Here is a 113,928-nt window from a genome sequence, read left to right as displayed (position 1 = left end):
TTGATTGATTATTATTATTATTATTATTATTATTATTATTTTTTTTTTCATTATCTCATTATTAATTTTAATATTTATTTATTACTATTATTATAATTAAATATTAACATTAAGAGAGTATTCTTTAGTATAATTTCGAGATCATATTCGAATGTCATTTAAGTTCCTTTCTTATATACGTTTAATAAATAATTAAATATCGAAAAGAAAAAAATTTACACATCGAGAGAGAGAGAGAGAGAGAGAAAGAAAGAGATAAAAATAATAATGATAAATAAAATAAAAAGTAAACGAGCCGTTCCGTGTTTAAACAGGGTAATACGAAGTTATGGCAGGAGTAATGATGAATTAAAAATATCATGCAGTTTTCGTTGCTTATGTTTCCTTTTTTTTCTTTCTTTTTTTTTTTTTTTAAACATTTTTTTTCTTTTCTTTTCTTTTCTTTTCTTTTTGATTAAATTTCGTATTCGAACTATTCTCTCGCGCGAGATCTTCGTCACGAACGCTTTTCGAAAATAATTGCTTGTAACTTGTATAAAGGTAGAGAAAACAAACCAGAACAGAACAAATAAAATAAAATAAAATAAAATAAAATAAAATAAAATAAATGAATAAACACAACCACAAATATATTGCATAGATTTGAAGATATAAGAAGATAAATGATGTATAGCGTAAAATAATTATAGCGAGAAAAAAAATAAACAAGAGGATCATCGATTAAGCGTATGTGTGTGTGTGTGTGTGTGTGAATGAATGAGTCGTGTAATAATGTGTGCGTGCGTGCGTGCCGTTTCTTCGATTTTGCGAATCATTGTCGAAAAAGTCTGAAGATTGTATATGTAAATTTTGAACGAAAAAAAGAAAAGAAAAAAAGAAAAAAAAAAAAACACGTTCCGACGCTAAATTTGTTTTTTCGCATCCTCATCATCGTCACACATTCGTAATCGTAAATTTTTTTAATGAAACACAAAACAAAAAAACAAAAAAATTAAAACAATTGAAAACTGGAAAGCCTGAGATGAATCGTCTTCGATGATTTCTATTCGCAAATGTTTCTTTGTAAAAAAGAGAAAAAGAGAGAAAAAAAGAATTAAACGATAAGAGGGGATTTGATTTGAAAATATCGTCTTGCTACTAACTAACTTTTATAAATTGGATTTACTTTTTTACTCGTTCCGTCGTTAAAAATTCGTTGCTGCCTATTCTTGTCGTTTGATTCTATTGCTAAAAAAAAATGATTATTATTTAATTAATATAATTATAATCCGACGACTCGACAAGATACCGTGTAATAATAATAATAATAATAATAATAATAATAATAATTAATAATTAAATGAACAAAAAAAGAAACACGCGAAAAAGCTTCCCTCGAATCGAAAAACGAGGAAGCTGAGAATATAAACGAGAAGAAGAAGATGGTTTATCATTGTTCCACACTGCCAAAAAAAAAAAAAATATATAAAATAAAATAAAGTAAAATAAAGTAAAATAAAATAAAATAAAATAATGATGAAAAATCGTGAATGAAGAGAGATCGTCGAAAGCACCGCTGGTGTTCATTCAATAAAAGTCCACTTACGTAGTAGATTTAAACAAACAAAGAGAAAAAAAAAAATAAAAAAAAAAAAAAACACCTCATCCTATAAACGACGCTATAGTTCGAGGAACAAAATGGACACATTTTTTAAACCACGCATGGCCACATTACTGTGCTCCGCGAGATTAAATAATAATAATAATAATTATTATTATTATTATATATATATATATATGTATATCGAACAGTGCTTTTGACTTTTTTCGATACATTCATGTACAAACACCCGAGATGAACGATGGTTTGTAGCCCGAAAAAAAAAGTATAGTGAATGAGCGAATGAGTGAAAAAATGCGTGTATGTATCTATGTGTGAACGTACGTCTGTCTGTTTGTATGTATGTGAGAGAGAATGAGAATATTAAAAAAAAAAAAAATAAATAAATAAATAAAAATAAATAATTATTGTAAGAGAGTAATAATAATTTCACGATTACGTATCGTACAATATTCTATTTCTTTTTTCTTTCCAATTCTATTCCTCGCTGCTGCTGTTGCTGTTGCTGCTGCTCCGCTTTCTTACCTGTGAATCTTCCTTTGATTAAAACTATATCTAAGGGAGGAAAAAAAAAACAAACTAGAAATAAAACATGCAATGGGACGCAATTTGCAGTCTCGCGTAATACGACCCATGGTTGTTGTTGTAATTAGTAGAAGAGACCATTGTGGTTTTGATGGAACATGATTGATTATTATTCGTCATTGCCAAAAAAAAAAAAGAAATTGCACAATTACAATTAACTATGATACAAAAGAGACACTAATCTTTTTCTTTTCATTCATATCTCTTAATTAATTAATTACTTAATAATAATAATAATAATAGGAATCCTTAATATTCGTAATCATAGCAATAATAATAATAATAATAATAAAAATAATTACGATTATCAAAGATGACGAGAGAGAGAGAGAGAGAGAAACTAATAGTAAGGATTAAATATATATATTTATATATATATATAATATTTCATTGGACGAGTAAAAGTTAATCCTTCTTCATCGTTTGCATTTTTTTTTTTTTTTTTTTTCTTTTGCCTCGTGTTTCGTTTCTATATATATTTATTTTTAAACAAATCGTCAGTCCTTTTGCAACGCAACTATTCAATCTATATCAAAGAATCCATACGATCTTGTCAATACCCCGATTATGTTTTAAACATTACACAGAGTTATAGGAATCCATTAAGACCAATTGAGTATGGGGTTTTACTGCTAGCACAATGCATAATCCTAATGGATCCTTACAACTGTGTACAGTTGAAACAAATAAAATCGATTTTTGTCAAGGCCGGATGGAACATTTGTATAGTAAAAGAGTTACGATGGTTTATAATTGCTATGAAATTTCTTATTATTTTTCCATAGGCATTTAATCATCACGCTTAACATGCACATATATAAGAACGTTGGTGAAAAACGTTACGTTCTTTGTATATTCATAATTAACGAAGCCATTTTACTGGCAAATGTACGTAAGAATGTATACATATACATAATAATAATAATAATAATGATAATAATAATAATAATAATAATAAAAATAATTATTAGTTAAATGACAATGCTTATTATTCAATTTTATACAAGGACGAAATGTGTATTACGTTTTTCTCTCACTTTCTTTCTTTCTCTCTCTCTCTCTCTTTCATTCTTACACTCTTTCATTTCATTTCACACACTTTTCGTTTATAATTATTTAATTATTATTATTATTATTATTCATTCAGTTCATTCGCGCGATAATTATATAAATTCGTTCATCGAGTTATTATTTGTTCATTTTCTCTTGAATTATTTTTCCGATGACTTACCTACCCTCTCGCCATTCGCCATTTTGCGCAATTCACGAAGACGATGGTTACACATATATATATATATGTGTATATATATACGTATATATTATTTATTATACACGTATATACACATACATAAATATATATATATATACTAATAAACTTTATCGATTATTCTCAAACTTTCCCAATGAATAAAATTCTTGAAAATATTGGAGCCGGGGTAGCACGCTTACCTACGCAATTTTTAATCATCATCGATCATTTCCCATTTTTTGCTTTATTTTTTGTTCTTATTTTAATTTCAAATGAAAACACCAAATCAGAGATTAGAAATGAATAAACGATATGGAGAAGAGCATACACGTTTATTACAATAATTCATTCTTTTCATTTTTAATCCTTTCAAACATTCCGTGCCTGCTGCTTATCTTTGTCCTATATGTTTATTTGTGTGTCTATGTGTTTGTGTGTGTCTGTATGTGTACGTATATATATATATTTATGTGAATGTAAATGTGTTTATGTGTGCATAGAAAGCTGCAACATCGTCATTACCATTGATCATCATCATCATCATCATCATCATAATCATCATCATAATCATCATCATTCTTTATAATAATCGTCGTCTCCTTCGTCTTCCATCATCTTCATCGATCAGTATCATCATAATCATAATCATCATCAACTCTCATTAAAAATTTCGATAAAGTATACAATACTATTATAATTATACATACTTTTGGCAGGAATGTCATAATCTATAGTCTCGTCTCTAAAAATTTCATTCATTTCCCCATTAAAAGACACGCGCAGCATTATTTATGAGAGTGAGTTTAGCGCATACTCGTTAAAAATATCTAACGGGTGTGCACGGTAAGAATTATCACTTAATGCTTTTTAATTTTTGTATATGTGTGTGTGTGTGTGTGTGTGCCTCTGGTTAAACCGCGAGCGTTATTATTCTCTTCTAAAACTCTCAACCCTTCGTCATAAACCCTGCCTACCTAACCCCCCCTCCCCCCTGCCCCTTCCTTCATTCCTACACGTTCGTCTCACGTTTCGTTTCAAATTTCATTTGAATCCATTCACGATGCAAAACCCATCAACTCCGTTGACCTTGAAAAAACAAGCGACAAAGTGTACCTAAGGAACATTCAATATACTTATATCTCTTATAAAGGATCTCACACGCACAAAGTTGAATTAATTTAATATAATATCCACGTCGCAACCAGCACGCAGCGCGCGCGCGACTCTTTTATTATTTTATTTTACTTTATTTTATTTTATTTTATTTTAATTTTATTATTTTGTTAATTAATTATTAATCCATCATCTTTTTTATCTTCGTTTTTAAATGTATTTTAATCGTGTGTAATTGTGTGTATACGCGTGGGTGTGTTAATATGGTGGTGTGGTGTCCTGCTGCGTGTATTGTTATTTTAATTCATCTTCTATGTATATTTATATATGCATTTATTATGATCATCTCTTTTTTGAATTATTTATTGTGCAGAGAGAGGGGCGTTAGAAACGATCGAAAAAAAAGGGGGTCTCGTGTTTTTTCTTATTGCGTTTAGGACTTTGGATAATAATAAATCAGCTAATCGCGTGCTATGAAAAAATTGTGTCACACGCAAATTATCTAGCGGACTTTTGGTCTACCCTGTACATACATATATGTATATATGTATATTCGAGGGGGGATGTATGTATATACGTATACATATATCATTTTAATAATTAATAGCAAAAGTAACTAGGGGGGACTCGAGAACTAACGAATATAATTATAATTATTATATGCACAAAATAATTATAATAATATCGATAATCATATATAATATTCTCTAATAATCATACAAATTCATATATGTATATTATATTCTACAAAGACAATAGATATCATTTCTAAATAAACTGTATGCGGCAAAACGAACAGTATTGAATGCTGCAGTGCATGTGCATTGCGGTCAGGGTTGCGTTAGGGGATGTGCGTCAAGGCTTAGTCAGAAAGGTTATTGTTTCAGGGAATTTCGTCAAGATTATTACGTCAGGATTCCATTTAACATTAATTACTATTTGTTCAACCGTATACTGTATATGCATACATACATACGTACATACATACATACATACATATATGCCTGTATACATATAGATATATTCATATATATGCATAATATATATACATATACATTTTATATATGGATATATATATATATTATGAGATACTAGTTCCCATCAAATTACCTAAAGTCCAGTAAAGATAGTTATGGTTATTACATGAATGAAAATGGCTGACCCGTTCGAAAAAAAGAAAAAAAGAAAAAAAAATACAAAAATCGTATAATGTTGACTCCAGAGATGTGATAATAGCCTAATCATCGATTACTTCTTGAAGATCGATCGTTTCTCTCTACGATATTCGCTGATTATTATTATTATTATTATAATATTATTATTATATTATTATTACTATTATTATTATTATTATTATTAGTAATATATTTTTATTTTCTTCTCATTTTATATACAAAATTCTAAACGTTGGAATTTAATAAAAGATATTTTTCAGATATAGATCATGTTATTTTTGTGTTATCGAAGCATAACTTTTTGCAAAGGAAAACCTAAACGATCCGAAACTTATGTTGAAAAATAATAAATTGATTTAGTTTATATATATCCTTTTTCCTCGATCTATTTCTTCCCTTTCTCTTTCTTTTGATCATTCATCTATTTAATATTTCTTTTCTTTACTCTCCACATGTTCTTTCGATGATCCGAATTTCTTTTTTTTTACGGAGGACATACTCACGGGGTCTAGGATTAAAAAAAAAACAATATGGTGTGATCTATGTTACAGAAGCCTTTTAGATTAGTGTAGCTTCATACTTATGCGTTTTTATGTGTGTATTACGTGTAGGTATAGGTATTTTTTTTTTTTATGTATATAACTTACACACGAACGGACGCTTAGTTTTTATAATAATAACAATAATAATAATAATAATAATAATAATAATTATAATATTAATATCAATCATATATAATAAGAATAATAATAAATTAATAAATAGTTAACAAATAATTTCTAATCGTGTTAGATAATTTGAGCTTTTTTTTTTTCAATTAGGCTTTCATACGTCGTTCGAGAAAAAAAGAAAAAGAAAGAGAAATGTCCGTTAAAATGATTAATAATAATAATCAATATTGCGATTGATTAATTTATTAATTGTGATACGTAGCATTCGTAAATCAAATTTTCCCGAGCGAACCGTTCGCGACGATTTTTTTCTAAAACTTTATTTAGTTTATTAATTTTTTTTTTCCCTTTTTTATTTTTCTTCACGCGTCCCTAGAAATTTCTAATAAAATTCGAAAAAACACGCCTCCCCGAGAGAAATATAATTATTATCGTATCCAACACACGCTCCATTTTTCTTTCTATTTATGTATAATATAATAATCGGTAGAAACATGGAAAAACAAACCGACGATTATCTAAAAATTCATTCACTCCCCAATCATTCAGCTCGTTTACAATTTATTTATTTATTTATTTATTTATTTATTTAATTTTTTTTGGTTTTAATTACTTTTTTTGTTTTTACCTCTTATGCAAGTTTCTTTCCCCTATTATTAGCTTTCTCAAAATCTTCATTCATTCCGATCATTTTGTTTTCTATTATGCGTCTAAAAATTTAGTTGTGTCGGAAGAGCGTGTAGTAGAATGATTAACGTTTGACTTCTCGTTAGGCCAGTGCTCTCTCTCTCCTCTCCCTCTCTCTCTCTCTCTTTCTCTCTTTCTAAAAACAGCGTAAAAATTAGCAAGACTGGCTTCGATCATTTAACAAAAATCCATTCCTCCGCACGGTGTGCCAAAATTCCACTACAAGTAGTATTGACTTTTGTTATCAATTGAAAAAAGAGAACCACTGTGTTTGGTTTATTCTTTTTGAGGATTAATTCATTGACTATGTAGCCGTCCGGTTGAAGCCTTCATTTGATTACCAGCGACTTTTGGAATGGCTCCAATAATTTTCACGCGATTTTGTTGGGTCTGCTGCTGTTGTTGCGGTTGTTGTTGTTTGTTATCGGAGAATTGCGGAGGCGGAGCAAAGACCAGCTCGTCCGCGTTGGCAACGTTAGTAGGGGTACCGGTAGCGGTATTAGTGGCCGATGGTCCAGCGTTAAATTCGGGTGGCGGTGGTACGAACAAATCATTGTTTTGATCTTCCGCGTCGGCCTCGATGGGTGGCGGTAATTGTGCAAGACTAACGGCATGCCTGGTTAACATTCCACTTCCCCCATAACTGCTACGTTTCGAATTGCATTCTTTTTCGTTGTTACCAACCGACAATAAAGTATTGTTATGTTGATTATTCTCGTTGGCATGATTCCTAGCCGTCGTGGTATCGTCGAATCCCATCGGTGGACCAACCGGAACGTCCTGATCGGAACTGACCCCGCTCGAACTGTTGTCGCCGTCTTCCGCGAGCGATTGTTGCGTTTGTTGCAAAAGGAAATCGTTCGGGTGGCTTTTCGATGACTTCAATTGGGTCCTTACTTTTTGAATTTCTTCGACGCTGAACGAGTGCGGCAACGAACTGCTGCCCGATGAACTGGAACCCGAGGCGTTTGAATTCCCGGACGTTTCCCGCGTCGATTCCAATTTATCCCGAGCCGCGGCTTTCTCCAATTCCTTGGCAATCTCCGATTCGACTTCCTCGTCGGTTTCTTCTTCGCCTTCGTCGTCGTTTTCGGATTCCGAGAGACTGTAATCTGGTTCTGGTATCGGCGGGGCGGACGATGGGGCGACTGGCCCACCACCCCCGCCATTATTATTATTAATATTATTATTATTACCATTACCGTTACCATTGGTATTACTTAGCGATGATAAATTTGTCACGGAGGAACTCGTACCGATCACTTTCTTCTTCCTTTCTCTAACAATACCTGCTGTACTATGACTCCTGTTAGTCTTCAATGGTTGTGCGTATTGATTGTTGTTAGTATTAGACAGATTAGTCGCAGTGCCATTGCCAGTGTTATTTCCTGTCGCGTTTCCTGTACTCTGTTGACCAGTCGATGGTTTGAACGTCGTGTTGTTGGGTGCCCGAAGACTATGAGACTTTCTTACGTGCGATCTGGTCGAATGTGCCGGTAAACTTCTCGATCGATAACCTACTGTTTTCATATCTTCGGGCGAGGCATACAATTTGGCGCTGTTCGACGGCCGGAAGCTTGACATCACTCCGTAACCACCTTCGGCTGTAGCTGCTGCTAATTCTACGCGGAAAAAAAACCAAATAAACGATTAGCGTATCGTTCGATTAAACTATGCGTCGTTTTATTATACCTTTGACTTGTTGGATGTGTGCCATATTGTCATAAACGGAAGCAGGAGTAACAACGTCAGGAACGTTAGCACCAACGTTCACTTTAACAACTTGACCAACCGGCGGAGGTGGTGGGGGATGATTAGGTGGCGGCAATCCATTCCTACCGTTAACCGCATTAACATCCTCTTGACTTCTATGACCTTTTGGAACTAAGATCGATGACTGTGCTTGAATATTCAAGTCCGGTGTGCTGTGGAAATCTCTGTGGAGATCGGAACCACCACCCAGACCACCGAAGAAACGTACTCTCGAGCTCGACTGCAAATGCAAACGTTTATTTTCATCAATATTCTAAATAATCTTATTTAATTGTAGCATATCAGCTGTTCCTCCGTTTCAATGAGGTTTGTGTCCCCTTTCACAATAATTGTAGGAAATGGAAGGGTTCGAAAAGCTTGAGAAAAAGAAGCGTTTGTTTGTTTGCTCGTGATAAATTCGTTTTGAATTTTCAAGGCTAGTTTTTTAGTCACCTGGGATCATGCAAGCCATGGACACGCTAGAAACACAAAGTATTTTCGATCAGTAATAATTAGTAGTCCCTTGTAGTCCTCGACCATTTGCTCTTGTAAATCGACTATAACATAACATGCGAGAATAGAGCTGACAATGAGTATATTCGATTATTTGTAACATGCGGGATAAATATTAATTTTCTGAAGACACCAATGATAAAAGGTAGGGAAAAATGTCTAATTTCTTACTTTTCCTTTTCGTTTCATTTCAGCTACGCTTGCATAGACCCTGCCAGTTTTAGCAGGCGAGGAAGGATGAGATTTGGTAGACTGACCAGTTTGAAAGTGCGAGCTCATCATCGACGAACTGTACTGGCCACTTGTACTACCTTGTTGCCGTTGGAATAATTCCTGAAATAAAGGAAGGGGTAGAGAAGCTAAAGCATTTCGTGCCCAATGCCATTCACGGGAAAGTATAGAGAGAGAGAGATAGATAGAGAGGGAAAGAGTCTCAAGCGCAAAGATCATCGATAAGAATCATAATTACCTCGAGTTCAGCAGCTGTTATTCTACTAGAAGTTGGCCTTGATCTAATACTAGCTGTTCTAGGTTGAACAGGTGTGTTTTGACCAGTGTTTGGCCCAGTCGAGGGTTGCTGAGGTAAATGAATAGATTCGGCACTGCTCGATTTCGCTCCGGTCGATGTGATTTCATCCCTGTCGTCGCGTTCCCCACCCCCTTCTACTTAAAGGCAGTGCAAAAACACTTGGATATTCTCGCGCCTTAAGGTAACGCACGAATAAAGTATCGATTATCGATTTACCTAATCCCGCGACCATCGATCGGGCTCTGGCACGTCCAACGCTCAACGTAGTTTTCGGATCTCTCCGCGGTGGCATTGGCGCAGGCGATCTTCCGAGTGTTCCACCAATTGGCACATTGTTGTTCCCCTTACGCGGCAACGTAGCGTATTGTCTTTGAATAGGTTGACTAGTCGGCAATGCTGCTGCCGATTGTGAATTTGGTAGGCTGATCATCGGCGAGACTACCGTCATTCGTACCAGCTCGCCTGATTTTCTGATCAGATCTACCACGTGCTCGTGCGAAGCCGTTGTCACGTCCTCCCCGTTGATCTAAACACATTTATTGATTCGTTTTGATCGGTGATCTACGAGGATCGTACATTTCTAAATAATCCAAACTCACTTGGATCAGAAAATCTCCTTTCCGGAGACCAGCGAGATCGGCCACCCCACCTTGATCGACGTCGTCGAGATATTGAAGTGCTGGGTATCTCGCTGATGGTGTTAGTTCCATTAACGGTGACGTTGCTTTAGCACCACGTAAAACAAAACCAAAACCTTTCCTAGATCGATGCAGGACTACCGTACGCGGCTCCGATGTTACTCTACGATTAGAGTATCGAAAATAAACCCAATTCTTTCTTTTTATACGCTCTAATTATACGCAAATATTAAAATCATTAACTCACGGTTTCTTCAGTCTTGGCGCAGTGGCAAAATATTTGTGTTGCGACTCTCTACGACCGAGTACTCGGTTTCTTCCATCTCTGCTAGGTTGCGGACCCAATGGTATATTAGTATGACGTAGCCTAACTTCTTGTACGCAATGTGCTGGAAATAATCCTGTACCTTGACCACGCAATACTCCTTCGAGTAAACCGCAATCTGTAGCACCAGTAACTGTTCGAAATAAACAACAATCGAGATTACAAATTATCGAGGAAAACCTATTCAAACGGATTGGATTATTTGTACCTTCAAGAATATCTCCTTGATTGATCGTCAGATGTCCAGGTATCCCACTGTTATAACTTTCAACACAGACGACAGTAGTCCCAGGTATCGACAAAGAATTAGTAGTGTCTGATTGCGAGGTACCAACTCCTGAGCTATCACTGATCACGTCGGAGGCTGTATCTCCGAGACTTTTGTCTAAAAACAACAACAGTTTCGTAGAAGAAGATTGTATGGGTTTAATCAAAACTAAGCATTACTCGAACAATCTCGATCCCTAGATATCAAAGATATTTCATGCGAAATATCCTTAATAATAATAATAATAATAATAAAAATAATAATAATAATTTAAAACAAAAAAAAGATAAAATGAATGGCTATGAGGAACGAGGAACTACCCGGTTAAGTACTCGTGGACGTTAATTATATCTCCACTGCGGATTAGTAACACATTCATGCAAAAATTCGAAGAACAGTAATTCATTTTAGAGATTGCCTGTTTTAACATTAATAATAATATCTTAGTTAATTTCTTTTTCTTTTCTTTTTTTTTTCTCCTCTAATTCTTTTTTTTTTTCCTCATCTATTCATTCTTTTGGTGGTGATGGTTAGAGTTTCGTTTAAAATTCATTCATTGATCGTATGATTCCTTACATGAAAACATTTGTCCTTAGAGACATCCATCTTGACAATACGACGACTTCCTCGCAGAGTACAAAAAGATAGAAAGAGATAGAAAGAGAGAGATAGAGATAGAGAGAGAGAGAGATAGAGATAGAGACAGATAGTGTGTTGTAGTGAAGATTAAAATGGGAGCATAGAAAAAAAAAATGAAAAATAAAAAAGAAAGATAGATAGAAAGTGAGGTAGAAAGGATGATGACTTATACCTGTAACAATGCTAGCAGAATCTTCACCGGACGGTTGATTGCTGCCTTCCGATAGGCTCGAGCTAGCCGAGCTGAAAGGTGCAAGACTTCTGCTACTGGGGGATGGCGACGGTGGCATCTCCATTGTCCTATGAATGTCCAGACGATGTTGCAACTCGAGTCGATGTTCCTGCAGCCTGGTCAGGCCCTCCATTCTTATGTTCTGATAGTTCTCCATCGGCAATCTTGAAACGTATTGCAATATCGTAGCAGGAGGATGACGCTAATTTTGTTTTTTGTATTGTATTGTTTTTTATATATTTTTTTTTATTTTTATTTTTAGCAGAGACATTCGAGCGAGATCAGCGATAAATTGTCTTTGATTTTATGGGATTGGTTCTCATCTTGCTTTTGTTTTTTGCTTTCTATATGGTTAAGTCGTATTATATTAGAGAAAAAGAATAAAAGATAGGAAAATTATGAATGAAATAAACGTGGAGAATCCTTGGTCTCGGTATTTTTTGTTCTGTCTTGGTTGCCTTGAATGATAGCAACGGGAACTGGAATATTTTTAGCAAAGACAGTTTATGCTTACCTCGCATTTGGATCCCTCAGTGAATTTGGACTCTGGTATTCGGAGTTATGCCGGTTCTGTTGTTCTGTTCTGATCGTAGCAACGTGATGATGATGATGATGATGATGGTGATGATGGTTACGATGATGTTGTTGTTGTTGTTGTTGTAAAAGTTGCGACGATTGCGATTGCGTTTGCGAATGCATTTGTTGCTGTTGCTCGGACGGTATTCTCTGTATATCATTTCTGGTAGCTTCGATGGACGGTACTCGATTGCTAGGCGTTGTTACAGGTGCAACAACTAGGATTGGGGTCGTTGACGAGGATTCCGTGGACGGAGGATGATTTATTCTGCTCAACGTAGCAGCATCGTGTTGCTGTAATTGTTGTTGCTGTTGCTGTTGTTGATTTTGTTGCTGTTGTTTTTGTTGTTCAGCAGTAGTCGAAGAAGAAGAAGAAGATGTCGTTGACGATGAAGAAGAAGAGGAAGAGGAAGAGGAAGATGGTACTCTGACAAATGTACCACTCGCATATTGTTCAACGGACGGTATACCACCCTTAACGTATTGTTGATCGGTAGATGATACTCTGCTTAGACTAGCTGTCGTCGTAGTTACGTATTGGTCAGCTGACGGGACTCTTGTCAGATTGTTACCACTGCTAGAGTATTGTTCCACCGAGATGGTTCGCGTTAGACTACCAGTATTAGATCCACTGGCTGCGTGTTGTTCCGTAGATGGTATCCTTGTCAGGGTCCCCAGATTGCTCGCCGAACAGCTCGTCGACATCATCGACGTTCCTCCACCGAATGCCATCGATCGTCGTTTTGGGTTGTACCGTGGTGGCCCTTTAAATGGTACTGGAAAATCGATTCGTTTGCAAGCTAAAGTATACAAATGGATTACTTAATCCTTACAAGTAGTAGTAGTAGTAGTAGTAGTAGTAGTCACCCAATCTTATTATTATTATTATTACGATATTTGTTTAAATTTCTTTAAATGTCCACTTAAAGTTTATCCGACTTTTTATAGGACTGCTGGGTTGTTTACTTTTTTTGATAAAACGTGCGAAGTAAGCTCAATGCTGCGTGCTGGCCAAGGTGTTTTATTTGATTTATATATTTCTAGAATCCTTCTCTGGTTTCTCTCGAAATTCTTCAGTAAGTAGGTTTGTTAAAGAGGAAGTTCGCTCGTCGTTAGTAGTAGTAGTAGTAGTAGAAGTAGTAGTAGTAGTAGTAGTAGGGGAGAGCACGTAAGCAGTGATAAAGCACACGCAGAAGGATCATCTTCCATTTTGGTTTTTTTTTTCTTATTTTTAGACATTGCATCAGTTTCGTGTGATACAATTTTTCTAAAGGTTTTCCGATTAGTCGTCCATGTGCACCATTAATTGACTTATCGATCACATCGACGAATCATCAAATTGATTGGGGGGGGGGAAAGAAGGGACGAGGAAAAAAGATATTTTTCCGTTTCTACGTTTTGTTTTTTTTGTTTTTTTTTTTCGTAATGATGATGATGATTCGGGATATGAATACACACAAATTTACAAAGTACTTCGAACTACTGAGACATTACCAAATATCAACGTTTCAATGCTGCCAGATTGTTTATTCAAATCTAGCAACATTGTGTATTATACGTGTGCCTGTATATGTGTATGTTTGTGTACGTGTGTTCTTTAAGAAATAATTTAGAAAACATTTTTAACGATATTTCAAAATAATTTATATCAAACGAATTTTCGTTCACACGTTTGCAAGTTTGTAGGTATGTATGTAATTGTGTGTGTGTGTGTGTGTGTGTGTATAACTTATATAACAAAATTACACCACTCGACGATTTTACACGACCATCACCACCAAATATATACTATAGATATAAATAATCCCACCATAGCATTTTTTCGATCACTTTTAATTATCATAGAATCGAATGAATTTTCTTTTCCACATTGTGTTTTACGAATCAATACAAATAAACAAATATATACAATATACATGCAAGTATATATGCATATGCATATATACTTTGATATATACATGTATATGTGTCTATTCGTATGCAAACATATTTCTTTTCATTTATCTACGATACAAACGAAACAATATTTCTATTATTTCCTACTGTTTCTACTATTTATTTGCATTTTATGGGGCCGAGAGGGGGTGGGGCTGAGCTAGGAGGAAGAACCGCGCATCCCTTATTAAAGGGTGGATTTTAGAAAGCATTGCATTCAACATTCACATGCCAAGCTTATTCAAAAAGCATGCACCTCTCGAGATATTTGTATATATCTTTCAGATCTTTTTCACAAAAATTATAAATTAAAAATGATTATAATATTATTATTATATTAATTAAACTCGACAAAAGTAATAGTAAACGATAATGATGTTATAATAACAAAAAAAATGTTGATTAAAGAAAAAAAAGAAGGCAAAAAAGTAATAGAGAAACGAATAAAAAATGGAAGATAACTTACCAACTTCTTCTAGCTGATAATTCTTGATGACTTCGGCAAGTTCCATGTTACCAGCGATAACAGCAACCTGATAAGGAGTCTGATTCGCATAGTTGAGACTATCTTTCTGTGCACCTCTGAAGAGTAGCTGACGAATGCACGAGGAATCGGTGTTGTTAACGGCACACACGTGAAGCGGAGTGTTACCAGATGCGTTACGTGCGTTCATGTCAGCACCATAGAAGAGTAAATGGTCGAGATGTTGTACAAGATTATTCCGGCAAGCCTATGGGGAGAAAAAGAAAAAAGATTCGACGTTATACACCTCTTTCCCTCAGCCTCGCCCTCTCCCACTGCCACTCCTCCCACATCACGTCATCGAATATAAAAAGAATGAATTTTGTAATGACATGGGAAACGATACTAATTGGTGTTGTGCAAAGGAAAAGATAAAAAAAAGAGTAGGTAAATGTGATAAACCTGATGAACTTCTTGCCAGCCTTGAAGATCCTGTGCACCAATGGTAGCATGATCGTGCAATAGGGTTTCGCAAAGCATCGGATCGGTTTTGAATATGACGCTGTAATACAGCGGCGTTAAACCCTTCGTATCCTTGTAATTAGGACTGGCACCAAGTTCCAATAACGTTTTAACAGCCTCTAAACTATTTCTTTCTACAGCACGGTGCATTGCCGTTAAGCCTTCTTTCGTTCGATAATCTAACAAGGCTCCACCATTGACCAATGCTATGATCACTTTAGATGGTTTTTTTAAACCCGTTGCCAGTGTCAATGGCGTCTCTGTAAAAAGAGATTTTCGTCGGTTTTTAAAACAATGAGAGACGTTTATTATTATTATTATTATATTCTCTTCGTCTTATTTTTGTTTGTTTTTTTTTAATTTTCGTATTTTGTTTTTTGTTTTGTTTTATTTTGTTAATTTGTATCGAGGAAAATCTCTACCTCCTGTCTCCTGGCAATGGAAATTCGGATCCAGACCCTTGCTGCACATCTTTGCTATCTTCTCGACTTGACTATTAGCTACGTAATCTAACAACCTTCGTAGATTAGTTCGCGTGTGCATCGCCTTCAATTGCTTCTCATCGAGGTGTAGCATCTTGTAGACACGTCTTTTGTACTTAAGCTGGAAACAAATGATCGATACGATTAATTATTCTTCTTGTTGTTGTATATATATTTTAATAGCCAGATACAATCCTCTCCTTTTATCCGAACACGTATTTTCATTTCTATTCGAATCATTTGATCATATTTAGTTTGAATATCGTGCATTTATCTACGTATTTATGGTTTTCTTTGGGGTAAAGAAACGGGGTGTCTTTGAACCCTACGCTGGGTTGCCCTGATTATCGACTAACTCCTCTTCTTCTTTCCCTTTGATCACGAGCAGGTCACTGGATGAGAATAAAACGCTTGGACGAACTCGTTTTGACACTACCCCTCTCTCCCTCTCTCATTTTTTCTGTGTGTGTGTTTAAGAGAACCAGGTCAAGAAACGAACACGGGCTACGAGCTTCTTCGTCATATTTAAAAAACTTTTCTTAAGGAAGGAAAGAAGTGAAAGAAAGAGTAAAGAGAAAAAAGGTTCTCCTTTGGTAACCCTTTTTTCACCTCGTTTCTCTCTCTCCTTCTTTTCATCCTTTTTATTTAGGTTCTCTCGCAAAATAGAACCGTTCCAGGCCATTTCGGGGCTCGAAATAATCTTCTCGTAGTAGTCGCGTCGTCAATGGGGCGTCGAGCCAGAGAAAACCATTTAAGTTTGGCCCTTTTCAAAGTACTCGAAGGACTGCGCGATATCGTTGGGGAAATTATTATTTTTTTTGGTTTCTTTTCTAACGAAAATTCCAATCAAGTTTTTTTTCTCTCGGAGATGATTATAATTAATTTGTCGATTTATTTTAATTAGAATTGAAAGGATTCTTGGAAAAGAAAAAAAAATATTTCATTCGTATATCGACGCGAGTTTCTTTTAAGGATTAAAAAATGATTCGTTCTTACCTCTAGGTAACCAACAGGACCATTGAAAGGATAATCGCCAAGGCGACGTTCCTCGTCCAAAAATTTTCCAGCCTTTCCATTGACCGGAGGACAGAAGAGGCCATAATTGAAGCTCTCCTTCAGCTCCTGCAAAGTATTTCCATTTACGGAATTTCATTTTAAACTCTCGTTTTAACGTAAACGATCATTTTTATCTTTCAAATTCACATAATGAACACACCCACCACCTATTCCACATTTCTTACGCATGCATTGTTTCAACAAAACGATAAAGGTATAATACAATTATTATTATTTTTCATTTTAACTGTCGTATGCACCATCGATCATGCACATACACGTATAATATTATTTGTAATATACAGGATGTCCAACATTTTCAAATTCTAGACATCCTATATAGAAACGTATTAATCGTTTGAAAAAAAAAAGTATTTCCAAATTTGAAGTATCGTAATATTTATCGAACGATAAATTGTTTTTTCCTTGAAATTATGGTTCACTCAAAAGAAGACAAACGAAAAGCATATTATTCGATATCGTTATTAATATATAATTTATTAATATATATTTTTTGTCGTTGCCGTTGTTGTTTTCGAAATAAAAATATAAAAGAAAGAAAGAGAGAGAGAGAGAGAGAGAGAGAGGAATGAAAAAGGTTGGCCAATCGTAGGAATTAAAAAGAGATTAATCATCCGACTCACATCAGTCTCGTTCGAAATCTCTCGAGTATCGTTTGATATTTCCTTTTTTTTTTTTTTTTCTTCTTCTTCTCCTCGACTTCCCACTTTATTCTCGTTCGATGCATATTCAAAGATTGGGGAAGTTAAAAAGAGCACGAAACGGTATTTGTAATTCACGTTTAAAAACTGCCAGCGTCGTCGTCGTCGTCGTCGTCGTCGTCGTCGTAGCATCGTAGAAACTTTATCGATTTTGTAATTAGACTACCCAATGACGTGGGTATCGATGCTTTCAACAAATACATATTACCACCGTATATCATTCTCATATAATTAATCATAATTTAATACTAACGGGGATATAAATGTTTATATTTACGATTACAAAAAATTACATTTCTCAATAAAAAGTTTCTAAATTATTTTCTAAATAAATTCTATTACGTTCTATGACAAAAAAATAAATATTTTACAATTGAAAATATTTCAAAAGAGAGACGTTTGACTCATCCTGCAATTAAGAACGAATTTGTGTTACGATAATTGACTATTTACGATTAACGATATAACTAAATGAATATTTTATCTTATCGAAAACGTTTATGTTATATTTTCACATTAGAATATACATTTGTTATAAAATAAGAAAAAGAAAAAGAGAAAAAAGTCACACGTGTTATGTATTAAGGGCATGTATTATCGCCATACGCCACGTTTACCGTAACAAAAGGTCTTCCAGAGCAAGAGAAAAAAAAATTGTGGGAGGGAAGGGGGAGGGAGGGAGGGAGAGATCCACCCGACAATCATGGCAACAATAGCGAAGAGTGGAAGACGTGCCAAATTAAAGGCCTCGAACGAAAGTGGCGATGCACGAGTCTGACTTCCCGTTTAAACCATACCTCCTCCTCCTCCTCCCCCCTCCCTCCCTGTCCACCCAACCCCCTCACGATGTGTCGGTCGTGAAAGGGGTGTGGCTGAGAAAATGGTCCGTTAAAAGAAACGAGAGGAACGAAATACTACAGAGGGTTGGTATTAAAGGGTGGACCACGGTGTTCCTACGACCAAAAAAAATGAAATAAAAAAAAACTAAAACGTTGTATCATAAGTGTTATTTGTAATTTTACCATTTCAAACTAAACCAATATTTTCTATTAATTCTAACGTATTCATTTATATATATATAAATATGTATATATTTTTCTATATTCTTATTTGTTTTGTTAGAATGATATAAAAGTAAACGTTTGAAAATTATTTACGCGATTTCTCTTTCACCGTCATTTCTTTTCTCTGCTACATCTCTTAACCCCTTTTTAGAAAGGTGGTGGGGGTGAAGTGGGAAGAGGGCAAGGGGGGGTGTAAAATCTTGTCTCTCGTTTAAAAAGATTTTCTTAACGAAGACTCGTTAGAAACTATTAGAAGAGAGGATAGACAACTATTCGAAGTTACTACGAAATGAAATCTGGGATTTTGAGAGAAAGGTTGTTTTTGTAAGCTGGGGTTGTAACAGCTGAGTGGGGGGAGGGGGTAGTGGGTAGTAGAGTTCAGACTGGAGTTTAATCATCGTGGTTGAGAGAAAAAGGAGGACAACGTATCTTCTCTGGACGTTCGTTAAATTCTGCAAACCTTAACGAACTCCTTCTCTACTTTTTTTTTCTTTTTTCTTTTTCTTTCTTCCCTTCTCCCCTCTCTGTCTTTCTCTCACTAAATGCAAGTTAAACAACGTAACTGTGCAAACAGTGACGTCTCCGCAGAATTTCTTTTTTCGAATGTCCACCATAAGTATTAAAGGTTGGATTGCGACAAAAAAGAAAAAAGAAAAAACAAAGGAGAGGATAGAAGATAAGAAAGAGAGAGTTGAGATAATAAAAGGACATTGAAGAGGATGGGTAAATGTTGACTTCGTCAGGTACATTTAATGATGCTGTCCTCCTCTCTCTCTTTCTCTCTCTTATTTAACGTCTTTGTCTTGCTTTCACACTTTAAAAGAAACTTTGAAAACAAACGTAAATAACATTTTATTCGCGATTGGATTTTATCTGCTTCAGATCTTTTTCCAAGAATTCAAAGATTTATTTTATTTTATATTATTTCATTTTAATAGCTCTGCAAATAAATCTTTGCTTGATAATAAAATTTAAAAAAAAAAAAACAAAAAACAAAGTAAAACAAAACGAAACAAACGTCAGATTTCAATTCAAACGCAAATTTCTTTGGTAGTCGGTTTTATTCTTAATGCACGCGTGGTTTATAAATGATGATTATTAAAAATAAATAAATAAAAAAGAAAAAAAAAGCAAGGAAAGAAAAAAAGTTTATCCGCTTTTCAACACAATCAAACTACCATCTCCTTCTCTCTCTCTTTTATTTGTTTTCCTTTTTATGGTAAATAAAGACATTAATATCTCCCCTTCCATCGAATCGAAGCATCTACTTGTTACTCGAGAACGGTAGCAGCAAAAACGATGGTAGACCTGCCAAACCGGCGCTCCTACTCTAATTAGTGTCCCGTAATTGCTTCATAAAGTCTTTAGAAGCGACATAATCGCACACCGAACTAACGCTTCTCTCTCTCTCTCTCTCTTTTAACACTCAGATTATCCGTCTCTTTCTCGCTCTCGTTACTTTTCAACGAGAATACGAATAAAAGATTCGTACCGAATCTTAAACCACAAATACTATTACAATTATTTATAATCCTAATCTGAAAATCTAACGTGTGTGATTAATTACTATCATATTATCTCGACAAACATTTAAATTCAATCGTCGAAGCAATAATAATGATTACAATCATTAACTTCAATCTTTTCTAGAATATTTCTATGCGAACAAAAAAATCATTTAGAATATATAAAACCAAAAAAAGAAAAAAAATAAGACAGATCTACGAATTCCCTGGTTACGTCACACCTGTGTGTGCGTGCGTGCGTGCGTGTGCGAGACGTGTGTTACACAATGACGGTTTACGCCTCGAGAGAATCTCGAAAGAATAAGACAAAAATAAAAAAAAAAAATAAAAAAGATATATACATTCAACGTATATAAAATACGAGGCCCACGAATGCTGCAACACTGAGATTCATGATGATTTTTTTTCTTCTTCATCTTCTTCTTCTTCTTCTTCTCCTTTTTTTTCTTCTTTTACCTCCGTGCATTAACAAAACGAAACCAAACGAAACAGTTGTACGTTAACTATGTATGTGTGTATATGTATACCTGTACACGTATATATATATATGTAGAAATACGTGTACGTAAGAAGACGAGAGTACATCTTTGGAGTGAAAGTTGATCTTGCTGAACATGCTTTTCCACGCTAACACACACACAAACACACACACACTTCTATATATATAAAATCTATGTAATCTTTTCCTCCCCCACCTTACCACCCCTCCCACCATTTCACTCTTCTCATTCATATACGAGTATACAACTCGTACGTTTCGATGACGTTTATACCCAACTACAAAAATATTTGTTTAAATCCGTTCATTGATCAAAAGACTCTGGGAAAAATCAAATCTAGCGTGTAGAAAAAAAGAAAGAAAAAAAAACATAATCTTAAATTGTAGAAGGGAACCCTTAGACTTTTCTCTCTCTTTATTTTTGTCCTAATCAAGTTTAGAACGAAACTATGCAACGCCGACTGTTCGTTCAGCAGCTCGTTTTAACGAACGTTGGAGGAGAGCACACACCGTGCGAGAGAGCATGGGTGCAAATGCAACGAGCTGTAAAATGCATTTATGTATGAGGGAACGTCTCGCGTACGGTGATCGAAGAAGGGAAGGGAAGGGAAGGGAAGAAAGAGGGAAACTTACTCTCTCGTCCGTTATACTTGCATCTCTTACTCTGCAAACCTTCATCTACATATGTATGCACATAATACCCGCGTGTGACACTTTTTTTCTTTTTTCTTATATATATATATGTCAAAGAAAAGATTAGAAAATAATGTTAAACGAATTACGATAATTACGAGAAGTAAATGATTTTATTTAACGGCATTTGAAAAATGCTAATTTTGTATTATTTTATTTGAAATATGGTATCAAATATTTAAGGATAAATTTAGATTTACGAAAATAAATGTAATTATATTTCAACATTTATAACACCTATAAATCTTGTTACCTTTTTTATATTATATTTTTTGTTCTCTTGTAATATATATCTCGTTTTGCGAAGAAAATATAGAAGAGAGAGAGAGAGAGAGAGGGATAGGTAGTCCCTAAGTTAAACGGCGGAGACCCTTTAGTACGGCCCTGTATGGGAGAATAATGGTCGAACCGTGTCTCAATCGTACTTTATGGGATGTAATTGCGGTCTCTGGCAACAGGGCCCTCTCCTCGGCGCGATGTTAAGCTCGTGCGGCTCATGTGCCGCAAGTGCACCAACTATGTGTATGCGTAGTACGTCTGTGTATATGTATAAGGGAAAGAAGAGGTTTGTGTCCTGGACCAAAAGAAGAACAACAACGAGAAGATGAAGATGATGAAGAAGAAGAAGAAGAAAGAAAAGAAAGAAAGAAGCGTTACGATTTTAACTTTAGCAACGAAGCACGAAACGAGTTTTCGTCATCCTCCTGCACTTTATTACGAATTTTATTTTATTCTGTTTTTTTTTTTTTTCTATTCTTCCTATACATTTTGTTAAAGTCGAGTTAATCTACAGTGTCAATAGTCACGAGTTCATCGACTCTCTGTGTATGGTAAAAACGTGCTAATCGTTGTTAATTCTACGAACGAACAAAATCTTATAAACGGGACGAGGTGTTTTTTTTGGTTCGGAATATTTGAAAAGATTATTGGAACTTTTGGTACATCCTGTAGAAAGTTGGTATAATACATGTATATTACATCGTAGCGATTCGATCTTTTAAATCGATCTTACAATCTGACGAAGTTCGAGGATTCGTGAAGAGAAGAATCGTTCGAAACCGGATACAAGGAAAATATCGATAAGTCGATGGGGGAGAATGAACGAGGGTGAGAATTGGTATGGGTAAAGGACGAAAGTGAAGATCACAAAGGTGAGTGGAATCACCCCCCTCGCGGGCCGGGCGCAACAACATCGGCGTTAAAGAGGAAATACGAGCCATAAACCTTCGATGTACGTGCTATGGACCACTAGAGGAAGAAAGAAGGAAGGAAGGAAGGAAGGAAAGAAAGAAATAAAGGGATAAAGAAAAAGGGGGACACACACCGAGGAATACAAAATCGAATTGCTGTGTACTCTTAAAAAAAGCAGTTTGAAGTTTAACAACCATGTCTTTCGACGTACGCACACACCAAAGTAAAATTCCTTTTCGATCGAGCTTGATAATCTTCTTCTTCTCTCTTCTTCTTATTTTTATTTTTATTTTTATTTTTTTCCTAAAGCCACTTTCATTTTTTGTTATTCTTTTACAATTTCCGTTTGCGTGCCGTCCACAGATGACAACGTCACATAGCGCCTCCAGCATCATCTTCTTCTTCATCTTCTTATTTTTATTCTTCTTCTTCTTCTTCTTCTTCTTATTCTTATTCTTCTTCTTTTTCTTCTTCTTAGTCGAAGTATCGAAGAAATAAGAAAATATTCACTTTACTCGCTTCTATAATACAATAGATGATATTTTTTTTGGACGCAAAACTCTTTTCAAATGCTCGAACAAATATTTATTACCTTTTTACAAAAATCTTAATCCGATTAGTAATCGAAGCACGCGTTAGAATATTTTTAACCCGAATTCTTCAAATCTACCTGAATTTTGTCTAACTTCCTGTTGTCTTCTCCCCGATTTCTATCTTTTTTTGGATGGGGGAGTGGGGGGAGGGGGAGGGGGGAACGATCACGCGCATACACATTTATACATTTATTTTTCAACTTCCTCTCGTCGTGCAAGTTTTCATAGTCCGAACCAATCATCCTTCATCCTGCTACTTCTAGGTAAAAAAGAAAGGAAGGAAGGGAGAAAGAGAGAGAGATAGAAAGATAGAATGAAAGAAAAGGTAAGATGAAGTCATCGAGTTCGTCGGTCTCGAATACGATTCGTTCGATTCCAAGAATCCTTAGGTACTTTACCACGAAAGATTATGCCTTCGTGTAGAATGTAATGATTACCATAGCGATTGCATCATCGACACAACCCGTAAGGAAAGCTACACACACACAGACACACATATACACGCACATTGCATATCGATGCAAACTCTTGTTTATCGAAAATGAAATATAAAAGATGTTTGAAACGTTTCGTCATCTGGGATAATTTACGAATGATTTTTGAACACTTCAAGGATCACCACGATCGTCTATTATAATGATTTCACTCAAAATATGAATCGCGTGTCCTGAGAAATCATCTCTCGAAAGTATGGATGTTAAATTAGAAGAGAAGATAGAAAGATATAATAGATGAATTAATGAACTAGGATAATAGGGAAGATAAAAAGACAACAAAATGTTGTAGCTAGGTATCATCCTATCCTTGTTAACCTAATTTCAAAGAAAAAATATCCGATACTATGAACATTCGAATAAATCTATCAAAATTTCTTTCTATCCTCGCGCACATACACATGTGCATAGCATTTGCATAGCAACGAAATAACACTGAATGATGCGAGTATGAAAAAAGATTTAAAAAAAGAACAAAAGTATTATGACTTTCCCAAAAACGTTTAGGTATTTCGCGTGAAACCTAATCAACTGAATTATACGATTTAAAGCTTACATAAAAAGATATTCGCGTGCGGCGTGATGATAGGTAAATATATATACATATATATATATGCGTATGCATGTATGTATATGTCTGAGTGAATAAGAAAACAGTCATGCCGATCTTCCTTCAGCATTGCCAAGACTTTAGAATGCAAATTGAACGCTGCGAATCCTTGCCTCTCTGCTTGTACCTTGGGGACAGAATCTGCTTAGGTGGCTATGGACAGTCGATGGTATGCCAGACCTCTCTTATATGTGTCTTAGTGTACGTGTATACTTCTCTCTCTCTCTATCTCTTTCTTATGTATATACCTATGCACGTTTATGCATCGTCTTGGCCGACCTACAGTGGCGTAGAAACTAACTAAATTCTCTTCCTTTTTTAATCAATTTTATTCATTACCCCATCACTTTGTTTTTTAAACAAATTGATCTTCCAAATAATTCTCCTATCGTATTATTTATGATATACGAATTGATTCGATCTATCAACGATGGTTTAAAATCTGCAAAAAAAAATAAAAAGAATTGGAGCTTTACTTTTGATCAATTTTATTTATAATCGTTACGCCATTGTTAATGCACAGAATGCGAGAGAAAGAGTACCTATGTGTATAGTCAATACACAACTATAAATGTAAATCTGTATTTATATAAGAGAGTAAGAGAGTAACTAAGAGAGAGAGAGGGGGGAGAGATTCTCAGGTCACACGATAATGACCTTATTACAGGAATTATGGGTTTCCAGCTTGGTAAGGGCCGCGAGGGAGTCTCCTGAACGTTTTACTTTTGTTTCGGAACTCGGACCGAGTCATCGACTGGTTCCGGTTTACACTTTTGTTCCTAGAACGTTACAATAATCGTTATCCTAAACAAAAACATCAAAATATCTTTCCTAACGATACTAATTTCATTCCTAGAACGAGAAATAAATCAAACTGTATACTCAGAAAATTTTCTATCCGAAATAATTAATAATAATAATAATAATAATATATTTATGCGCGTTATATGCAAATTTATTTGTACGGGGGAGCAAAAAAAAAGGTAAAAGTAAATTTGTAATAATTTTTTAATATATCGACTAGGAAAGTTAGGATGATCGAGTCATCGGGACTGGTTCCGGTTTACACTTTCGTTCCTAGAACTTCAGGACGATCTGCTCCCGAGCGGGAGGATCTAAAGAAACAAAACAAAAATGGAGAACCGGTAGAACGTTCCTCCTTACAACTACTCGGATCTTCTTCTTCCTTCCTTCCTTCCTTCCTTCTCTTCTTCTACTTCTTCTTCTACTTCTTCTTCATCGTCTTCTTCTTCTTCTTCTTCTTCTGTTTTAACGAAACGACGTTGAAAGTGGATTTGCGAGATAGTACTAAGGCCAATCAACCTCCTTCTTCCGTACGGTGACGTTCATTTCTAGCGTTAATTTCTCTACCTACTCTTTAATCGGGGTAATAACGGAACTAGTTTATAAATAGAGAGAGAAAGAGAAAGAGAGAATCACTTAAAGTATTATCTCTGTCTTTCTTATCCTCCTCCTCCTTCCCTCAATTAAATCCATAAACTAGTAGAATTTAAATTACAATTATCGATGGGGGGCAAAAAATTGTCAACGTTTTAATAGGCAAACTAAACTTCGAATTTCTATCGTTCCGTACCCAGTTCGATTTTTTAATTCCAAACGAATGTTTAACAAAAATATGAATCGATGTTCGAAAGATTTCGAATCTTTGCCATTTTGAAATGGTAAAAAGCATTTAGGAAGTATTCGTTGTCGTTAAATTTGTCGAGGAGCCTCACAACCCAGGCACCTTTCGCAGTGTAACTCAATTTTCTGGATCGTGGAATCGAATCTGCGTTGGGTTCCTGGTAATTGCCAATCAATTCTGGAAACAGTTGGCCCGCACGTGACACGACGGTATTTCGTGATCGATAGATCGATCGATCGATCGATTCCTTTCATCCAATATTCCCCAAAGATCGAACATATATTATACCACACCCTTCTTCTTCTTCTTCTTCTTATTCTATTTCTCTTTTTATTTCTCACCGAACTTATTCTATTTTCGCATTGACGTGAAAATTATACGAACGAGACATTTCTCTATAATAACAAAAAAAAATTCCTATGATTTATTTGGACAACGAAATTGAACGCAGAAAAAAGTAAAAAAAAAAAAGAAAAAAAATAAAACAATACCACACCACGAAGGAGAAGACAAATAAAATTCATCAAATATTTTGCTGCAATTCCCCGAACGAATTCACCGGGGTCTCGGGTCGATGGTCAATGGTAAAACTTTCCGAATGATATTTAAAAATCAATTACATGTGTTTTTTTTTTTTGTTTTTCCACTAATCGACTTCCTTTATTTTCTTTTCCCTTTGAGATAATAAATAAGTTGAAACGAAGGGAAAGAAAAGGAAAATGACTCTCTCGACCCGGATAGAAAAATTGTCGATCCAGCCAAAGAGTAAAAGAGAGAAAGAGAAGTACAGCGCATAACCATAATTCGTAGTAACGTTGTATCATACTCGAAGGTAGAACGATTTTCGTCGTGTCTCGTGACTTGGATTCAGTGGCGAGGTGCTCGTAGGATTCTTAAAGACAAGAGTTAAGGAGAAGAAGAGGAAGATAGTACTGGGGGTAGGAGGTGAGGTGAGGGGGTTGCCGAGGGATAAAGGGAAGAAGGAGGAGGAGGAGGAGGAGGAGGAGGGCTATGTACAAGGAATTCATGAATACGAGATTGCACTCGGAGAGCCCCGGGTAAATGGCTTGCTGTGGATGCTGGCTACTCTTCTTCTTGGGTTGAAAGACTTAGTTCAGAGAGAGAGAGAGAGAGAAAAAAAAGAAGAAAAAGAAGAAGAAGAAGGATTTAAAAAGAGAACTTTTAACATATCTCTCTCCCCCTCACTCGCTCGCACACATACATATACAGCAGACACAGACTTACATAGTTACGGTGTCTTGCTCATTCTTACTCCCTTTCGAAGGAAACAAAAGTATACCTAATGATCGATTAAAATTAAGTAGTCATTTAACAGAACAAGTGTTCAGTGTTTAGTATAATTTGTCTATCCCTCCTTTTCCCCCCTAAGTTAGGCCATTTGAAAATGGCTCGAGGTACTGCAATAGACATTATTGGCTAATGTAGGTAAGAAATTATTGTAATGACTTCGATACAATACACAATCGGATACACTTTTTTCTCTTTACGCTCTTTCTATTCAACCAAACGAGATAATATTCTGTTTGCGTGTTTCTATATAGAATATATATCCGGTCTCGTAGATCATTTCGCGATTTTTTTCTCTTTTCAGAGTCCTCGATGTAATTGGACTTTACTTTGTCGGGATTGGGAGAATTGACTTCTACGAAAAACATCATTTGAAAGTATCTTCCTCCTTCGGGGGAAAGGGGGTGGTAAATGTCAAGCCGATGTTTCTTTTCAGAATTTACTTCGGTAGACGTCTGTACGAACAGGTAATCAAAATTAATAATTATTTATAATGTAATATATTAAATGACACTGTAGCCGCGTATACAAATGAAATAAAAAAGTCAAATAAATTAATTGTAGGTTGATTTAAACGATTACGTTCACTCGGATGTTAAGTTTTGGTATTCGAAGAGAAAGATCATCGATCTCCATTCGATCTAGATCCTCCTTGATCGATTGGATGCTAAGGATAGAAATAAGAGAGAAAGAAAACTTCCAAGAATGACACATACATTTGTTCGATGTCTACTCAGCAAAAGGATTTGCTTATCCTGACAGTAAAGATCGTTTGTTCTTCCTCGCAACTGTCCTTCTCCCTTTCCATCATTTTATTATGTTGCTGCAGTCCTTCTCTCTCTCTCTCTCTTACTTATGCAGTACACTACCTTGAATAATTTCTACGAAGGAACGAACGAATCGATTCGTAAGCATTGATCACGGTCACGTACCACGTGTATACGTTCTTAAATACGAGCTTTAGATCATCCCGATCGTTGAAAGCAAACATGTAACACTAACGAATACAACTTCGTATAATAAATTGTTAGTTAATTGTAGAAATATACTCTGCTGTATACTTTATGGTATGTGCACATTAATAAAAAATGAAAAAGAACATTTTTCTCGTTAACGGAACAATAGAAAATAGACGAATATTTGTTGGAAATCATTTCTTTGCGATACTTTCATTTCAAAGTTCATAGTTATACCGTTGAATAGTTTAGAATGAAAAAAAAATACAATCATATAGAAACTAACGTACCAAAGATGGAAATCAATGGTCCATTGTTTAATTGACTTTTTTTAAGGATAAGATTAACAAGAGTAGTACGATCTAAATCTCGGTATATGGTGCGGTTTGTCACACGCCGTTGACCATAATATTATGGTCGTTTCCATCGTGGATTTCTTCGACTTCCTTGAAAAATATTCTTAACGCTTGCTGACGACTATAAAAGCGTAACTATTAAAAGAAGATAATAAAATAAAAAGCGAAGTTCCGGGTATGGTGAGTGTTATACGAGTGGTAATTAAAAAATTGTTTTCCTTCCCCCTTTGTAAAATATATCTCTTATAACGATTTAATCTGAGATCCTAATTAAAAAGGAAAATAATTAAATATAAAAAACACGATGAGAGTATATAAATGATTACATTTAAAGAATTGTATTCTCCCCGAAAAATATTCAAATGCGAGTAAAAGTGCACGACGAAACCTGGGGAAGAAAAAAGAAGAAGAAAAAAAAAAAACTTATAGAAATAATCTGAAAGAACGATGAGAGATCTAAGGTGAAGGATGATCCAGGTTCACGATCATGGATCACAATGATCTTACACCCACGTATTACGCTCGAGGCTGCAACTTTCAAGATACAACTTCTACACGATGAATTTATCCTCAAAGAGATACACACACACACATACACACGTACACGCGAATAGAAATATGTATAAGTATATTCGTATTTCGCAGGATAGAAATAGATAGATAGAGTAAGAAAGAGAGAGAGGTAAAAAGAGAAAGATATACAGAAGGTAATACATACGCGTCAATGTGTACCGGTGCTAGTACCGGTAATGCTCCTTGCCCGGTTCCGGTCTGCTCTTTTACTAACATATCTCAGTCTCGTACGTTGTTATATCGAAATACGTGTACATTGATGGAGACCAGCCATTGTGTAATGATAAAGGATACCACAATCGCGAAGGTAATAACGTTATCGTTATCTGTCCTCAGATATTGATAGCTCGATAATAATATTCGTGTTAGAATCGTGCTATTCCTATTTGCGCGTGCTTTTATCTCTTTTTATTTCTTTACTTCTTTCTTTCTTACGAGTTAATATTTGAATAATAAATATTATTTTATCAATCATTGATATCAAATTATTTTATGCTATAATATTTAATCTACGCGCGAGTAAATATCTTTATTAATTATTATTATTATTTAATTGTTCAAACAAATTTGTACGTACGTACGTGTGAATCAATGCCTATTGGCTGATCAATAATTTCGTTCAATTATCCTAATGAAAGTATGTATGAAGAAAGTATTATTAAATTAATCGTTCAATCATATAATACTGCATTTAATTCTCGAATATTTTCAATAACAATATATATAATATGCATGCGATTGAAATGTTATTTATATACGAAAATATTTAATCGGTTATTCGTAACAATCGTTAATTATAATTATTCTTTCAATTTAATCGAATAAATATTTATATATATAAATATATCTATCTTCGTTCATTGAAAATCGATAAAATTTATTGGCGAATTAATATTAGATAGATTGATAAAATATTGAATAAAAAGAAAGAAGAATTGTTCGAATATAAAATAGAAAGAAATAAAGAAAGATGAAGTAATAGCAGCAGCAGCAGCACCAGCAGCTATAGGAAACCTTTCGTTTACCTCTCTCAAACGAAACTGAAAGTCAGCACGAAGCAAGACGGTAGGAAAATAGGACGAGTCAACACTATGTTTGACCTCGATCGAGGACACACATTCGCGCTCGCGAAGACTTACGAGTACTATGCCACAAGTCTAGTAAATAAAAGACGCGTTAACGTACGTAATCGATCAAGAAAAACTTTTCCTTCGACGGATAAACAAACGACATTTTTTTTTTCTTTTTTACCGAACAAAACATTTTTCTATCTCTCTCTCTCTATTCTATAAAAATACATTTGAGTGAACCATATTAGTTTGATTTATATTTTGAACATGCTTTATATAGGTCTTCGAAAAAAAACGACATGACTTCATTATGCTAATAGCATGCAAGATTATATAATTTCTATCTATACGTCGTTCAATTCTTTAATATTCATATGTAAATGTGTATTATGTCATTTATATCATACTAATTACGATAATTAAATACGATATAAATTCTTGTAATAAATTAATTTTCAAAATGAATCTCCGAAAAATTGATTAGAAATTTGAACGAATTCCTAATCAAGTATAAGATCTTAATTATCTAACAATCTAATCATTCTAAGAAAATAATCTAACGACGTTCATGCGTATATTGAAAAAAGGTGCGTGTATAAGTGAATATAACAATTATACACGTTTGTAGTAATAATTGAGATTAAAAAAAAAAAGAAAAAGAAAAAGATAGAAGAAGGATAATAATAATAATAATAATAATTTGTCGCATGCTATTAGTAATAGTGAAGACGTACCCTGTACCAAGTGGCCACCTGCGAGACGCATCGAAAGGGGTTGGAGAAGCGATGTTTAATCCGTACAACGGAGGGTGTAGGTAGGTGGTGGTGGTCGAATCAGGCCCGTTTGTGTAATATATATATATTTTTTGGTATTTTTTTTTTTTTGGTATTGGCAGACGTGTGTCACGCAGTACACGAGGGAGATACGTGGTCCCAACACACATATAGACGAGAGCACAGGTGAAGTAGTAGTAGTAGTAGTAGTAGAAGTAGTAGTAGTAGTAGTAGTAGTAGTAGTAGTGGTAGTAGTGGATGGTGATGGTGTAGTAGTAGTAGTAGTGGTGGTGGTGGGTGTGGTAATGTGTTCACAGGCCCCGTGAAAGCGAGGCAAAAGCAAAAACAACAAACAACAAACAACAACACCACAGGTCAGAAAAAAATTACTATTATTTATGTATGAATAATATATACTCGCAAATTGAATATAGTGCATATATATATATATTTACGTTGTTTAATAAATAGTGTAGAGACTAAAAAATATTGCATATATGTATAGATATCGTATTTTTTTGATATGATGCACTCATGTGTTTTACATTTATATCGATTTTTAAATCGATTCTAATATATTTTGTTATAAGTAAATTCGAATAGTATAATTATGTATACATATATAAAATATTTGATTATGGTGATATGCGTGTAAAAGGGAACCACGTTACGAGTTCGAAAAATTTCATTCGTTAAAAATAGCTTTGACAAAATGAAAATATATTAAATAATAACGAAGTGCATCGATCTAGAGGATGACAAACAAATTTGGATACAGTGGTGTGGTAGCGTATCATTAAACTACAAATATTGCAAAACTTGAATTCGAGCTCTGATCAAAAAGAAAATAAAAGTAACAAATTAATGGGAAAGATAAATTTTCACATAGAATATTTAAATAAGAGAAGAGAAGAACAAAAAAACAAACCAAATTCAAGAAAAGCATCGAACTCGTGATCATGGTTGGTGTTGTGAATACTAAATATAATGCGGATTATTTTCAAAGCAGATTTTTATCGAAGAAATGAAACGTGAACGAGCATCGATTATTTCATACAATTAAACCTCTCTCACGCGTGATTTTCTCTGTCACTTTTATAAAGTTAAAATCAGTTAACTTGAATAAACCGATTATCCAAAAAAAAAAAAAAATAGAAAAATCAGGAACGAAAGTGACATGCCGTTTTTCCAAAGGAAGTATTTTAGAAACAAAATTTGGCCTCGACTATGGTCGAACAAACTTTAGCATTAAAAAAAGAAAAGCCGTGAGAGGATTTAAGATGAAACGATGGTCGCGGGAGGTTTTTTTTTTTTTTTTTGTTTGAAGAAATATTCCACTTTTAAGCTGATATAGATTTCTGGAGCTGAACAAATGAACAAATTTTCTAAAGGGATACAAGCTGCTTATTTTATAGTTTTTTTTTTTTTTTAAATATATATACGGGAGTAACCATAAGATTATTATGGGGCTTTTGGTGCTGTACCTCCTATGTCCACGGAAGGCAAGCATGTGAGGACAGAAAAGACGTAACGCGTGAAAATCGTTGACAAAGAGGAATCATCAATCAAAAATAATTACAATGATAACTAAAATAATAAAAAAAAAGAAAATGAAAAATAAAAGGATCCTCGATCGAACGAAAAAACGTTTTTAAAAATACTTATATATATAAGAATAAAATATATATATATATTAAACTAAAAATGATGATCGAAGGGATACTGTGGTCAAACTCAGGTACGCAGGAAACAATTTGATTTAAAATTCATTGTTACAATGTAAAAAATTTCTCGAAGGAAACGAAAAATCGTCGAAAAAGATTCGATCCTGCGTACACCAACGTGACTTTCAGTAAACCCCCTAAGGCTCGGTGTATCAATAATAAAAACTAAAGGAAATCGAGAAAGAAATGTATGGGGGAATTTGAAAGAGAAAGAGAGAGGGGGGGGGGTAAAAAGAAAAAAAGAAAATAAAAGAAAAGGAATGAAAAGGAAAGACATACACAGGATGATTCCCTGGCATATCCACGAGTCGTGGAACTCGTTATTACTCCCTCTGGCGGTGGTTAATTTCGCGCTCTCTGCAATTTCTCGAAATCGGCATGTAAAGTGCATCACAGCCCTGCCAGTGATACGACATTGTGCGCGCGCGCATGTTTCTATTACAAGCGGATGAGCTATAGGTTTTAATAAGAACATCCTTGAAAATAAAACAACCAAAATATTCCAAACAAAATAAAAAACTAACTCCTTACATCCTACTCCCATTTATGTCCTTTTATTTTTTTTTTTTTTCTTTTCTTTTTCCTTTCTTTTTCTCTAAATATATAAAAGATCTTTTCTTTCAACAGCTTCCTTCGATCGATAACGATCATGATTCTAGAAGAGATATTATAACCAAGAAGATTGGATAAAGTTAGTATAAAAAAAAAACAAAATAAAAAGGTCTTATATATATTAACCAAGTTAATTTCAAGAACATTCTTATAGATTTTCTTCCTGTGGCTTCTCAAAGATGAACCACCTTTCTTATAGGTTAGTTATAAAAACGATGAAATATCGAGAAGGAGTAAGGATGTTCTTACCTTGGGTAAAGATGCCAGACATTGTTGCTTCACGTCCCAGACGAGCTGATCCTTAGGAAATTGAAGACACTTGCTAACGTAGAGTTCCGGTACGTGAACCCTAGCAAGAAGTACACCTTCCTCGACTGGTCCAGCCTCTGATACTGCAACACCACTGGCATCTTGATTCTGTTGCTGAGCCTGACCTTGGGATTGGCCAGCAACAGTGGCCTGAGGACTGGCCAGTTGTGATTGACCCGAGCAAACGTTTCCTGCTGACTGTAGTCCTCCTTGCTGTTGCTGTTGCTGTTGCTGCTGCTGCTGCTGAGATTGTTGATTCGGTCCCGCCTCCATTGCGAGGACCTCGCTCTTTCAGACGATTCCACGGTCACGGAATCACATCTGAAACGAAAATCGAATAACCCTAACGTTTAGTTATGCGAATAGTTGAAATATTCCATGCATTAGAGGAATGAGGAAAGGATCCGAAGATAGTTTTCTTTTGTAAATTATCAAGATGAATATCGAATCGAAGGAGAGATACGTGTAACAAGCGTGTAAACGCCATAAACGCGACGCATGCTACGAGAAATCTTTTCAGAGGACGTAGGAAAACTGAGGAGTACGGTAAAGAGAAATTGCTCCGAGCCATTGGCGTAAAAACGAGCAATCAAATTATATAACAATTTATAAAATCTCCCTTAATTTATTAAACGGTTACCGTAGTAGTAGTTCAATGAATATACCTTAATAGATTGTCGTGGTATGCGGAAACGGAAGAGATGCCATGCCGCGCGAACGTTTAACGTAAAGTTAAACGAGAGAAAATTCAAAGATTTTCCCATGATCAAAGGGGTCTTCGTGGAATGAACCCAAACAAAACACGCGGACTATACCAATATCTTTCGATTCAAAAAACATGTGTGACAGTAAGTGAGATGAAATGATGGGAGAGAAGAAGAAGAAGAAGAAGAAGAAGAAGAAGAAATCAGAAGCAACGAAATAAAAGTAAATACACGAGAAACATGTAAGGAATTAAACGATCCCACCCTATGAATATTACAATCATGATAAAAATGGACAATGGGTATTACCCATCTCCCTCTTACACTTATACTTACACACAGAAATAGGAATAAAGACGTAACGAGGCGATCTTGAGCCGTGCTATACGGGCCATTAGCTAAGCCAGACGCATATCCCATGTAAGATAGAATGAGGGACAAGGAAGGAGAATATTCCTAGGTTCCATATTACAAGAATGAGAGAGAGAGAGAGAGAGGGAGGGAGAGGGAGAAACCGAGAGGGAGATGGGTGTCACAAGACCGGAACTATAATCGTATAGTTGTCACTTTTGGTATGCAGATGGAAGAGTAGACTGTGAAGTAAAAGGTAAAAGGTGTATTGCAGCTGAAAAGAGGGAAATCTGAGTACTTTCCCCTCTCTCTCTCTCTCTCTCTCTCTCTCTCTCTCCTTCTTTCTTTTACATTTACTCTTTATACCCCATTTATATGTACTTATATTCCCAAGTCTTTTTATTATCATTGTCCTGTTAATTTTTTTTTTTGTTTTAAACGGGAGTAGAGGGTAGGTGCGGGTTATTATCACATCGGTTAGGTAGCTCTCTAAGTAACATTTTCATAAATTAATTATAACATATGCAAGATCGTTACCGAGTTTCCAGTTTTCGTACGTACTTGTTATCTGAGTTAGCGCGATAGTTATCTCCGTTTTTATTATACACCTACGTATCTTATTTTACACGTGTTTGCTTATATGAGACTTATCGAAAAGATGTTTAAACTTTGATAAAAATAAGGATAATGATATTAGGGTCCGTGTGTGTTTATGTGTATGTGTAAGAGAGAGAGAGAGAGAGAGAGGGAATGTCAGGGCCGTCCCTTAACCTTTGTCGTCCTTCGAACATCCTCCTCCCTCAACAAATGTCGTTGTCCTCTTACCGAGAAAACCTTACATAGCCTTGAACAATCTTTTTCAACAGTTTTAATTACGTTCGAATTAAGCTTACAGCCTGTTTAAAACAACGCCCACGCGAATTGCTACGTACCTGCCGTTGAAATCTTCAGGATCGTATCTAGACAATTTTTTCGTCTATTCTCCGAGCTACGTATACTCCCCAACGAAATCAAGTTAAAGATCAAACGCGTTGATTGGTGTTCAAATCCCATACGATACGATCCCGTACGAGAAAGGTTTACAACGGAAATTACAAAATTTCTCTCAACAGCATAAGGGTTGCATAAAGATATTTACGAATATCTTTACGTTACGTTGTTGAGAAGTGTATAAAAAAAAAGAAATGTTAAAAATTCGTCTATCGTTCGTGTTTCGCGAAAAGATATTCGTAATATACGTAAGAAGAAATAAATTGTCTAGATGAGATAAAATAGAAATGGTTTGGGTGCGCTGGAGGTGGAATATGGATACGGCCCTGCCTAGGGTGTCCAGACAGAAAAATCGCAAAGGCTCTCCTCTCTCGCTATACTCGATGAGAGTAGTGCCACGAATAAGGGCCACATAAAGACGGGTCATAAAACTATGATTTACTGCTTGTCATTGATGCGTTTGCTGTCCGTCCGTTAAGATCCTTCTCTCCAGTTCATCATCGTCTCCTGGGTTCGTTCCCTCTTATTATCTTTCTTATACTCTTTCTTCTTTTGCATTCAACCTTCCTCGCGAAAAATAAAAAAAAGAAAAAACGAAAAAAAAAAGAAGATAAGACTAACAATAATCGATTCCGTAATATAAATTTCAACTATATCATCAAGAATCATTCGTTTAACAAATTATTATTCTTTTTTCTTTAGACTGAGAAATAATAAAAAGAAGAAGAAGAATAAGAAGAATAAGAAGAAGATGTTTTTAATTCCTAAGGTTCCCCAGGTACCGCGGGTTTAATACTGAAACCTTTCCAAAGGTTTGTCCTTGAGTAGGCTTCTCGCAAGGGCTTCTTCATTCTTCATGCATTGTCCTCCAAGCATAAGTCATATATACATACATGCACGCGCATACATGTAAATATATATATATATATATACATATATATGGGATGTGGTCAGTGGGTTATTTAAAGTTTTAACGCAGTCAGAACTCATGGCAAGAAGAAGACGGTCGTGTTTAATGGTGTCTGCGGTTTCCCATCAAACTTCTCTCTCTCATAGTGTGTACCTGACATCTCGCACTTACCTTCTATATATTTTCTCTCTCTTTCTATCCTACTTGGTTCATGTATCGCCCTGCGGGAGTCTTTTAACCGATCTTCACCCTCTTCTTCTTCTTCTTCTTCGTCTTCTACTTCTTCTTCTACTTCTACTTCTTCTTTTGGCTGCATTCAAATCGAATCTTTTGCTGCTTGGATATCCGTAAATTGATTTTTCTCGCTTTCCTCAGCCTACCTTCGTTTATTACCACTACCAACAACCGGTTGGCCCTGCTGAACCTCTTAAAACTCTCTCTCTCTCTCTCTCTCTCCTCTCTCTCTCTCTCTTTCTTTCTCTTTCTTCAAAGTTATTACCTATCACGCGTATACATCAAATAGTCTCCTGCGAATTTTCCTACGTACGAGAGGTGTTATAACTCTAACGGTAACAAATATTGAATTGATAAATAATTGATAGAATCGGGTGAAATGTGTGCTGCTACCTTTTGCATCATTTCCTTTTTTCTTTTATTCTTATTTTTCCTCTCTCTTTTTCTATTGCACGGTAAGTATAGCAAACAGTGAGAAATATTTGATGATGTTTCCATGTTACGTTTCCATACATTCTCGTAAACGTAACGTTGTCTAATAGAAAATATCGTATATCCTGTCAAACGATTCTAATAATATTTAAAATAATAATAACAATAATAATAATAATATTTGTAGGAGTACCACACGGGGAAGTAAAAAGGAAGTAGTTGTTCACGCACGGGGAAGACGAGTTTGTATAGTTACGGTGACATATGTTACGCACGTGTAACGAGTTGGCTATAATTACGAACGAATGGAAAATACTGTTGCACTCTAAGAGCTCCGTATGTCATCGCATTGTTGCATTGTGTTCCCTGCATATATTCTCTCTCTTTCTCTTTCTCTCTCTTAACGACGAATTACTAATGGACTCTAACATAATTGTGGAACACTCGGAAGTGTTTAAGAAATAAAAAAAAATTGCATACGTCGACAAAAAGAAACACAATCAATCTCTTTGAATGAATTTTTCTTTCCGCCACGTATAAACATCTTAACGATTTGGTTAATTTTTTCCTCTCTTTTTCAAAACCATTGAGAAAGTCTGTTAAACAACCACAAGTTTACTCTCTCTCTCTCTCATTTTTTTAAAATACTGGAATACAAAGAGGCTTCTCAGACGAAAGGTACACAAAGGTACAGGTAACTTACACCAACAGGAAATTCCCCATACCTTGGTCACCCGTTTTAGCACCTGTAACTACTACACGTCTAACACAATGCATGCATGCATGGATCTATAGACCAAAAAACAGACTAGCTGCTGTCGATATGCAGCAAAAAAAAAAAGAAAAGTAATAATAAATTCATCATGTAAGCATTACGAAAGCAGTCGGTGTATAAATAAACGAGGTCCTTTCGTGTTCTCTATCTTCATAAATAACTAATAGTCTTGTCTACGAGCTAACATATACACACACACACACACACAAATACATCCCACATATATCCCCGTATCGATTTCATTCGAAGGTTTACGTTTGACTTTAAAAGCAAAGTCTACGTTAATAAGTTTGCAGTTCGTTGTTTTTAAATTTGAACACACCATAGAAAAAGAGAAAGAAAGAAAGAGAGAGAGATAGTGGACAAACCTCGGTGAGATTCATTTGAATTTTTCATCCGACCAACCATCCCCACCACCACCACCCCCCTGCATAGCCTGCACAGACAAAAAAAGTTTCTCCAGACGCTAGTAAACTTCGTGTGCAAGCATGCCTGCTTACGTGTGTGTGTGTGCGTTGTTGAGGTGTGCGACTACGTAGAAAGAAAATTGATGAGGGTGTAGAAGAAGATGGTAGGAAGAAAAAGAGTATGCGTCTGTCTTGATCACTCTGCGAACTCGTATAAAGATCTTTAGACCTACGTGTGGTTCACGTATGTCTGGTAAAAAAAGGGACAGAGAAAGAAAGAAAGAAAGAGAGGGAAAGGGAAAGGGAGAGGGTAAGGTGCGGAACAAAAAAGGAACTTCGTCGTGTCGCGAGAGGGACGAAAGAATAACAAGCTGCATCACCCCCTCGGCTCCTCGGCCCTCCTCCTCCATCTCCCTTTTCTCACGTCGATAACTTCCCTTTAAGGGTTGCAGCCATTCTCAAGGGAATGAGCTTTCGTTTCTTCGCATGTACCATATATTTTGATTTTTATTTTCTCTTCCTTTAATTTTAGTATTACTCGTAACTCAAATTTTGCGATGTTCACAGTTGCGAAGACAATCTTCTTGATAAATCATTTGATTATTATTATTATTATTATTGCAAGGGATTGATCTTAGTGACATGAATAATATTAAACAGGACGTTAATCGTTATCCTATCGGGGATATCATCTGCATGAACAAGCAACCGGACCATATTCAGAACACTATGAACATGAGTGTACGTGGGTGATCAGGATTGTCGTATGAATATTTGATGGGCTGATTTCCAAAGTAGCGTATGCGTATCCTATAGTTATCTAACCGTATGCTATCTATATTCTAAGAAATTTTTTCAGCCAGAATATGGCAAAAGATATATATTCGTCTAATGTACATTTAATATTATCCAATGTATTTTATAAATGACACCTATGGTGCATTATTTTCATTTTTCTCTATAGATATTCAAATCGTTTTCCAATGAAATAAAATAAACGATGAACCGAGCGTTCAAAATAGTTAAAGTATAAGTACCAAGGTCAGGGAAAGATGAGAACATTAAAAATAATAAAGTGTTGAGAATAAACGAAGATTGATAAAATGAGACGAAAAGAATAATGGATATTCAAAAAAAATAAAGTATTAGAAAGTGAATGACACGTCGAAGCACGTGTCGATGCCATTTACTGAGACTTACCCCACAAACGTTCAACGACCTCTGCACCAGCTCAACCCTCCACCCAGGTTAACACACGATATCACCAACAGCACGGTCAGCCATTGCCAAAAACAACCCCCGGAAGTTGCACGCACAGGACCCCCTCCCAAAATGCACCAACAACGCCGCCAAGGAGAGAGAGAGAGAGAGAGAAACAGAATTGGAAGAGATGAGAGAGAGAGAGGGTGAGCATGTACCGGCTGTAGCAAGATGGCGACGATATCAACCCTTCTTCTTCATCTTCTTCTTCTTCGAGTAGGATAAATTACGTGCTTGTATACTTTCGGTCTATTCTTCTTCTTCCACACTTTCTCTCTCTTTCTTTCTCACTCTTTCTATTTCTTTCGTTTGCATATGACGCATGTATATATATATATATGTGTGTGTGTATATTGTATACGTATATTTATGTATGTATGTATATATATATATTTATATGTATATTTCTCGCTAAAGTAAGAAAAAAGTATAGATAGCAGGAAGAGAACGCGAGAACCTAGCACCGTGGGGGTGCATCGCACGACTACACGACTACACCTTTTGATAAGGGTGCTGCTCGATGGTGGCGCCATCGTCGCAACCACCACCAAAGCTGGCCGGATGTCGGTCGCCTGGCAACCAGGAGAGATCGACCGACCATCCTCCAACCCCTCCTGCAACCCCTCCTGCAACCCCTCCTGCAAGCCCTCCTGCAAGCCCTCCTACAACCCCTCCTCCTTTAACGCGCCTTCCCGCCTACGAGACGCTCTTCCTAACCCGCGTTACTCACCCCCCCCACCCACCCTGCCAACCAACCACCTACTATCATCCCCCGTTCGCCCCCGTATTTATGCGTTACTCTTTTTAACAAACTTCGGTGTACCGATTGAACGCGTTCGTTTCGTTAGAAATTGCTTTTTACCCAACTGCTCAAGGTTTATTGACAAATTAAGGGTTGATCGTTCCCGAAATTTCAAATGATCAATCTCCTATCCTAATTGATATCGTCCCTTGACTATTATCGTTGATTCCTGCGTTTAATCTTTCAACGAATCTTTGATTGTACCTATTAGAAGAGACAACTCCTGTATTGATTAACAATACCAGGTAAGAGAAGGTATGCATGAAGTATTAAAATGTTGATTAAAAATGTAAAAAAAGAATATCGTTTTAGCGCGCTCGCATTAATTCGATCCGAAGTTCGGACTCTTCTTAATTTCATTCTAAGTTATTCTAATCGACGTTGAAGAGAGAATTATTAAACGTCCCGTGAGTTTTAACATCGGTCAATCAATAAAAAGGAATAATATCGAACGAAATAATACATAAGACGAAAATAACCTAATTGGATCGCGATCATTTATTAATTAGTATGACAGGTATTCATTGATATTGCATGTCGCGAAAATAACATCGAACGTATTATGAATTATTTCTAGAGATATTTAGAAACTTTTGATTGTCTTCTAATGTACATCGAAACACAGAGATAAAAATGTCGAGGGAAAAAGGGAATAAATAAAAAAAAAAAGAGTAGAAAAGAGAGACAGAGAATCTTTAGAAATAACGAAGGTAATCCTCTTTGGTATCTCGAATCGATTTAAACTCGGGGGAACACTTTGATGGTATCAAAACGATTGCTCTCTTAGGCAAGACAAAATATTGACCCGATATTTATTTCTAATTTCAATATTTACCAACGGGGGGGGGCCAGCTTTAAAATTTTCTAATACGCGAATAACACTTTTCCGATCGGACGATATTGCGATCGATATAATAATCCGTTAAGGTATAATGCTGAACGATTAAAACTTGAGATAGATAGAGAGAAATATTTGTCCAAGCCCTTGGTCGTACTTGAATAAACTCTGAACAAAATTTGACTACCTGATATCATTTTTCCAGGCCACGTTGCAACGAGTTTTGCAATCGGATCAAGTATAGCATATTAGGAAAACTAGTTGGAATAAACGAAAGGTAAAGCAGCAGCAGTAGTATTAGTAGTCATAGTAGTCATAGTAGTAGTAGTAGTAGTAGTATTTACGTGTGCTCGTTATCACACGGAAACTGAGCAAAATCCAGTCGGCTGTAGAGTAGTACTGGGTTAAATCGAGTTACCAAACGCGATTGAATTAACGCGTTTGTAACTTTGTCTCGTCGTTTACCAATTCATTCCTAATTTCCGAATGAATGATAGACCCTTCGGAGTCAGGAGTTCAAAGATTAACAAACGTTCGGAAGAAAAAGAATACAAAATTAAAGGGACGAACGAAGAAATGAACATATAGGTACGCTATACTCTTGCAAAGTATTACAAGTTAAAATAAAATCCTTTAAAAGGGAACACTCGAACACACAACACTCAGTGTTTTGGTGTTCTATCACCTACCCTCTCTTATTCTCTAAATATACCTATATTTGTCCTTTCCCTTTAGCAGCAATATGTCAGAGGCTTTTAGCTACCCCTAGGTGCTTAGAGAAACCCCCCCTAAAGTTTCTACCATAAAGCAGTGAGAAGTTTCTCTCTCTCTCTCGATTTCGTGTTGACTTCACCCTTCAAAACTAAAAGTACTTGACATAGTCATCGATCAAAAGTACACAAATTTCCTTAACTATAATATCACTCATATAAAACCACGAGAGTTAAAACATATATATAAAAACATATATATTATATAAATAAATTACACGAATTAAATATGAAAAAAGTATTTGGAGTTTGCAAAAATGTGCACCCTCGAAATAGCTTGAAGGCAATCCCGATGACAACCTTTCAGAATTGAAACTCGAGTCCTTGGAAGTACTTAAGAAGAAAAAAGGGCAGGAAGGATACTGCTACTACTTTTTCAACGGAACGAAGGGAATAAGGGTGAACAAAAATCGCCTACGAACATGAATCCTATTGTCCTGAATTCTTTAGGGATATTTCCATTCACCCCTTTAACTTTCTCTCTCTCTCTCTCTTTCTTATTGCAAGAAAGAGGGTAGCAAAAGCTCGACAATGGTAGACGGCAGGCAATACGTAATTGGCCTTCGACATACGCATATACATATATCCTTGTTAATGAAAGGAGACGAGAGTCCTGCCTAACGTTCTCGATACTGGATCTTCCCTGAAATACTCTTCTACTCTAACGACCCTTCCAAACTAACTACCAAAATCTATTATTACAGTAATCTTTAACCCTATTCTCTCTCCTCTGCCTGCCAATTTCTCACTCGCTGACGCAAAAACGTATGTTCCAACATAAATTAGAGTTTTACCTTTCGAGATCCTTTAATTAATACCGCGTGTCCTATTAAAAGAAGAAGAAGAAGAAGAAAGAAAAAAAAAAAGGGAATGAACTTTTTGACTCGACGTAGAAAAAGAAAAAAAAAATGAACCGGGGAGGACAGTTGGAAAATGAGATGTCAAAAATTCAATGACGATCGAAAACGTAATAAAAAAAGGTAAAAAGAACGTTGAAGAGGAAGATTGAGGGAAAAAAAGGAAAAAAGGGATGACGATGATGGCGAACGCGACGTCGACGTGATGGTGGTGGTGGTGGTATCAGCGATAGGACTAAGGGAATAAAAAAAAGAAAAAAAGGGAAGAAAAAAGAAGAAGAAGAAGATTCTTTTAAAAAGAGCACCCACTCTTATCCTCTCCGATAATATCTCTATCTCTTTCCCTCTCGAAAGTGACGCGTAGCAGACGACGACGACGACGACGACGACGACGACATTCAACATCCGTTTTGAACGTTGCACCACAAAGCACGGATATCACCAGAGACAGGTCTTTTAGGGTGGGAAGAAGATCGGAGGTTGGTAGGGGGGGGAGGATCGGTGAAAAAGTAGGTGCAAGGTCCTTTCAGATTAGATCGCATCCAATTTAGTTCGTTCGAGGTTTGACCTCGATTGCTAGCCACCTCGGGAGGGCTCCCACCATTTTTTAATTCTACCAACGTACAGGATGTGACACTCTACAATCCCAACCCTCTTCTATTTTCTTCTCTCATTTTTTTGTTTCCTTATCTCGTCGTTATCGTTGTAACTAAACGGGAACTATTTAAATATCGTTGTAATATTAATTTCTTTCCTATAAATAACAAAATTCATCTATTTCGTATACTTAATTATTTATTTAAAGATTAATGAAATTTCGGATGGATCTCGAAATATGACGTTGATACGATTTGGAAAGGGTCAATTAAATCAAGCAGCGCGAGATTGAAAATCTAATCGAAGTCTAAATGCTCGCCTCAAAGGATTCGATCGAGTTCCATGGGCCAGTCGAGGCTCTTATCAGGGTGTCGACGAAACCCCATTAATTTAGGAAGCTCGGTGGGGGTTAACCAAGGGCGAAGGTTTTGCCAGTCAAAGGAAACTACCCCCTAAGCAGTGTGTGACGTCTATTTGACGTTTGATCGATTTCCATCAGTCTACTACTCCTTCGAAAACCCTTCGAGCCTTTCCTCAAGTTTACCTGTACCGTAAAACAATGCCGAGTGCTATTACTTACGTATAATTAATGCACCTTCATTTCAATAATACGAGTAATTAAGATTTCTAATGACTTTTCGTTGCATAATTGACTCGAGCTAAATACAATATATAATTAAATAAGTTCGAGGATGAAAAGTTGTTTGAAAATCAAGATCTCAATCGTTTGAAGTTAAATTACCGTAGTAAAACGATCTTCCCACGAAATAATGACGATCCTCAATGATCCAACACAACTCTCGACGGTTCGAGTTCCGGAACGATGATCGCGTAAGTGTGACCAAGACAGCTTATTTTTTTTTCAACTCCCTCCCTCCCTCCCCTTTCGGTTAATACTTATTTATACTCTCCTCGAGAGAATACGACGCTTAATCGAATCATTTTTTGGATAGATATATGATATATTATCCAAATAATATAATAATAAACGGGTTTTGAATAAGAAGTTTTGCTACTTGTCTCCTCGGGAGATATCATACGAGAGGACGGACAGTTTTCTAATGAAAATTCAAATGAGAGGGTTTTCAAACCGAAGGAGCTGGATTACCTGGACGTATGTCAACTTGTCTTTGAGGAGTGCTCATTATTTACCAGTCAAGTTTTTTCATCTGAATTCCATCGAAATTGTTCTTTCGATGAAAACAACTCCGAGGAAAGGGAAGAGAGAATTTTTACATGATTTTCTTTATAACTAGACATTTTCCATAGAGAGAGAGAGAGAAAAAAAGGAAATAAAGAACTTCAACTCGCGATTAACATTAAAAGAAGTTCATAATTATTTATTAAGGCGAAGGGTAAAAAAAAAAAAAAAAAAAGAATCAGTTTGAACGTTCCTCGTTAGCGTAGCATCAAACTTAGTAATTTCTTTACGGAAAACTTTTCTCCTGTAGCAAGCAGCCCTACCATCTCCCCCTCCCACCTTTTCTTCCTCCTTTTCCAATTGTTAAACAATGAAAGAATGTTGAGAGCGTAAGAGTAATTCACACCGAGGAGGAGGTACCGAGGTTACTCCATACAGTTTCTATGGGAAAAGAGAGGCCAGGAAATCCCACGTAAGACAGGAAGGAATATCCTGTAAAGGAAGTAAGACAAAGACGGAGAGGACATAGAGAAAGAGAAATAGATTTTAAGGAAGTCCCTTCACTGTTACACCGAAGTTCTAACTTTCCAGTGTCAGTTTAGTCAACTACCCACACCTTTCCACGTTCGCCTACACTGCTGGTGATCCTTCTTATCTAGCGAGTTAAGGTAAAGAGTAGGTTGGATTAAACTGGGTGTCCCTAAAATAAGCGAACGTTCACTTTGTAAATAACATCTCCGTTCCAGTACCATGTTTTTACGCCAACCATATATTTACCAGGAGAACAATTTCCTTAACGACAAATTTCAATTTACGTTTCAACGAACGATCCAAAAAAAAATAAGAAGAAATTTCGTAAATGTTATTGGACGATAGGTGGAAACGAATTATGAAAACTTATCGTACCGAGATTGTGCAATAAAATTCTGAGGAAAGAGATGATTACTTTAGGGACACCATGTGTATATAGATAAAGGATAACTTTTTTAGGGGATAGAACAATGATTGAAGAAGTAGGGAAAAGTTTGAAGAATATTCCGAGAGGTCCTGAAGGAGTAGGAGTAGGAGTAGGAGTAGGAGTAGGAGTAGGAGTAAAAGATATTGGCATGAACCTGCAATGCCATATATAGACAAGGATACCTATAGACGACATTTACAGACGAGTTTACCCTACGTATGTTTGCGTGTGGGCGTTAAACGATGAGAAGAACCTAGTGGTGGTATTGCTGGAAAGGGGTACGAAGGGGTAGGAAAGGGTAAAAGTGTAAATCGTGGTAGTGTGCATGTAGGTAAGCCAGGACTGTAAATACTGCATCGTTGCTGCCTACCTCGCACGTTTGATATGGCGTACATATATACAATCGATTTCAATCATTCCAACCATTTATTCTAACCCATAAATATATCAAAAAAATATTTATTTCAGAAGAAAAGAAACAAAATGAAAGAAACACTCGAAGATTAATCGTAGTAATCGGCAAAATTCAACATTTGTAAATAATACCTAGGCGAAATTCTGGATAAAATCTTGAACCCGATTCCTGGCACGTATTTGGCAACTTACCAGAACACCCTGGATATCCTTAATCAAGGAATAAGAACCTTTTGAATGTCGGCCATCTATCCGCGGCGTCTTCTTGACGTACGAGATTATTTCTGACGTTACTTTTCATTTATAGATTTTATATATTAGAAATAAGACCCCGAATATAGAATAGGTTAACACACACGTTGGCTGCGCGTATTTTAATTATTCGTTTTAAGAACGTATCAATTATTAATAGTTCGTTCGAATCAAAGAGAATTTATGATACTCGTATCGAACTTAATTTTGTTCGTTTGACGTGCGACTGCGAACGCGTCATTAACGACGATCTATTTATATGAACAAATATTTATCACTCTCCGTTATTATATTTAATGGGACGAATCAATAAACGATCATTGAGCTCAATCAGATTTTTTTCGAGTTTGCCCAATCGATGCTAATCATTTTCTTTTATAGATTGAATTGCTTATAATAGTAGCAGACGTTAGGAATAATATCTTCTCTTAGAATCTCTTCATGCGATATAATAATATCGTGACGAAAGTTAAATATATTCCTTGTTGATCCTTTTCTTTCTCCATTCACCGACCGAACGATCTATAAATTTCATCAAAGAATTATCCTCAACGACAAAACGAGGAAAGCTAATTCTTATGGTTGACCATGGGCTAGCTAGCTGGCTGGCTAGCTAGCTAGCAGCAACGATGCTACTTATCATGATAAATGTCCTATGCTAGGGATCGGCACGGCCTCCTAAGACGCTGAAATATTTCTGCAATAAACATGAACCTTCTCTGTACCTTCCCACGCCTCTCTGCAGGACTATCTTGTATATTCTCTCTCTCTCTTTCTCTTACATTCGATGATTAGCAGAACCAAGGTTAACATTTTTAAATAGTTCGAGAAGAAATCTTTCTCGGTTTCACTTTCATAAAAGAAGACAAATCCTAATCCCATTATTCATCATAATCCTCTGCATTTTTTTTTCATACATATGTATATATATATATATGCATAAAAAAGATATGTAGGATATACTTAACGATGTTTGATATATCACAAAAATTTATACACACGTTTGTCAAATTAATTAAAGCATTAATTAAGAAAAATATCTAACGAACAATTGGTTCAAATTAAAAGCCATAAATTTCCAAAAAGAACGTTCCGCTTCCTGCGGAATCACATTTTCTTAAAGAAAGACGTAATCTAGGAGACACACACACACATATATATATATATATCTTATTCTCATTTGCACGTAAAATTCGAAGGGTGAAATTCAGCCGAAATAAGAAAGAAAGAGAGAGGGCGAGGGGGAGGGAGAGGGAAAGGGAAGACAGTCGCATTACCTCAACGATTTATGCGGCTCCTTTCCCAAACGCATTCATCATTCCATGGTGTCGGCGGCTTGCTTTTACCCTCCCCCTCATCCCTCCTCCTACAACTCCAACTCTTCCTACTCCTCATCCTCGGGTTCACTCTCGCTCTCTACCTGTCTGACTCTCTCTCTCTCTTTCTCTCTCTCTTTCTTCATCCTCTTTCCTCTTTCTTTTGAAGATTTAGCCCAACTCTCTGGACTCCTCCTCGTTTTATATACACACGTACACACACATCCATTCATTTCCTCAGTTATACATACGCAAAACCCATACATCGACTCTTTCTCTATTCGCTCATTCACATGCATTTATTTTACTATCACACACACACATACTAACTTTGCTCTGCGTCTCTTCCTTTCCCTATAATTCGCTAACTAATACAGATACAGGATACTTTCTAAACCCCCATGAATCGTACCCGTTCTCTCATACGCGCGCAGAATGCACGCAGAGTGGGAAACCAAAGGAGAAGAGGAAAATGTTGATTGTGTTGACAGCAACGCGATTGTCCCCGTTTTATTCGATCATTATCATCGACTTTCCAATCTTTTTTCTTTTTTTTTAATTTTATATGAAATATGATTTGATTCTTTTCGTCGGACTGGTCTGGAAGGGTCAATAAATGAAAGGAATTGAAAGAGAGAGACTATAAGAGAAAGTACGAGGACCACCCTGATGACTCCTCTTTCAAATTTTTTATTCATGAACTTGCAAGAACAGCTACGTGAATTTACGTGTGGGTGTACGGAGAAACGAGTATACCACATGCAAACACGCGTACGTACATTAATACAAACATACGCGTACTCTTTCTCTCTCTCTCTTTTACCGTGAAATTTACTGTTCACTTAATTCCTGGTTGACACTCTGGTGAAACTAACTGTTGAACGATGTTGAAAAATACTAGACAAAGCGAACGATTTAGGGGGAACAATTTGATCAATCCGTAAGTGGACATTGTGTCCAGGGAATTCTAATTCTAATTGTGTTTAGTCACTTTACCGTGTATCAACGAATCACTAATTTGTTTAGTATTTGTCCATTCCCATAGAGAACATCTGGCTAAAATCAAACCGAATTGGTTATCTATTTGTACGTTCTCTGAAACGAAACAAGATTACGTTTTAATGACGATTAAAATCGAAAAATCTCAAATTTAATGTAGGGTGAAATTTGATAAACGCATACATTACAACAGCATAACCGATAGATCATAAGCTTAGAAGATTTATCTCTCGGTGATGAGAAAAACAAAAAATCATCTTTAGATGATCCGATGGACGCTGAAACATTAACACCAACGTGTTTCAACGTGTCAGGTGTTGGCCAACAGAAAAATTTGCATTTAAAGCCAATGCCAGGGGCGAAAAAGAGATAGAAAGAAAAAAAATTAGTAAAAGGACTCTCTCCCTTTCTCTCTCGGAGATTCTTTTGACGAAGCCGAACTCGTCAGGAGGATAAAAGAGGAGGATATATCTTAAAAGGCTAAATAAAAATGAACAGACGAGTTCTTTGAACTCTTCCATCTTCCAACCCCCTCGTCAAATTGATCTGAAACGTACACACGCACGGGACTCGCCTAAAAAGAAAAAAAAGAAAAAAAAGAATAAGTTTGTCTCTACTTGAAATTTAATTCTTTTCAGCTCAACTTCGGAGTCAATCCAGACCTTTGGACTTTGCAAACGACGTTGGAGGACAAGAAGGATCGCTGGAGATCGCTGTTTTTTCTTCTTTTCCTTTTTTTTCTCTCTCAGATATTTAACAATAGCTCCTAAGTAAGATTTATTATCCACGAGATGGTCCGAAATTCGTGCGAATATTTTTTTCAGCACCGGATTGTTATCCTTGCAATAAACAAAACAAAAAAAAACAAAGAAAACTACTACTACTACTACTACCTCTAATTTATTTTTCTTCCATAATCCCCTGAACGAAGGTGAAAAATTTCTTCCCCTTATCGTCCGCCGACAAATCTGACTAAACGTTTAGCCCGACATTCGTTAAAACTTAACTCGATGATAAAATATCATCCCTATTTCATATTTCCAGGTTTAATGACCTATCAGAAAGCTAGGTAAGGGAAGAGAAAGAGAAAAGGGTAAGAAAGAGAGCGAGAGAGAGAGAGAGAGAGAGAGATAAGGATATAGGAAAGAATCCTTCGGAGTTTCTCTATTTCTCGAGGCACGAAATCGTGGTGCTATCGTTCGGGGTTGCCAAGAATAAGAATAAGAAGAAGAAATAAAAGAGAAATAAAGAAGGTTAGAGAACGTACGAAGAAACGAAGACTCCTTGCAATCGTATCGAGGCTCACCTTGTTTTCCCACCCATGGTATTCATTTCAAGGACAGGAGAAACATTTCGATCGGTTGTAAGGGAGATTCCCAGTGTAGATTTTCTGCGGGGCAGCTGGCAAAAGGATGTACTAAATCTTGCCCGGATATCTCGAGAGTATATCAGAGTCAGTGTGGCAGCGGGGTGCCTGATGCAGTCGACGCTTACCAATCGAGAGAGAGAGAGAAAGAAAGAGAGAAAGAAAGAAAGAAAGAAAGAAAGGGAAAGAGTTGCTGTGGTTGCTGGTTGCATGGCCACTGATCCAGCCGACGTTGCTTCTGCTGTTACCGTTCCTCCTCCTGCTGCTGTTGCTTCTGATGCTGCCGGCTATGTTCTATAGCCTTTCCTATGGACCTTCGTGTCGTTCCTGTGCTTTCCTGAGCTTTATCGATTCCTCAGTTTCTCCAGGGTTCAAACTGTTTATTTATTTCCGTATCGTTTGTTACGTTCCATCTTTACCTACCACCCCCTTTGTACACCACTGTGCGTTACATCTTATATTCTTTATCATCATCATCGTCAAATTAATCTTTCCATTCTAAAACGTCAAATGTATTCTTTCAAAACTTCGCGAACTATAGGATTTGTGTTAATATAGGAAACGTTGTTAAGGTAATTCGTACGGTCCTGAGTTCACCGTACCTAGTTAGAAACCCTTGCTCGAATAGAATAGAACGTTGGTATGACCCTTACTGACCCGAAAGCCCGAATCCCGGTACTAAAACCACCTTGCTTTCGATCCATCCTACATCCTATATTCCGCAATACTAAACCATAGTATGTGTAAGTAGAAAGGGACAGTAATATCTGAGTTAGATAATACTTTATGTTCTCACATTGTGAAAGAGAAAATCTCTATAGATATAATAATCTTCTTATAATAAAAAAAAAAAAAAAAAAAGAAAAAAGAAATTCAATGCAATTTTCTTCATCGTTCAACGATTTATCGCAATCCAATAGAATGAAATTTATGAAAAGCGAAGAAAATCTTGACACGATTAGCTTTTGGCAAGCTGAAAAGGACGTTAAATCGATCGACCTTGAATTTCAGAAATAGAAAGCGTTTTAGGTAGAAATTCGAGTGATTATTTTTCTCTTAGCTATCTATCAATCATGCTGATGAAAGATCAGATGAATATGCATAAACAAGTATACGCCTATAATATCGCTTGTACTCGTGTCAACGAAATTGATCCATCAATCTTATCGTCAAATATTGACTAACCTAAGAGAAAATATAATATCTCTCTCTCATAAAAAAATTAGATCATTTTTATAGTTAACACCATGAAATCTTTATCCCCTCCCCCGTTGTTAAATAATTTTAATGAAATCTTATGTTTCTCTAATAATATTGCATCAATTTTAATCTACCGCAGTTGTACGAATTAAAATTTGTTGCCGGCTATGTTATTAGCCCTCAACCCTACTACCCCCACCCACCACCACCACCACCACCAGCAGTACCCCCCCTCGCCCATTTCTCCTTCAGCTCTACCTCTTCTTTTAGATCTCGTTATTTCTCGGTCTTTCCTGTCTGAGGATTTTCGCGAGATTACATCGAGCCCACTCGCTGGTAATTCCCTTAAATCCCTTCAACCACGACCTGTCTGCCCTTCGACCTATGACCCCGAAAGAGGATGAAGCAGAAGAAGAGAATGAACAAAATGGGACAGGAGAGAGATAGAGATATACCTCCTCCCCCCACCACCACCATCATCACCACCACCATCACTGCAGTATCAAAGAAAGCCTCTTTTTAATTAAGCGGAGCAGCGAACTTTCAACGATCTCACGACTCACCGATAAAGCTTTAATGACAGCCGGCTAGCCCTTCCATCCTCCCTTCCATCCTCCCTCCCTCCCTCGTTGGTGTGACTACCCCCTTCCCTCGACTCTAAAATCCTCCGAGCATTTTTTTTTTTACTTTCCTTCAATTATGTTTCCACTCTTGCTGCGAACTTTTCAATCTTTTTTTTTTCTGATCATGATAATTTGCAATGATCGTTGAATACTGTACAAAGCACTTTTATTTTCGAGCTTTCGAATTTTGTTGTTGTTATTCATTAAATATCCCGTATATAATAAATGTTTAATTATCTTTAGTAGAAAATTATCGGTATTTAATAATGTATCGAGTTATATCTCGCTCTAGTCTCTCTAATTATAATAAATTAATGTGAAATTAAATTAAGGGTATAGGATATTTTTCTGATAAGTTTTAATGATTGGGGTTGGTGGGAGTAGAGGGAAAGAAGGGGGGTTGCTCGTCAGGAAATTAACTTCATTTGGAAAGGAGAACTATCTCGAAAGTAAAAAAATCGTTTCTCTTCCTTCTCATCTGCTTTTCTGTATCGTTGCACTTGAATCTCACGTAGAAAGATAGAACGAAGGAGAGAGAGAGAGAGAGAGAGAGAGAGAGAGAGATAAGAGATGAAAGTTCAACGGCGGAGCCTGCAAAGGATCGTGTTTCCCTCTCGTCGTTGTTCGCTTCGAATAGGAAAGAAAAGGAACGGGAAAAAAAGTTTAAAAAAAAAAGGAAAAAAGAATGAAAAAGTAAATATCGTCTGCTAGCTCGAGTGTGCAAGAGGAACAGCGCATGGATATGAGGAAGGAAAAAATACGAAAGGAGGAAGAAAAAAAAAAGAAGGGAAAAATAGGAGAAAGAAAAAGAAAAAGGAAAAAAAGGAGGAGGGGAAGAAGGATTCAAGGACGTTGTTCGTCCACCAGCCGGCATACGGTTTCCAAAGGACGAAGGTCGTTCTCTATCTCTCTATCTTTCTCACATAACGAGTTGCTACCACGTGCCACAAATTGCATACTTCATAAGAAGAAGGAGAAGAAGGAGAAGAAGAAGAAGGAGGAGGAGGAGGAGAAGAAAAAGATTATACGAAATTTCTCCATATCTCCAGGACTATAATTAATTAACCTAATTAGTACGGTAATTAAACAGAAATATTGTGTGCAAAGGGAATAATACGCGTGATTGATATTTCATTCGAAGTAAAAATAATTTCTATTTTTGTTTCGTCGAGATGGGAGAAAATAGAAAAAAAAAAAATAGAAAAAAAAATAAAAAGCGTTTGATATATCGTTATTAGTTATTATTAGTCGCGATCGATTAAAAGTTTTCAATCTAATCAACGTTATTTCAATATGCAAGGATACCTCGAGGAGCCCTTCGAGATAAAGCGTACACGCGCTCTTGAGTAGTTGTAAGCGAGTATATACCTATACGTATAGTCATTTAATTAATCACCGTTATCTAATCCGAACTAGTTAAAATGATATTCTATTATCTTAACGAGGTATCTTAAAGGACCGTTCTATATCGATCTTGTCAAAAATTCAAATGCGATAAATATAACAAAGAAATATTATTATTTCGTCGAGTAACGTATCAAAAAACAACAACAAAAAAACAAAAACAAATACGTTATCGACTACTAAGAACAACGTATTGCATTTTTAAATCGAGTTTAAAAACGAACGAGAGCGTACTTTGAATAATTTCAAACTAGATTATCATCCACGGATCGAGATAAAAATAAAGGAAGAAAACGTAGTAGCGGTTAGTAACGTTTCAAAAGAAATAGAGAGAAACGTTTAAAGTCTGATCGAATCAAAACCAAAACCCCTTGAGATCGCGAGCACGATGGGAGTCTTGCGGGATCACTTATCTCATTTGTTTATTATCTCGTTTATTTTTGCCACGTGCCAGTAAGTATTCCAAGTAGATGATTCCCTTCCCTTCCCTTCTCTTCTCTCTTTTCTCGTTTGGCCACTTCTGTCGTTTGAATTGGAACGTAAACTGAAGTACGTATGCGCGTTATATGAGGAACGAAAGTGACAGACGGTGGAACGGATCTCTTACTCTCCCTCCCCCTCCCCCTCCCACCTCTCCACCTTCTCTCTCTCTCTCTCTCTCATTTCCTCGTGAGAATCAAGTCTCCGTTGTGTTGGCTGTCATTTAGCAAGAGCTTTAATGGAACACGAATGCCGGTGCCACAATGCATCGCTCGCAACCAAGTTAAACCCTGTCGGATATAACGAAGCGATATCTTAGCCAACTCGATTGTTCCGTTCGCCTAATGTCGGTTTCTAACTTATCCTCATACCCATGGATTCTCCTTCGACACAACGTATATAAACTTTTCAACACAGCTGTAACACATCTTTCATCTGTTTCCAATGAGAGAAAATTGAACGGAAATTGGAAGCGGAAGCGTTTATACCCAATTTCTTAGAAAATAATAAAGGCGTTACCTGTTTGTCGCGTGATTAGTATAAATCAATGCGAACCGATGATGCGGATAGAGTAATAGTAGTAGTAGTAAACTATTGGAGGTGTAATAATGATTAATATTGGAACTATCGTATCTGTCAAGACGACAATTATAGTACGGTTATATCAGATTAGGATGAAAAATTGCAATAGGGCAATTTCGCGAAGGATTATCAAAGGGATATTGCAGGAGAAACGAACCTTAAACGATCTATCTAACAAGGTCGATCGTTGGACCAGGCCCACCGTTAATTAGTACAGAAATGGACTACTTCGTTAAACGTAATTGCATTAAGCGTACCTTGTACGTTGTTCCATACGTAAGCAGACCCCTATATACACGTATATATATATATATGTATATATATTTCTATCTTACTCCATTCGCATGTTCGCAAATGCACAAGAGACTACTTAGTCGATCGTTTCGATCGTATTAACGAACTTCTGCATGCCATAACAAAGTTTATGGAGATAATAAATAGTGACAGTTATTAACTATTAGATCCTACTATCGACTTTGATTTAATAGTCAATTAAATAGTCGATTACACTACAAAAGAACTCTTGATAAATTTAACCTACACTCTTTCCAATCATCTCGCTTTTGCAATTCGATTATCGATATTTTTTTTTCTACTACTACTCGGCCCAAATTTAATAATACGATTGTCCATCTATTCCGATTATTTGATTTCAGGATTTAAAATAATGAAATAATACGAATTCATTGGAACGATTCTCGACGATCGATTCTTTCGAGCGAAACTATTACAAAAATGTTTAATCTTACGAGGAGGGGGAGGAAAAATGCAAGTCTCCCGATATACGCCACCCTAGATATACGGCCCTGTTCTAGTCCAGACTATTGATCCTACCGAGAGTGAGCGAGAGGGTGTGAGAGACAGAATGGCGATAGAAAGGACGAAAGTGTGAGAGTAAAAGAGAGAAAAAGGGAGAGGAAAAGGGTAAGGGACAGGGAGAGGAGGTGGGATAAAGAGATAGAAAAGCGAGAAGTGCAGAATAGAAGTGAAGAGAGAGAGAGAGAGAGAGAGAGTGAAGATCTAAAAGGGGAGTGTTAGTCCGTATTATTATCCTCAACTTGAACTCGTCGTATAAATTTTTCCGTCGTTCCACTTAAAACGTACAGAACGCTGCTCTTTCTTCTTTTTTCTTTTTTTTTTTCGTTGTTTCCTCTTACTTCTTTCACGGGACAACTTCAAACTTTGAAATTTCGAATATCTAAAGTATCCCCCACCCGCCCCCACCCAACCCCTTCCTTCCTTTTTCTCTTTTAGATTTTTCATTTAATTTCCGGAATTTACGCTGCACTCTTTAACAATTAAAATTTATCGTTCCGGAATTTACATTGCGTTTTTTGGGCCATTAAAACTACGTATCCCCGGAATTAACATTGCACGTTGTAGAACGAAAAATAGCAGGTTTAGCAAGTTTTATTACGATCCTGTTATTGTCGTTGCAATATAGTCATTTTCACTTTAATCCTGCAATCCTGTGTTATATCCTTGTTCTACAATTATCATTTATGTTTTTACCAACCATCTCTCTCGTGGAAAATTACTCAAATACATTTTATTTCGCGACGTTAATTACTCGTAGAAATTGATTGAATAATGACAGGTAAGAATATAAAGGTTTGCTCTTTCAAAAAAGAAAAAAAATACGGAAGGGGAAATGCAAAACAAAGAAGGGAAAGAAAAAATAGAAAGACAAAAGAGAAGTCAATGGTAACTGGTAGAAGCCAACGAAACGTTGCAGTAAAAATGATGCACGTTTGTGTCTGTGTGTGTGTGTGTGTGTGTATTGATACGTGGGGTGGTTTAAGGGCCGTATGACAAGATCAAGTACCTCGAGGCACCTATCGAAGAAAATGAACATACGAGATGCTTTAGTCGACCGTATTTTCCAGTCATACGAGAGAGAGAGAGAGAGAGAGAGAACGAATGAGAAAGACTATAAAACGGTAACGGGGAAAATAAAAGCAGATTTATCGTTCGCCCTAATTAACCCTCTTGAAGCAAATTATTGCGATTGCCGGCAATTGCAATGGTCCGCAGGAATATAACGAAAATTGCAAAACTACAATCGTAATTAAAAAAAAAAAAAAAAACGTTCGCGCATATTCATTTGTAGAACAATCATTTCAAACGACATGGTAATTGTTAAATTATTCTTAATTCAATATACTGATATGATTAATAATAATAATATTAATAATAATAATTATGAAACAATGAATAATCACATGAGCAAATCATACACGCGTGCACACGTAGGAGGAATTGAAAATTTTCCTTTGATGGGAAATCCATTTCAATCGGATCAAATTCTCTCTCTCGATGATACACACCTACTATACTTATTTCCATTCGTGAGATCGATGAATAAAATGGAAAAAGGATCAAGATGACGACAAAAATTAGATCAACGAGAGGAACAAAAAATCATAAGATATAAAATTAAATGAAAGATGAAGAAGAAGAAGAAGAAGAAAATAGAAGGATCGAAACGTCGTTGTCGGGCTTCTCTGTAGCCTTTTAAATCAACGATGCAGAAACGATCTTTCATGACAGACCACTTGGGATTTGGGATGACAGCATCCGCCGAACCGGATTTTGGTCCATGCCTTTTACCTATAATCATAATTATAATACAATATACTATCTTACCGTTTATAATCCAACGATCAAGAATTCGAACTTAGAAGATCTGAGTAATTAGAAATAAAAGAAAAACAATCAAAGCTCCTCTTCTTTTTGAATTACAATTTTAGTCCGGGGGGGAAAATATAAATTGTAGGGGGATAATCTAAGGGATACAATTTAACTAGAAAAAAGGAAAAAAGAAAAAAGATGGTAGTAAAAAAATTTGTACAATTCTTTTTCAACCTCCGCAAAAAGGATTGCACTTGTAATTGTAGCAACCAGTCCCCTTCTCTCTCTCTCTCTCTCTTTCTGTTGTACATTGCTGAGAAATCAACCCGAGGCGACCGTAGAACATGGTCGTTTAAAATAGATGACTGTATACCGGTGCAATGAAAAAAGAGAGTGAGAAAGAGAGAGAGAAAAGGACAGTCGTGTCAAAGAAAGAAAGAAGAAGAAGGAGAAAAGAAAAGAAAAGAAAGAAAGAAAGAATGAGAGAGAGAGAGAGAGAGAGATGAGAGCAATGGCGTGACACGTCGTGATCGCTAGAAAGAATCTCGTCCTGCAACCCGGAAACACCGTGACTAACAACTCGGTATCACGAAGGTGGAAGGAAAAGGCCTGGACCCTTCGGGGTAGATATCTTCTCCTCTTCTGGGGTCCTAAGGGTCATCAAACCTCATCCAGACCAAGCATTATTATGACCAAATCTAATTGAAACTCCGAGAAGAAGATACTCACGTTCTTCGGAGTGTACGAAACCGGAACTACTCGACGATAGTTACACTCATTGTCAGTTCTAACTATAATGATAATAATAATAATAATAACACAGTTATCTACGATAATAGCGATAGGAAATATTTCATTGCTCGATTTTATCTGCGTTGTACAACTTTATCATATTTTTTAATTGTTTCTGTTGATTATTAAAAATGATGTCAAGCTCGGAAAAAAGAAAATATATAAATATATATATAGTTAGAATTTATACATCTATGCAAAATAGGTTTCTTTTTTTTTTCTTACACCCTATAGAACATTCATACTCCTTTGGGTAAGCTTTAGGCAAGCTTCCAATATCGTGCTTTGATGTCCTACTATCTCTATGCATATGTAGTAGTCTAGGTAAGTGTGAACCATCAGGTATGTAATTGCAACAAATCGTCTGATCTCTCCACCCCCTCATTCCCTCATCTTTTCTTTCTCTCTTTCTCTCTTTTAGTATGAAAGATGGAATCCCTGGAGATGATTCAACGATTTATCTAGGTCATTCAAGAACCCAAGGGAAATCTCGGAAACTTTACAAATAAAATACACGTGTCCCTCTTTTTTCCTTTGAAAAGACTCGGAGAAACTCAACCCAGAAATTCATTCGACGATAAACCTTAAAGGAAGACAAAAATTATCTTGCAAATCTTCGACCGCAGGGAGCAATCGTTCGATCGATCGAAAGGTAACAAAATCAAATATAAGGAAATAGTTTTTGAAAGAAAACAAAAAATAGAAATAGAAATAGAAATAAAATTAGAAAAAAAGAAAGAGAGAGAGAGAGAGAAAGTCAACGTCCTCGAATTCAATCGATGGGATAGAAGAAAAGTGATGTTGAATTTTCCACTCGAACCTCCTCTTCTTGATGTATTACATTGTTCATGGACAATAGCACTATTGTACACGCGTGTCCTGTCGATTATGTCACGTACCGTAGTATGCGGAATGCATACTTTAATGAGAAAAGAACATAACACCTTTCTTCTCCTCTAACTCGACAAAAAATTCAATACGAGACAGTATTCCTTTTAAAAATAGGAAGACATTTGCATCGTATAAGAAACAAAAAATATATTATTTTACATAAAAAAATATTTATTATATATAAAAAAATTACCGAATACGAAAAATGCGAAATATAATTTGACTCGAGAATTTCTAAAGATTTGACGAGTGAACTCTAAGAATAAATACACAAGATTTTCTTATTTTCATTAATTTCAATAAAAATAACAGGAAACGAGGAAGTTGTTATATACATGTGTATAAGTACATTTATATATTTACCAGAGTTATGTATATGCTTTCTTATCCCTCGATCAGTTAACTCGAATCAGTCCCACGGTATTTTCTCTAGCATCCTACTCGATTGTAGTAGATTACATACAATCCGTTACCTCATGCTCGGCATTAATACACGCAAACTGTTGTTTCTTTCTTTTTTTTCCATTCGATCAAGATCCTTATAATAGATCTATAAAATTTGGGCCGAGAGATTAAGAAGGAATATTTTCTAATTGCGAGGCAATGAATTTAGGATATTAGAAGCATCTACTCAGTTCAGCACAATAGACATCAATTTGAAGTAAGCAGAAACTCGTGGTAATTGCAAAAGCCCGTTCGAGAAAGAACGTAGAATAGGATAGATAGATGGATAGATAGATAGATAGATAGTTGAAAAGAGAGAGAAAGGGAGTGTGTGCGTTCCACAAATGGAACGATTGGAGTGGAGACTGCACACAGTCCTTTTATACTATTCTCTTGCGAAGAACGCAATTATTGCAGGCATTCGACTACGCTTACGAGTAAGGAAACCTAACGAATACCCCCTTCGGTAGTATCGTGCAACTTGAAAACATATGGGAACCAAAAAGCTTCGAGCTTTATCTTCCTCGTTTGAAAAGGGAAGTGTGAATTACAGAATTCGGGGAGATCAAAAGCTACACCTATCTCGGCATGCACGAGTAAATAATTAGGTCGTTCGTGTTGGTAGTAATGGTAGTAGCTGTAGTAAATCTACATAAATGAATCGATCTGAGGTAGGTAGGTAAGGTAACGAGTTTTATTCTAATAAATTGCTATTAAACGTGCTACTTTTTACGTTCCATTATACGTTTTCAATTGAATTTAAGATTTTCTTTTCATACGGGCGAATCCATTTTCCAAGTTAAAGGAAAATCTATATACGTTATGATTTATCGAGAGAGAGTTTCGTCGAAAGTAATTTTAATTAATTGACATCTCCGGGTATATTTCTACGATATATACCGTTAGTTTACTTGAAAATTACAACGGAAAGAAAAATCATTATACGAAAGCGTATACGAAATCGAATCGGTGGTTTAATCGAGTTCAACTTCTAATAAATTGTTGCCCATTAGTTCTTCCGAGATATTTACTACGGGATTTTACCGTTAGTTAACTTGAGAGAATTTTTCTCGAAAAAATGATTTTCGAGGAGCATAACGAAAAGAAGATCGGATACGGTTAATCGAGTTCTCTTAACGATAAATCACCGGACACCGGAGATATTATTTCTACGTTGTACTGTTAGTTAAACTCGAAAGTGTTTTCCTTTTTCCTAAAACTAATTGTCCTTTCGAAATAATTCCCCCACCACCCTGCCCCCCTACAGTCTACTACTACCGTTAACCATACTTCAAAATTTCTCATAAAAATGATTCCCTAAGTACGAAAGAAGAAAAAAAAAATAAAAAAATAAGAACGACGCGTTTAATCTATAGCAATCTTCGGTCGTAACTCAAACAGGGTGAACTATAACTCGTCTTACTCGTATACTTAAACGTTCCAGATATTTACATATACGTTATATACATATATAATGGGTTATAGTGTAACTCCAATCGAGAATTCCACGATTCGCATTATCGGTCGATTGCACCGAACGTAAATTTCCCTGGCGTTTCTCGCGTGTACACTCGGAGAGCTCGATCCGTTCGTTTCGTTCACGGAGCATCCAGGTGTGCTATGGTGGTAGTAGTACTGTTGGGTGCTGGATGCTGGCTGCTGGGTGCTGGATGTTGGTGCTCGTGCTGGTGCTGTTGCTGCTGCTGCTGCTGCTGCTGTTGCTGCTGCTGACGGCAGTCTGTAGGTCAGTTATACTGTTACTGTTACCGCCGTACGTCCAGCCTATTACCGGTTATCGTGCGAGAGAGCAACGGTATGCGCAACTTCGATCGCAATGGAATTCTTCTACTCTACTACCCGAACCTCCTTCGGACATACTCGTAATCTTCCCAACCCAAAAAAACAACAACAACAACAACACTCTTCCAATCAAATTCACCAAAATCCATCCAAATCTAAATTTTATTAAAACACCAATCAACTATTATTTGGAATATTTTCTATCGATGTCTTTCCCGTTTGTTCCGGCCTAATAATTTTCTTTCAATTCGATCTTTACAAAAAACAAATATACGTAATCATTCATTTAATTATCATTTGTCAATAATCGGTATAATAAATTATTGTGCACTTTTTTTTCTGTTCTTTCTTTTAATTTATGAATTACTTTCTCTCCTTTTCCTTCCTTCCTTCCTTCATTCTCTTTCCTTTGCACAGACTCTCTTTCTCCGTTACTCTTTCAGTGTCGTAAATCAGTAAGATATTCTTGTATGCAAAACGACGAAGGCTACGAAAATGGCGAACACAGCGTTCGAACGACTAATGGACACCTCGGGTGAAACCATCAATAACGCGAGAAATTCTTAATTAATTGCCACATATGGTGGCTAATTAAATGCGATATGCGGTACTCTGCCTCGAGCATACATGCCCCACACATCGTCTCTCTCTTCATCCAGTAAATAACAAACAATTTTCAAACAACATTTTAGAAATGAAATTGTTTACTCGACTATCCGTCAAACTTTAAAGCAACAACGTTTCTTAACAAAATTATACAAAAATGTATAATCGTAAAATATCAAGATAATCCGAGATCGGGAAAAATTCTATGAAAATTTGACAAATTCCCATTGGAAGTGGAATATAAAAAAGAAAAAAAAAAAAAGAAATGTATAATATATGACTAGTTGATAAAAATTCAGAAGCAGGATAATAGTCAGCCCTTTTTATTCGGCCCTACAAATTTCTGACAGTTACAGGGCGGCGAAATCGTTGATTCCAGACAACGAACGGTCATTATGACTAATGAGTTAGGCGGGTCTGGAGTCTTTTGATCCATGGGATATTCCAACTACTTGCCTGTTGTTCTCGAAGTAGGCCTAAGAAGGTTAAGCAAAAGAAGAAAAAAAAAAAAAAGAAAAAGAAAAAAAAAGAAGAAACGATCGAATCTATAGGAAGATAAACGCGATCGTTCGGGCCAATTCGTGCATCATCGAGACTACGCTTGATTATACCAAGCTCGAGACTTCTTCTTCTTCTTCTTCTTCTTCTTCTCAAGCTCCCCTATAAATTACATTAATAAACTTGTCTGCATTATTCTTTTTTTGTTTTCCCTTATTTTTCCATTATTTATTACTTATCAATAATTTATTATCATAATCGTCGATCGAATACAATTGATCGATAAACAAATAAACAGAAAAGAAAAGAAAAAGAAAAGAAAAAGAAAAAGAAGAACATGACCAATATATGGATCAATTGAGATGACCGTAGCGATTTGGATTTAATAATTGATCACGTAGAACCCCCGATCTGAAAATATATTTTATAAGCGTATTTGAGATAAACAATTAATCGATAGATGGATCGATATCGATATCCAGTAAATCATTATAAAACAAGCCCTGATATATACGTGATGATTCCCGATGAAAGTATAAGATTAAGTAGATAAACGAGAGATCGGAGAATGAACGTTGCTCTCTCTCTCTCACTCTCTCTGTGCAACTCTGGTCTGGTCTGGTTCTGGTTCTGATTCTGGTTCTGGACTACTACTAACTATACTAAAAAGAGTAAAGGAAACTGTTGGCGCTGCGAATTTAGTGATCCAGGGTATGTACCCTTCTATTCTGGCGAATGGCGATGCCTCGGCACACACTCTGTAATTATAAAGGACCGGTTTTGTCCGACGTTAGAGGTATAATACGTACAACTACGTTCGGTACAACCAACGAGATGCCTTCAACGAAACATGCCTCGCAAATATTTCCCCATACGCGTACACATTTTTTTCTTTTTCCTTTTTGTTATTAATTTCAAAAAATCATTTTCTTTTTTTCATCTAACATTTGTATTATTATTAACATATTATCTATTCCAGAGTATACGAATTATAAATATCTCGTTAGATGAGTTTATTTAATTATTTATATGATAATTAATTACGGATATATAATATTGCTATTATTATTATTATTATTATTATTATTATTATTATTGGTAAAATATTCTCGATATGGAATATAAGTAAAAATTCATCGAACGGTTCTACGGTCAAAGTTTAATCATATACCTTGAAAAGATACATATCTTTCTCTCTCTCTCTCTCTCTCTCTCCCTCTCTCTTTCTTATATACGTGTTTACGTTAATTTATTCAAGTCATATATCTCATCTTTTAATTTATATCACGTTAAGTTGGAGCGTAAAGTACGTACGTTCGTCCTCGCCCAATAGCATTAATAAGCCATCTATCTCTATCTCGTTCTATCTTGTGTATCTTGCATTTAAGAGAGAGAAAGAGAGAAGGGGAATGATTTCTAATGCAGCGAGAGTTACCGGTACCACGTTAATAAACTGCCGGTTGTTGTACCGGAGCTCTGGTATCGCGTGTCGTGAAATTCCAAGTCGTTGAGTCATGGAAGAATGCGAGGAACCCTGTGTGAGTTCATTTCATTTATTATAATATTATTATGAAATAGTATACTTTATGCATTTGTTTGGATATTATCTTTTAACGATTTCAAATCTCTCAATCAATGCCATCAAATTTGTAATATCGTACCTATGACAAATCATTGTATAGAACGATTATAGTATTATTTCGTACGTAGGTGTAAAAGAAATTCAACAAAATCATCCGGAGAGTTGTTAATTCGGCCTGAAGTGCAAAAGATTAATATTAATAGTTTGTGTGTATCTATGATAGAAATTAATGGGAAACGACAAGAGGGTAGTAAAGCACATTTGACACTTCATTATTATCCTCGAATAGGATTTTAAAGAGCCGCCAGCTGATTTAACGATTCTCCGCGTTGTACGGTCTATTAAGTGGCCTGATCAAAACGATCGGTCGCGAGTGAATAGCGATAAATAATAATACTGGTATTCAAACGTGAAATACATAAGAGAAAGAAAGTGTATATGTATGTGTCTGTGTGTGCGTATGTGTGCGTGCAATAACAAGGTGGCAATAAATTACACCATGCCGGATTATCACACGCGAAGCGTTTATTGGTAGATGCCGTATGTGTCACCTGTGACGTTTGCAAAAAGAAATACCAAAATGTAGGAAGCAAAAAATTCGACTACACATCTGCGGATTATCCACGGTAACGAAGTAGCACACGCTTGGTGCACGAGGAAAAAAGGAGGGGGTTGCTTCGAATGAATCGTAAATTATAAACTACTCTACTGATAGTCAACCGTGAAAGATCGTTATTTATTTTTCTTTCATACTCATTCACTCGCTCTCGTTAATTAGTACGAAGAGCAAGAGTATTCGTTCTCTCACTCGGTAAATTTCAAGACCGAAGATTACCTGTTAAACGTCCTACGAAAATGAAAATTTCCCCCCACCCCCTTTTTTTTCCCTTAACCAATGTCGGTTTGTGCCACGTTTTTCTGCTACTTTCATTGAAAATACATTTTCATGGATATTACGATGAAAAATGATTATTAATCGTTTGCAAAGAAAATTCAATTGAAACTGTATTTAGTAACGTCTTAAAAAAAATTCCAATTATTAAAAGGTGGCAAGAAGTTAAAGTAACAAAAAGCACTTTTTTTTCTTTCTATATATATATATATAAAATGTTTGCAGTGATGGAACTAGACCACGAGCGAAACTATTCCAGTAGTTCGAGTGGAAGACAAGCAAAGCAAATTTTAGGGATTTAGACAAAAGGCAAATAAGACCTACTTTTCCAGTAGTTACTAATTCTAGTAGTTTAGGTAAATGGCCAAGACGGCATCATCTCCACTGACATTTACGATTGCAATCGAAGAAATTACGGAACTATAGAGATAAATGATCAATCAAAAATTCGTAACTTTAACATACGGTATCGTCGTGAAATCCTTGAAAAATGAAATCCTGTTTGGTTCTGGTTAAATTTGATTAACGTAGAATAGTTAAAACAGAGGCTTAACGCGACAAATTCTTCAAAACTCTCGTCTATTGGGCCGTAACGGAAGAAAAGAAATAAAAAGAGGGATAGAAGAAAAAACACTTGATCATGAAAAAGCCTATAATTGGTGAGGGTGACGATGCGGTGGTCCTAGGATGGTTCCGTGTTGCTAAGCAACGGCATGCTTTCGGTGTTATCGTTCGTAAGGACTTTGCTTTTGTCTCGAGATCAAAAGAATCCCCCTCTCGGTTTCTCTCTTTCCCTCTCCTCTTCTATTTCTCGAGGGTAAAACTGGCTATTGCAATAAGGGATCGAGATCGAAAAGTCAAGGATCGTAGGAACCTCGAAAATGACGGAGAAACCTCGGGCTACTTTTGCCAAAGGCAAAACGGTTTTAAACCGGAAACCAACGACGATGATTCTTCCGTTAGCCTACATCCCCCTACTAAAAGCCAATTGACAAAGATGAACATTATTAATTCCTACGACGAATATATTTCTTTTTCGTAAATAAAATAATACCAATAAGGAAAATGATTTTTTTCTTTCGAAAACATTTCTCTACCGATAACTCTTCGCGTGGGTTTTCTTTTTTGTTTCCCTCTCCTTCTCTCTCTCTCTCCGAAGGGGGTAGAATTTGGAATTTATAGAAAAACGTCGAAGATACGTGGTCGAGATAAATCGAATATCGTACGTTCGAGAAACGTTCGAGAAACGTTCGAGAAACGTTCGAACCATCACATAAATAATTTATTTGAAGAGGGGGGATTAACTCACCATAATCGGAGTGCAATCTTGCCGCCCAGATGCAGAGGAACGTACTCTGTCAGACCGCAGCATCTGCAACAATGAAAAAACCAACTCCTAGTTTTATTTCTTTTTACTTTTAATTTTACCGTTAAACTTTATCGGCAATGAAGTATCTCCCCCTCTGTATCTTTCTTTATTTCTTTCGTTCCTTCGACAACAAAATATTTCGTCTAAATTCGACTAAATCTCATACGCGCGCGTGTCCAATTTCAAATTTGTCGAATTAATAATTCGATTAATAACACGTTCCATCGAATTATTTAACGAACAAATTCTACATCCAATAGAACGAATAATAATTATAATTGATCTACGTTAGGTGTGTGTGTGCGTATGCGTGTATATACGCGAAGCCATGTATACTATTAGGATTTATTCCCATACGCGTGTATGTGTGCGCGTGCGTATATCAAATACATCGTTGTTATATACCATGGCAAAAGCTCGCAAGCATGTTTTTGTTCTAATCCGTTTACGGGTGCCACAGCCCAAGCTGATTACAGAGAAAGACACACAATATTACCTTACAAACTCTTGTGTTACGTTACTGTTACTGCAAAGGGCTAACTTTGCCGAGTAGGTCCGAGTAAACGTCGTCTAACAACGTTAATGGCACAAGGTAAACACTCTGTTCAAAGTTTTCTACCAACATTAGAATATTCTACAAACATTGTTCGACTACATTTTATCCCTTTTTTTATTTTTTTTTTTCATATTCGCGCTACCGTTTATAAATAATACACGCATCTTTTTCTTACCATTTATTCTTTAACAACGAAAATTGTTTTCTCTTTCTCTCTTTCTCTCTCATTTTCAAGACAAAAGGAAACACAATGTCTGACAAATTCGTGCGTGCTGAAAGAGAAGACCACACACACACGCACACACATACGGTTGGTGTTCTGATATTAATTCGACGAAAAATCGTGCAGAAAATCGTCCTTCCTCCTCTCCGACGATTTTCGAATATCCGTTCGTTCTTTTCAAAAAACAAGATTTGGCATCGATTATGTCTGTTACGATCATTAGGATTCAACTATAAAAAAGATAAAAAAAAAAAGGGCAGCTTTGTGTTGCCTATGAAAGAGAGAGGAGGAAATATTTAGAAAATTATTTTTTATATTTCACAAAAGCTACGCGGAGACGAAATAAGATAAATGCTCGAATACGAGAGACAGATTGAAGTTTTCGTTTTCGTTTCCGCGTAAACGCTTAAACTCTTTTGCAAAAGAAAAGAAAAGAAAAGAAAAGAAAAGAAAAAAGAAAAAGGGTAAACGTAATTAGGGTCTTTGCCTATAGAAAAAAGGTATGCCCTTTTTTTTTATTTTTTTACCTTTTTTTCTTTCCCTCAAAGCTTCTTTCTTCGCGTTAAAAACGTGCGAGACTTGACACACAGCATTGCCATTGTGTTTCGAAGATCGATAAGGGAAGAAAAGTTTTGCCAATGAATGAGAACGTTGTTCTCGTTTAGCTTTTTCTTTTGAATTTCATTCGAAAATGACTGGGCTATTGAGCAAACCTTATTATCGTGTTTTGCAAAGATTTAAAAAGAACAAATTTTGTATAATAATTTTTGTCGCATTTTACTATTTACATTTGTAAACGCGCGTAAAATATCATTCCGTTTGTAATTCTTTCATTCGTACGTTTAACATTAGTGATGTAATTTTCAATTTTTGCGAATTAGTAATCGTCGTCATCGTTGCAAATGACGATGCAATCTTTTAATCATAGCTCAAAAATATACCATAACTTCGGAGTAAACATACACGTAACACTTTCCGAGATCGTGCGTGACTCGAACACGTAATATACTCGACCACAATTGTATTTTCTCGTTCGCCTACTATATCTCAACGTAAATGCATCTATGTATTTACGTACAAGATAATTTAGTGCTTATCACGAAACAATTATGCTGCGTTCCCTTTTTCCTAGTTTATCTCTTTATCTTCTCCATAGGAAACTACGTTAAAAGCACGGTATGTAATATTACTCACTGCGTATCTGCAAAACTTTCATTCTATGTGAAATATATTCTGTATCATATATTATTTTTATATATTAATTTATAATATTATATGTATATATATATATAAATAAAATAAATTATTAATATATTATTATCTCGAGGCATATAATTTCTTCACCCTTTTCGTAAAGGGTTTCCCTTTTAGTCGCCTTTTACGACAAGCAGGGACTACTGCGGCTTATTCTTATCCCCCCAGGACCGCAGGGGGTTTGTTATCATTATTATTAATTTTATAAATAGTATAAAAAGTAAATATCGATATGGAAAAAAAAGAAAAAATGTGAATAGAAGGAGGAATAAAATAAAAGTCCAACTAATACCAAGGCCAAAAAAGGTTTCAGCATCGAGCCCGTTACATACTCTGACACACTATCATTGTTGTTATTCTTATTATTGCATTTTACGATCCTTACGTACATACATCGTACGCAACAATAGAGCCTCGAGCAGCGAAATGGTGTACCATCATCGTATACACACACACACATACACATACACAGAAGATAAAACTTCCATAAACGTATACAGGTAGACACGTAGAAATTATATGGATTCACGAAGGAAACATGAGTTAATCTTTATCCCTGGCAATATATTAAGATTTCTAACGTTGGTATTATACGTGAAAAGTGAAGTACCGAGACGTTAACAAATCTATCGGAGAACTCTTTAATGGCTCAATTACTTTAAGAACTTTAAACCCTGATGCAGGTTCTCTCCTTCGTAGGATAATATCAAATGAAGTGGAAGAAAGTTGAGGTAAATTTTATACTGAAAAAAAAAAAAAAAAAGAAATATATATATAAGGAGGATAGAGAATAGGGTAGGATACGAGGTAAGAGGTAAGAGGGAGAGTTGGGTTAGGATGGGAGAGAGGGTGAGGGATAAATATACGGCGAAGGACGTGTTTTGTTAATATTATCGCGAAGAGATGTACAACAATAGCTTGATACTTTGAGCAGACGGCAGATGGTTAATCATTGTCGGTGGATGGCCGTCGAAGGTCATGAAACGGCCGTGTCGGTTGGATTATATTAAAGGTTACACCATGATTGCACCCTCGTACGGGACAAAAACGATTCGTATTATCGAACCTTCATGATGTATCCCATAAAGTATTTTCGATTTAATATCTCTTAATTTTCTTTATCTTCCCTTCATCGAAAAAATCTAATCATTCGAAAATATATTTATATACAAAATTAACTGTTATTGTTCTTTTTTACATACTTTTTATATATTAATTTATCTGCATTTATTAATTATTCGAACAAATTGACGTCCATTATATTATTCGATACACGATTAAACAATCGATGAATGATCGGTGATCAAGTTTCGAAACGACTGTGTTGTAATTCATTCAAATCTTTTGTACAATGAGAGAAACAAAAATGCTGTTAACCATGTAAAAAGTTATACTAATTGTAAAATATCACAGCCACGTCGTACAGGTGTAAATCACATATAGCTGCGTGAACAAATGACTTGCGTAAACGAATCATTTGTGGAGGGAGGGGGAATTTTATCTCCATCCTGCATCTATACATACGTTCAGATATAAAAGTAATTATTTATCGAAATATAATATATTATATGCGATGATTATGAAAAGGGGTGGGGTAAAATTTTTATCTAATAAATAATCAGATTGACGTTATTTAATATTTAAAACAAGTTAATAGTTAATTAATATGTATGCAAATGTGTATATACTATTAAACAATCTGAAATACAAAAAGAATTCATTAGAGTATTCAAATAATTATTAATTAATCGAAAAAAATGTTTATTGTACTTTAAAAACACCCAGTATATATTCGGAGCACCGTCCTCCTCGAGATTCCCCTTCAGAGTGGTACATTGTCCTCTAGAAAATTACTTTTATTGAAAGTTGTTTATCTGACTTTTAGAACGTTGCGCATGTGTACAAAGGGAATAATTCATTTAATCGATAAAGTTTAAGATTAAAACGATCTGATTTTAGCATTTTTTCATTTTTATGTAATTATTTGAACTAATGTACATTTAATTAACGTTCCTGTGCAGTGATGACTCGGAGGGGGAAATTTTCATCGAAAAAAATATCGCATCGAAATTATTTAATATTCAAAGTACGTTAATAAGTATGTAATACTTACACTAGTACATATATGTTTAAATAATCTGAAATATAAATAGAGTGTATTAGAATATGAAAATAATTGTTAATTAATCGATAGAAATGTCTATTATAGTTTAAAAGCTCGGAATATATGATCTATGTACCGTCCCTTTCGAAATTCACCGTTGGACTGATTTTTTATCATATATTAAAAGTTCTTTTATTAAATGTTGTTTATATGACTTTCCTAAAAAAGGAAATTTTATTTCTTACGAAAATTATTTCTGTTTTCCCTATGTACCATATAAGGAAAGTAAGATAAACAACAAATCGATAAAAGAACTTTAATATATGACAAAAAGCAAGTCTAACGGTAGATAAACGAAGAATACTTGCCGCAGGGCTTATACTCGGTGATTTTAATTATCAATACACATTTTCTTCGATTAATTAACAATTTGTTTAATATTCTAATGCACTCTACTTATATTACAGTTAAATTTTATTCTCTAAGTCATCATTGCTCAGGAACGTTAAAATAATTACATAATACGTGGTGTGTGTGTGTTCGATATATTAATTTTTGCGTCGATAAAATATTGAAATAAAATAATACACATATACGGATGGATAATATAATAGAAGTATGTCGGATGTGTTACGCTCTCGTGCACCGTTCTTCAAGTATTTAATTAACATCGATAAATAGAGACACGAGAGAGTAGGCTATAGTATAGTAAACGTTAGTAGATCGGCCTTGAACCATTTACCGAAGCGGTATCTATCTACACATGAGGAAAAAGAAGACGAACAAGAAGAAGAAGAAGAAGAAGAGGGAGTAGTAGGAGTCGTAGTAGTAGAAGAAGAATAAGAAGAACAAGAAGAAGAGACTATTGTCTCTCCAGAGGTAGTAGAGAGGAAGCTCTCGTGTGCACCTAAGAATTCTAAGAAGGTGCCGATCGATGAGTAAAAGTGAGAAAGAAAGATAGACAAAGATAAACGACTTGACTTCTCTTCGACTCACACCGTCTGCATGCACTTGACATTTTTCAAGGTACGACATTGTCAGTGTCAGCAATACGTGTCAATCGAACTTCTACACACTCCTAACAAGACAATAATCTATCAAACGAATTCAATTAAGAGAGAAAGTGATAGACAATTAGTATCTTTATTACTCATATTATTTTTAATCTCATTTAGTAAGAACAACAAACGCAATATTCCCTTCTTTTTTGTTTAATCCAACAAACAAATTTATTTCCATTTAATCTTTATTTCTTCCTTTCTTTCTTTCCCACTAATTGCCGATTAAATCTTAAAGATAGCGAGGCGTATCTGCGAGATCGTGAATCACATGGGATGAAGAAAAAAATAAAAAGAACGATGAGAGAACAAATGTAACGTATATCTTTGTTATCTCGTTCGCGCGAACGTGATTTTATCAGAACTAGCCGTGTTATTACGAGCTTGGGGATTGTTATCGTTTTTATTTTTTTTTTCTCTTCTCTCTCTCCCTCTCTCTCTTTTTTTTATTACTCTTTCCTCCCTTTTTACATCGACCAACGTTTACCTCCACCTCTTCCTCCTCCTCCTCCTCCTCTTCTTCTGCCAGTACCGATGCAAAATCGATACTTTTGTCCTCCCGTGCATCGCTCAACGATCTGTGTAAAGTTCTCGTTAAAGAGGATAATAAATAATCGTGCTACGCTCGTGTTTATACGAGGAGAGGTCGAGGATGAGTATTCTCTTTTACATCTTTGAGAAAAAGAGAGAGAGAGAGAGAGCTGGGTTTATTTTAGATTCAGTGTAGCATACTCTCTCTTAAAAGATATATAAAGCTTGCTTTATTATGATAATAACATTCGGAACAAAGTTAATTTATTTAATATAATTAACGAATTGCATTCCCCCCTCCCCCCTGTTGTTTGTTTCCCTCCTCTCTGAATTTTGTTACACGTTTTTTTCAGCTAAATAAAATATGCATACGCACGAAACACGTTTGTTCTCTCTATTCGAAAAAACTAAATGAATTCAATTGTAATAATTATTATTATTTAGGAATATATGAGATAGGTAAAGTAATGAAATTCGATCGAACAAAGTTGAGTCAGAAATCGGTGCACCCTACTCGGTATAATTACAAGCTCGTTTCAATTTAACGAAAGAGAGAGAGATACTCGATCAATTTTACTGGGTCATTCTCGTTATCTCCCGATCGTTTAATGGGACAAGTTTTTCTTTTTTTTTCTTTTTTTCTTTCCCGATAATAATACTCGAATCATTGGAGAGTCTTGAAAAAAAAACCGAGTCATCGATTTTTTTTTTAAATCACCTACGAACTCGCGACACATCCGAAAACTTTTTGCAATTCAGCCTGTTGAAAGGAGAGAGAGAAAACGAGAAATGAAAATTAGTTAATTCCTGAATAAAATATAATCGAGATAAATAGGAACGGGAGAGAAGAAGAAGAAGAAGAAGAAGAAGAAGAGAAGATGAGGACGTTTAAATGAAGATGCCAACTTCTTCCGCATTTTACTTTTTTAATTGACAATATACCTCGCGCGAGATGGAAGATTAATTAAAAAAAATACATACGTGAAAGCAATTAGCAAGATTGTTACATGTAGTATTCGGTGAAAGTGTTGGGAACCCTGTCCTCTTGGATGTATATCTGCGTACGTATAGATTTCTCTCCTTCTCTTTCTCGTTCTCGAGTCTTGGAGACTATTAATCTCAACAACTATTTTCTTTAGACCCAACTCACGAGGTTCTTATCTCTCGTGCATCTGTCTTCCGATATGCGTAATAACGCGCGTATAGACGAGAGAGGAACAGGACTCTATCGAAGAGAGAATTTTAATCGTCTCTACCTTTCACTCGACAACACCGTTCAATTATTTTCCACGCTCGCTTAAATGTACATTTAGATTATGTATAATATTATATTTTACACGAATTATTATTAATTATTATTAATTATTATTACATATATATATATTCTTATTATTTGTATCGAAATTTTATCTCGTCCAATAAAATCATCCCTTCTTTCAATACGACGCCATGATTGATAAAAGTAATTCAAAAAAAAATTCATCGAATTTAAATAATATTTCGATTAACGTTGAAACATTATTTAAACAGATCCGTCAATCGTTTAATATCATTCCAAAGAGACTTTTCATTCGACGTAGGAACAACCTAATCGATTCATGTTAATCTCCTCAAACGCATACACATACACACACACATATAGTTGCACAGTTGCAGATTTACTATTGGCATGTAATACATGAAACACGTGATACGTAAATACGTGTGACTGTTCCGGCATGATCACGACTGGAAACACGAACTATTCCTAGCCATGATCTTGATCACCGATGATCCATACGTGATCCACGTGTTATCTTCTGAACGAGAGTGTTTAGATCATAGATGGTAAGATCAGCTGGTAGCTTAACAACCATTAGACTAAAGTATTCTTTCCTATCTAATCGTCTATCATCGTTTATTTCCGGATCGTTGATCGTCTCTCCGTTGTCTTCACGTAATCGAATAAAAATACAAAATATTGAAAAAAATATTCTTTAAGGCTCCGATAGCTCGTGGAAGAAAACTTTGTCTCTCTTTTTCTCTCTTATGGTCGATCCAAGTCAAATAATGCCAATGCATCCTAATTAATATCGATTCGTAGTTAAGATATTAAAGATATGTGTGTACGAGAATACACGGGGCGTTGAGTTATGGTAAGTACATACCTGATGCATAGGCGTGGACGAGAGGGACACTCTGACATTTATTATAATTACAAGATTACATTTTTCAACATTTCTAGGATTTTATTTACAAGTCTTTTTATACTTTTTCTTTATTATTATTATATTTTAATTTACCACCAATGAGAAAGAATAGATAATGGGGGGTATAAGAAAAAAATAGTCTATGTACTTAAGGGTGCGCCAAACGGTACCACAGGAATTCACGGTATTCCAAGGTCCTTGTGCCAGATCGATTGGAAAATTTCGCAACTTCCCAATTACGCAGCTAGGAAAAACAATGAAATGTAATCCTTTTAAATCGAAGGATTTTACTTTAGCAATCCCTTCGTTTTGTAATATTACAAAAAATATCTTTTAAATGGTCATGCCGACAAATGATTAACACTGGTAACGTGTATACAACATGACACGAGTTCAATAGTATTCTATAATAAATGATGCGTTATACCAAAGAGAGATGAGGAGAGAGGATAACTTTAAAGGGACTACTCATTTACATCATAATTTACATAGAAATTAAACGGCTGTCGTTCTACTTTTAATCCTCGACGCAACACCTAAAAAGATGATAAATGTATCGAAAAACTAATGACACGTTATTAGAATTTATAAATTCGAAATTTGTAACATTGGAAGTGATTTTGTCTCTTTGATTTTATTTCAACACACGTGGGATTCTAATTGAATCGTTTCAAAACTTATATATCTGTTTCTCCCTTTATCTTTCTCTTAAGAAAAAAAAAAAAAAAAAAAAAAAAAAGGAAACAAAATTGAAAGCGAACACATAACCGTACGTCGTATAACTTTACATACGTATGTCCATTACATACATCTCGCTACTTACATACCTCAGGGCAAAATTTCACTTTACGCAATTAGGTTCCTCCTCCTCTTCTTCCTCGACGTCTCCTCTTACGTGAACGATCTCCCGATGATTTTTCAATCGGTTAACAAATGTGTCACCCATTTGAACAGACTCAATACGTAGGCGGAATATCTCCCCTCGCCTATGAACATTTTTTTTTTCTTCTCAAACCTAACACAACGAAATCTATTCCAACCTACAATATATTCATCACCTACTCACCTATCTGGATTCGTTGAATCATTTACGAACTAGCCCAACGTCCCACCTTTTCTAACGTCACCGTCTATCCACATTTATTTATTGTACAGGGTAGGACAAAAGTTTCTCTATTACGTATTAAAAAATATCCGAGTTGATTTTAATTGAAACGAGAAAAGAAAAAATCAAACAAATTGGCAAATAGAAAAATTTGGAGAAGAAGGGACGATTCTATTGGAAAATATCTTTCGGTGTATAAGCTTTTGATTTTTGGAGTAATTAGTAATTTTGAAAATATACTTGGTGGTTTTGTTTGGGATTGACTATAAGTCACATATTACAACTGATTTTATAATCGAAGAACGTTCTCTCTCTCTCTCTCTCTTTTGATCACGTTCCCTTTCGTGGCATCTCGTCGTCTCGCTCGATTCGCTTCTCTTCTCAGTGGGTCACTACGAAGAAAGTGTGTGCGAAAGCGCAAATACCTGCTCGCCTTATATTCCAAAGCATTTAACAGAGAGCCAGACGGGACAAGGTGAACGTTTTACTTCTATGGGAAACAACGCGATAAAACCTTTTACCTCGAGAGATCCGTAATTATTATCTCTTTGGGCGTAAATTTCTATAAATGAAAACAAAAAAAAAACAACAAAAATATCTTAAAACGTTACATTTGAATTCCTTGCGCAATTTTTTTTGTTGCAAAATTTCGTTAGAACAAACGTAAAAAAAAAATGGAGAAAAATGTGTTGCGTTCGAAGGTTTCAACAAATCGACACGCCTATTTGTTACAAGTGCGAAAAAGAAAAATCCGTAGAAGGAGTTGCGTATGAAAAGAATAAAAAGGCATATCGCGTATAAGGTTCAACAGCAGGGAACGAAGGTTCGATTTATGTTAGAAGGGATTCAATGCTTGGTAGCTTTCTAGTCGCGTGCTCCGAAGTGGGCTATTAAATCCTCCTCCTTTGCCACTTCGAAATAACCGTCTCTCTCTCTTTCTCTCTCTCTCTCTCTCTCTCTCATGCTCGACTGCGTGGCAATAACAAATAACGATATAACCCAGAAAGATATAAAATTTCTTTTTTTTCTCCTTTCTTTCTTTCTTTTTTTATCTCCAACGAGTCGTCATACTCGTTCGTTTAAACCCCATAAAATAGATTCTGCGATTTAAAATAGATGATAAATAAATCAAATAGATTTTTTTCACTTTCAATTACGATATTTAACTACTTCCATTCAGACTAATTTTTCCATTGGTGCATAGACGATCGTTCGAGGAAATACCACCCATCCTTGGGATTAAACTAATCATTCGAAGAAGAATCTGTTTTTTATTTTTTTATATACCAACTTGAATTTGAAATTCGTTAAGAAAATGAAACAACGACGATCGATATTATTCGTTAACAAATCGTAATATTATCTTCGCAAATTTTATAAAGGAAGAGAAAATTCGAAGACTACGCCAATGGGATTCGAAGGGTGCATAGCAAAACGGACAAAAGTAAAAAGATAATCCTGTACGCGAGCGGAATAAATTAAAGGTACCTTATCAGCGAGTCCTTGATAGGTCGAAGGCAAAAGGCTGAATGCAAAAAGTGAGTAAAAATAAGGCACGCGCAAAAATTTCCAAGACAAAGAAAAAAAAACAGAGAAAGAGAGAGAAAATCTGGACGTGTTAATCGAACACACAGGAGAGCGGATTTATGGCGACCAGATCTGTACTAAGGTAAAGAGAGTAAAAGAGGGGGACAAAGGGGGGATAAAATGGGAGAAGGGCAAGGACTACCCACGCCAGCTAGGTTCTACGCACGCGTACGAGATCGCGAAGAAAACGACGACGACCCACGCTATGCGATTTTACGAGTCAAGAGTGGTAAATGTAAGAAGGGAAAGAGAGAACTTTCTTATCGGGGGAAACCACTATACGAGTCTCAAGGACGTACCAGTCTTTCTTTCTTTCTTTCTTTCTCTCCCATTTATACACCCCCTTCCACGTTGTCTCTTCTATTTTCTTCTTTTAGATTCTCCAAACTTTTCCTCCATTTTCTTTCTATTTCTATTTCTATATATATATATATTTTGCTTACTATTATTTTTATCTATATTACTTGTTTTATATTCTTACGTTTATCCTATTACTATCGATATTACTTTTATTCAAATATTTCCATTTCTATTCCTAGATGATGGTTCTTGCAAGAGTAACAGATAATTCCAATACCAATTGCCATCACTATTATTTCTTTCCTATTTTCAATTTCTGTAACGTATCAAGTTATATTTCTTTTATTCTCGCGCGCATTAATCTTTTTTCTTTTTAATTCTAAAAACTTCAAGAATATGATTAATGAATTTGCTGAAAAAAAAAAAATATCTTACAATATTTTACGATGAAAATGTTTTGTAGAAAATGATTTAGACGTTTGAGGGAAGGTTCATTTGAATTTTTGCAAGTTCCAATTGACGTGTTGAGTTGGCACAGCATCCTTCTTCGGTCCAGCTCGTAACGATGTAATCTATGTATCTTACGGTCAACCGCCTATGTCCTATATTCTGAAGAATCTCATAAATCCGATGACCACCACGTCCGAGAAGGAAACGAACCGTAGAATGAAATCTAATTCACGTAATAGTTCCTTGAAATTCTTGCGGTCTCTCTTTATCAACGTCTACCTTCTTCTTACTACTCCAAAACAAATTTTATTTTCATTATAAACAAAACGAAAAGAAAATTAATATTCATTTTACAACGTATACTTTGTTGACACTTTTTGTTTCGATTTTTATTTAAACATGTTTCTAAAATATTATCAAATAAATTATAATAAAAAATAATATACTAAAACATTTGGAAATATTCAATTACAAATAATCAAATTAGTTAATTAACAATAATCAATTAGAACAACCTAAAGATGAGTATAATTAACGTATCAATTAAATTGTAATATTTCTATTAAAATAATAATGCAAACATTATCTATTACTATACAAATCTAATTAAAATAAATCTATATAACATATATTACATTTACAAACTTATTGTAATGGTAGATAAATTATAATATAATATATTTAAAAATAAAATATATAATAAATTACATTATAATAAGTATTTTAAAAGCGACGTTACTAATTTATAATTATTCCAATTAGCTATAATAATTTCCGCTTATTATGGGAAAATAAAAATGCAAAAATATGACATCGATGAAAGTTATTATAACCGAAGAGAGAAAACTTAATTTAAATAATACAAAATAAAGGTAATCAGTGATTAAATTAAAGATATCCAGTTATTCGATCAGGTAAACTCGATCCATCGAAAGTTCTTCATCGATCCTCGAAAGAAGAAGAAGAAGAAGAAGAAGGAAGAGGAAAAATATGATCTCTCCGTAATAAGTCTTCGGATGAAGTTAGAACGAAATAGAAAAATACCACTACGGCACATCACACCTAATTTAATACGAGAGTAAAAAAAAAAAAATATTTACGGTGTTTTTGTAACGTAGTGGCATCCCCTAAATCGAATGAACGAATGCGTTTATTCGAAATGAATCTTTGGAGGAATCTTTGGAAGAAGCCGATGACGACGATGATGACGTACTCTCTTCTCTCGGGATTATGAAAAGAAATTTTTAAAAAATATATGGTTTTATTTTTTTGTTTTTTTTTTTAACGAAACATGAAAAACGAAGAAACAAGCAAAAGAGATATTTGAAAGAACAAAAATCACGAAACACGACGACGTTTACGTTCGTTAAATTAATTTCATTGGAATTATTTTGATTGAAAGTTAAAAAAGCGAGGGGATTAGGAGGAAAAGAAATTCGTAAGCACGCGATGACATAAATTCTACACAGAATTTAATTAGAACCATCGAGGTAGAATGAAAGTTGTTATAAAAGAAAAAGAAACATAATAGTAAAAGCTTTTAGGACTTCGGGAAAACGGGTGGATGGTGTTTTCCTAATAGATAAGAAAAGTAATTTCAAAAGGATCTTAAAGAATTTCAAAGAATTTTAAGCAATTACAAGCTTGCTACTAGCAGAGTTAGTTTCTAAAGGTTTTCGCGATACAATCTTTAACAGTGGTGGTTAGTGCGAATAAATATTTATTTTTTTTCCCGATAATTATTAATAATGTAACCCCTCCACCCCCACCCCCTCCCGCAAAAGAAACGTTCTCGCATTTGAATGAAATTTAATATTAAAACGTGCGAACGTTATTTCATTAATTTCATTAATTTTGCATTGATTTGATTTTTAAACTAAAAGTTACCACAGACTCGGTATTATGTAACGGAAACTGCAGTCTCATGAGAGAGAAAGAGAGAGAAAGACACGTTGATCGTACTATCGAGTTACACTTAGCAGCCAATATCGAATCACGGTTCATTGACTGGACGCGATGTGATGAATACAGAAAAGGACTGGAACATGAGCGTAAAATCGTTACTACCATGAGTACCACCATGCAACGTTTAAATATTCACCGAGAGCTAGAGAGAGAATAACGATTGCCTTTTCAAAACTACGCACGATCGATTCCTACTTTTTTTTCTTTTTTATTTTTATTTTGCAAAATTTTGTATTTCTTTTTTTTTTTTTTTTCCAGTACCATCACCATACGAAATTATATTAATTTGTTAATTTTTCACATGAATTTTCGAACTATTTGCCAACGCTACGCCGAGAGAATTTATATCTCATTTTTCTCTCTCGTTGGAAAAATGATTGCAAATTCGATTTAAATCGATTTTGAAAAAATATATAAAAAGGTAACATCGAATGAAAAAGATTCGGTATATTTTAATTGCGTTTAAAAAAAGCCATTTTAAAAACAAATTTAATTTGAAAGGAAAAACTTGTCTCGCAAAACATTGATAATAGTTTGAATATATTTCGGGACGATATCAAAAATGAATTTGTTTTAATAATGAAGGATATTGAAAATGATTGAATATTTTTGCTCGACGATTAAATTCGAATTTAACTGGAGAAAAAATAAATGAAATGCAATGCGATGCAATGCAATGCAATGGAAGCGTAAAGTCGCGTTCTCAACAATATCGCTCTTTCGCTATTTTATTTTGCAAAATATAACCGATGAGAAAATAAATATTGAAAAGAGCGAATGTGAATTAATTAGTTAGTAAAATTATAGCGCGTAAAATAAGTAACGAGTTTCAGCGGGTATCGTTGTTAAAATCCACGATATGGAAGATGATTAAAGGAAAAACGTGAGAGACGTAATCGAGAAGCGTGACGAGACGAGCGAGTTTTCAAACACATCTCGCATCGAGCTAAAGTATCTCTTCTCTGCTCTTTCTCTCCCTCGAGGTAACGTAAAAATTCATATAAAAGTAAAATAAGATTGGCAAAAGAAAAGTAAAAGAGAAGAGAGTGTCTGGACCGCGGGAAAACGTGCCCATGAGCTGCGGAGTATTCGAAAGTGCGGCTAATTAGATTTGCAAGCGGCATTAAGCGATATACGGTCCGAGACAACATGCTATATACATATATATACATATACAAAGTCATATATATACCTTGCCAAGAGGTGTATAATGTGTGAGTGTATTTATCTATGTATAGGTTTATGCACAACCATATAAGATGTAACGAGAGAAGTAACGTGCAATCTTTAGTAATAAGTACAACCAGCAAGTTTGGTCTGGTATGCGAATAGGTACTCAAGTATATAACAAAGTATATACTGTGGTATATACTAGACCATGAACGTCAATTACTTATATACATGTGCATGCACGTATACATATATATATATATATATATTTTCTACAACATTTTGTTAATTAACAAATTCTAAATATCCAATTAAAATAATAATTATCAAAATGAATGAAATGAAAAATTGCTACGATATAAGATAACTCGTGTAAAAAGAAAAGTGTATGATTGTAAAAAAATAAATTCTAAAAGAAGGTGTGGTACCTTTCGCGAAAGATCAAATAACTTATAAGTGATAGGAGAGTGCAGTAAAGATAATAGAAAAAAAAAGCATAGAAAAACCGGAGAAAATGTGAATTTGCATGGAATAACAATCTACGAATACCTTTCTCCTTTTTCTATTTCGTAGGAATTGCTTTAAGACGATGATCTAGCGCGAGAAAATCTACCAAAGAAATGGAAGAAGAAAACTATGTAAAAAGGAACGTAGTTGATCGATAAAAGTATAGCAGTCACTTTCTTTTTCACTTTACCCGATGAAAATTACGCTTATACGTACGTATAGAAAAGTATGAAAGATTTCGCGAGCAATTATATTTTTCAAGGCATAAGCCATAAGCTTGTGCACTCTCTCGAATGCAACCATAAAAGGAAAAGACGAATGGTGAACCGTTTAAAGAAAAACAAGGGAATAATAATCCGTGGCTACGTTATTCCAGAGAGTATCTTGCGATTGCTTAGAAACTACTAAAACTATGATCGTTAAACATATAAATTCTTACGAAAATATATTCAAATTTTCCTACTTTTCTTTACTTTTCATTATCAAGATTTGCATATGTTACGAATTACGTATGCATATATATGTACGCGTACAGATGGATGATTGAAAATTGAATTTTGAAAATTAATAAAACAAATGTGGTTAATCAAAAATTAGAATTGTCAAATATTTTCTATTTTCTGATTATTTTGATTAAGATCTATGAAATACGCGTATGCACACGCTATATATAAATGTTCACGGTCATTTTCATTCTATTTCTCGATAGGAAATGACGTATAATTAACGAATAAACGATAATAGTTCGCGGAAGCGTCGCGAAACGTATTCTCTTGCAGGAAATGGGAGACACGAGATGACGAATGGTAATCGGTTACCAGATAAGATAATTTATCACCACGGTTGCATTCTTTTCTATTTTTATCTACTCTTTTTTTTCTCTTTTTTTTTTCTTTATTCATTCTCTAATCATACCGTTCGTCCTTTGTTTGAAAAAAAAATTAACCACAAGTAATATCGATTTCTATTTCTATTTCTACCCTCGAACGTGAACCTCAAGATATAATAATCTAACGCACAAACTGTTTGAAGTAATATTAGTAGATATTATATATATATATACGCAAGCTTATTAAGATCAAATTCTTTGTTGGTCTCTTGATTATTCGTTAAGAAGAAAAGTTGTAACGCGATATACTATCGAGTTAGGTGTGCGACTACTAATATTCCAAGAACGAAAGTGCAGACGCGAGGAAGCAAAGAATTCATTGATATTTTCTAAGAAAATAATTTCTTAATAAACGATTAAATAACACGTATAAAAATAATATACTTTTATTATAACAAAACACGCACGCGCGGTGCGTGTAGAAAAAGAAAAATGTATCTAGATGATCTATTATTTGCTTGTTTTTTTGTCCAACAATCTCGAACCACTTTCTAATGATCGATTGATCACTCGAATTGATCGCTTAATCATTTAAGTAAAAACAAATCCCATAAGTATAAACTGCATGCGCAAATAAACAAATTACAGACGTAAAAAAAAAGAAAAAATATGAAATAAGTAGAAGAAGAAAAAGAAGTAAAAAGAATTATTTCCTCAAAGAATAAAAGCAAAGCAAAGCAGAGTAAAGTAAAATGAAGAAGAAATGAGCTAGTAAAAAGAAAAAGTAAATAAATTTACCATATAAAAGAGAATGAAGGAAAAAAAAAAGATTGGTAATACCTTTTCGACAAAAAATATAAAAGAACAGCACCCTGAGAAAACCATTACGATCCTCTCGTCCTTGTTCCTCGATCGATCCCTCTTCCTTTCTTAACAAACAAGTCCTACAAATTCACGACCAACTTGTATATCTGATATTCTCTCTCTCGAAAAAGAAAGTAAAAATAAGGATAGAAAGAAAAAAAAAAAGAAAAAAAAAAAAAAAAAAATAAAATAAAACGACGTAGAAAATGATCAATAACGATCGAAGAATTCTCACGGAGAAATAAACGATTCTCGATTCTTCGATCTCGTAAGAAACTTTACAAAATTTCATGTTAATATGTAAAAATATGCAAATTAGTTGAGAAACGCGAAGAGGAGAACAAATAAATAAACCCGATAAGGTAATAATATGAATGAGGTTGAAGATAAGTAATAAATAAAAATAAAAAAAAATAAAATAAAGGAAGAAAGGAAGGAAGGAAGGAAGGAAGGAAAGAAAGAACAAAATATAATTGACCGAACCGTTCACCGTCGAGAATGGAAAGCAACTGAGAAAGAAACGAGTTGGTTTTTCGCTTACGTTCGTGAACCGATTCTCTCATGATCGTCTTCGATTTCAAGCTACTTGAAAAATGCGACAAAGACAGAGAGAGAGAGAGAGAGAGAAATACGAAGAAGAAGAAGAAGAAGAAGACGAAGAAGAGGATAACATTCGAGAAGAGTTGTTTCGGTCCCCGAGTTCTCGAGCATAGTCAGCGTTTTGTCGATAAGGACTATAGCGAAGTCTTAGTCCTTATCTAGTGCTTACTATATGTGTATATGTGTGTGTGTATATGATTAAAAAATAAGATAAAAAAATAATCTCGCAACTTGATATTTATAACCCACATGTAAGCAGGTACGAACGGGGAATAAAACGCTTGGAAATTAATCAGTCTCCTTTCTTTTATTTTTTATTTTTTTTTGCAATTGTTTCTTTCAAAAATATTATATCCTTCCGATAGAATATTATTATTTATTATCAAATTAGGATAGATAAATTTTCTTTGATATACAGCATTGAAAAATAATACGAGATAATTCAAAGATTTGTAGATCAATCGAAACTTCTTCTTAGGTATCGATTCTAACGGACAAAAATTAGCTTAGAAATATTTCACGCAAAAATATAATTGAACGTTTAAATCGATCGTGTAGCATTGAAACTAATCAAACTATGAGAGTTGTTACAGATCTACTACCTAAGATCGTTTAACTTAACTGTCTCGAACTATTTTCACTCGATCAACGTTTCGATCTCAACGTGTGTTCCGTTTTTAGCGAACGCATAGCTCAGAGAAAGAAAGAAAGAAAGAAAGAAAGAAAGAAAGAGAGAAAGGAGAGGTCGAAAGAAAAATTTCACCGTTACCGTTCCTCGTTTATTTTAGTTTCTTCTTTCCGATCGACGAACAAACATCTTCTCGAGTGTTCTCCAATACCATACTATGTACTATACTCTTGTGAGAATAAACCGAATAAACTTCTGCGGATAACGGCTTCTCGCTGACACTACGAATCTCTCTGCTCTGCTTTGATTCTAATCTAATTTATATTCTCAGCCTTGAAAACCTTACTTCTATTATTTATGAACATTGGATTATACAACCACCAATCCTGTTTTATTACTTAATATTTATTTGTCAATTTTTGAGATATTAACAAATTTAAAGAAATAATTGTCATATATTTATATATGTTATTTAATAAAAAAAAAAAGAAAGAGAAAACTAACATTACGCGCGTTTAATTAAAAATTGTCGTCAGATTGTAGAACGTCTAACTCGTATATAAAGTTTTGATTAACCTCTCAAGCGTATCAGTCGTGTACTCGTTATTGAAAAATTTGCATTCGTTAACTCTCAGACTAAGGTATATTTAAACTTGTATTGTTGCTACGTAATTAACGACAGTGTTCCTTATTTGCACTACGTGCATGCACAACTGCAAACAACACAAGCGCCGATCGTGTAAACGTATGATAGGTAAATATGAATTCGCGTATATACACTTGGTTTTACGTTGAGTATACCCTGATATACTGCTTTGACTAATTAAGGTATACTAATCGAGCAAAGTTTCGTATTTCAAATTCATTATACTATATGCACAAATGCTAATATTTTCTTATTACGTTCGATTGATTTGTTTTTTTTCTTCGAATGAAAATGGAAACTATCGATATACGTATACGCGTATAAATATTTTCGACACCACTGACATACTCTCTTACCTCTTATCTATCTATTTCGATATATACGTATTGCTTTCACCCTCTCTTTATTCCCTTTCGTCTATCTTGCCGGTCGAATAAACACAGTTCCAGAGAGAGCTAATAAACATCAAGTTCTAAGGAATAAATTGACTCGGTCTGCTGATTTTGGTATATTCGATATATAAAAGGACATAGACGACAACGTTATTTCCTGATACGCAAACCAAAATTCAACTTTATTTAACCGATCGCGAATGGAGACAAAAAAAATATATCTGCAGTTTCATTCCAGCGTTCTAAATTGAGACAAAACTCGGTTAAAACCCACACACACACACACACACAATCGATCGAACGAACGAACGAACGAAACCCTGCAACCACGCGAATTCGCATCATTTATCCGAACAAATAATCTTCTTACGAAAAGGAAAATTCATTTTGATCGCGCCAATAGAAATAAGTATCGCTAATAAGTATACCTAATTCTAGAGTCGATCATAGCGAGACGATTAATTTCCACAGTTGGCCGGTTAACACCAACATAAATCAAGTCTTCGCGTATACCGCGGTTTTATCCAAGTTATCCGAGCGATAGATAAAAGGAAGAAAATAGCACAAAAGGGTGGGGGAGGGGGGGAAGGTTTGCTGCATCTTGCGCAATATAGATAAATCATCACCGATATGCGTCCAGTGCTAATACTATCTTTTATTATTGTTGTTATACATACTGGTGTACATAGACCAGCAGTACCAGCTGTTAAGTCATACGAACACGTATTACCAAGGTATACATATTTCTCTACATTCGTTCTCGATGGGCAGAAAACTAGCTACCGGTTGGACGTTAGATATCTTTCAATGATTTCTTATTCCAGGATTGTACTACGACAATTTATCGAAATAAATCAGAATTCTCCGAATAAATCTCATTTCTCCGATCATTTTCCATGGATTACGACGTTTGCTTTTTTAAATCAAAAAAAAAAAAAAAAAAAAGAACAAAAGTAAGAGTTCGAATAAGAAATAACTTTCTACGTATCTGATCTAAAAATCCATATCTACGAGATAATTATAAGACGTCATGGTACGTTATGCCTTCTTATAAAAGGTTCGTGCATCGCGTTCTTGGATGCACATCGATGCCTCGGGTCGTTGCATTTTTCTCCCTTTCATTTTATACGCCTAATTACACGGCAAGAATATCAAGAAGGCAAATGAAATTTTCGAAAGAGGCCGATCGATTTTCCATTAATTAACAAATATCAAAAACTTTGACATAGTACGCTAACGAAAATACGAATATATATCATCGTCGTCGTCCATGCATTTATCATCGAAGAAAATCAATAGCAATTTACTTTTCCCCGCATAGAAAAAAAAAAAATAAAAGAAAAGAAAAAAATAAGGAAGATGCAACAATAAAAAGTAAAGAAAATGGGTGAGGGATAGAGAGAGGAAAGGAAGTCGCGAGGATGCTGTTTAACCGATCTGGAAGACGTCGCCGCCGAGAAAATTTACTACTAGCGTAGAACCAATTGGCAATTGCATCGTCTGATAGCATAATGACGGAATGGATGAGAACGGATGCGTTGGTACGAATGCGTCTACGTTTGTTACACATGCGTGTATATGCTCAGATGCATTTCGTTCCAACAAAATGTATATGGACGGTACGTAATAGCGAGATGCATTTATATTTCAACTCTTTCGAGAATGATTTAATGATTTAATGCACGTTAAACGTGTCCGATGAGGAGGAGGATGAGGGGGAGGGGGCAGTTAGTAATGGTTAAAAAAACAAAAAAAAAAGGAACAAACTTGCTCTGTTTTGACCAGTCGTCATCGATGTTAATATTTCCATCGAAGATCCAATTAAAATTAGGGACGGCACATAAAGTCGATTACTAGCAAGAATTTCGTACGACCAATTAGATGACCAATTATATCGACCAGTTTCGAGAATAAAAGAAAAGGAAAAGGTAGATAAGAAAACTACTGAGGTTTACATGTAAGGTAGATGAAGACTACTGGGTTTACATATAAGAAAGATACAAGGGACTACTGGGCTTGCATGCAGACGAGAGAGAGGATGATTGGTTCGTTTCTTAGAGGATAAGGACTTTGAAGAAACAGAAAGAAAGACAGGAGCAAGCAGTAAAGGAGTAGTAGAGTCCAGTAGCAAGGAACGACTCTTCTGACTGCAGAGAAGTTGCGGTACTGGTCTAAAGGAAATTACCGTTAGAAGAGCTGCACTCGCCGCAACTCTTACGTGCCTTCCTAGACTCCATGTTATACATACACACATACTATTACTATATACATAAATACATATACGTGTATATCTATAGATAGGTATAAGTATCGTCTTGGTAATCCTGTGTGCGATTTCTCGCTTCGAAGACTCGTTTCTCGAATTAACCAAGTCCGTTTTCTAACGCCACTCATAGTTCTACTTCTAATCTTTTATGTTTTCTTACTATTTAATTCATATTATCGATTAAATCTTCTCATCTCTTTGTTTTTAATCGATATATTATAAAAATAAATATTAGATTAGATTAAGATATTTCGGATTAAAATAATCAATAATTCGATGTATACTTTGGTGGAATTTAACGAAATCAAATATGCTTTTGTATTTTCTTACAACATTATGAAATTTTTCAAGTGCACGAGAGAGAAAGAGTTAAGTAAAAATGCAGTTTAAACTCGGTAGAATTGTATACGCGCATACACATACGAACCGAGAGAAACGTATATACTTATAGGAACGTCTGAAGTGTGTCTTCCCTTTCCTCCTCCCGTCCCTGACCCTCACACTTGGCCACTCGGTCATTGTTCGGCTTACAATGAACCGCTTCAATACTTTACCAACTTACATCAGCCGTTCTAACGTTCCACGTATATTCCCTTATTATACACGGCTATGTGTGTGTTCCCTAACATTGCACTTTTCCTTCTAAATGTATTCGTGAGAATTATGTGGCTGTTTCTCTCTGCGTCGGCGCTTTAATTAGTACCAAGGATTCAAGAACAAGAGTCTATGAGAAAAAGAAATAAAGGACGAGAGAGAGAGAGAGAGACAGGTAATGAAATGTACGTGGCCTACCACAAAACATTTACGGTACTGTGTGAACTAGCTATTAGTGTAAATAATATCGTAGATATTATAATACAATCGTTTCATTCAAAAAGTCATTTCTATTCCGAGCAGAATTCGGTATACCTCAAAAGAATTGAAAATGTCCGAACAAAATTGAACGTTCCTTCGAATAATTTGACATCCTAAACTAATTAAATTTCATTTATAATACAATATTCGCGAGATTATGTCTGCTTCGTGCGTGTGGTGCTTTTTCTTCTATCCTTTGTTGCATTGTTTTCAGTTACTCTAGATTATGATACATACACTTGCACGACGTATATGCTAGGAACATAGGCTATTGTTATTTAGCAAAAAGGGATATTATCAGGAAAACGTCACGAGTCAAAGTTTTCATAGTTATTGTTAGAAATTCGATCAACGTTCGACGTTTTTTTATTGTTCGTTATGCGAGCAGAAAACTTGTAAAGGTCAAAGTTGAAATTCGCGTCTATTTAAAAATGCAAAAATATGAATTTGCCATAGGCACGAAAAAGAAAAAACTAATCGCGTATGTGCTAAGTACAGTGTAAAATCGATATACATGGGTCCGAATCGAACTAAAGATAATATTTGTTATCCCATTTCTAAAGTGAAAACTAATAAAACGAATCGTACAACAACATATTATCAATCATGTAAGAGTTCGGTTACAATAATATTCCCAAAGCGAGATTCGCGTTTGCTTTATGAATCAAATATCGACTCTCTCGCATTTGTTTCATGTGCCGGGGTATGTATGTAATTGATCGTGATTTATGATCATCGAGCTACGCATAGAACCCCATGTTTCGATGGGAGATATCGCTTTCACTTATTCTTTCGTATTACACGCGAACGCGGGAATAGATAATAATTATGATTGCTTCGAGAAGTCGAGATATGCGTTTGCGCGTCTTGTCTTTTTTCTATTTTTTCTTTTCAAACTAACGGGGATTATTATTTGATGAGTAAATCACAAAAAATAAAAATAATAGACTAATGGTAAGAATTTAAAAAAAATATTGAAATATTCCTTAAAGATTCGCGTAAATAAATTCATTTCGATCTTTAACGAGTAACGCACGAAAACGACCTGATTCGATCAAAAGCATATTCCCGAAGCGAATGTTATATATTATAGTAACGTTACTTGTAATCTAACTGGAAACGACGCACCACACGTATGTGCGTAAATAAGTGTGTTAGTTATAGACCTTAGAGAATTCTAACTAGACTATAATCACAATTACAAGTACGATCGGAAGTCATAAGCGGAATCCTCGTAAAGCACTTACTATCGTAGTTTATCGCTTATCAAGGGAGCACGTGCTTTTCAGGTGATAGACGTGTTCAGTCTGTTGCAATTTCCAGCAATCGGAAGTTCTCAATGAGAGAGTCCTGCACGCATACGTGTACAAATGCGTCTATCTCTCTACGAGTTCGCACCTTAAACGGAAGAGGAATAGCAAATTTGTGTTGGGAAACTTTATTTCTGAAAGGTCGTAAATAGAATTATACCTGTGTTATAACGCGTATACCGAAATAGCAGGTCATTCCAAACGCAAATATGTTGAAGATGTAATTTAAGGGATGAATCGAGGAAGCAAAAGAAGAGAAACAGAGATATCTTTCATAAGGATGATATTAAATTCCAGATTGATTGGATAAACGGGCGTGGTCTAACGTAAACTCAACTCGATTCGATTCGATTCGATTCGTACATTTTCGTTTTGCAATTTAGCGACAATCGGAAGTCCCGATCGATCTTCCTCCGATCTGGCACGCGAGTCACTTTACTACTAGTTTCTCTCTTTCTCTCTCTCTTGGATTCGTTTGTAAAACGGAAAGGGAGTACGGAAACGAGTGTCTCGGAATTCGATTTCAACGGGTTGGAGTAGAAGGGATGGCACTCAGTCTGCCGGAAATTGTTCGAGTTTGTCAAAACGACCAAAAGAAATAGACAGAAAACGGAAATTTCCACAAAATCGGGGTAAAAAAAAAAAAGAACACAGAAAAGAATGTTTCCATTCGCGTGGGATATTTTTGGAAAAAAAAGTTCCTGGAAAAATGTGCACGTTTCGTAAATTAAAAAACACGATTCGTAATATCAATTCAACGTATTGCAATTAATAATACCTATAATAATAATAATGATAATGTTTTACGATAATAACGATGCATCGATGTATAAAATTAGTCGTTCGCGTTAACGAGATTTCAAGTGATTATGCTTATTCGTATAATCGCGTTACCTTTTCATTCAATATGTCCAATCAAACGTTCTTTGTGGAATTATGAATGAATATGCAATATGAATGTAAATATGTGTATATCACATGTACAAATAATACATTCTTACCAATAGAGAGAGAGAGAGAGAGAGAGAAAGAGAGAGAACATGTGTGCATTATTAATATTATCAATTATTATAGTCATCAACGAAATCCTAAAGATGGTTTTTGCAACGTCAAACCGTCGAATGATCTTTCCGTTTGTATAAGAGAAAAATAAACGAAATGAAATGTATTAGAAAAATCTTCCATAAACGTAGTTTGAATATGGTGTAATATAGAGGGAGGAAGGAGGGAGGAAAGTGGGAGGAAGGAGGGGGATGAAAAATGAAGAGTATGTTTGTCTCTCTGTCAGTGTCTCTTTTTCTCTCTTACACCAGAACGATCTCGTTTACTTCTTGCAATTGACTCAGGGGCGTCTCGATGAGAGGGAGCGTACACCATCATCGGAATTATTACAACTTCCGGTGACGTTAAACGAATCTATAGGGACACGCAGCCGCGGAAGCTCTAACTCCGACGTTTGCGATTACGTCACCTCAGCTACACGACGACAACGCTACTTTAATATATGTGTATTTGTGTATGTGTGTGTGTACGTGGTGATACAAAATAATAATGCGATGCATACTGTGCGTGCAACATGTTTTTCCATGCCTTGATTAAAAGTTCCTATTTAACTATCAAAGACCTATGTTTCATTGCTAATTATCTCCATCTAACATCTACGAATATGGAAAAGGAAAAAACAAAGATAAAAAATTATCATTGGAACGACATTCATTGCTATTTTTAATACTCTATAAGACTTTATCTTTGTTTACCGTTCCTTAAAAAATGAATATTAATAAAAAATAAAAACGCATTGTCGAAGAAAATTGAATAAAAGTGTATTTGTTAGAAATGAATTTATGTAAAATCTGTGAAAAAAATAGAGAGGGATGTTTGCAATGGCGCAGAAAGTGTCCCACGTATCGAGAGGTAAAAATTATCGACAATTCTAGTCCAGCAGGAGGTCCCTGACCGACGATCGACTGACTAACGAGCTTGGCGGACCTACGCTGCCAATTTGGCAGACTCTTTTGGACGATAAATCAGCCTTAGCCGAGTCGAATCGTCGAATCGTGCATCCGCGTTCTTTCGGCATCTCCGTTACCTATTGTAGTGTGTTCTTCTTACAAAAAAAAAAATTAAAATTTAACAACGACAACAAATTTGATAATCGATGATTCCGTTCGCATACGTGTTATTCTTTCTCTTTTATTTTATATCCCGACGCAGATTTCTCAGTCCCGGCCACCATCGAATGTGCATCATTCCAACCACCATCCCTTATTTTGATATAATTCTTACATATTTATAATGAATACAAATATTATAAAACTCTCGACGAAAGGATTAATGGATGTTATCTAAAACTTTGTCTGTTGCTGTAAAATAACAATGATAAAATAATAATGCAACATCGAGGAGGTGGATAAAATCTGTAAAGTTGTACAAACGAAGCCGAAAGCAGAAGCGGCGTTTGAGCGAAGGAGAAAGGCCTTGTACAGTACGTGAAAGAGAGAGAGAGTTTAACGAAAGTGAGAAGAGAAAAGAGAGAGAAAGAGAGAGAGAGAGGGAAGGAGAGATAAAGGAGGCTTCTGAAATGGCCCGAAGCGTTCTCGTGGAAGGGCTTCGTTTTCGAAGGTTGCCGAACGAGCAAGAATGTGGCTGCTTGACAGGAGAATGGACCACGGAGGATCGATTATCGAGAGCACCGATCGAACCATCTCTCTCTTTCTCTCTCTCTTTCTCTCTTTTTCATGATATCGAATCTTTATCCTTTTTCTTCGCGTTTTATAGCAAACAAGTAAGAAGCCGACATTGCGTTTTTACTTCAGACGAAACTTCTTCTCTTCTCTCCTTCTTGAGATTGAATTTTTTATGTCCAAGCAAAAAGGAGATCGAACGTGATAGAAAGGGGGAGAAGGGGGCAGGTGAGGGAGGAATGAAAGAATAATCAGCGCCATTAACGAGATGGAGATCAGACGAAATTCATTGACTTGAATTAATATTGTCTATCGATCGAATCCTTTGATGTGTGTTTACCGTAAAAGCTACGTGATTACTGTAAGGAACGAAACTTTCATGAAAATTGGAGAGAGTACGAGGAATAATATGATCTACCTGTCTTATTATATAAACTCTTTGATATTCAATATATATATATAATAATATGGTATAATTATTTATAATAATAATCTTTTCAATAGAGAAATAATAATTGATGAGAAATATAAAGAGAGAGAAAAAGGGTCCTCCTCGTTTGTTATCTATCTCTCTTCTTCTCCATCATCATTAAAAAGAGCTTTGACAAGATCGACGTGAAATAAATAAAATCAAATAAAAAAGAAATATATAAAATGTGTGCAGATAAAAAATGATTATTTAAATTGTAAAGAGTCAAAGTTTAACGACCGCGCAACACCGAAAGCGAGTCATAGCAAGAACGAGAACTGTCGCAACATTGTCCAAGATAATTAGAATATTTACAATTTTTCTCGCTTTACCCTAACACGCTAGATCTCTCAGTAACGCGTAGGTATATAGCCCTTGTTCGTATACACGTACGTACGATAGCGCAACGATAGCGTGGGTGGGACCGGTTTTAGGCTTCGTTCACACGTGCCTCCGGATCGAGTATGAGAGCGGAACTAGTTCGTTTGCTTGTTTCAAAGGGGGAGGCTACAAGAAAAAGACCCCATGATATTAGAGGGGGGAAAAGAGAACGAGAAAGAGAGGGAGAAAAAAGATGAATAAACAATACGAGTCTCTAGTTGCATAACAATAATAATCAAAGGGAGGGAGAACGAGAGAAAGAAATATTTTGATAAATGCGTTTGAGGAAAAGAAGAAGAAGAAAAAGAAAAAATAAATAAAAATAATTATTCTATATTTAATCGATTAAAAATGCCGATATACAAGAACAGGGTTGGAAGGGTGGAGAACGAAAAGGTCGGTTTAAGCGAGCGTAGATATAAATGAAAGATAATTTCTTACACTGTGTCTAGCCTAGCATTAGATATTGTTGTACGAGTTCATCTCTGGTGTTTCGCAGTATAAATTCCGCTAGTTTACCTCGCCGTGAGCTTGATCCGATGTAAACTACGCTCGGTAATACGTTAAGCCGCGGTTAAATCTAAATGTTCGAACGATTGGACCGCAAAGAGAGAACCTACACATAAATTTAACCTACCATATACATTATATTCTAATAAATATTTCATGCGATATGTTATTGGACCAATTATTTCCTGAATCTACGATCGTTCGTTCTAAAATTTTGATCCAAAATAGCCAAATAAAATACCCCCACGAAATTTGATATCCAAATTTGTATATTATTTTCATTTAGTTTATATATATAAAAGAAAAATAAAAAAAAAAATAAAATAGCACACGCGCGCGAAGATAAACAACTGAGAAAATAAAAAGAGATAAAAAGAGTATGGCCATTCGGTTGGAGTGATTTATTCAGGGTTATTGTCCTGTACAAGGTTTTTGTCCTTTGTAGTACGATGCACTTGGGTCCGTCTTTCGGAAGAGGGCCATACCCCCCTCCCCTCGCCACCCCACCTCTCTCAGTAAGCTCAGCTCAAGTCGTCTTATTCGACTTTTTCAACATATTACCATACATGGTGTATCTTCCTGTTTCAAATATTCGATCCAAGTGAAATCATTTGCACGAACTTATTATACTACATTACGGTAATACTTTTTGCCTCTTACATTTTTTGCGCAGTTGACATAACGTAAAGAAACTATTTTGTTCGCGTTGGTACACGTAATTTTAATTCTTACAATTAGTAGAAAATGTGAGAGAAAGAAAGAAAGAAAGAAAGAAAGAAAGAGATAGAGAAAGAGAGAAACTATTTTTAGAAACGTATTTAGTAATAAATGCGTCACGTAAGTACCTACTTCGTTCCAAGTAGGACCTTTGTATTACGAATTTAATTTAACCGACGATTAGAGAAAGAGAAAGAGAGAGAGAGAGAGAAAATGATGTTAATCGTGCGACCCGTTTTATCATTCACACCGATAAACATGTTCCATTTATTCTAATTTAATCATTGACGACTACGCGGATGCTTGCAAAAGTAATTTCATTCAAATCGATATGTTCTCGTTTCATTTATTATAAAAATAGTGAATTAAATCACGGGGAGAGAAATATTTTCAATACAATAACCACACAATACAGGATGTCTAAAATGAAACATTCTAATTTGTTTGTTAGTAATTTAACTGTACGGTATATATAAGAATATTATTATGCAAGTACTATAGCGTATAATTTATAGTTAAAGGTGGACGACGAAAAAGGGAAATTTCATATTTCTCTCTCTTTCTTTCTCTTTATTTCTCACACTTTCTCACACGTTGCTTCCGAACATGGCGTCTCAGCAGGGGCGTTGGACAATTTCGGAGGATAATTTATAGCATCCCGGGTTTTCAGTCGCGACAGGGCCGCCGGCATAAACAACCTTCCCCTTCTGTATCCTTCCTCCCTTCTCCCTGTCTCATTCTCTTTCCTATTTTCTCGTGCTCCTTTCGCAGCCACCCCTACTGCGTACCGAATGTCGAGAGTGAGAAAAAGATAGATCAATACCTACCACAGGCTATATCATATTTTTCATCATCTGGCAGAAAGGAAACCCCTTACGTTGCACCTATTTTCTCTATCATTCTTTAAATATATCTTATTTATTTAGAATAATTATTTCTATATATATACTTCATTATATATATAGTTAATATATTAATAAAGAAAAAAAAAAAGAAATATTAAAATAATAATAAAATCTAATTAACGTCTCTCTCTCTTTTTCTCTCTCTCTTGTATAAGTTTGAAGATAATTCGATAAAAGAAAAATCCCTTACGTATTCCCTACACGGAAAGTTACATTTCCCCCATAGAAAATGTTCTCTTACCCTTCGAAAAAGGGACGAAATTAGATAACCAAAAGTTCTTTAGTAAAGGAAGTTACATATATATACATACCTACATACATACATACACGTACATATATAAAGGTATATATAAAGAATATGTGGATATAGTTAAGCTGTGCGTAAAACGTCATTCCTATTCACAACGTGGATTCCATATTCCCTTGGTCCTAACGTTAAGGGTTGGTAGGTAGATCGTAAAAGGGGATGGTCGAGGATCGTAAAGTATACATAGAAACGAGGGAGTTGAAATCGACAACGATCAACGAACAGAATAAAAACGTTTCTAGAATCGTGAATACTCTTACTCTCTTGAAGAAATAAAAAAAAAACAAAAGAAAGGAAAAATAATCATTCGAATCTAAATTAGTGTAGAATTTTGAAGAGTCACGTTTTGGAAAAATTTATATATTGCATTATATATTATATAAATAAACCAAAATTTTCTCTAGTTTCTATCATTATCGTGAATGAAAAAATAAAATAAAATAAAATAAAGATCATCGAATACAAGAGGCTTCTCTCTTTCTTTATTATGGTATCGTCTTTCAAAAAAAAAAAAAAAGAGAAAGAAAGAATGGTATGAAAGGGCTTCTTCCGGGTCGATTTAAGCCTTACATTTATGGGAATAATAGGTAAAATCGCGTGATCGAGATTCTATTATTGTCTTTTAATTATACGTTCTACGTGTATTGTTCCAAACGAAAAAGGCCTTGAGTGCAAAGTTTAATCACGGTTAATCATGGAAATGTCTCGTCTAATTTTTCTTCAAGGAGTAAAATTCGTCGTGTTATTTTTCCATTTAAGAGAAAAAGAGAGAGAGAAAGAATGTAATGATTAATGAGGTAAAGTAAAAAATATGATGGCTGCGCGGGTGTATTTTTGTTGTAGGAAAAAATGAAATGATATCTATGGATATGTATGGAAAATATATATCCTGGTTGGATTGTGCTGAAACGACGACCCCAGGAGCACTGCTGCCGTCTATATTGATTTTGGACTGCAAGGTAGATGAGAAAGAGAGGTGGAGAGAAATTAGAGGAACGCAGGAGTAAACGGGGAAAATTGTACTCTAGGAAATATTCTGCTTCGAGATTGTATTCAATCAGAAACGCGTGGATGATCAAAGTTTGTAAAGGGAAAATTGTTATCGATATTGTGTAACTTGTTACAAAATTATTTTTCTCTTTATTCTTATTGAAATTATCTTTTTTTGTTTTTTTTTTATCTCGTCAATATTTTCAAAGAAAATTAAATGAAATCAAAGCTAAAGAAAATCTTTCGCGATCGATAATCGAGAGAAAACGAAAAGTACAGAAACCGAAATAGAACAAACGCTTAATGAAACGAAACGAAACGCTTTATTATCTCGTTAAGTTTTTAAATGAACGATTATGATAATATCTGAAGATAAGGCGATCGGTAAAAGCTAAAAAATGTTTCCGATAAATACTTCAACGATGAGATACGCGATCCGATCTATCCGTCACACCTGAAATAATTCATAAATACGATCAAAATTAGGTTAACGATGGCTATCATCGTTTACGACATATCTCGAACTATATTGTTAATGAAATGGGCTAGGAAAATAAAAATTATTTCAAAGAAAAGAACAACATCGCGTAAGTGTTTCTCATGTATCTGCGAGTAAAACACGGAACCAGACGTTTACTTTTGATAAGACTACACGAAAGATAAAAGATAAGAGAACTATAATTAATAAAAACATGACACTCAACTTAGGAATTCTTGTTTATGAGGTATGAAATATATCTGTAGAGAGAGAAACGATTCGATAAAATAAAAATGAAAAATATTCCATTTCGAATTGTGACCTCATTCGTAATCGAAAATTCCTACGTGATTGTAACGGACGACGAATTTTTCAAATTCTCGTAGAACTATTAATTAAACCAGCGGTTTTACAAACTAGCCTTGTAATTTTACGATATGAATAAAAAAGAATTGGAAAAATAGGAGGAAAAAAATAAAAATAAAAATAAAAAAAAAAAAGAAACAATGAAGCATTTACACGACAAAGAGATTCGTCCGTGTTATTAGCGCAAATTATTCTCGTGAATCGCATCTTTCAACGGGGCAATTAGTCACGGATTATTACCGAGCCCGACACGAACTTCTTAACACGAAAGTGAAACGCACATAATCTTGGTACCTCCTTGAAAATAAGAAAGAAACGAGAAAGAGAGAGAGAGAGGGAGGAAAAAAACGATACGTTATTGCACGTTTCCAACATCGTGTGAACTACATTCCAACTGCGACAAATAGATTTTGATTTATTTTTATGCCATATAAGTATTATCTCTCTGATTAGTCTATTTAATTTGGAAAAAAGTGTAATCAATTTTTTAAATGACCTAGGAACCTTAGGCGATATCATTTTTAATGAAATCGATCCAATTAAAACGTGTTAGTGTTACGATTCGAAACCAGTTTCGAATAATACATACTTTGGGATTATGTAATCGATTTATTTAACTGATCAAGGACACCGACATTCTAATCGACGTGACGACGACACGATCTACCACCGATTTTCTCATCTAACTTTTCACTTTTTAACGTGGAAACTTTTTCTTCCAAGTCTTCTTAGAAAACGAGAATTTATTTTCTTTTTTCTCCTCGATATTTTATATTCGAATGACCTATTAATGAAAAATTGTTCTATTAAAAATCTATCTTAAAAAATCTCTTTAAAAAATCTATTTAATTGTAATCACACACGCACACACATTTCGAAATTAGTGAATGATTTTATTCTAAGACATTATCATAAATATCTAACTCTATTTGTTGTTCTTATCCTACACGTTAGATCATTCCTAACGATTTCTCCTAGGCAGTGTTTACGTTGCGAGAAAGGTCGATATTACTTGCACGAATTTCATCAAAAATCAATAATAAATTAACGATAAATTAATTGATAAACATCATACATATTACATTTAAATCTATTACAACATTCTTCCGAAATTATTATCTCGAACGAATTTTAATAAATTCCAACAGATTCTATTCTAACAGTGCCAAAAAAAAAAAAATGAAAACATTTGTATGTGCGTTTATGTTTACAAGAACACGATAAAAAAAAAATAAAAAAAACATTATGGAGATTTGCCAACTAAAAATATATTGTTCGAACGTTTTTGCGCGAGATACTGCAGTAGTCAAATAACGAATTTCAGGTAATGTAAATATTGTTTTTTACAAAAAAAAAAAAAAAATAAACGATCCTATAATTTAAATCTATTTCTTTTTCAAACGTGAAATATCCTATTTTTGCGTAAAACGAAAGAATGCTGCGTAATAGATCGATAAATAATATTAATAGTTATTTTCGATATACGTTCGATATGTGTTCGATATAATTTCGATTATCGGTACGCCATTTTTGTAATATGACGAAATACAAAGACGCAATGCACGATTTTTCGATCTACTCATGCAAAGATATATAAATTAAGATTTAAATCATAAAACAAAATATTAAATAATAATGTCAGTTCGATATTACATCATCAAGACCGACTAAACATATCGAGAAATTACATATTACAAAAATGGATCCTTAAAAAATATTTATAACCAAGAAAGATCATTTTTAATTGCTGACCGTTATAAAGCTGGTAAAGTTGTTAATAAAAGCTCAGTCCTCTCAGAAGTTGAATAACAGATGAAGAATATTCTCCCTCTCTTCCTCTCTTTGGGCTCAGGTGAATGAAGTTTCTTCGATGACACTTTACTTCGTTGCACTAACACACACTTGTCACAATTAATTATAATAATAATAAGAAAAAAAAATAATAATCAAATGAAAATAAAGAAAACAAGAAAACACCGAACGTATACACGCGCGCGATCGAAAAGATAATTGCAAAATAAAGCCACGCGTTTTGACATACGAAAGTATAAGAGCGAATTGACGACACGTCTTACCACGATAAACTCGCGCCTGCGACTGACCGAGCGATACCTCAATTCGACTCGCAGCGCCTCTACCGGCCACTAAGTAAAACGCGCGTAAAACAAATTATCGAATCGTATACTTAATTATTAGATTATACAATAAATTACCATAAACGATGCTAGAATTTTCTTTTAATTGTCTTTCTAATGTTTTTAATTATTATTCGTCGTAAGCACGGTTTATATCTAGAACAATTTCTAATATATCACTCTATTTAAACTAGTACGATAAAAACGCGCGAATTTGATTTTTCTCCATGACACTTGTAAACAATGCATGCAACAATACAAAGAAAAAAATAAAGGGTGAAATTGGCACCACTGTTCGTCCTTTATAATAATTTAAATTGCGCCAAATTTAAAATAATAAAAATCATAATTAAGTTTTCATCGATCTAATATTATAAATCACAATGTTGTTTAAACATAAAATAATTATGCGTTTTATATACGTTTTAGTATGAAAATAAAGAGCTTAAATTTCAAATATGTATATATATATATGGCATGTGTCAATGACCGTGAGACAACGGGTCCAGCTTAATTTCATCAGAGTATATATCGTGTCCTTAACTGTAAACGGAAGAGTGTGAGGAAGAAGGGTTGAGCAAAGAGAAGCTTCAAGATATCGAGCAAGAAACGAAACGCGCTCGTATAATTCGCGTTCTTGACGTTCTGCACCGGTACCATTACCATTACCATTACCATTCCAGGTATCTCTTTCTCTCTCTTTCTCGCACATGTATACATTCATTCTGTATATACTCTTTACCTTCTTCGACAAGCAAGCACAGCAAACTGTATCTCCAAGTCGACCGAGTAAATCAACAATCGGTTTTCTTTCGATTACCGGGACTCTGACTACTTTTTGTTACTTCGCATCTATCTTCTTCTTTTTTCCTCTTCTTAACCACTGTAGTATTCTAATGGATAGAAACAATGGACCTTTTTACCAAATAAACTATTTAAAAGATATATAAATGTATATTTGAATTTGTGTTTAGTATCTTGTAGAAGATTTTCATTCAAAATTTGTTTAAGTAGTATCTTGTCATCGTTGATCTCCAAAGGATCAATTGAGTTTCCTTTTTCTTTCAACCGATATAAAGTCAATGGCAATAATGTGGTCGACAGGTTGCCATACCTAAAGCCGATCTTAGAAGAAGGATCAGGTTTCTTATATACATAAGCATCCCTGTAAAATATCCTATGTCCTGCGGTTAACTCGAGTATACACAGGAAACGGAAGTAGATATCATTCGCACGCGCGTTACTCTTCGTTAATATTTTATTTATAATTTTATGATTTCTACGAGGCTAAAAGTTTCCAAAAAATATTAATACGTCCTAATACAAAATCATTTCTTTAAATCAAGTATACACATATTATTAACTCATTTATAAAGCATTAAAAAATGTTGTTTACATTAATCGATACAATTTGTTATTAGAACAAAAATATTTAAAAAATATGATCTTCGTATGTTAAGTTCGTGAAATTAACTCGGGGGGGCAGCAGCGGTCAGTGTAATGTAGTGGACAAAATAATTTGATTAGCGATCGATGTAAACAACATGGCGGCCAAAGTCAATATGTCAATATGAATTTAAAATAGTTTCTAACTAATCAATATGAAAACATGTTACGACTGAATAGATAGTGATGTGATTAAAATATATAAGAAAACTCAGTTAAACAGCTAATTAAAAATTTTAATGTATCATTATGTCATCTGAAAAGGTAGGTTATGCGAATGACACTTTTAATAACGTTATTTACTTGTTATATGATAAATAGATTAATTAGTTATATATTTTTTAGGTACTCTATCGTTTGGATCAACCTCATGGTACTGGAACAGTCTATGCTTCTTGGCGACCTGGTAATAGTACTCATATTGCAACTACAGGCTGCGATTCATCGGTTGCAATATTTGACAGACAAGGAGATCTTCAGGAACGTGTACAAATTCCTGGATTATGCACCGGCTTTGGTTGGGATGCAGATGGAGACTTGCTTGCTGTTATATCACAAAACTCTTCTATCATAACTTTGTGGAATGCGACTACTGGTAAAAAATCTCAAATGGATGCAGGTGTCAGGGATGGTCTAACGTGTATGATGTGGGCCAAAAGAAGTTGTTTATTAGCTATAGGAACTCAGAAAGGAAATTTAGTACTTTATGATCACGTTAATGCCAGGTATATAATTTATCTTTAATGTGTTAATAATTTTGATATCGTATTGCTTCTTATAATATATGTTTTATTATTCAGACGTATGCCAATTTTGGGAAAACATAAGAAACGTATACTGTGTGGTGCATGGTCTATCGAAGGTCTTCTTGCTTTAGCAAGCGAAGATAAAATGTTGACTATCAATACAAGCGAAGGGGACACTCGCAGAGAGATAACTCTGCAAGGTGAACCATCTGACATACAATTTAGTGAAATGAAAATGGATCATCGTATAGGTGGAGAAAATACGGTATAAATTATCGTAATTAATAATTAATGAATTTTTTAAATATTATATTTATTTTCTATCTTATTCAGGTATCTCTTATTGTCAGCAAAACTACATTATTTCTATATAATATTTTGGATCCAGATAATCCAATTGAGTTGGCTTTCCAAAAACGTTATGGCCCAATTGTTACCTATAAATGGTTAGTTTATAGACAATAATAGAATGATGAAAAATATAAGCATTAAATAAAATATATTTTTCTTCATCTTTTCTTATAGGTATGGAGATGGATATATATTAGTAGGTTTTGAAGCTGGATACTTCATTGCCATATCGACTCATATAAAAGAAGTTGGTCAAGAATTATTTCAAATTAAAAATCACAAAGATTCCTTAACAGATATTTCATTGAACGAAAGTATAGAAAAAGTAGCTACGTGCGGAGATAATACCATAAAAATACATAGTTTACAAAATTTGGAAGAAACCGAAAAGATGATTTCTGTAACAGGAGAAACTGGTATTAATAAAGTTGAATGGTCAACAGATGGAACAATGATAGCTGTAGTAACTTCTATTGGAAATGTTTTAATATATTTAGTTGAAATTCCAAAATTAACTAGCGTTTGCGGAAACAAGATAGCATTGTTAACAAGTTTGATCGAAGTTACTGTTCACCTTTATACATTAGACAAGGTATATATATAAACATAAAAATGATATATAATTCCATCTATAATTTATAAAATTTTTTAGGAAAAACCAGAACCACAAATAATTAATACTATAATTGAACCATCTGTGTTAGCTGTAGGTCCATTACACGTAGCTATAGCTCTAAATAATAGAGCTCTCTTTTGGGATTTATCTACGTATCAATATGATATTAATACACACTTCGAACGTGATTATTTGGCAACTGTTGATAGCATATCTTTAAACGAAACATATGTTTCTGTTTTATTTGATGGAAAATTACAATTACAATTGGTATACATATGTTATTAATTTGTATTACCGCAAGAAGTCACAAAATTTGTAAATAAAATAACAAGGAATATTTTTCATTTCAGATTAAAGTAGATCAGACTTTAATAAACGATGGAAAAGATACCAAGTTATTTCCAGAATCAAATATTATAAATGCAAGAATAACATGCCATGCATTGTCGTCAGAATTTCTTATTTATGGAACTGACGTAAACTTATTTACTGTCTTCTAAAAATAACATATTTATATTAAATTAATGTTAATTAATACAAATTTTCAGATGGGCCATATAATATATTTTTACTTAGCGGCATTTAACAAGTCAACAGAGTTTACTCATAACAATGGTATCAAAAATATATACTTAGATGCAAATGGAACACAGTTATGTTTTATCGATAATAAATCAGATGTATATGTATATGATCCGATTAATGAAAATATTATTCAAGTGCCTGAATGTCCAGATGCTGTAGAAGGTATTATATGGGACCAAAATATTTTCGAACGTTCGATATTTGCAATATATAATAAGAGTATTATTATAACATACATTTTTATCAAATACTTTGTCGAAGGTAAGTTATAAATATGTATTATATTATATAGAATTAAATTAAATATTAATTATATTCATTCATTATGATCACAAAGGTCAAAAAATCATCAAAATAAATTCAACAAAGTTGCCATCAGAAACATTACCTATGTTAATGTATTCCGGCGAAGTAACATTGAGCACGCAGAGTAGCAAATTAATACAAATAACATTAGCTTCGCACGAAGATGTAGGAAATATAGTAGATAGTAAAAGAATCAATGAAATATTCAACAATCATATTATGTGTAGGAGGTATATCGTACAATCTAACATGAAATAAAATTTATTAATTAATAATCAAAATTAAATAAACTTTTTAATATTTTGTAGATTTGACAGCGCTTGGAACATCTGCGATAAATTAAATGATAACGATTTGTGGTTGAAACTGGGTCAAAGTGCTTTGGCAAATTTAAATATTGAATTTGGTAAATATTGTTACAAACATACAATTGATAAATAATTTTGTACTAAGTAAATAATATAACTTTCTAGCAATTCGGGTTTATCGACGTATGGAAGATGCTTCGATGGTTTGGGCATTAGAAAAAATAGAAAATATAAACGAATTGAATTTACTATGTGGGCATGCATGTTTGTTACTTGGAGATTATAACCAAGCCGAGAAATTCTTTTTACAATCATCTGAACCTGTACAAGCTTTATATTTACGAAGAGATCTGATGCAATGGGAACAAGCTCTTAGTTTAGCACAGAAATTAAAATCCGATGAAATACCATTCATTGCTAGAGAATATGCTCAACAATTAGAATTTATGTAAGTGTTAATAAATTATGGTACCATATCAAATCGTTAATCCATAATATTTTTCAGTGGAAATTATCCAAAAGCATTGACTAATTATGAACGAGGTCTACTTGATCCAAACTCTACATCCACTTCTAATTCGCATGATATTCAACATCAAAATCAATGTCTGGCTGGTATCGCAAGAATGTCTATAAGATGCGGAGACAGTAGAAAAGGTGTGAGTATAGCTATGGATAATGACAGCTCTAGATCCCTACGGAAAGAATGTGCTGAAATTTTGGAGACTATGAAGGTTTGATTTTTCAAATATTTGACAATTATAAAAAGTCTTACAGTTTTACATAGCATTTATATTTATAGCAAATCAATGAAGCCGCATTATTGTATGAGAAAGCAGAATATTTTGATAAAGCTGCATCAGCATATATCAAATTAAAGAACTGGCATAAAGTAGGACAACTTTTGCCACAAATATCTTCACCTAAAATAAATATACAATATGCTAAAGCTAAAGAAGCTGAGGGGAAATACGAAGAGGCTGCAAAAGCATACGAAACTGCTAAGGATTACGATAATATAATAAGAATCAATCTTGAATATTTAAATAATCCTGGTAAGAAATAAAATTACTTCAAGTTTCATTATTATTTCATGTTTGTTTTATTGTTACAGCTCGGAGTGTAGAGATCGTACAGCAAACTAAAAGCATCGAAGGAGCTAAAAGAGTAGCTAAATATTTCCAAAAAATAAACGATTATAATTCAGCCATAAAATTCTTGATTCTATCTAATTGTCATGACGAAGCATTTCAACTTGCCAATCAGCATGGTAAAATGGAATTATATGGAGAAATTTTAATAAATACTATTGATGACGACAATAATAGAAAGGAAGACTTTAAGAATCTAGCTATACATTTTGAATCTCAAAAAAATAGTCTTTTGGCTGGGAAATATTACTTTCATGCTAAAGATTATCCAAAGGTTCAATTTATAAGACTATTTTTCACTTGTACATCATATGAAAATAATTACAAAAATATAATGTTTACAGGCTTTGAAACATTTACTTAAAGCTGCACAATTAACTGTTGATGATGATGCCGCATTATCATTGGCAATAGATACAGTAGCTTCATCTAAGGACGAAAAATTAGCTAATCATTTGATTGATTTTCTACTAGGTGCAGACGGAGTACCAAAGGTACGCAATTACTTAAATTATCTCTACAGCGTTATATTAAACATTGTCTTTTCGTACAGGATCCAAAATATTTATTTAGATTGTATATGGCAAGGAAGCAATATAAAGAAGCAGCTAAGACAGCTATCATCATTGCAAACGAAGAACAAATTAATGGTACATATTCATACATATTTTTAATGAAATATTTTATCGTTGACTTTTTTTTTCTTCAGGAAACTACAGGAATGCACATGATGTCTTGTTCGGCATGTATCAAGAATTAAAAAGAAATAAAATAAATACACCTCTGGAAATGCAAAATAATTTGAGATTATTACATTCTTACATATTAGTAAGACTTCACGTAAAAAGGAATGACCATTTGCGAGGTGCCAGAATGTTGATTAGAGTTGCAAACAACATTTCTAAATTTCCATCGCGTTAGTATAAAAAATAGTTAAGGAAAAAACTAATTGAATTAAATCTTATATGCAATCAATTTCCTACATTACAGATATCGTACCAATTTTAACCTCGACAGTTATAGAATGTCATAGAGCAGGTTTGAAACAAGCAGCTTTCAATTTCGCAGCTATGCTGATGCGTCCCGAATATAGAACACAAATTGATATTAAATATAGCAAAAAGATTGAAGCTATTGTAAGAAAACCACCAAGAGCCAAAGATAATGAGCTCGAAGATGAACCCTTAACTCCATGTCCATATTGTAAAAGTAAAGTTCCTGAAACTGAAATAACCTGTGATAAATGCAAAAATACAATTCCATTCTGCATAGCCACGGTAAAAGATTTTTCATTAGATATACACTAGATACAAATGATATACGATCATACATATGTATATACGTATAATCTATTTCAGGGAAGACATATCATAGAAGATAATTTTACGGTCTGTCCACAATGCGATTTTCCTGCTATCAGAAGTGAATTTTTAAGGTTAGTAGTTCTTTTCATCCAAAAATAATAAATCTTTCATATATATATTTTTTTTATTAGAATCATTGAATTCGATGAGACATGTCCAATGTGTTCTGAACACGTAGATCCCAATACTATATTATCGACAATTGATATCCGTCCATATCTTGATCTCCAAGAAAACACAATGGAAAAACTTTAATTCATAGATTAAAACAAAATTGATATTTTATGTGTGTGATAATTTTATTTATAACTGCACTAAGACTAACTAACTTATTTCGAGTGCCTTAGAGAAAGAATAAGTAATTATTCTAGATAAAAAGTAAGAAGTTAATAGCCACACAGATATCGATAAAAATAATTCTATACATACATTAAGTTACATAAGATGCTTAACGCATTAAATGATTAAAAGATAAGTAAGCTTGATATTTTGATAAACAAAACCGTCCAATATATAAAGTACAATTCGATTATATTAATTAAGCGTGTATGTTTGACATGTACAGATAAATCAAATAAATAATCTTGTTACGCTTGCCTACCACTTTAAATTATTTTAATTGATTACGCAAATAAATCTCATGTATGTATAAAGATATGAGAAATAAAATAAATAAATAAATAAATAAATTATTGTCACTATCTCTAACGTCGATGTACGTAATTAGTAAGTAATATAGAAATGTAGATTAAATACATACGCACACAACCAAGAATCTCATGGATAAGAGATAAACGATGAAACAGCATGAATATGAAAAATCGAGGTCAAATAACTTTGTACGTATCATTCGATACAATTAATGAACTTAGACGTAATTTTATAATCTTTACAAAAACGGAATTTATTGTACTTATTGTATCGTGTATTTCTAATTGCACATGCACTATTTTATTCTTTGCGAAATAAATAAAAAAAAATGTTGTTAAATAATAATACACAAATATCATCTATAATATATTATGTTTCTATAAAACGTAAACTACGTCGAATACTTATTATTTATCATAAAATTACAATATCGTAAAAAGCATCGTCACGTTTGTCATTTAACCTAACGGGACATCGAACGGCGCATGCGCGAAAGGAACTCGCTCAGGAACGTATCGATAAATTTTTGTAGAACTTTATCAATCGCTAACTATATAAAATTTCAAAAACAAACACAAATATTATTTCTACAAAAGAATCTTATTAATCCAAACGTCGATCATCTTATTCTGCAAATATTAATGTATATTAAAATATATATTCGTTAAATATTACCTTTAGAAAGCACGATAGTAGATAAACGTAATTTAAAAATATATATAACACAAACAAGAACACAATGACAAATGAAAAAGAAATGACAAGGGAGGGAAAAGATAGATTACGGTACTGTAAACATAAAGAAGGTTAGGTGGTGGGAGGAGGAGCGATATTGGAATGAAAGGGGAACGGGGGGTGTATATCGTAGCACGTAACCAACATCAGCCGCTGTTAGTCTGTGTCTGGCGCTGTCGAACGGCGGGGATTTTATCGAGGTATCGAAAAATATTTTCTACGTTGGAAACGACGTAATAAAATTGTTATTTGATTTTCTTTCTCGTATTATTAGTTCATTGAAAAATAAGGTATCGATCGTAACTAGGAAAAAGATTAATAAAAATAAAAGGAAGACAAATTATTATTTTCCTTCGTAATATATCGAACGTTGTTAGAGATTTTTATCGGTCTCTCGTTCGGAGCTCCTGGTGGGTGGTCAAGATGGCTGAAAAGAGCAATTCGATGCCGGGTTCCACGTCGGCTACGACCGGTTCTCAAAATAATTCATTATTTCTAACCAATTTTGTCGAGCAAATCATTAAGAGTCCTTCTAATCTTATATTGGTTGGTATAATTGCAATTCTTGTTTATAAAATTCTTAAGAGTAAAATAAAATCTGAGAATCCACCAGTCGAAATTAAACGTTTACCTAAATTACATCGTGATTTCACCATCGAAGAATTGAAAAAATATGATGGTCATGGGCCGGATGGAAGAATATTAGTTGCACTTAATGGAAGTGTTTATGATGTTACTAGGGGTGCTGCATTCTATGGTCCAGGTAAGTATTTCAATACTATTATCAATTTTGTTTCTCTAATTAACTTTGATTTTTAATGTTTGTGCTTTTGTCTTTAAAACATAATTGAATTGGTGAATGTTATACGTTGTAGATTGTATTAAATTCTATTGCGATAAAATGCATTAATAGTTGCTTCGAAGAACCATAAATATAAAACTACAAAGGTCACAAAATCATTAAATCAGTTTCCTACTGATAATATGCATAACAATTATGTTACATAATTTGAATTGTTTATGATAAATAGTATATATTTTTTAAAGGTGCACCATATGCAGTATTCGCAGGAAGAGATGCTAGCAGAGGATTAGCAACATTTACATTAGAACTAATTAAGGACGAATATGATGATTTAAGCGACTTAAACAGCGAACAAATGAGTTCTATGAAAGAATGGGAGTTGCAATTTAAAGGCAAGTTCTGTTAACATTTTTTTTATTATATAACTATATTCAAATTAATTTAATATATATATGTACATACTATAATTAATTTTATAAGAATAGAACGCTTACTCTCACCATCTCATTATTTAATTTTATTCATTCTAAATGGATCATTGTTTTTTTATACATTATTAATACGATCAAAGTTCAAACGTTTAAACTGGATGGAAGAATAGAAGGATTAACTTATCATAACTTTGCATACATTTATATTGAAATTATATAATGGATATATCGCAATATATATTTTGTTTTTATGTTTTTAGAGAGGTATGATTATGTAGGAAAATTATTAAAACCAGGAGAAGAACCCACGAATTATTCCGACGAGGAAGACGAAGGTAGCCAGCAAGAGACTGAAAATAAATTGGATCAACAAAATACAAAGTCTGATGTCTGTGAAGCTGAAACTAAATCAAAAGATGATTGACCGCCCCGTTCTGTGTTTAAAATGAAGAAAGAATTTTGGGAATACACTGCGCGCACAGAGTTGTTAAAAAAATTCTTAGATTTATCATTCATAGAAATGTTTACGAACGTTCAGCCGAATATTTTATTAATTTTTAACACTATTTCTGAAAGATATAAACATATTAATATCTTTTAGTTTACTTTAGAAACTCTGAGCTGGTGTGTTTCTTCTAAAGACTTCGTTTGAGTGCCTGATTTCAACAAAAAACACATACACACTCCGATTATCATATAAAAATAATCTTTTTATATCTGTACAAAGAATTTTTCTACCAAAAATCACATCAAACTTGTATTAGGCAGAATATTTCTAACTTTCGCTATGTTTCAATCATATTCCACTATATTAAAATGACTGTGTGTTTTATGTCACCTGTCATATCTTACTATGTTACGATGAGAGCATAGAATATGTGTACTTGGTGCCCCTGAAATTTAACAAGTTGACGTTAAGTTTCAGTTGCATTTGATAATTAGTTTTTAAGTTCTGCAATTTTTTTTATATATGCGCAGAGATATATATATGTATATATGTGTATATGTCTACGTGTATGCATGTGTATATTAATAGCACATATGCAGCTCTGTTAATCCGTCTAAAGTGCATCTTGATTTTAAGTATTAAATTATAAAGTTTACATTATAATTAATGAGTCTACAAATTTCCCTTAAAATATTATTATTGAATTATAAAAAAAGATATTTTAACAGTAAATAGTAATTCTGCTCTGTATACTTTATTTAAATTATACTTTTAATAAAGTTTTAGAAGAAAATGAAATCTTACCAGGACAATGTTATTAATGAATATGACAAGAAGAAAAGCAAAAATAAATACAGGAGCACATATTCTAATGTTACTTGCTAAATATTAAAATAGCAAATGATTTAGAAAAAGAAAAGAAAAAATTATTTTATAAAAAGAATTTTATTACAATGAAATCAAGATTTCCATACGTAGAAATAATATTATTTGAATTTTATCCATTTTATATGTAAAAACATACGCAGAGCTTTCCCCGCGCAGCATTTAATAATATATAAATCTATAATAATTGTTCTGTTTGTATAGATAAAAGAATTTTTCTATGAATTACAATTATAAAAAAGATATTCTATTCTACCGCGTTATTATTTTGAACACGATAAAACACAGATTTGTTAATAGAATTCATGAGGTCTCTATACTCTTCAAATATATTCTTGTAAATAATTCTTTGTAAGTAGATATATATATATGTATATGTATATGTATATCTATATGTATAATATGTATGTATACATATATATATATATATATATAAATAAGCATACAATAATTAATTAATTGCGTTTCACTTAAGCAAGAAATAGGTTTCATGTGTTGTATGTTTATTCGTTAGCGGTAATTCAAGTAAAATTTTATTTTTCTTAAAAAAGATGATATTCTTACATTTTTTAAGCAACATATCAACTTTATTTGTTCTTTTTTTTATTCTTTTTTTTATTGTATTCAAATGTTAATTTTAAACATTTATTAATTTGTATTTATTCCTCTGTATTATGCATTGATCAATTTTACATCCATGAAACGAACAAATTTAATTGTACATTAAAAAGCGCACCGTTGATTATTATAGGTATAATTTAATAACGTTAAATATTTTAACTATTTTGAGTCACACATAAATTAACTCACAATATAGTTTTATCTTATAGGAATGATTGTAGCAATACAAGAAAGCATTTTTTAATTTGCTGTTATATCTTTACATATACTCTGGTTTTTAAATAGTCTACATTGAAAATTATTGATTTGAAACATGTTCATTCTTGGTATTAATTTTTTATATCAAGGACAAATTAATTCGTCTGATTTTATAAACTATCTTGTTACATGCGATTTTTAATATAATTGTTTACTTTTATTAATAACGAAATACTAAACTATAAAATAAAAATGAAAAGATTCCGTCTATCTTCAACTGTATGCAAATTAGTAATGTATTTTGTAATATATATTAGTTTGACTTCTTTCAAATGAGGCCAATATTTATAAATACTTACTAAGCTAATTCTTTGTTTGTAAAAAAAGAAAAAGGAATGAAAATTATATACTTGAATGTAAATTCCTTAACTCATCGAAAAAGAAAAGTAAGGAAGTAAATTTATTCGTAAACAGTATAATACATATAAAGGAAACATCATTTGAAAAAGTTTATCGTTACGCGATTCATTATATATTTAAAAAAAGAAAAAGAAAAACGACAAATGTAAGGTGTAGGTATGGGATTCCCTATTGTTAAATATTATTATACTACTACTACTACTACTACTACTACTACTACTACTACTACTACACAACAGCAAAATATAATAATTTTTGTTAACATTGAATGATATGCAATGCAATGAATTTTTTTCCCAAAAAAAAAAAAGAAAAAAAAGAAAATCTTTACCTTCTCCATCTTTATTCTTGACTTACATTATTAAAAAAACAAGTTTTATTTTAAATTGAGAAAAAATGTAAAAACTAAATGATAAAAATATAATGAAATGCAAAGGAATTTCTAAACAGGAAAAGAACAAATTATTTTGTATGTTGACTCTGACAAAATCTGTTCTTAAATAAGAATCAACTATAGTCCTCATTCACAAACTGTTTTGTTATCCATTCAAAGCCATTGGGTGAATAACCAAACGAATACAAAGAACGTGTCGCATCGATCTGACAATAATAATTGCCTCGCAAAACACATTTCTTCTGCGCGAACGTAATTGACTATTAATTTTTAACGATTCAGGTTATGTTCCAAAGAAAAATAAAATTACTTATTACACGTAACATCGTCAAAATATTTTTATTAAGTAAAATATGCATAACATATTATCTAATATTATATTGGAACATTAATAATCAAAATTGAGGTTATATTAAACGATAATAAAAGTTAAAATCAAAAAATATATACAAAATAAAAATATTATTAGAAATATACTTTTCTTTTTCAAAGATACCATGGTGACCTTGAAAATGTTGTTTCCAATATATTTTTTAAATGTTTTTATACTTCTATTCGTTTTATTGTTTGTAATGCATAGATAAATGAATCTAAGAGATTATTTTTGAAAAATCTTTTGGAATATTGATATTCTCGATAGAATGGTTTTTCTTATGCATGGATGATAAGTGAAAAGAAGAAAATAAAAATTACTGAAAAATGTTATCGACAAATACGTTATATCTGTTTCATAATTAGAGAACGTTATATTTAATAAGTATACGGAATTAATGTTATTAGTTATATATATATATTAACTCGAAATCATGAGCGACTCTATCTAAATATATAAAATCTATTCGTTATCTTCAATAATGGCGACTATATCAGTGTCCATATGTGATTTAGAAAAGAAAGAAAGAAAAAATAGAAAAAGGAAAATATTCTCATCATTTTCAGATCAGAATTGCATCACTAACATATTGTATCTATGTAGCATATATCGATTTCCGAGAATATATATGTACATATACATGGACATAAAATGTTTTTTAAAAATTTCATTAAAATTACAACTAGACTATTATTTCTAGAACAGACGTAAAGAGATTAATGGCTTGAACAATAGTCGAAGAAAAAAGGAAGAAGAAAATGACATGATAACAATAACTGCGTCATACGACCGACACCCAAATGCGTTTTTGGTAAGTTACGTAATTCGTTGGGTTCCTTGGGTAGAGATATTCATAACCTCCAAAATCTGATCTCTGTACGTGCATATATGTGTGAGTGAAAAAAATATTTGTATCAATCTCTTAAAGATATATATGTATGTCATACATAATGTACATACATATATATGTAGGGGTGAGGGAGAGAGAGAGAGAGAGAGAGAGAGAGAGAGAGAGAGAGAGAGAGAGAGAGAGAGAGAAACCGTGAGTCAACGAACCTTTACCAATAACTTCGTATAAAAAACAAATTAATAATAATCGTGGTTTTTTTCGTTTGTCTGAAAATATCGAGATCGAAAGAGAAATTAAATGCATACGTATAATTTTAAAGATGTCTGCCATTGTCGATGAACGAATCAATCGAAAAAAAATTAAAGAAAAAAGAAAAGTTAAAATAAAAGCTATGATAACTGTTTGTATATCATATTCGTTTCGAAGAGATCCGTTCGTCAAATATCTTTATTTCATTTTTGTTTTGCTGCATCTTTCCTTGTAAATAATGTAATATAGAAAATGCGCAGAAAAAAAAGAGGTAAACCTGACGCCTCTCGTACTCTGCAATACGAGAAGAGCAACGCTCTTCTTCACAAAGAGCCGCTGTCACCGAGGCGGGTGGCTAGGTGGCTGCTGCCACGCCGTCATCCAATTCCCGTCTCATTTCCCCTCTTCCCCCCTGTAACTCCTCTGTCTACAGCAGCAACCACTCTGCAGCTTTCTCTCTCTCTCTCTCTCTCTCTCTCTCTCATTACATTTCATCTGATTGTGAGTAGTACTCAAGAGTGAGAAGGGTTAACTTACAATGCATGCGTGCGGTGAGTCGCGTGCCGTTCGCACCTCTCTGTCGGCTTCTACTCCTTCCCTTCACCCACCCACTCGACCATCCATTTCATCGCCTTCACCCTTCGGACATACAAAATAAAAGAAATTTCTTTACGAGTTCGATATATTTTATTATCATAAGTTTTTCTTTATTGTTTACATATTTTCGGTATGATATGTGTGGATATGCATTTAGTTTGTTTTTGGA

General features: G+C 34.4%; 3 protein-coding genes and 1 long non-coding RNA gene across 11 annotated transcripts in view; 2 read left to right on the top strand and 2 right to left on the bottom strand.

The window, feature by feature from the left end:
- Positions 1–7,213: 7,213 nt before the first annotated feature.
- Positions 7,214–98,993, bottom strand: LOC122524383 (SH3 and multiple ankyrin repeat domains protein 3). Of its 8 annotated transcripts, none has more exons than XM_043646621.1 (18): positions 98,844–98,993; positions 65,836–65,898; positions 33,669–34,049; positions 31,045–31,062; positions 16,951–17,076; positions 15,895–16,075; positions 15,413–15,732; positions 14,954–15,218; positions 12,491–13,328; positions 11,917–12,140; positions 11,046–11,222; positions 10,760–10,970; positions 10,474–10,675; positions 10,091–10,400; positions 9,815–10,011; positions 9,517–9,678; positions 8,773–9,073; positions 7,214–8,702 (listed from the first exon to the last, which is right to left on the bottom strand). In XM_043646621.1, the coding sequence occupies exons 3-18, from the start codon at positions 33,999–34,001 to the stop codon at positions 7,378–7,380; spliced, it is 5,190 nt and encodes a 1,729-aa protein (XP_043502556.1). In that variant the 5' UTR covers positions 34,002–34,049; positions 65,836–65,898; positions 98,844–98,993; the 3' UTR covers positions 7,214–7,377. The 8 variants fall into 8 exon arrangements, with proteins under 8 accessions (XP_043502556.1, XP_043502561.1, XP_043502559.1 ...); XM_043646626.1 differs by having other exon boundaries at positions 9,815–10,008; XM_043646624.1 differs by lacking the exon at positions 9,517–9,678 and having other exon boundaries at positions 31,045–31,064; positions 33,668–34,049.
- Positions 98,994–100,745: 1,752 nt separating this feature from the next.
- On the top strand, positions 100,746–106,712 carry LOC122524145 (WD repeat-containing protein 19). Its single transcript, XM_043646241.1, has 20 exons — positions 100,746–100,936; positions 101,018–101,397; positions 101,473–101,683; positions 101,752–101,864; positions 101,944–102,361; positions 102,422–102,655; positions 102,739–102,864; positions 102,937–103,234; positions 103,311–103,509; positions 103,588–103,685; positions 103,753–104,035; positions 104,093–104,321; positions 104,390–104,642; positions 104,702–105,012; positions 105,083–105,232; positions 105,292–105,388; positions 105,448–105,654; positions 105,729–106,015; positions 106,097–106,173; positions 106,234–106,712. Exons 1-20 carry the CDS (start codon positions 100,922–100,924, stop codon positions 106,355–106,357), a joined length of 4,110 nt encoding a protein of 1,369 aa, XP_043502176.1. The 5' UTR covers positions 100,746–100,921; the 3' UTR covers positions 106,358–106,712.
- Positions 106,713–107,767: 1,055 nt separating this feature from the next.
- Positions 107,768–110,091, top strand: LOC122524366 (membrane-associated progesterone receptor component 1-like). The gene is made up of 3 exons (XM_043646581.1): positions 107,768–108,251; positions 108,536–108,685; positions 108,985–110,091. Exons 1-3 carry the CDS (start codon positions 107,912–107,914, stop codon positions 109,146–109,148), a joined length of 654 nt encoding a protein of 217 aa, XP_043502516.1. The 5' UTR covers positions 107,768–107,911; the 3' UTR covers positions 109,149–110,091.
- A 3,739-nt stretch (positions 110,092–113,830) lies between these two features.
- The window catches only part of LOC122524365, a 611-nt gene continuing 513 nt past the window's right edge, over positions 113,831–113,928 (bottom strand). Inside the window, exon 2 of the long non-coding RNA XR_006305522.1 lies at positions 113,831–113,928. This exon is cut by the window's right edge and continues 149 nt beyond it. This is a non-coding gene — a long non-coding RNA (uncharacterized LOC122524365).

Source organism: Polistes fuscatus, unplaced genomic scaffold (genome assembly GCF_010416935.1).
Source record: "Polistes fuscatus isolate 324 unplaced genomic scaffold, CU_Pfus_HIC Scaffold7, whole genome shotgun sequence".
NCBI lineage: Eukaryota > Metazoa > Arthropoda > Insecta > Hymenoptera > Vespidae > Polistes > Polistes fuscatus.
Note: the sequence above shows the minus strand (reverse complement) of the source record. Positions and strands in the feature narration are given on the sequence as shown.

Coding starts and splice junctions, on each gene's coding strand:
- LOC122524383 (XM_043646620.1), bottom strand. CDS start 34,001: ATGGAGGCGGGACCGAATCAACAATCTCAGCAGCAGCAGCAGCAACAG. Junction 16,076..16,950: donor GTCCTGTTGGTTACCTAGAG/GTAAGAACGAAT, acceptor ATTTGTTTCCAG/CTTAAGTACAAAAGACGTGT. Junction 13,329..14,953: donor TTATCAGCTAGAAGAAGTTG/GTAAGTTATCTT, acceptor TCGATTTTCCAG/TACCATTTAAAGGGCCACCA.
- LOC122524145 (XM_043646241.1), top strand. Junction 102,362..102,421: donor ACCTTTATACATTAGACAAG/GTATATATATAA, acceptor AAAATTTTTTAG/GAAAAACCAGAACCACAAAT. Junction 105,013..105,082: donor ATGCTAAAGATTATCCAAAG/GTTCAATTTATA, acceptor TAATGTTTACAG/GCTTTGAAACATTTACTTAA.
- LOC122524366 (XM_043646581.1), top strand. CDS start 107,912: ATGGCTGAAAAGAGCAATTCGATGCCGGGTTCCACGTCGGCTACGACC. Junction 108,252..108,535: donor TGCTGCATTCTATGGTCCAG/GTAAGTATTTCA, acceptor TATTTTTTAAAG/GTGCACCATATGCAGTATTC. Junction 108,686..108,984: donor ATGGGAGTTGCAATTTAAAG/GCAAGTTCTGTT, acceptor TTATGTTTTTAG/AGAGGTATGATTATGTAGGA.